The sequence below is a fragment of the Taudactylus pleione genome, unplaced genomic scaffold, assembly GCF_031769625.1.
Source record: "Taudactylus pleione unplaced genomic scaffold, aTauple2 ptg000019l, whole genome shotgun sequence".
In the NCBI taxonomy this organism is placed as follows: domain Eukaryota; kingdom Metazoa; phylum Chordata; class Amphibia; order Anura; family Myobatrachidae; genus Taudactylus; species Taudactylus pleione.
The window spans coordinates 4,191,270-4,335,448 of NW_028284421.1; the positions used below are offsets into that span (position 1 = coordinate 4,191,270).

General features: G+C 45.3%; 1 protein-coding gene across 2 annotated transcripts; it reads right to left on the reverse strand.

The window, feature by feature from the left end:
• Positions 1–9,375: 9,375 nt before the first annotated feature.
• Positions 9,376–105,654, reverse strand: ZNF280D (zinc finger protein 280D). 2 transcript variants are annotated; one of them, XM_088445074.1, is made up of 21 exons: positions 105,437–105,654; positions 97,528–97,678; positions 69,396–69,458; positions 68,957–69,315; positions 68,287–68,404; positions 66,563–66,778; positions 65,899–66,111; positions 65,699–65,808; positions 55,848–56,071; positions 44,529–44,686; positions 33,042–33,142; positions 31,145–31,291; positions 30,922–31,056; positions 29,760–30,049; positions 26,036–26,176; positions 24,896–24,958; positions 23,700–23,818; positions 23,520–23,559; positions 16,455–16,500; positions 14,871–14,914; positions 9,376–10,324 (listed from the first exon to the last, which is right to left on the reverse strand). In XM_088445074.1, exons 1-21 carry the CDS (start codon positions 105,629–105,631, stop codon positions 9,700–9,702), a joined length of 3,558 nt encoding a protein of 1,185 aa, XP_088301200.1. In that variant the 5' UTR covers positions 105,632–105,654; the 3' UTR covers positions 9,376–9,699. The 2 variants fall into 2 exon arrangements, with proteins under 2 accessions (XP_088301200.1, XP_088301193.1); XM_088445067.1 differs by having other exon boundaries at positions 14,871–14,917.
• Positions 105,655–144,179: the final 38,525 nt, after the last annotated feature.

The window sequence follows — 144,179 nt, forward strand, 5'->3', positions numbered from 1 at the left end:
GCAGCAAACATTAAACGAGCTTCAACATGCTTTTTCTTCAGCAATGGAATCTTGCGTGGTGAGCGTGCATACAAGCCATGACAGTTGAGTGCATAATAACAATTGTACTTGCTAATTCCAAGTCTTTCTGAAGCTCTTCAATAAGTAATTATTTTCACTCCTGTCAGAAATCTTGCGAGGAGCACCTGGTCGTGGCCACTTTATGGTGAAATTATGTTCTTTCCACTTACAGACTTTGGCCTCAACAGTGCTCACTGGAACATTCATAAGTTTAGAAATCCTTCTGTAACCAATGCCATCAGTATATTTTGCAACAATAAGGTTGCAAAGGTTTTGAGAGAGCTCTTTGCTTTTACCCATCATGAGATGTCTCTTGTGTGACACCCTGGTAATGAGACACCTTTTTATAGGCCATCAGTTGGGACTGAACCAACTTATATTAATTAGCACTGACAAGGGGCAGGATTGCTTTCTAATTACTGATAGATTTCAGCTGGTGTCATGGCTTTCCATGCCTTTTTGCACCTCCCTTTCTTCATGTGTTAATTTCTCCCTGTATCATTTCACATTATTACACATAACTTAATTTATGGACATCTATGGTTTAATTCCATTTCATGTGTGGGTTTCATGGGTTTTTGCTGACATTTGGTGCAAAATACATTATACATATTTCAATTACCCCTTTACAAATCTATTTACTGATAAAAATGTGGATGTGTTCAATACTTATTTTTAGAGAGAGAGAGAGAGAGAGAGAGAGAGAGAGAGAGAGAGAGAGTGTGTGTGTGTGTATATATATATATATATATATATATATATATATTAATTGTAGTGCTCTTGAAGAGAAAGCCATTATTTAGAATTCTAACTTGATACATTTGCTGCAGTTCGGTTAGTAGCAGTAATAATAAAATACATTAAGGAATGGAAGTGTTATATAAGGGATTAGATCTTTGAAAGCTGTAATAATCTGAAATGTTGATCTCCAACTTCCACTGTGCATTTTGAGTTTTATGTATTATAACCTTTTTATTTATTTATTTTTTTAATACACAGCATTAGTGGCCACATCCTGATTTCCAGCACTATTAGTAAAATCAAACACATTATACTAATGATGCTGTGTGATAGAGGAATTACCAGTTGTTTAAATCTGAGACATATGGCACATAGAGCAACTAATAACCATATTCCAGTATCAGTCAAAGGGATGTTTGTTTCCTTTTCCAGCAGTCCGTGGTTAATGCTTAATAGGAGAATTGTGGAATATACGGCTCAGTTAAGTCACAAATATATATAAAAAAATAAAAAAATAATAATTTATTTTCTAATGCAAAAGAAATAAAAGGAAATGATTTACACTGTTAAAAAAAAAAAGTAAAAACATAAATAAATAATAAATATAGTATTACCCTGACACCCCATTGGAGGTGGGTTCAAACATTATTTTCATTATTTCTCATTCCTATACTGCTGTGCTTGAAACTGACAGGAGGTAGGCAGAACCTCCCCGTCTATATAACAATTCCAGTATTTTCATTTTCTAACCATCAGTCATTATGTGAGGGTCTATTGGTTCCATGATTACTTGGAGCTCCTCACAGCTAAACATTGAAGGCATCCCACATCTAGAATACATCCTGGAATGGAGTCAGGGCTCTCCAGTTGCAAGCTGCAGATCACTTCCAGATATGGAATGCTTTCTGAGATTGAATGCTTCTGTGGTGCCGATGACATGAGTGTTTTCAGGAGATCTATGGCTATATTATATATGGTAATGTTGGGGCTCAATAGATTAAAAAAACACAAAAAAAAACCTGACTTGGAAATCACTGACTATGGAGAAACCCATTGAAGCTCAGTGGGGTGGGTACACAACCTTGGTGGTCGGTATCTCAGTGACAGAATCCTGACTGGAAATCCTGATGTATACAGGTAAGGTATCCAACCTTTCCTCTAAACCAAACCCCCTCCCCCCTACTGTTGTAGGTTTTGTTAAATGCAGTGCTGTAGAATGCAGGGTATCAGCTCAATAGATTGTGAGTCATGCAGCAGGGCAAATGTAATATACTTGCCAGAATCTGTACCATCAGCATCTCGTGTTTTTAAGATAGCCGATAGTCTACTGGCACATATTAACACATCTCTATGGTTGTGCATAGAAATTTAAATAAGAATAACCTCTTTCTTTTTACCATTGATCCTGCATAGGGGTAGCGCAGGAGTGCAGCGCAGAGGGACTAGAAGCAGTCTGAGGACTATTCTCAAACAAATCTTTTTTGCTCCCTTACTCAAAAAAAAAAAACTAACTCTCCACCAGGCACTGCTGCTCTCCCTATTGCCCCTACCAAGTGGCCTGATGACAATAGCAATTGCCCTCTTCTACAAATTTGGCTACTAGGGCTGGAGACAGCTTGAATTGGGATGAGATTCTAGCACATATTTAATAGGGAGGTATTGTTTAGTGATCAGATAATGGATATGTCTTTGACCTGAGGAAGTGTCTTCAGGAAACTGAGGCTGGAAATCACCACTCTGCAGGCTGAAAGTTCTCAAGTCACCGAAAGATTATCCATTCTGGAGGGGCATCATGAAGCGCTAGGAGAATTAGAGATTAAGTTTAAAGACACTGGGATATATTTACTTAAGATTGTTTTTCAAATCTGCCAATTCTCGGTGGCTTTGAGGGCTGGACTTTAAAGGACAATTATAATACACACAGAACATTGTTTGAAAAGGGGGACTCCCCTCTTTTAAACAATGTGTTTGCATAGTAGTGATTGTTTGATGATTACTCAGCAATAACACCCTTCACTACAGAAATTCCATAAAAAAAAAAAAGGGGGGCGGCGGGAGGGGTCTTCAAATGCCCACATCTCTTACCATCAATAATCCCATCAATTGATGCTGTATGTTGTCTATTTTCAAAATGGTATGCCTTTTGGGCTATCATACTTTTCCTGCTTATTTTATACATCTCATACATACATGTGAATAAAAAATGCAGTACCAATTTTAAGTGCACATGTCATTATGAAAGCCAACGTGTAGAAACTTTTTTTTTTAATTAGATTTTCTGGAAATGTGTAGTTATGAAAAATAAAGTATAATTTTATTGGCATGCTGGCTGATATCGTTGTTGTTTTTGAATTTCACTGTTATTTAATAATCTGTGACGTGATTTAGTACCATTCTTTACCACTGCAAGTTGCTTGTCAAGAACGGCTTTGATTAGCTGCTGAGAAGGTTTACTGTTCCTTATGTTGGTCTAAAACAAGGTTTATAACTATTATTAATGCTACAATGCCTTCCTATTGCACTTCTGTCTTGCATGGTTAATACTCAACTCTTGATAACAATTTAGAATGTTTTCTTTACATGTACTCTTTAATATTATATATTGCATGTGATTTTTGCACCTTCCAAGTTATGGACAGTGGTCACCACTGCCACCATACCCTGGTTGGGTATTATCTCCAGCCTCATTCTCAGACCATGGACTGTGTTTGATTCCCCCTTGGCCTGATACTGGATATTTAATGTAATTGCTGTATATGTACTTGTGCTTCTCTCTTTTGTTACAAAGCTCCAACTTCAAGACCCCACCCCCTCACCCCTTCCTAAACACCTTTTTCAACTCAGTTTCCCTTCTTTGGAGGTTTCCTACTACACTATAGCAAATGCATTCCGATAATTCAGAGGTATGCAGGCCACATATCTACTGCCCCTATTCCCCGTTCTACCAATTCCCCGTACTGTCAGTGTTAAAAATCCCATACTCACCAATCCCACAGTAGCTGGAGGGCCTTATATTGCCCTTACCTGCTGTTGAGGAATACTTGCTTTTAGTATTGAGATACACTGCAGTAAATGCACACTGATAGTGCATAGATACACTGTAGAGGAATACTTGCTGGTAATATAAAGATACACTAGAGAATCCATGCAAACAGTCCCACTTTAAAGGCATATGTGCAGGCAATATGAAGAGACACTGCAGCAAATGTATGCACACAGTGCAGAGGTCCACATTAGTGGAATGCATGGTAGAGCACAGAACCCTGGTATACAGGATACATAGAGGCGGAATAAATCCAGGGAAATGCGCACACAGTCAGGAACACTCGTGGAAGATGAAGATCTGGTACTGAGCTGCAGGCACAGCGAATTCAAATAGGGCGCCAACCAGAAAGGTGGTTTATGATTGCATATGGTCACATGACAGACTTGGGCCACAGACAGATGGCTGTGATCACTTTGTCCATTCATAAGCATACTCCTAGTTGCCCCAGCACCAATTAGACAACATCAAAATCCCAGAAGCTGGACATTGTGATCAACAGGCCAGTGTGTATGGACCCCCAGTATTTGAGTTACTGGACAGTATCTTTACTAAATATAGAGCTCAAAATGTTTGCCAAGTTGTTACCCAAGTAAGCGAATATCCTTCTCCCAAGGTTGATTCATCAGGACAAGATGGAATGTATCTTCAGTTGGGAAGCAAAAGACTAACTAGCAAACTAGAATGATTGACCTGATAACCTGATATATCATATTGGTTGGGGTCAGTCCCATGCAGTACTCCTTTCAACAGAAGGCAATAGATGTGCTTGCTGGTACATTTGGGATTGGATAATTAACGCTCCATAGAATGTGTGCTCTCTATAGTTCCCCTTCAGCCAAGATACAAGGAAATGGTGACCTTTAAGATTACTCTCTCATTCATGATGGACCCAGGCAAGGGTCCCACCTCTAATCTAAGTCCACTGCATGGAGGCGCTGGCCAACAAATCTGATGACTTAATAGAATTCAAGTCAGGGGGAAAACTCAAGCTCTCCTTATTTATGGATGACCCCCTTCACCAAGGCTATCCCTTATTTTTTTAAATTAAATTGACTAAAATGAACCTCTACACCCGAGACCATCTTGGAAGGCAGTTCTGAAAGTTTTGCTCTTTTTTATGAGGTCTACCTGGATAATTGGATGCACTAATAGAAAGCCTTTTATCTATAGTGTGTTCAAACTTGGCCAGTTTGTGGGGGCACACGGACCTGCAGAGTACCTAATTGTTTGTGGTTCTATTTCCAGTTGCAGCACTTTGTGCTCTTGTGCCCCTCAATCCCCACTCGCTCTACAGACCTCCTTCTTCTGTTTCAATTTAGCTGCATTGTGAAGACCCCCCCAGGGTACCTGTGCCTCGGGGTGTGACCGTGCCCTCAGTCCATCATTCCTGGTGCTGCAAAATCAGAAGTCTTTGATTATAATTCTGGGCATTGAAATCTTAAGAGCTGGTGCGCCACCAAATTTGCCCTAGGCTGCAAGACACTACATTTGTGCATTAGATATCGAATTGAGGAAGGCACCAGGGTAAGATTGTTTAGAGTGGTAGAATGTTGATATATTTGCGCGTAAAGGGCTCACGCTGTGCCTGCATACACCTTAAATTTCAGGAATGCCAGTTCTGGGCACTGACAGGTTACAGTCCTTCAAGTAAATTAACACAGTATGAAACAACATTACATTGCCTTGTGTACAAGTTGAACAATTTTGGATTTTAGAATTACAAAAACTAGTGAAAAAAAAGTGATAGTGCTGAAGCATCAATCAGGTACACACTTAGGCCCTCATTCAGAGCCGTACGCTCTGAGCAGAGCGCACGCTCTGAATGAGGGCCGGGCTCCATTTTCATGGAGCGTCCTCCTGGACGCTCGTATAGCTGTGGGTCACCACCCACAGGCTATACGAGCGTGCTTTTTGATGGCCGCGATGGTCGAGCTGGAGCCTGCGGTTGAGGTTTTCAACCGCAAGCTCCGGAGTGATTTGGGCTCTATCAGAGCCAAAATCACTCCCACTGACATCACTAGTGATGTCAGTGGGCCGGCTTCTGACGGGAGGCGTTCCCGTGGGAACGCCCCCGTCAGGGAGGCACGCCCCCGGCACGCCCACCAAAGGGGGCGTGCTGTCAATCAACATTGACAGCACGCCCCCTTTGATCGGACACAACGAGCGAAGGACTTTCCTTTCTCTCGTCGCGTCTGGCACATGCGCACGACGGAGCTCCCTCCGTCGTGCGCATGCTCAGTGCATAACATCTACCCACTTGCGAGCGGACAGCCGCTCGCGAGTGGGTCTGAATCAGGCCCTTAGTTTTCTTCCAGTTCAATGTTCAGATTGAACAACAATGTGATAGCTCAGCTATTATTTGCTCATTCCCACAATATCTGCATAACTACAAGCACTAGTTTTGTTTGAAGACTCACAGGCTTAAATTGAAAAGCAGAGACATTATGCTGCCATTATCCATGTGGATGTCATTTAAAATTCTTGGCCCTTTAGAAATAATCATTAGAATAGTAAATAATCCCACCCCCCAGTACTCAAAAAAAATATGTGCAAAAATACAGGAGAAACCCAAAACAGTAGTATTTTATGAGCGTAGATGCATTAGTTTTATTGTAGCTTGCAGGCAACAGCAATTAGAAGAAACTCCTAGAGGATGAAGCATTTAACATTTAACGGTTTTTCACCCCTGCTTTCAGCTGGTTTATGTACAAAACATTAGCAACATAATGGGACTGGTTAGTTTTGTCAAATAAAACGATTATCAATTTTGGTTAGTGCCGCAGTTTTAGCTGTAAAACAAAAGGCTCTATCTTAAAGATACCCGCTGTTTGTTTCCTGCTGTTTACTAGCGTGCAGAAGACTTGCTCAATGGCAGCTGTGAGCGCGTTTCCCCAATAACAGCATTTTCAACTGCTCTTACACCATAGAACGTTTGGTTTGATTTTTTGCTTCAGTTGCACATTCAAACCAAACCAATCATTTCCATATCTAGACGCCAGCCTTCAAACAAAAGCTACTCTACCTCCTTTTTCTTCTCTTTTCAACTTTAAACTTTTTGAGAGAGGTGTTAAGAGAACCAGGTGCTGGCTGGCAACTTTTAGCCTGGGGGGCAAATGCATGCAGGCGGCCCTGGCAGAGGAGTAGCGTGTAGCCAGGGTGCCCGAAAGAACGTGCGTGCTACGGCGCCCCCCCCCCCTCAGGAGAGGACACCCTTATGCAGGCCTTGAGTAGTGCCCCCAGTAGTGATCCCCCCTATGCAGTGCCCCTTGTGCCCCCAGTAGTAAGCCCCTTATAGAATAGTAGTGGTAACCCTTATGCAGTGCCCCTTAAATAGTGGCCCCAGTTGTAGTCTTCCCCCTATGCAGTACCCCCACTATTGCCCTCTATATAGAGCCCCCAGCAGTGGTCCCTCGATGCAGTGCCCCCAGTGGTAGTCCCCTCCCCCCTATGCAATGCTCCTAGTAGTAGTCCCCCCCTTGTAGTGCCCCCAGTAGTAGTCGTCCCCTTGTAGTGCCCCCAGTAGTAGTAGTCCCCCCGTAGTGCCCCCAGTAGTAGTAGTCCCCCCCTTGTAGTGCCCCCAGTAGTAGTCCCCCCCCTTGTAGTGCCCCCAGTAGTAGTAGTCCCCCCCTTGTAGTGCCCCCAGTAGTAGTAGTCCCCCCCTTGTAGTGCCCCCAGTAGTAGTAGTCCCCCCTTGTAGTGCCCCCAGTAGTAGTCCCCCCCCTTGTAGTGCCCCCAGTAGTAGTAGTCCCCCCCTTGTAGTGCCCCCAGTAGTAGTAGTCCCCCCCTTGTAGTGCCCCCAGTAGTAGTCCCCCCCTTGTAGTGCCCCCAGTAGTAGTAGTCCCCCCCCCCCTTTGTAGTGCCCCCAGTAGTGGTCTCCTCCTTATAGTGCCAGACCCCCCGCAGTAGACACACAATATATATATATAAAAAAAACAAAACACTTACCTAACACCCGCTCCTGCCGCCGAGATCAGCTCCTCCGTCCGCCGCTTTGCATTATGGGAGTGACGCGTCATGTGACGTCACTCCCATTACCCACTGCGGGAGCCAGAAGATGTCCGGCTCTGGCAGTGGGAGCAGCAGCCGATGAGAGTCTGTCTGACTCTCATCAGCTGTTAAAGCAAACACACAGCTGCCGGCTACGGCGGCTGTGTGTTTGTGCTGTGTAGCGCTGACCGAACTCCGTCCGGTCAGCGCTACACATGCGGTACAGTCTGTGTCAGTGACACAGGCGGCCCGCATGACGCTGCGGCCGGGGGGGCACATGGCGCCCTGCCCCCCCGGCCCAGCCCGCCACTGTACACAGCAGTAGTAACGTTTAGCGTGACAGTGCATGAGCATTTCCTCTTCACTTGATGTGTTCCTACGGGAGTTATTGAGCTCAATACTAGCACTTATGTAGCTGAAATGCACTAAAGGATCTAGGAGACACCAACCCTTACAAAAGTAGTACTTGTTGTTGGCATGTCAAAGGAAAACAAAGAAATCCTGTCAAAATTGTTGTTCAATTGTTTTGAAAGAAAAATCCACAAAAGGCAGGACATTGTTGCAAACATTTACTAAAAGAATATTTACAGCAAACAATTATCCTATTTTAAAACAAGAAAACATCCATTCAAAACATAACTAAATCAAATGTTCTCAAAAACTACATTCTAGTAGTTTACTATTCATGGAATTGATTAGTTAGAATCTATGAGCAAGCTATAGTGAGAATATGCATATGCTAAACACGTAGCCTGTTCATTAGGCAAAACTCAAGAAAATGGTGAGACTGTCCAATAAGAGTCCTTGGAGCAGCACTTCAATACTTCTCTATACTTGTGGTTTTACAGTATACCTGTCCTGCATGCAGTGGAGGCAGCTATGTTGTTTGCTGAACAAACAGGTTATCAATGCACTAGGAAATAATGACACCAATAAAAGGTGTGGCAATGCTAGTTCTTAGTATATAGATGGGATGCATTCTCAAGAGAGTGTCCAGCCACAAAATAGCCGTCTTCAATGAGACAGCCACTTGAAATACGTTCCCTCAAATGGTAATAGCACGGTTACAATACACTGCAATCCCTTCAATTAGTTATACATCACGTTTTCATTGAAAAAAAAAAGGCAGGTATGCTTCTTTAAATTTACCACTATTGAAAACTTAATCCTGTATCATTTTAACAACGGTAAAATAGCTTGCGTTTACATTTTCTGGATTATAGAATATTGTTCAATATGTTGCATACTCAAAAAGAATTCACAACTGCAGTATGAATATTTCCTATATATATTTAGAAGTATATACACAAACATGTCAATAATGTATTTTTTCCACTTTCACTGAAAGTTTAAAAGATGATAAAATTAGGCTGGCAGGATTACACCTGTGCAGAGGTGCATAGATTAGAGTTTTTTCCCCAACAACTAAAATATTTTTAAAAGTAGGTGTGAGGTCTTCAATAAAGACTTTCTTTTTTTCTTTCTTACTTATTCCATCTCAGAATGCTCAATACTTTCCATAGAAATGATTAATATAAAAAAAAATTAGATCATGTTTATTACTGTATATTTTTTGCTTTAGGATTTCGACACGCAAAAGAAAATGTATATGACCTAGCCACAATGAAATGTATTCTACTAGCATGTTCTCATTCTTCCTTAGCTGCCCTATACTGTGTAATCGTAAACACTGATGTTAACAGTAGCTATAAAAGCAAAACTCCTTGTCTTGCTTATGAAGCACAATGCTGCTGTTCAGCAATTATTCAGAAAAATAGTCCATTAATAGCACAAAATTATGTCCACTTTCTAATAAACATCCAATGTTATGCTTCAGCAGGAACATCCACAGCTGCTGCTGTCATTTACAAAGCTGCTTCAGGTTCTTCCTCAGATTTAATCAGTGCAGATGTACTTGTGCTACAGTCTTTAGCGTCTTCAGTTTTCTCTCCATTTGACCCTTTCTGAGAATCAATATTAGTCCCCTTCTGTAGTATTTCTGTAGCCTCATGCTCTAAAACCTCTGAAGGCGTTAATGGATCCAAGTGAACACTACTTGGTTCACTGATGTCCGAACTTATAGAGTCTGGTGCTTCTTTTCTTAAAAACTGTTCAAAACCAACGTCGTCACTAGCAAGATTTGAATCTGGATGGTCTTCTACTTTCGCAACAGAACACAATTCATCATTGTCTGTAGTGACAGTGTCATTATCTGCAGGTTTTCCTGGCTCTGGACTAGTGTCTTCACAAGATAGCTTCTCTTGTATGACATCACATGAATCTTTATTATTTGAGTCAAACAGATGAGTTTCCTTTTCTTCGGGTTTTGGAGAACAGCTGCCCAGAGTATCACTGGTCACATTTACCTGTTTCACAGATGTAGTGTTTCTCTTATATAACAATTTGCGTCTCTGGACATGAGAGGTCCTAATACTTCCACATGCATTCTTCGCTTTCTTTGCTGCGCCTGGTGTGTATTTCTTCTTTTTGCTAAAAGAAGAATAGATCAGTAAAAAAAAGAAAACACACTTATGTGTTAAAAAAAAATAATGTCATACACACACATATATAAAAATTAATCTGTTAACAAAAATATAAACAGACAGCTGAAAATAGCACTTTGTCAATAATTGTTTCTTAGCAACATGGTTAATAAGGTTTGTTGGAATAACAAGAAAAAAAAAACAGAAGTAAATACCTACTAGAAAATAGTTTCAACATTTATTTTTCACTGATTCAGCAAACTAATTGTGTGTTAAGTGGCTCCAAATAGCCAGTGTGAATTATGCAAACAAGCTATGAATAATATTTACAAAAAAATATATGTAGCAAGAGATTTGCTTGTATAGTCTTATTACTGAGGCATTGCATGGAACTGAGCTTTTCAAAAACTAAAAAGAAAATATGACAGAAGGCAATAGCTTGTGGTGAGATAGATATGAATGTTAGAGATGTGTCCTCATAAACCTATTAAACCTATATCACGGCCGCAGCACTGCAAGTCTAGCAGGCTGTGGAAAAACTTGAGAGTGGACTGCCTGTATGTGAGGCAGCCCTCCCAGGCCTTAACCGATGTGAGAGGATAAACCTCACGGGCATCGGTGCACGGACCCCCGGACCGCAGCCACACTAGCGGACATTGTGCAACAGCTCTGAGCTGCAATACTATAAAAGGCTGGGCGAGCTGACAACGGTCCGGAGGGAACGTTTATTTTGATTTGGAGCCACAGAGACAAACAGTAACCTGGCCTGCAATTAACCCCCGACAGACCAGGTGAGCTTACATAGCTAGCTATATGGCTCTTGTTCAATTTGGGATCAGCCACGGTGGGTCCCAGGGGTTGCTCCCTCATTGACAATGGTGTAGGAGATTCATTGCGGCAGGAACACTAGTGGAACTCATTTAGGTACATATGATCAAAGGAGCGGTCATTAATATTCCCACAAATTAAACCTTTTGCCAGAGACACTGGGAGAAGAGAAATTTAAGAAGGCTGCAAGTGTTGGTAGGATGACCCTGTGTAATCATATTTCCAGTAACTGATATATATATATCTCTCTATCTATCTAACAAAAACCACTACAACAGCCGACTGTGTGGAATTTTAATTTGAGCTGCCAATGACATTGAGTCACTTAGAGTGTTTAACTTGGACTCCATGGTCTAAGTAACATCGTAAATGGTTACTGTATTCACTTGTCTCACTTTTTTTTTTTTTAAATGGGAGGGTTCCCGGGGACGCGCTCCGCTGCAGCCAATCCCTGGCTCTCTGATGATCTGGCCCAGCTGCAGGCTATAAAAAGCAGGGGTGGAGTCAGGGCAAACTTAGCGCCTTAGCTGGACCATGTGGCGGCGCTGTAGTGACACGTGGCTCCGTGACGTCTGCCCCTGCTTCTGGATTGAAGACGGCCTCCGGTAAGTATAAATGGGTGGCGGTTTGATGTTGAGCAGGGTGACTGGTGCTCAGGGCTGGCTCAAGTTGGGGCATGTCCCAGCGGAGCGGCAGGGGTGCTGTGTGGCTGCTGTCGGGACCTGCTCCCAGCGCCCGGAGTACACGTGTTAGGGGAACGGAGTCTTCATCGCGGAGGAGTTGCCCGGCGGCTGTGTATACTTGCCAGCCCGGCAGCATAGAGTGAGGTGTGACAGGCAGCCTTGCAGCTAGTCAAATTGGCTGCCCGTCACAGTGTGGAGGCCGTGCGGAGCAGACAATACGGGCACCGGGTAGCGATGTAGTACATGGTGTTCCCCAGTCGAAGTATGTCCCATAGAGATCAGTGATGTGTCCGCTGCTGTGCCCAGACCTGGAAATAAGGGGTCACTGCTAGCAGTGTCCCAATCCAGCCTACCCCCAGGCATCATGCGGGGTCTTTATATGCACATTGTATTCTCACCCTGAGCTACACTTCCTACATGTCTTACTTCTATCTGTGCGGAGCAGACAATACGCAGTGCACACTCCAAACTGATCCCATATAAAAATGCTGGACATTTAAACTATAATAAAATAGTGTGGCATGAGCAGGGTTCTCATATAGCTTTTGCATAAAGCAGTCACTGCATTAGATAGTAAGCACTCACGAGCTGCAACCACCCAACTGTTGATTTCACATGTGCACGGATTTTGGACTCTGTATGTCCCTAATTTTGGATGCTCTGTTCTTCCCACATTCCATTGTAATTATAATCATTTTTAATCTATCCTTTTTCATTGAAAGTTATTGGCAAGAGTGATTTTGTTTCAACACAAGCTCTGGGTTCCTGATGGGGGAATACATGTCTTAGTATTCCAAGTGTGGTGTGTTCACATGGGAGGTGACTGCAGTATCACAAATAAGTGTCTGTGCCTCAGTATGCTGTGTACAAAGTACTACAGAGCCAACAGAGCTCCCCACAACCAGCACACTTTAATGACAGGCAGGCAATCTGATGACACTGCTGCTGGGCACTGGGGAGTATAGAGCTGTCCGACATACAACCCCCCGCCCTCTTCCCCGCTGATTGTTTATAAAGAAAAATGTATCTGCAGTTCTTTGACCCCCCCCCCCCATTTTCACCATTAGGTACAGTATTTCTTGTCACTGGCTAGTGTTTATACTTGTGTACATCTCTTCACATGTGTGCCTCTGTCCCACCCCGCATGTGTCTCTGCCTGCCGCCCATGTGTGCCTCTGCCTTGCATCATCTGTGCCTCTGCCCACCCCCATCTGTTCCTCTGCCCACCCTCCCCATATATTCCTCTGCCCACAGAGCCATTATGAGCATCTGTTCGCTTCCCCTCATCTGTGTGCTTCCGATTGGGGATGCACTACTAGTTTAATTTATACTGGGCCCCACAAATTCTAATGCAACCCTGCCTGCAATTACCTTGCCGCATCCTTGTAGGCTGGCAGCGCTGGACTTTTCCAGGTGGCTCAGACGCAGCCCGATCCTGGCATGACCCAGAGACAAAGATGCGTTGACATGTCACGTAGCTGCATGCTGCCTCCAGCTACAGTTATGCAGTGGCACAGCATGGCAGGCTGCAGTGCCATGAATTTGAATCATTGTGTTTCATTTATTTTTTTTCCTTTGGGGGCCAGTGTTTGCTTTTTTTTTTTTTTCTATCGGGGCCATTGTGTTTTAATTTTAACTATGGGGGCCAATGTGTTTGTTTTTTTTCCTCTGGGGGCCAATGTATTTGATTTTTTCCTGTAGGGGGCCAATGTGTTTGTATTTTTTCCTGTGGGGGGCCAATGTGTTTTTTTTTTTCCTACCGGGCCAATGTGTGTGTTTTTCTGGATGTGGGGGCCAATTTGTTAGCTTTTTTCCAAACAGGGCAATATCGTCATCTACATGCTTCATGGTCTGTAGCTGCTGAATTGTTAGATCTACAGAAAACCTTCATTTAGATGGGACCCAGAAAAGGTCAGGTAGGACCCCAGTTATTTAAAGAGCCGGGTCCCTGGGACCCACATTTTTTTTTGGCTCACCGCGATCACTGCATATGTTATTTTGGGATGTTAGCGGTTGGAGTGCATTATTAAGTTGATTCTTAGCCATTACTATTTTTATATTAGTAGGGACAGCTGTTGGTTTTCCCCTTTTATTTCATTTACAGATGTGATATTTTTCTCTGCATGCAGATTACGTCTTATATGGTACTTTTATGATTAATATATTGATTGTAATATTAGAATAATTTTTGTGATATTATAATAAATACATTGTTATTTATTAACATTTGTCTGTCTCACTGGTTCATTACAGGCATTTGGCGCTTTCATTGTTTACTGTGTCCTCATAAACCTAGCCTTAAAACGCCATGTGAATGAGCAATGAGCTGCAGCGAGTGGTGTAGTCTTTTTCATTTGAATGTGCGTCTACGGGGGTCAATCCTATTAGGTGCGATGATCTTGCGTGTGTGAGTAATCGCAGCAGTGGACGCACTTTACGGCAGCCCGGATTCACCTAATATTGCTCGCAGCCCCATAGGGCCCAGAGCAAAATTATGCGAATCCAGGCTCGGGTCAGGTAGCGAAGGGTGTGAGATGTGGTGCCGTTGCAGAAGTTTAAACGCTGTTGCAACGGCTCATCGCACCCAATTGGATTGACCCCTTAATCACAAACAGCACTGATTAATTCATATGCGACACTGTGTGTGACCGTCTTAATCTGCACAACGGAACTTAGCGCGAGAAAAAGCTGCAGCCAAATGTAAGTGTAGCACAAAGAAGGTTCCCGTATTCCATTCAAGGACTGTTGAAGCAAAAGCTAGGAACTCCCTCAGCTGTGTCTGTCTTCTTCTCTGAGCTGCTGTAGTCACAGAACTTCATATAGAGACTGAGACTCAGTCGCACACAGCTTTACAAGTGTAGCATATCAAATCAGTGTATTACACCTGATTATATGAAGTTATTTTTTTTTTTATTAATGTACCAAATACTCAAAATTAACTTTTTCCTACAGACGGTCCTCCTTTTCAATGCTACAAAGGACAGAACATTTCCATTCACATGTTTACAAATTTGTTTCAACTAAAGAATGACCTATAATTACCTGTCATCTGTTACTGCATCAATTTTTGAACCTGTTTTTTTGCCCTGCTGACATGGAAAACGCAGTTAGAAAAGGTTAAATGTTCAGTTACTATGCAGGTCTGCTATTCAAAATTTGAACATCAAAAGCAATGCTTAAAAAAAAAACAAAAAAAAAAACAACCCTTGCTTGCTCCACATTCTCACTTTTGCCAGACAGCTGACCACTGACCACTGACCACATATTAAACTCATAGGACACCATACAAAAGTAAGCGTTGAAAATGGGCACTCTTTGTCAAGTGTATATTTTCAAGATACAAATTTATTCAAAATTTATTTTTAGAAACAGAAGAAAAAAGATGCCCAAAGCCTAGAAATGTTCTGGCCACACCTGATTAAAAAACTTTGCCTTGCACCAATATATTTAAAAACATATGGGATTCTTGATATATTGCCATGATTTTGTGTTTTGTTCCAATTAGAAAACAAATATAAAACTGAAAGATTTCACACAAAAAAAAAAACTGCATACAGAATCAAAAATTTTTTTAGCCATCAAGAAGTAGAGATAATGTCATTAAAATTAAATATCTGTTAACTGAGCATATTTAACTGCATACACAACAGTTACAATATTCAGAGTTGCAGGGAAAACTCTACAGTTGTACTATGAATATCAGCCAACATTAAACATTGCTTCCCTATGAAGTACTGCCAACATTATCAACATTCAAAAGTTAATTACCGCAAACATGCGGTAAAAGTTTGCAAAACTTAGGAAATGTGATGCTAAAACAATATACAGCAAAACATACACTACTTTCAAACTTACATTTCATGTTCTATCATGAGCCCAGACAAAAAAATAATGGTGTAAAATCCAGTAAGGTGTGGTAACTTCAACTTTAAGAATTAGGCTAGCTAACCACTGAAATTTGAAACAAGCATTGGTTATATTTGCGTTTGGGCAGTCATTCAGAATGCTACAATGCCTTCGAGACATGAGCAACAACATGAGTGGTTAGTTGTAAACAATGATTTCAAGCTACAGATCCTTTTTTGTACGTTCTTTTAAATTCAGAAAACTGTAGTACAAAACACAAAACTCATGCCAGTGGGTATGAGTCCTCAAAGGTAAAGACACTAGGTAATTACCTATTAATTCTATTAACAGTTAGTGGAAAAAAAAAAAAGTATACATCGGCAGAGTAAATACTTTTGTGACATTATATGGCTTTAGGGAGCAAATACAAAGTTAATATGCCCACATGAAATAAATGCATCAACTCACAGTTAAATGTACTAATATGAACATTTTAATTAAAATAATTTGTAAGTTATTCTTTTTACAAATTGAATGAGTCACATGACAGATGATTTTGGGATGATCAATGATGGAATGCTGGAGAGATATAAAAACAAACAAAAACTGCAGAACCCTATTTACTGGTATCCTGTCCTGCTACTCTCTGCCCTCTGCCTTTCTCCCAACACTTTACCACCTCGCCAGTGACACGGCCACCTGTCAACCTCTGTATTCCTGCAGCCTGTCCTCTACTGTTCAAAACAAAATCAAATTAAATACCAACAAGTGTTTCCATACCTGGCGACTGATTTTCTTTTGTTCTACTGCAGATCGAAATCTTGATCTAGAGAGAAAAAACAAAAAGGAAGCTCATACTGAAATATAAATCTTAAAATTTACAGATTATACAAAATAATTTTATAAGCAACATACAATCAAAACCCACATGCATACAATATTGTATTACATTCATAAATATTTCAAGTAAAATTTACAAAAATTTTTTAATTTTACAACAAAAAAATCAAACACAAATAACTTATTCTGTTGAACAAGCGAATTTAAAAAGAACACAGAATTAATGATCAGACTACAAAACAAGTAAAACACATTTTTCAAAACAAATACAGCTTAAGAAAATAATACAAGACCAACAGGAAAGAAAATAGGTTAAAAAGCACACAAATGTTGCATAATTTAAAGAAAAAAAAAAAAAAATCAAGACTATAGCTATATTAAATGTAAGCCATCTATTGGCATTCCTTATTTTTGTTACAAATTTATTGTGAGCATTATAAAATGGAGTTACATGTAGGACAGTGAAAAAAAAAATATATACATTTAAAAACAGAATGTGAAACAAGTAATGTTTAAACCTTTAAATGAATTTTTGGATATTTAAACCTTCCAGAGAGCAACATCTAACTAAAGCAGTTTACACTGAAAGAGAGTATCTTTGTACAACATATAGTCCATTAATTATTCAAATTCAGCAATCTTCATTAATCACTTTACTTATCTCATCACCATGAATGATTAATTTAAAATCAAGAAACACTGTAAAATTATAGCAATATTGCCAAACTTAAGTGTCCTGTAATGTCATCAGTTTCTATAGTCACGTAACCATTAGAGAAAACCTTTGCTTAGCAATAGCTGGCAAAAAGGTTATTCTGTAGATTCAGCAATGAAGTCTGTTTTAATGTGCTGAAAAGTGTTGCGTCTAACCACCACACCTGACTTTCGTGGTTATTAATCATTACCTAAATGATTCATGACAATGTTCTCTTCTGCGACATTTAGCATACTGTGCTAATGCATTTTGCTATGTTTCTGCCTTAGTAATCATTTCACCTAGTAAAAGAGATTAAGTAATTCACTGATAATCTAGGTGCAATGCAAACAATGTCTTCAGATTGCATTATAATATATATATTATTTTAGAGGGATTTGACTAATGGCTACAATTGTACTGCAGGATAAATTTGTGAAATGAGTAAAAGTTTGGGTGTAGCGTGTTCTGTATTGAAAATATAGTGGCCACTAACATACACATTATAATAAGCCACTTTGTGAATTTAACATATACTGCAGAACACTACCCAATAATTATAAAGGATTGGGGACTGGTCCGAACTTTTAAACCAACCATTTTCTCTTGGTACATCTAAAACTTTAATGCAATTTAAAGCTCTACGTGACATCAGATGAATGATGCTTTTATGAGAGGATTACAGAAAATGCGTGCATTTGAAAAATCTAGCTCTCACTCTGTTAAATAAAATGAGGATCATTCCAGCAAATAATTTTATCACTGGTCCTTTGACAATTTTATAAAAATAGAGTGCCATTACTTTTACAGTCTATGTGTATTTATCAAAGCTGGGAGAGAGATAAAATTGTGAGAGATAAAGAACTAACCAATCACTTTCCAATTTTCATTTTGCAGGCTGTATTTAAAAAATTATAGTTAGGAGCTGATTGGTTGGTTATTTAGTTTTTACAATTTGATCTCTCTCCCAGCTTTAATAAAATACCCTCACTATATCCCCTTTTAAAACCACTGGAATGGACCTGACTGGTGTTCATCAACATCATAAAATATATATCCAATAGTGACAATACTTACCGAGATTTCAAAGGCCATAAAGAGAATAAAAAAGTCACTGGTGCTCCAGAACACACAAAAGGAGATCCACTTGTTCAGATTAGATGGCTCAATCGTTAAATGATCACCTGACATTTTAGTCTTAATTTTTACCTGCAGATACTTTTTACTGTTAATTAGAAGTCGATATTTGGCATTATAAAGAGAAGTGTTAAACTATTTATGTGCTTTATTTACATATAAACACATTTAGGTTATTTGTTTCTTAATTTTGTAATCTGATCTGCATTTCTGTACAGATAGTGGTACAACAACCCTCTACATGACCACTAAACGGTCATATGTCATTTATTGTGCTCTCCGTGGAAATACTTGACACTGACACAGGACAAGAGATAGAGTCAGGTGCATAAATATTGGGACATTGACAGAATTTTCATATTTTGGCCTCTATTCACCACCACAATGGCTTTGAAATGAAACAAACAAGATGTGCTTCAACTGCAGACTTTCAGATTTAATTTGAGGGTAATTACATCCAAATCAGGTGAACGGTGTAGGAATTACAACGGTTTCTATATGTGCCTCCCACTTTTTAAGGGGCCAAGAGTAATGGGACTATCAACTTAAAAGCTATTTCATGGACAGGTGTGGGCTATTCCCTCGTTATTTCATTATCAATTAAGCAGGTAAAAGGTCTGGAGTTGATTCTAGGTGTGACATTTGCATTTGGATTCAGTTGCTGTCGACTCTCAATATGAGATCCAAAGAGCTGTCACTATCAGTGAAGCAAGCCATCATTAGGCTGAAAAATCAAAACAAACCCATCAGAGAGATAGCAAAAACATTAGATGTGGCCAAATCAACTGTTTGGAACATTCTTAAATAGAAAGAACGCACTGGAGAGCTCAGCAACTCCAAAAGACCCGGAAGACCACGGAAAACAACTGTGGTGGATGACAGAAGAATTATTTCCCTGGTGAAGAAAAACCCCTTCACAACAGTTGGCCAAATCAAGAACACTCTCCAGGAGGTAGGAGTATATGTGTCAAAGTCAACAATCAAGAGAAGACTTCACAAGAGTGAATATAGAGGATTCACCATAAGATGTAAACCATTGGTGAGCCTCAAAAACAGGAAGACCAGATTAGAGTTTGCCATACAACATCTAAAAAAGCCATTACAGTTCTGGAACAACGTCCTATGGACAGATGAGACAAAGATAAACTTGTACCAGAGTGATGGGAAGAGAAGAGTATGGAGAAGGAAAGGAACTGCTCATGATCCAAAACATACCACCTCATCAGTGAAGCATGGTGGTGGTAGTGTCATGGCGTGGGCATGTATGGCTGCCAATGGAACTGGTTCCCTTGTATTTATTGATGTGACTGCTGACAAAAGCAGCAGAATGAATTCTGAAGTGTTTCGGGCAATATTATATGCTCATATTCAGTCAAATGCTTCAGAACTCATTGGACGGCACTTCACAGTGCAGATGGACAATGACCGAAGCATACTGCAAAAGCAACCACAGAGTTTTTTTAAGGCTAAAAAGTGGAATGTTATGCAATGGCCAAGTCAATCCCGTGACCTGAATCCGATTGAGCATGCATTTCACTTGATGAAGACAAAACTGAAGGGAAAATGCCCCAAGAACAAGCAGGAACTGAATACTTTGCAGTAGAGGCCTGGCAGAGCATCACCAGGGATGAAACCCAGCGTCTGGTGATGTCTATGCGTTCCAGACTTCAGGCTTTAATTGCCTGCAAAGTATTTGCAACAAAGTATTAAAAAGTGAAAGTTATATTTAGGATTGTTTAGTTTGTCCCATTATTTTTGGCCCCTTAAAAAGTGTGAGGCACATATAGAAACCGTTGTAATTCCTACACGGTTCACCTGATTTGGATGTAATTACCCTCAAATTAAATCTGAAAGTCTGCAGTTAAAGCACATCTTGTTTGTTTCATTTCAAAGCCATTGTGGTGGTGAATAGAGGCCAAAATATGAAAATTCTGTCAATGTCCCAATATTTATGCACCTGACTGTATTAGTCAATTTAAAAAAAAAAATAGTGAAAGTGGCAGAAATAAAAAGATTTACTGACAAATTACAAAAGAAATACTGTATGTGATTTAGGGGCCTGTGTATTAATAATCGTGGAACTGCAGAGATTATTCAGTATCCATATCACGGCAGATATTTAAATTTTTTATGAAAAATATCCCCACCTATGTACTAAGGTACAGCGGTTGCAGTGACTACTGTCCCTGCAAGTTATATCCCCAGCACTTTGTAGTAGTCTTTCCCGTTTGTTAAAGAATTCTCCGGGTGAAGCAGACACTGGACATGCGCACAGTGTCAGTTTTCGATACCAGCCAGAGGCTCCTGGAAAGAAACTGGAAGATCTAATGATGTAAACTAATGGGGCCAAATGCCAAAAAGTTTAACTTTTTAGAGTTTGGTACATAGGGGTCAGATCGAAGTCCCCATTAATAATGGGGTTTGGGGTCTGCGATCTGCAGTGCTAATTAGCACTCTGTCTGAGATTTCTGTGACATTAACTGCATTGTGCTATTAGTACATAGCAATAATTCATAAAATTATGCAAAAACTGCAGTTTCTACATAATTTTACGAAAAAAAAGCTTCACAAGTAGGTCCCTTAGAGATTTACAGAGGGTTAGATACAAACACAATTTACAGGCTATGTGTAGCACAGTATGTAGTTATGTAAAAGAATATTGCTGTAAATTAAAACAAAGCAAAAAAAAAACCTAAAAAAAATTGCAGAAATGGCCACATATAATAGACGCTGACCAACTGATTATTGTGTTGTAAAAGATACTGAGGCAAATTAGTTAACTGCATGTAAGACTGTAAAGTCGTACTTAATGGTATAACACAGGCAAATGCAACTTATATATCTATCTATCTATCTCATAAACTAAGTAGTTATCTTAACCTACTAATATTCTAAAGGGAAAAAAAACCTAAAATAAATCTAATAATCCCCAAAACAAACATTTTTCTGTGCGTCTGCAGCATCAAAGTTATCATCAGCACTTAAACTGCTACAAAGGCACTCTGCGACATAAAATGTAAATGTTATAGATTAAAGTGACCTCCTGAGGTGATCCTGACATTCATTCTCACAATTTGTTAATGATCAATGCACACACATAAGTGGGTATATACCGTACTGCATACAGTACTTATTACTTAAGCAGAAACCCATGTAAAAATATACATAATGGCATGCACGCAAGTATAGTCACTAGGTGATAGGGATTTCAAGTCAGTATTTGCAGCTGTAAATATCAGCAAAACCCATTTATGTATATAAATCAGTAAAATAGCTTTCAGAAAGCCATCTGTACACAAACCGTAATTTAAATTAGAAGTTACCCAAACACGTTTTTAACATTTTGTTCAACACACAAAATAGAAAGTTAAAATAAAAGAGAATAAGAGAATGAAACCGATGTGACAACTGGGTTTAAAACAGGATGTAGTCATAATTTCGGCTGTCAGCATGCTGGCGCCGGAATCCCGACACCAGTCAGAATCTCGGCACGGCATCCCAATGGTAAGTAGTGAGGTTAGGGGATGGGGTTATGATACTTACCAACAGGTGTCTGTATCCTAATCCTTCCGAGCGCCACCATCCCATACACAACTCTTTATAACAAGCGGTTTGATATTTGTAATGTTATGCTAAAGTATTGTTGCACTTCAGAGCAATAGACAGCACACTGAATGTTCCTTTTCTTTCACTCAAACAAAAGGGCATTCAATACATGTTAAAGGTTACCACATATGACGTATGTGCATTGGCAAGTCCATTTGGTACAGTTTACCAAGGAGAAACTATGTGTTAATTTAAAGACCTAAGATCCCACATTCACAGCGGCCATGCACTTAGTTGAAGTCAATTATTTAAATATAAAATTTTGGATGAGAAAATGTGGAAGAATGTATAGAAAATAAATGAAAAGACACTAAGGGCCTCATTTATTAACGAGTTTTATCACCAAAACGAGCGATACATTTCACTGTGTATGATAGTGCTCCAGCCAATCAGCTCCCAACTGTCAACTGTTAGAAAAATGACAGTTGAGAGCTGATTGGCTGGAGCCCCATTTATCATACAGTGACATTTATCACTCGTTTTGGTGATAAAACTTGTTAGTAAATGGGGGCCTAAGAGATTTAAACATTTACATGAAATGTTTTAATGATTGTTGTTGATTAGCAAATACTTTAGATAGATCTATTTAGATATATTTTTGGTAGATTTGATACACCTGTCATTTTACTACTTTTTGTGCTGGTGCCACTTTATTGAACTGTAATGCTAATTATGATACCTGTTTTGTACACATATTGTTAATTACCTGTTCATGTTATGGACTACTGACCAGGGCAGTATTGAAGAGATCTCTTCAACGTGGGATGAGCAAGAAATATGTGCAACCAGTTTGAAACGTACCAGTAAAGTATAATTAGAGAAATTATGTGACCAGTTGGATCTATGCTAGTAATTACGAATCAGCCACAGTGTAAGAATAAATTGTAATACATGATATGTAATTTATTTAATATCAATTAAATATTCTCTGTAAAGCGCTGGGTTTAGAGTGTGTGCCCTATATGTGGTCACTCACATTAGTCCCTGCCCTAGTGGAACTTACAATCTATATTTCCTATCACATGGACACATACACACTAGGAATCTTTTTTCTCAGAAGCTAATTAACCTACCTGTATGTTTTTGGAGAAAATTAGCACATCAATAATAACTGCGTGTATAATTACATTGTCTATGCGGATCATCATCCTGGGCAGAGCCACCTATGACCTGTTTTTTGTGCAATTTAGCAAAACGAAGGTTCTGAAAGTAATTACTGAACGACAAATGACTGAGATCAGCTTAAAACGCTCATGGTACATGCTGCCGGAGCTTTGATTTTCACAATTTACCCCTTAGCATTCCTGATACCAAGTGCTTCTTATAGAAATATTTATCCAAATACTACTATACAGCATACTTTAGCCTACTAATATAGTAATTTGTGAGCACTAGAGAAGATATAGAAAGATATTGATTTTATATAAATCTATGAACAACAAAAAACAGTTCTAAATACGTTGTATAAAGCAAAGTAAGCACTATGCTACAGGCGGCTCATTATCCAATGACTAGAAGCCAAACACTAAAGTTATAGTTTAAGGGCAGTAAGTAAAAGTCTAACTTACTTAGACATGTCTCCTTCATGAGTTGAGGAAAATATGGAAACTGAGATCAAAAGAAAAAAAAAAAAATGAATTCACTTTAAAAAAATGTCACTATTTACAATACCAACGATTAAATTAATAGTGATGGATGGAAAAAGGCTACAGAGTAAACACAGAATCGACACAGCAATCTGTTCTTACCATTCTCCGTAACCACTTGACATGAATGAGTGTGACTTTCACTCAAGTGTTTGGCCATATCATCTAAACCAGAAACATCGGTTAGGAAATCACAGTTCAGGCACACCACGGTAATCCGCCTGGTAAAGTAAAAACAGCATTGTTACAGTGCATATACTTCATGAAAGGCTTTAAATTTAATTGAAACCTTAGCACATAAAGTTGCCTTACCAAGTTCTTGTTTAAAAGTATCTCAAATAAAATAAAAATGCATTAACCCACTAGTATTAACTTTCTACACAAATAACTTCCTAAAGACTTCAAATAACTGTATAAAAGAATCATACAAACACTTACATGCTAAACAAACATACAGTACTGTATTCTATATAGGAGACTGTCCATGTTTGTATATGGGTGGATAGGCACTGAACTACAGACTCTAAAATGTGGCTCTATTACCTTTAATAAAATAGCTACTGTTAATTAAGAGATCTAAAGACCACTGTTAAATTTGTTTGTATCTTAAATACAAAAATTGCTCAAATTGGAATCACCTTGGTACAGTTTCCCAAACTCCATTACAATCCAGGTTTTTTGGCAATCCATACTTGATGGTTAAATCAAATTGACTGAGATACTAATTAAATCACCTGTGCTTGATCATGGATATCCTTAAAACCTAGAAAGATTACCCAGAGTGCATTGGCTGCAGTACACTTGCCTACAGCATTACAGGGAAATGTGACAAGGCTGGGATGTAAAGTGTTTACAAAGCAATACACCAGTAAGTTATTTCTGAACACCATGCAACAATTAGATTAATTTGCTACTTTTGTACATCCCTCCTTTATATCACCAACTAGCAAATAGGCCAGGTCGGTTCCTTTTTCCCGTAGTAGGACTACGCTGCTTATACAGAGCTTTATGATACTTTGATTCACTTCCTTACTGTTTTCTGGTTTTTGTAATTGACACAAATTAATTAAATCACTTTTTCCTTTAAACTACATATGCTGCTTGTTCATAAGTAGTGCTGTACAGTTCCTGGCTTCAGGCAATCCCATCCATTGACTAAAAATGAGGTACAGGATGTAAGAGGATGAGGGAGGACTGTTAAAATGTGGACATCCCCTTTTAAATAAGTTCAGCTCTACATAAACCCAAACATCTAAAAATAGTGCATAAAAACCCACAAGAAACAAACCACATCCAACCTCTTGTCTTTGGGACCCTTTTTAGAAGCCTTGGAACGTTTACTGGAATTTCTGCCATGAAAGCTACATGAAGAAAGGAAAAGATCATTGTTCAAAGAGCATATTAAACATTGACAAAACACATGTCTCTTGGCATAATTTCTCTTGTTTAAAATGCCTAATTTCTAAAACCATGAATAATGAATTAAGTTACACATAATAAAAGTTACTTTATAATTACTTTTTATTGTACTTTGCTTATCTTCTGAACAGACACATATCTTCATCATACTTGGAAATAATGGTAAGGTTTCAAATTAGTGTATGAATTTGTCATGCTGAACCTATGCCTTTATTTAAATATATTTCCAGGATCAGACCTTCTCTCACCCTGAATACTACTAAAACCCTCATCCACTCACTGGTCATCTCCAGATTGGACCTACTGTAACCTCCTACTATCTGTCCTCCCTGACTCCCACATCTCTCCCCTCCAGTTTGTCCTCAATGCTGTTGTTCAGCTCATCTTCCTCTCAAAACGCTCTACATCTGCCTTCCCTCTCCTACAAGCCCTATACTGGGCTCCCCTTCCCCTGCAGAACCCAATTCAAGGTTCTTGCACTCACCTACAATGCACTCACCCAATCCTCTCCCATTTACAAATCTGAACTCATCTCCCTTCACACTCCCATCCGTTCACTTCTGCCAACTAATTACTTCCTCCCACTTCCACCAGTTTTTGCCCGTACTGCTCTAGTACCTCTGGAGCTCCCTCCCCCTCCGACTCACCACCTCTCTACAAATGGGCTCTCAAGACCAATTACTTCATCAAGCCCCTCCCTTTTAAAATGTAAGCTCTCACGAGCAGGGCCCTCTTCCCTGATGTGCTACCCCTTACTTATACTTTCTTCTACTCCTTACTCCCCACAAGGGCAGCTAACACTTGATTGCTGACCCACTGCTGCTTACTTTTAGTGTTATAATCGCTAATGCAGCAATGTGTATAAACCTTGTTCCTGTCTTGCATTATATAGTACTGTAAGTCACTGGTTTCTTGTTCACTTATTTGTTTATGTACTTTGTAATGCGCTGCAGAACACTTGTGGCGCCATATAAATAAAGGATAATAATAATAATAAAATATAAGATGGCCCCACTCACCTCATCATGTGTTTTGTGTAGGATTTATTACAGCTGGTACTGAACTTGCATTTGCTGCAGTGTACATAAGTGTGGAAATGACCCTCAAAATCTACCACTTGACGACGACACTCGATACACTTATGTACTCCGGAAATAAACCTGATTGGGATAAAAAAAATAAAATAAATAAATCTAGCTGTGAAGACCCATAAAGAACCTTACATTTACAAAGGACATGTGGCTATACTGAAAGTCATTACATAGAAATGTGACATATACTTGTCTGGGCCAAGGTCACTAAGACACTTAACCGGCACATTCTTCCATATAATCCACTGTGTGTTCATTTTTTGCATTATATTTATGGTACATTATTGCATATTAAATTGTGTTAAAGGGGAAATATACGAATGTTTATCCATATATGATCATATACATAATAAATGTACAGTAACGCCGGACATCACTTAAATTAGTAGCCCTACTTCTAACCACTGCTGCTTGTAATTTCCTCAAGAATCATCCAGTTGAGACGCGCTCCACGATCTTGCCAATAGGTCCCGAATCTGCTGAGCGCATGAAGGATGCTTTAACTATCCCTGCATTACATATCCTTACTAATTAAAACAATGTCTGATTTGTGTCATTATGATACAACAAGATGAACATATTATAAATGGTTAAATACAATGCAAGCATACATTTAAAATTTTTTGTCATGTTTGCAACCCTGTAGCATGAACACAGTGTATCACGGAGGGCTAAAATTTTACATATGAAGGTTACTTTATGCAGTCCACCATCCTACCAAATTTTACGAAAATTTGAGACGGTCGGGTTGAAAAGTTACTTTTTTTGTCATGATTTGGCATGAAATGACCCGACATTGTATAATAGTTTTTAAATAAGTTTTATAGATAAATAGAATATTGAAGATCATTTAAACAAAGCATAGGTTTTGAAACACAAAATAAATGAGTTGCTATACGTGATAAATGCTGGAAGTGTTATATGAAGGTAGCACTGTCATTAATATATGTGACAAAAGTCTAAAGTAGATTGTAATTAGAGTGACTCCATTGTGTACTGTCTTTTACATGTCTCCATTAGATGAATGTGACTTTTGCCCCATATTCTACTCATCTGTGTATGAATCAGAAAAACAGGCCTATGTAGCTTCTGTTTAACATTCAGCTTATGCAATCTTTATGGAATGTTAACAAGCATGCTTATCTCTGCAACAAATGAAAAAGTTATATTTTTCTATGCAGATACTGTATTGTTATTGATAGTACACAGGTGTCCGCCAAAAACTTTTTCAATCATAAGATGATGATACCCAAGGTTGAGAACTGAAGTTGACACTAAGGAGAGACAATATGTGATGATGTGAAGGATGATGGCTTAACATTTCCAAGAAGAACCAATCACAGACAAGCTGCTTTACATAATGAGCTGTTACGGACAACCATAATTTAAGCATTTCTCTTTAACAGCGGCTATCTGTCGATTTCTCGAAATTGGAGTGAGATGCCATGAATAATTATGAATATGTATTAGCCTAGATAGTATGAAGTGAATAAACATCAAGTGTGTTGAGATGTGTTAGGATTTTGTGGATTGAAAACCTCTAGGAATGCATTGCCCGAGCTGCAACACACAAAGGGCTGGCTTGCATGCTGTTATATTTGTTATATATGAAGTAAAACTTAAATAATGCAATCCTCACTGTACGGATATTTCGTTATTTTAATAATTATTATAGCAATTATGAATGGTTATAATTAAATAATGTTTTAAATCAATTAGTTAATTGGATACATTAATCAGGAAAAACATTATCTATCTTATGTGTTTATATCAATACAAAAGTAGTATGTATGAACAGCGGGTTCAGAGGACAACAGTGTTCATTCATTCTGAAACCTTACATATTATTTGACATAATACTGTATACTATATTAACAGTCAACTTGGAATTCTCTGATGAGTACAAAAGTATTTTTTACAGCATCATGATTTCACAATTGTTTAAAAGCTCAGTGAAGGCTAATAATATATAGGGCATAATAAATTAAATTTGAATGCATTATCGAATATATATCATGTGCCATTGGTTACTATAATAATGTAATTTTAGTTTGAGGCTTTTGTTGCTGGGAACATGGCTGTTCAGGGAAACGGTATGTAATACCGACAGACGGGATCCAGGAGGTCAGAATGCCAACGTATGGATCCCGACAGGGTTAACATACTGACACTTGGTGGTCGGTATACTAACCCTCCCCCTCTCCCTACTGTAACCCTCCCTGGTACCTGAACCTAAAATCCCCCCCTAGTGCCTAACCCTAATCCTCCCCCTAGTGCCTAAATCTAACCCCTAAACTTAACTAGCCCTCCCTCCCACCCACCCTACTACTTACCTTCCCGGCGGTTGGGATGTAGGCGCCAGGGTTCTGACTGGCTTCGATATTCTGGCACCAGTAAGGTAAGCGTTGGCATCCAGACCGCCAGGATGCTGAATGCATACCATTGTTCAGAAGTGATAGAAAATACCAATTAACTTAAATTTTATGGTAAAGTAGCAACAGTATCTTAGTCTCTTCGCCATTGTGGATGTAACCTATCAGGCAAATTTTTTGGTAAAGTGGGTCAAGTACATTATAATGTCAGTACTCGCATCCTCAGTTTTATGTGCATTTGGCAGAAATTGTTCTACTCATTGTTAGCAACAAATTAAAATATTTGTTACTTAACACTAGATGATAACTTGCAAAGAAATGTAAACAAAAAAAGTATAATATTGTTCGTTTTCAGGTGAAATTATGCATAAAAGTATAGGCAAATTAATCAGAGTAAAAGATGTTTGCAAATTGCAGAAATGCTGGCTCACACCGCATCCCCCTCCCCCACACAAAAACTCTTTTGATGTGCCTATTCCTCAGCCAAGTAAAAAGAAATTCCTATTACTCGGCCATCTTTATTTTAAGGTGCAAATCTAATTTCTGGTCCGCCTAGAATGGGAAAGCACCTACAATTAAAGCTCCACCTGAAAATGCACATAGTGAATATTAAAGTGTCACTTTAATGTCCAATCTAATACTTTAGAACACTCCCCCCCAACCCCTTCACACGCACACACCTTTAATTTTGTAAGGTGACAAGATTTAGTTTGCAAGTGCATACAAAAGTTTAAGCCACTTTAAATACTGGGCATCCACAGCAAAAGATATACTTGGTGATTGAAGCAGATTTATGGGACATCTACTCAGTGATAGCACTCCTGCAATCGATGCCTTTCACAAAAGTGAATGGCAACAAACCCTATTTTAGGAAGTTCAGAAAGGTATGCTTGTCATGCATGAGGTACATCCCATGTGAGCTGCATATATAGCAAAATAATCAGCACTTCAAATATGGAACAATGAACCATATTAAGAACTCGTCCACACAAGCGTTCAAAGCAAAAGCCTGATGCACCACGGACAAAAACGCGCACGCTGGTACAAACTGCTCGCTGTTTAACGAAAGCATGTATCCCCTGAAAACTACAATAGCCACAATGAAAGTATTATATTGTACATATATTCCTACGCAGATACTGCCAATATAGACATGAAATACCTTCAGGATTCATATACTTTTTTTTTATTTTTTATTACTGTACCTTTAGCAAAAAAAAAAAAAAACAAAACCCACTATATAAACTTATTTCTTCATTTTACAAATAAACACTATTCACCTTAGATTGCGCAAAGCTGTATTAGTCGTCTTCATTCTCTTTGTAGTAGATGGAGTCACAGGCTTCTTTGGATGAGACTTAACCTTAGGCGACTGTACATTCACTTTAGCTGTCAGAGTGGGATTCATTTTAGGGCTTGTATTCTTGACTTTAGGAGGTGGCTGGGGCGGTGTGGCAGGTGGAGGTTGGGAAGGCTTCTGGGGAGGTGAGGCAATAGGTTTTTTGCAAATGGAGGATGTGGGAGAGGACACTGGGGATGTGGTGGTGCCAATAGATGCTCGGATTGTAACCTAAGACAGTTAAAAAGAGAAAAAGCAACAACATTTGTGATATCTACATAAATTTAAATTTTTAAACATAAAAAACTTTATTGGTCAATTCTAAACATTATACAGCATCAATAACTCTAGGTGCTACATTAGCCACCATGCCCAACAGTCACATATAGAATTTAAGGTATTAGGAGGCCTACTGCTAACTTCATTATCACCAGAACAGATTTCAAACAATCATCCACCCACGTCCAGAAAATGCAAAAGAATGCATGGATAACATTTGGATAGGGTAATTACAAGTTTGTTTTTCATCCACCACAGGCTCATGCAGCTCTGTCCCAGTCTGTTCCAGCAGCCACAATACTAAATAGCTGCTGAACATGCTCATATGCAGCAACAATTTCAAATAGTCTAAATTTACAACAAACAAATCTCTTATGTGGGGAGAATGTATCCAAATTGTTTTTTTTTTTTAATCTGTAATTTGCACTAGGAAGTTAACATTATCAGAAATATATATTTTACATTCTAACCTTTTTTTTATATTTATTACTGCAGTGTACACAATATATATTGTATAATCAATTTACAACTGTAACAGTGTTTACAGATAACTCCAAAGTGCCACTTCCATTGTTCCTCATGCAATTTTCAACAACTTATTTGGCAGAAAACAGTGAGGTGGTTTCAATGAGCTGTACAAACTGTTACTTAGTTATAGCTGCAAAGCATATACAGTGCATTCAGATATCCATTTGTGAATAAACTCACACAGTGTGAGTAAAAGCTACATAGCAGTAGCATGCATAGTAAAGCCAACATTTTCTGTAATATTCGCTGAGTGATACGTTTGGAGCTATAGAAAAAGAAATAACACCACCGCTAACCTTTGTTCCAGGAGGAAGGCCTTCCAGTTGTTTTGGCTTTCTGAAAGTCCTGTGATGCTGAGTTTTATGATCCATCTTTTCTTTACAAGACAAAAACTGCAGTCTGCACTTAGTGCATCTATAAACGCCTTTATTCTAAAAAGAAACAATGTATTAAGATTTTAGCACTTATGAATAGGTGTATTTGAGATTGCTATATTAACGGTGTATGAAACGGACTAACCTGATGCTTCATATAATGCTGCATGAATGGTGTTCCACATTTAATAACTTTGAGACAAAATGGACACAACAAACTTTTAGTGTTGTCATGGGTAGATCGAAAATGACTATCAACATCACCAAAAAGCGACGATCTGTAATTGCACACCTAAAACAAGAAGATAAATTCATATGTATTACATATACAGTTTAGGTTTATACAGCTTACACTGTAGTCATTATGCAAGTACAAAAAGTAACTGGTTTAGGATTTCAAAATATAATACGTTAAGATAAAGTAACCCCACATTAAAATATTTACAAAATATAGTTTAATATAGTTCTTCTACAAGGAAACTAAAATACAAAATTTTAGAGGTGCTTTCTTTAAAAGTTATGTTTGGGGACGTCAATCAATTATCTGTAAGCCCACACTAAGGGCCTGATTCATTACCAATCGCAACTGCGATTATGCATGTAATCAGCCGACTGTTGCGTACTGTGCATGCATCTCAGTACGCGAAAACTCCATTGCGATCGGAACTGCAATCACAGTGACTACGCAGACCTATCTCAGAGTGATTGACAGGAAGTACCGTTTGGGGGTGGTGAGAGAAACGTAGGCGTGCCGGTGCATGGCATGGGCGTGCATAAATTATCCATTGGGATACCATACGCAGCTTGGGCTTCCCAGCATGCGATGAGGTTAGCAATTTCTGATTAAGGTCAGACCTTGTGCAAGAGTGTGTGAGGCTACGATTGTACTCGATGTTACAGATGGTTTTGCAGTCTTGCTAATTATTACGGATGTGTGTAAGGTAAAGTGGGCGTCCTTATGTTAGGCTGCGAATGGCTTTGCGATTGCAATAAGCATATCTTCGCAGTGAGACTGCGTGCGTAATCGCTATTGCGATCCTTAATGAGTCAGGCCCTAAGTTTAGTAAATTAGATTTAAAAACCACTGGACACAACAACATACAGCTATAAGTCACAGAACACAAAATACAATTATAACAATAGCAATTGTTCGTTTCCACGGAAATGTATATACACAATATTTTATTTTCACTACACTTCATTTACCTCTCACTGTAGATGCATAAGTAGGCAAAAGACTAGTTAGGCTTAGTCATTTTCATATACTCAATTTTATAGAAATATGTATGATTTAAGTTTATTCACCACAAAATGTAGAGCAATATTTTCTCTCATGTAATCAGCATTTCTTTCCTGCGTAACGATATTGTTACATGTTGACAAAGTAAAAGGAAATGAATCTGAATTAATGAACTGCATTTCACCTATTATTATTCACGTCAGTTGTTTATATGTTTTAAAAGACTTATAATTCACATGTAGGCTTTCACCTGAATAATAAAACAATTTTATTACAGTGAGCCCTGAAATCTTTGGTGCAATTTAACTCTGCATGTCAGTCACCAACACACCGTACAGGCATCAATTCTGTGGGCTGAACCAGCATGTAGCCTATCAATTTGCTAAGAAGCACTGTCATCACCAATACATTGTCTAATGTATTTAGAAGACCTGGTTTACATTTATTATGTACTGTCATATAGTAAAAGAACAGGATAGCTCCACTTTAAATCGGTCTCCATTTAATAGATTGCTTGTTGGAAGTTAGCAGTTTTAAATAATTGGCATCTGCACAGTTATATATAGTAATTGGTGATTTGAATTAGTTGTCTCTGATGTATTATAAAAATCACTCCAAGTTACACCTGTACATTGGCCTGAGCTGATGAAGGCAAGCACATTGCCAAATTGTTATAATAATAATAATAATAATAATAATCTGTGCATTATCAAGAATATATAATCTCATTAAACAAAGAAAACTAAAGTCTATATGTATCCAGCCTATGCTAGTAAAGTAAACAGATATAAATCTATATTACCTGACAAACATATGGCATTTCTCCGGGTTTATGATTGTCCTTCATATGCTGTAAAAGAACTTGCTCAGAATCAAACGATAACTCACAGATCTTGCAAATGGCTGAAGAACAGAAACAATTTTGTTAATTGGCATATAAAAACCCCACCACAAAAAAACAGTCAAGTGTTTCTAAGCTTATACAACCGTTTAAATCTTAACCAGGAAGCCGTATTATGAATTTCCATTTTTCTCACAAAAACAGTAAACAATGTCATTCTGACTTCTTATTCCTAATTTCCTGTACAATGTTTCTCAAATAGAATCCACTGGGGCCACAGAAGTGCAGGATTTTCAAATATCCCTATTGGACCACAGTAGCAACAGCATGATCATCTCATCATGCAGTCCTCCCTTCTCTTTTATAAAGGCAAAAAATAAGAGTTATGGTAGACTTACCTTTGTTAACTCTTTTTCTTCGAGGTCCATAGGGTCCAAAGGGATACCATGGGGATAATGTGGTTGGAGTGATCCAAGCACCAAACAGTTAAGCTTTCAGCTTCAAGGATGCCCCAGGTCCTCCTCCACATATACCCCGCCCCTGGTCACAGGCATTCAGTTTTGTAAATAAGCCCAAGGCAGGGGCAATGAAAAAGGAGAAGGAAGAACAATCGTACACCAGAAACACAAAAGGGAATCAGTGATCTAAAAAAAAAAAATTACCCAATGCAGGCAGGTGCGCAAAGGTGGGTGCCCTATGGACCTCAAAGAAGAGTTAAAGGTAAGTCTACCATAACTCTTATTTTTTTCTTCAGGAACCTAAGAAAATGTGGACAGAAGACCACGTGGCTGCCTTGCACAATTGTGCAGCAGAGGCACCACTAAAGAACACCCACAAAGGTCCCACAGACCGGGTAGAATGTGCGGTCGCCGTGTTTGGAACAGGGAGATCAGCCTGCCTGTAAGCTTGAGAGATAGTCATGCGCAGCCATCGAGCCAGAATTTGTTTGTTAGCTGGCCGGCCTCATTTGTGAAAACCATATAACACAAAAAGAGCGGCTGATTTTTTAAGAGAGTTTGTACGATCCCCATAGATACGGAAAGCACAAACTACATCCAGGGAGGCAGGGGCGTATCTAAAATGGATGCAGGGTGTGCGGGGAACACGGGCCCCTGGGTCCACACACCGCACACCCATAATATTACTTACCTCTCCGGAGTCCCACGTCGGTGCGGGGGTCCGGCGCTGTAAAAAGGCAGCGGCGGCCATTTTCCCGTCGTTTGCGCATGCGCAGTACAGGGAAAATGGCCGCAGCGGCCATTTTCCAGGTGACCTGTGCAACACACTATAGACTCTGGGCACAATCTAGTGTCCAGAGTCTATAACTCCGGCATTGGCCGCGCACAACTCAGTGCTCTGCCGGGCGGAGATGAGGGGGCCCGTGTCGGAGACTGCACACGGGCCCCCTCCTCTCTAGAAACGCCCCTGCAGGGAGGCTTCACCTACTGAAAAGTCTGAAGACTGAAAAGCTGGAACCACAATCTCTTCATTCACATCAAAACAGGACACTACCTTAGGAAGGTAACCCGCCCGAGTACGTAGAACAACCCTATCCTGGTGAAAAAACAAATAAGGGTGAGTGACAAGAGAGCTACCCAATCAGAGACTCTGCGTGCAGAAGATATAGCGAGGAGAAAAAGTGTTTTCGCTGTCAACCATTTCAAATCCAGAGGTTCAATTGGGGGAACTTGCAGCCCCTTGAGAACAAAGGACAAATCCCACGGTGTCACTGGTGTGACAAAGGGAGGCTGAACTCGGAGAACACCCTGTAAAAAAAATTGTAACATCCAGCAAAGAAACAATTCTTCACTGAAACCAACTGACAATGCAAAAACCTGTACTCTCAGGGTTACCAGGCGGAGACTGAGGTCTAACCCATCCTGAAGAACAGCAAATATGCGGAAAACCCTAAAAACCTTAGGGTCATACTTTAAGTGGGAACACCATTGACCAAAAGAATGCCAAAAGGCTTTCGTGCCCTAAGCATCGTTTGAATCACAGAGCTGGAGAAACCTTTGGCTCTTAAGATGGAAGACTCAAGAGCCATGCCATCAAAGACAGACGGGGTAAGTCCGGATGCAGGCAGGGACCCTGCTCCACCAGATCCGGCCCTAGAGGAAGAGGAAACGGAGGGTCTATGGATAGATAACATATGTTGGTGAACCAATGGAGTCCTGGGCCAAGCAGGAGCTACTAAATTCAACCTTCCTGCTTGAATTTCCTGAGGACCCTTGGAAGGAGGGAAATCGGAGAGCTTGAAGTCCCATCTCATTGCCAGTGCGTTCACGAATGCGGCTGAGGCGTTTTTGGTTCTGGACTCGTACCTGAGGACCTTGTGATTGTGATGTGAGGCCATGAAGTCTACGTCTGATGGGCCCCATTTATTCACCAGGAGTTGAAATCCCCCAGGTGGAGAGCCCACTCTCCAGCGTGTATGTCCTGACTACTTAAGAAGTCCGCTTCCCAGTTGAGGACTTCCGTGATGAATATTGCAGAGATAGCCGGAAGATGACGTTCTGCCCAGATCAAAATGTTTGTCACTTCCCTCATGATTGTGTGACTTTGCGTGCCTCCTTGATGACTGAGCTAGGCTACTGTGGTCGCGTTGTCTGACTGGATGTGGACCAGGATGCCCTGGAGCAGGTCCTGTGCCCTGATAAGTGCTTTGCTGCTCTAAGCTCCAGAATGTTTATGGGCTGATATCTTGATTTGCCCATCTTCCCTGAAAGGTGTGATGACCTGTCACCCCCCCCCCCCCCCCCATCCGTAGCACTCCTAAGTAAATGTGTCACATGAGCATCCATGGCTCATGGCAGCAGAAGCATAAGGCCCCGGTGGTCTAGTGATTTCCCACTTAGTACATTCAGTAGCTGGCAAAGGATACAAAGATGCTATTCTTTTCGTAACATGGAACAATTTATCCAGGTCACTCCATGCCTCTTCCATAAGTTCAGCGAGCTCCTTTTACCACATTCTGCACTTTCTGGTGTCTAGGAGCCCACTCATCATCCTGTAGATTTAGGATTGATTTGACCGTCCTCACCAAAGAAGGGACATTCCCTGTAGAAGGATGGTCCTCCTCTCCAGAGACGGACCCTGGAGAAGAACCCGGCGCACCATCTGATTCCTCTGATGATGCGTCCGAATCTACATACTGAGCAGACTGATAAAAACATAACATCCACTTATGCGCCTTAGTGAATACTGGTCTGCTCGCAACAGCCGACTGAGCCATACTCTGACTTGAGTGGGCATAAACATCCATCCAGGAAGGGTGTATAGGAGGGGCAAGCACAGCATGCTGAAACTGCTGTGGGTATCCTATCAAAGGGGGCAGCTTTAGAGTAGCCAAACGATCCCCTAGCTGCGTCATCACCTGAGACAAGACCACCCATGATGGCTCCTGTACAGGGGGTTGTAGACTGGACTGGTGAGGTAGTTCTTTCTAACAGACATCACACAAACCATCCTGTATGAAGTCTTGAGGGGACTAGCCTGCCAACAGGATTTACATGAAACCAGCACAGGGGCCTTAACCTCCTGTTTCCCTTTACCTTTTGACATATCAATTATAAAAGGTAACAATGCAACAGCCTTCACAAATAACTAGTAAATGTGAAGTACAAAGGAAACAAACCCACCCATCTATAACAGAGGGATAAGGAGAAAATAATAATGATAGTTATAATTGACAGTCAGAAATAAAAGGCAGTATTAACACAGCAGCTAGCAAAAAGTCACATACAATGCATATGTAATTTAGTTGCAATGTGCCCTGAATCAACTACTCAAATCTTGGTAGGATATAGGAGCACTATATACCTGACCCAGGGGAGAGGCATACAGGGAGACTGACCCAAAACTTCCCGAGACCACACTGCTTCAGCAGAGCACAGATAGTGGACTGTGAACGTCTCATATGCACGAGGAGGGTAGGAAGAGTGACCCAGACTCGGGAAAACCTTTGACGGATCTGCGTCTGGGTCGGAGCTGCTGGGGGTTAGTCTACCTCCCCTAAGCTGCTTTAACCGACTGGGTATGCTGGCCTCATTCACGGCAGCAGAAGTCTCTGCTGCCGTTCCCCGGCGTCAGATGATAAGGCCCCGGTGGTCTAGTGAGATAGTGGACGGCCTCGGGCCCTCACTGCAGCGGCTTCCGGTGCGTCTCCAGCGCCACAAGGACTGCCGCACGTGATTCCTCATAAGCGAGGAATCATCTTAACCGACATCGCCATCCGTCCGGTTGCAGTCCGGGCCCCGGTGTCGCCGCTAGCAAGCTCTGCCGAGACCAGCCAAAATCACCAGAAACGTTACTGGTGTTGCGGCCCGGCGGAGGTAGACGGAGTCGCAGTGCAGGCGTTTTATTAAGCTCAGTAATGCTAACTCTATAACATAGAAATAAAATAAAACATAAAATTAAAGCTTGGGATTGCCTGAGCAGTCCCCTGTTAAAAAGGTGCGTTTGAATCCTGCCGCACCAAACTCAAACCTGAATGCCTGTGGCCGGGGGAGGGGTATTTGTGGAGGGGGACCTGGGGCAACCTGGGAGCTGAAAGCTTAACTGTTTGGTGCCCCGATCACTCCAACCACATTATCCCCATGGTATCACTGCGGATCCCTATGGCCCTGAAGAAGAACGTATACTAGGTGATGCAGACCAACACTGGTAGGCCGTCTTGTGAACTGCTGCTAGGCATGTGTCGCAAGGCAATATGCTCTCAGACAAACACGTGTGGTTATCCCTGGGTTTAGAAACCCCATTTCTGGGCAACAGCAAATTGTAGCTATAACACAAGGTCTGTTCCAGACTGCAAACACCTCATTCAACATTTTTATAGTGTTAAAAGTGGTCACTAGACATTAAAAAAAAATTCCAGACTGGAAAAAATATGAGATATGGTAAGAACTTACCCTTGTTATCTCTATTTCTACGAAGTCCATAGGGTTCCACAGGATACCTTGGGGTATAGGTGTGACGTCAGTCGCAGGGCACCAAAGAGTTAAGCTTTCAGCCTCCCAGGATGCACTAGGTCCCCCTCCTATACCCCGCCCCCGGGCCAAGGCACCTCAGTTAGTTACCAAGCCATAGGCCGGAGGAGGAGAAGGAAGAGAGAGAACAAAGATCTGGACACATACAAGAATCACATTCTCACCAGAGGGAGACGGAAAACCGGTGACCAGAGCAAAGCCCATCTGCAGCACAGGTGCGACAGGGCGGGAGTCCTGTGGAACCCTATGGACTTCGTAGAAATAGAGATAACAAGGGTAAGTTCTTACCATATCTCATATTTTCTACTTCAGGGTCCATAGGGTATCCACAGGATACCTTGGGGATGTCCCAAAGCAGTATCCTTTAAGGGTGGGGACGCTCCTGTGCAGAAAGGAGAATCCGCCGCCCGAAGGAAGCATCCTGAGAGGCGAAGGTGTCAAACCTGTAATACCTCACGAAGGTATGGACAGAAGACCACGTAGCAGCCTTGCAGATCTGAACTGCCGAGGCACCACGTCGAGCTGCCCACGAAGGACCCACAGACCTAGTGGAATGAGCCTTCAGAGAAGGAGGGACCGGTAGGCCTTCATGAAGATAAGCTTCAGAAATAGCCATACGGATCCAGGCTGCCAAAGTTTGCTTTGAAGCAGGCCAACCCTTTTTACGGAAGCCAAAGAGGACAAACAAAGCGTCCGACTTCCTAAACGAAGAAGTGCGGTCAACATAAGTCCTTAAGGCCCGCACAACATCCAAAGAGGCCTCACCCACGGAAAGACCCGGTGAGTTAAAGGCCGGAACAACTATTTCCTCGTTAATATGAAACTGGGAAACAACTTTGGGAAGAAACTCGGGCCGAGTGCGGAGCACTGCCCTGTTCCCATAAAAAACCAAGAAAGGGGGTCTACAAGAAAGAGCCCCTAACTCAGAAACACGTCTGGCCGAAGCAATGGCCAGAAGGAAAACAGTCTTAGCTGTTAGCCATTTAAGATCCACTGAGCCCAGTGGTTCAAACGGCGGTCCTTGGAGAGCCCTCAGGACCACAGCCAAATCCCAAGGCGCCACCGGTGGAACAAAGGGCGGCTGAATGCGGAGAACACCCTGCATAAAGGTGCGCACATCCGGGATTGTAGCAATCCTACGGTGAAACCAGACAGATAGGGCCGAAACCTGTACCTTCAAAGAAGCAAGGCGAAGCCCATGATCTAGTCCCGCTTGCAGGAAGGCGAGAATCCGAGACAGACGAAACTCCCGCGGTGCATAACCTCTCGGTCGACACCACTGGAAGAACGTATGCCACACGCGATGGTATATCCTCGCGGAAGACGGTTTCCGAGCTCGCAACATGGTACGCACCACAGAGCTGGAAAACCCCCGGGACCTCAGCATGGCCGTCTCAACAGCCACGCCGTCAAAGACAGCCAAGTCAGGTCCGGGTGAAGGCAAGGACCCTGAGACAGAAGGTCCGGTCGTAGCGGCAACCGCAGAGGAATGTCCACGGACAGACCCTGAAGGTCTGAGAACCAGTGCCGTCTGGGCCACGCGGGAGCTATCAACAGGAGCGTCCCTCCTTCCTGTTTGAATTTCCGGATTACCCGTGGAAGAAGGGAGACCGGAGGGAACAGGTATGCGAACCGGAACGTCCACCGGACGGACAGAGCATCCACCAGAGACGCCCCTTCGTCTCTTGTGCGAGACCCGTACACCGGCAACTTGTTGTTGTGCCGGGACGCCATGAGGTCGATTTCTGGAAGACCCCACCTGTCCACCAGTAGTTGAAAAACGTCCAGGTGCAGGGACCATTCCCCCGGATGAACGTCCTGGCGACTTAGAAAGTCCGCCTCCCAATTGAGCACTCCCGGGATGAAGACCGCTGATATGGCCGGAAGATTGCGCTCCGCCCAAACCAGGATCCGAGAGACCTCTACGAGAGCCGCCCGACTGCGAGTTCCTCCTTGCCTGTTCATGTAGGCCACGGTGGTAGCGTTGTCCGACTGGACCTGCACCGGGCGACCCTGGAGAAACCGCTGTGCCTGCTGGAGAGCATTGAAGACCGCACGGAGTTCCAAGATATTTATTGGAAGCTCCGCTTCTGTCGGCGTCCACCTGCCCTGGAACAAGTGTGGACCCGAAACTGCTCCCCAGCCCCGAAGACTGGCGTCCGTTGTCAACAGGACCCAATTTGGAACCCAGAACGGACGTCCCTTGTTGAGGTGGGTCGTCTGTAACCACCACGTAAGGGACAGGCGAACATCCTGGGTGAGCACAATCGTCTGGGACTTCAGAGACTGAGTCAGCCCGTTCCACTTGGACAGGATCAGGTGCTGCAGAGGTCTGGAGTGAAACTGGGCGTATTCCACCATGTCGAACACCGACACCATGGAGCCCAGTAACCTCATCGCCGAGTGTAAGGACACCCGGCGGCTGTGCAGACAACTGCGCACCCTTGACTGTAAAGCAGAGATCTTGTCCTCCGTCACGAAGATCCTTTGCTGTCCCGAGTCCAATAAGGCTCCAAGATGCAGAATCCTCCGAGACGGGATTAGAGTGGACTTCTGCCAGTTGATTAGCCAGCCGTGCCGTTGCAGCAGTGCAATGGTCAGGTCCAAGTGGCGTAACAGGAGCTCTGGAGATCCTGCCACCAATAACAGGTCGTCCAAATACGACAACATGCGGACTCCCTGCAGCCGCAGAGAAGCCGCCATGACCGCCATCACCTTGGTGAAAACACGTGGTGCTGTTGCCAGGCCAAAAGGTAACGCCCGAAACTGGAAGTGGTCGCTGCTGATTGCGAACCTGAGGAACTGTTGATGGCGCCAAAGAATAGGGACATGCAGGTAAGCGTCCTGTATGTCCAATGACACCAAGTAGTCCCCAGGTTCCAGCGCCAGAATGATGGACCGTAGGGTCTCCATCCGAAACTTCGGGACCCGCAAAGACTTGTTGAGTGCTTTGAGGTTGAGAATCGGACGATATGACCCATTGGGTTTCTGTACCAAAAATAGATTTGAATAGAAACCCTGGCCCCTCTGGGAGAATGGAACCGCCACTATAACTCCAGCCTGGAGCATAGTGTGCAATACCTTCCGCAGCTCCGTAGCCTTGTTCCGGTCTGATGGGAGACCCGTGGTGAAGAAGCGAGCCGGGGGTCTGTGCCGGAAGGAGAGGGCGTATCCGTGAGAAACCACCTCCAGAACCCAAGTGTCTGTCGTAGTGGTCGACCAACACTGGGCGAACTGTAGCAGGCGGCCTCCCACCCTGGGATCCCCCAAAGGGAGGCCCGGACCGTCAGGCCGCAGGCTTGTCATCTGGCTTGGGGGCCGGACGTCTGGTACTCCATGCCTGCTTCCGGGGCTTGACCGATTTCTTAGGGCCAGCCTGTCGAGGAAACGACTGTGGTTTGGGCCTGCCCTGGGCCCTAGATGACCGAAAGGACGATGGTCCCGAACCAGAAGGAGCAGCGGCCGACGGGAGACAGGCAGATTTGGCTGCCGCCAGCGTGGCCACAATCTTATCCAGATCCGGACCGAAGAGAACTTCTCCAGTAAACGGCAACGCTTCCAGACCTTTCTTGGAATCTGCGTCCGCCTTCCAGGATCGCAGCCACAAGGTGCGACGAGCAGCTACCGCTGCTGAAGAAATTCTAGACACCAGAGTACTAATGTCTAGAGCCGCCTCGTTGATGTAGGTGGCCGAATCACGGAGATTGCCAATCAACTCCGCCTGATCGGCCGGACAGTCGGATTCAAAAGAAGCCTCTAATGAATCCGCCCAGCGCTCCATCGCTCTGGCAACCCAGCAAATGGCCATAGCCGGCCGTGCTGCCCCCCCTGCAAGGGAATAAGCGGACTTCAGGCAGATTTCTACCTTGCGGTCCGTAGCATCCTTAAGGGAGGACATGGATGGCATCGGCAATGTGGCACTACGGACAAGACGGGTCACGTGAGAATCCACCTGTGGAGGGGATTCCCACTTCGCAAAATAATTATCCGCGAACGGATAAGCCACCGCCAGGCGTCTCTGCGGCTGGTATCTTTTGCCAGGTTGTTTCCACGCCTCCTCTAAATGGTCCACCAACTGACCCGAAAGAGGAAAGACTGTGGCATCGCCCTTCACATCTTTGAAAAAGGCATACTTAGATTTAGCCGCTGGGGGAACTTCGTCCTCAATCACCAAGGCTGTGCGGACCGCCCGAATAAGTCCAGGAATATATACTTTGGACTTAGCATCAGCGTCCTTAGTATGGAGAGGTTCCTGATCGTAAGGATCTAGAATCTCCCCATCATCAGACGTCCCTTCGTCATCCTCATAAGGAGCGGACAGAGACGCCACCGGCCTTTTATGAGACCGCATCACAGACTCCCCTTGCAACACATCCGACAAGTGCTGTACAGAACTCGTCAGGGAGTTAACCCACGCTGGCTCCTGAGAACCCGGGAGCGGGGAAATAGGGAGACTGTGGGGTACCACCAATTGTCGTGGGAACCCCTGCATGGGTGACGACACCACAGACTGCTGGGACAAACCCATCGGAGTAAACGCGGGCTGCGGAGCTAACTGGCCCACTAAAGCTGTTAACGCCTGAGCGAAACAAGCCCAGGGCGGCTCCTGTACCGGTGCTGTAACCGTAATAGGCCGCGCCATGGACAAACACTGCCGGCAAAGGCCCTCCGCGCTACCCTCCCCCTCCGCTAACGGTACTTTGCACGTGGTACACTGTAGCCGGAGGGGAAAATCACTTTCAGACATGATGGCACCACGTATGTGACCTCTCTCACCAATTAAGTATTAAATAGGCGAGAGACCACCCTGCAGCACCGCACCGCAAGGGCTTTAGCAGAAAGAACAGGGACAGTAATAAAGCTGACAGTTTAGAGAAGAAAAGTTACAGGCAGCAGCGCTAGCACAGTCACATACAATGCAGAGAAATAACAATTCCTGCACTAACAGCGCTGATCACTCAACTACACAGACACAGGGCCTGGTAGGACACAGCGCTGCATACACAGACCTGACCACAGCGGAGGAGAGGTATGCGGGGGGACCCAGACCACGATGCTTCCGTCCAGCGCTTCCAGCAGCGTTCACCATGCGTTCTGGAGAAGATGGCCGCCGAGGAGCAGAGAGGAGGCTGGCCTGGGGGAGGAGCGCTGCCACAGGACCAGTCGGCAGCATGCAGAGAGGGCTGTGTGCAGCGGGGGAGGCGCCGGCTGTGAGACAGGGAAGGCGCGCTCCCCTGGCATGCATTTAACCCCTGGGACGCCGCAGCGCTACCGCTCTGCTGCGGTCCGCTGTCCCAGGGGGTAGTGGAAGCGCAGGTTGGTCGCCTGGCTCCACGCTGCAGCCAGTCCCCAGGGAGCCCCCTGCCTGGGGACTTAGGACCATGTGATCAGCGGGGACCCACCGCGGGACCCCGCTGCTTACCTCTGTCCCCCTTGAATCCGGCCATGGTCCGGAGCATCTGGGGTCACCGCTAGCTGTGACCCCAGACGCCCACCAGCATCCCCGGATCAGTACCGGCGTTCTGGTACCGGCGGGGTGTAGGGAAGACAGCATGGACGTCAGGACTGACTGTCCATGCTGTACATCCAGTTGTGCAGCCACAGCTGCATGAAGAATAAGCTTCAGGGGCTCTTCTAGCCCCCACTCCAACAGGTGCACCCGACTCCGGCCGGGCACCAAACTAAACTGAGGTGCCTTGGCCCGGGGGCGGGGTATAGGAGGGGGACCTAGTGCATCCTGGGAGGCTGAAAGCTTAACTCTTTGGTGCCCTGCGACTGACGTCACACCTATACCCCAAGGTATCCTGTGGATACCCTATGGACCCTGAAGTAGAAAGGGATTCTTTACGATGGGTAACGCAGTTTGTTCTGCTGAAATTACTGGCATGGAAAAGGCTAATGTGACCGTGACCTTAGACTGACCAGACTATTAGTACAGCAGGCACACGTCAATTAAAATTCAGTGCAATTGTAACACAAAAGGCCCTGGTAGAAGCATTTACTATGAGAGCCAGCAGCAAGGAAATGTAACCATGAGTAGCAGCTATGGTCAAACAGTGGTTACGTCTTTACACACTAAAATACATACATTCAATGACTCATGATATAGTAAATGTAATCAGCTTCTGTTCATACCTAAACCACATAAGTGTGTACATACCCTGACTTACTGGCATAAAAAGTGAAACATCAATATAAACTAAATATCTGTACTGAAAGGAAGCCTAGTGTCAAGTACATGAATACTTTGTTAGATAAATAGATCCTTTTTTATTTTTACATAATTACAAAATATACCTAAATATGGCAGAGCAAATGTATGTTTGTTTACTTTGGATACTGTTACAGCACAAAGGTTAATAGATGGCTTCCTAAAAAGGAGGAAAGATAATAGTAGTATGAAGCATGGCATATAGATCACCCGGGGAGGAACATCCATAGGAGCTTATAACCCCCTTACTTGTGGATTCATAGAGTGTGTGAGAGCTCTCGATGTGGCACTGCAGCTGGAAAGGAGTAGGAAACTGGCGATAGCAGTGGTGGCAGGTGGTGTGATTTTCCCAACTTTCAGTACTCTGCTTCTCTAACTCCAAATGATGCTTCATGTGGTTCATAAATCTACCAAAGAAAGCAGAAAAGGTGCAATTTTTATTTTAAAATCAATAGTTATATGCTAGAGCAACTAAATACCAAAAGGAAATGTGATTTACATTTTGCATAATGAACAGAAGCCTACTGTAAACTCAACACAGATCCATACCAAAGACTCATTATTATAAAGTATATATTGTACTTACAGTGTTTATTCTAGCACCCTGCACCTGTCACAACCCGTGCAGTTCCTCTTTCCTACCTGGGGTGTTGCTCTCTGCTCTGGTGCTTCTGTTCAGCAGATGCCACAAACTGTGTGCTAGAAGCACCAGCAGAAGGCGACCCCCCCCCAGGGAGGAAAGAGGAACTGCATGGGTTGTGACCAGTGCAGTGTGCTAGAATGAACACTATACTTATATGAGCCACATTTCCTATGGTGCATTTCAACCACACCAATGTGTCAATAAGAAAGCACCATTACATTAGAATAAGAGATGCTTTATGACATGTACATAGGTGTCAATATCTTTTACTACATCAGGAGTGACGGCAGTAATTGTGAAATATATAAATGTGCGTATATATATATATATATATATATATATATATATATATATATATATATACACACACACACACATATATATACACACACACACATATATATATATATATTTACAAATACATACACACAGTGTTATTACAGTCCCTGTTTGTGTAATGGTCAGGCGTCCAAATACTTTTGTCCATCTTCCACTCTTCTTGGAAGGCTTTCCACAAGATTTCGGAGTGTTTCTGGGGGAATTTGTGCCCGTTTATTCTGTAGAGCATTTATGAGGTCAGGCATTGATATTGGACGAGAAGGCCTGGCTCTTAATCTCCATTCCAATTCATCGCATTGGTGCTCAATGGGGTTGAGGTCAGGGCTCTGTGCGGGCCAGTCAAGTTCTTCCACACCGAACTCATGAAACCATGTCTTTATACTCCTTGCTTTGTGCACTGGGGCACAGACATATTGGAATAGAAAAGGGTCTTCCCCAAACTGTTGTCACAAAGTTGGAAGCATAGCATTGTCCAAAATGGTATGCTGAAGCATTAAGATTGCCCTTTATTGGAGATAAGGAGCCTAGTCCAAACCCTGATAGACAGCCCCATACCATTGTACCTCCTCCACCAAACTTCACAGTTGGCATAATGCAGTCAGGCAACGTTCTCCCGGCATCCATTAAACCCAGGAATTTCACGAACCGTATTATTGCAAAGGTGGCATCTTATCACAGTACCACACTTGAAGTCATTGAGCTCTTCAGATCAACCCATTTTGTGTCACAAATGTTTGCAAATGGGGATTGCATGACTAGGTGCTTGGTTTTATACACCTGTGGCAACGGGTCTGATTGAAACACCTCAATTCAATAATATATATATCTCACACATACATACACACATACTGGAAGTCAGTATGAAGCATTAGTTAACTAGAAGACTGCAAGCCACAAACAAGTACAAGGTTTACATTTCAGTACTATGAAATAAGTAAACTTTTTACTAATGGATATAATATATAAAATGCTTAAATGCATCAGTTATTGCAATAATATTATTCGTAACACACAAGCTTCGTCAAGTACCAAATATTTTCTCAACCTTCAGGAGTTTGTAGAAAGCTGCAGTTTTGTGCATACATCATCACAAATAAATGAAATCCATTATAAAAGACCAAAGTCATTTTTGTCATAGTAGGCATACCAGACATGACCTGCTTTGATATTTCAGCATAATGTCCTATAATGTCAACCTTATACACCTTGTCTAATAGCTGTGGGATGTCTTGTTTTTTTAACGAATGTGGAGAAACGCAGGGAGGAATTAAGTGGATTTGGTGTAATTTCCTGTTTAATCTTATCAGTTTTCACCATACTTTACATAATTTAGTTGTGCTCTATTGTATGTGTCAATTTATTGTTCTTAAAAGTAATGAAATGAAAAAAGTATAGCTCTACTGATGGCGCTAACAATATGCTAAAAGCTTGCGGTAGTCTTTTGATGTCGAATTTGTAAATGTGACATAATTATTTTCAACCTATTCATTTGGGAAGTCCATCAACTATTGATACATTTTAGAACTAAATGCAATGATCACAAATCCAGGTCACAACTTTTGCATTTAAAAGTGAAAAAATCTAAATGAGCAATACATTTATCTTAAAGTGTAACTTTCAAATATGACTGACAAGTGTTGACTACATATAATTTTGCCATGGAGACAATAGGAAAATGTATGCGATTCAACTTGTATCTTTGGTTTTAATTGTATAAAATAGAAATTTTAATGCCCGCAATTACCAGAAGTTTTGTCTTCCTTAACCACTTAACTGACGAATTTTGTTTCCAAAAACCGCTCCAAAATTGTCGGGTTTTTTTTATGACTGAATTAGGTCAAGAACATGTTTTTAAAACTTATCCAACATGATTTTCTGAATTTTTTTTTCTTTTAAACACTGTATACCATAAATATAGCAAAATTTATGCTATTCTGTAGTGATGGTTATTGACAGCTGCACAATCGATGGCAGCCCCAACCGATGTTAAGGAAACATCGATGACTGCAGTTTCAAACAATCAGTGATTATCAATGTGGCAACCATCGATAAAAAAGCATCACTTGTTTTAGACTGCAGCCACTGTTGTTTCCTTAACATCAGTTCAGGCTGCCATCGATGGTACAGGTATCGATGACCATCAGCAATGGCACAACAACGTGTTATTGGTCATAGACCATCGATAGTTAGTAAACCATCGATGGTCAGTGGCTATCCCTAGTATACTGTATAGTATACAATCCCTAATCAGAGGCCCTGTATCGAATCTTGATCGATACAGGACCGCCATAATCAAAACAAAATTGCCTATAACACCAATATAAAAAAAAATTGTTAAAAAAAAAAAATTCTATTATATATATATATATATATATATATATACATACACACATTATATATATATCGTATATATACTGTGTGTGAGATATATATAGAGATAGAGATTATATATATATATATATATATATATATACATACATACATACACACACACATACATATATATACACATACACGAGAGGGAGGAGGAAAAGGAGGAGGACAGCCTTCTGTATTTACCCGGCGGCTGCGCCATTCCCTCTCCAGCCGCCGGGTGCGGGTTCCAAAGGAGGGAGGATTTGCCCGGCGGATGTGCAGTTTCTTCAGCCGCCGAGCTGCTGCTATCTATACGGCGGATGGAGAGGAGGATCTGCCCGGCGGCTGCTCCTTTCCCTCTGCAGCCGCCGGGTATGGGTGTGATGCTGGGGAGAGGCTCACAGTGTGGGTGGCATACGGGGGAGGATTTGCCTGGCGGCAGAGCAGTCTCTTCAGCCGCCGGGCTCCCGCGATCTCTACAGCAGGGGGGGGGGGGGGGGGGAGAATTTTACCTTTAGCCAGCTGTGTGGTTAGGCAGGGGGGGGGGGGGGGGGGGGAGGATTTGCCCAGCGGCTGCTCCGTCCTAAAGCACCACGGGCTGTCAGTGTGATGTGCACGACGGCTGCTCCATCTCCTCTACAGCCGCCGGGTAAAGGGGGCTGTCGGCACGGGGCTGCCCGAGCACTGCTTCCAGTGATCAGGCATAGGGTTAGGAGCTAAGGGAGCAGAGGGACCGGGAGGCTGCTGGAAGTTAACTTCCAGCAAGCCGCTCACTGGGCACTTCTGACTGGTCGTATCAGATACGAGCATGTCAGGGAAAGCCCAGTCTGGTATGGTCGTATCTGCCAGGCAAGTGGTTAAAGGGGGGAATTTTAGGTCCCGGGTTATGGGTGGGTACACACGGTACGATTTGGTTAGTGATCCAAACTCGTTAGCAATCTCCCTTGAACTCTCCCTTGCAGCTCCAGTGAGCGCTATGCAGCAAAAGCTGCACGATGTACACCAGATCTATCGTGCACAATCTAATAATTGTATATTCATTAGATTGTGTGCGATAGACAGATGCATGCATGGATCAGGGAGAAACCCGTGATACATGCATCGGAGTTTGATTTTTTATTAATGATACAGATGCTTCTGTGTTAAAAAAAAATGAATAACCTGTGTAAAAATAAAGCAACCAGGCTCTGAGCCGGTCCTGGTTATGGAAATACAGGGGAAAAAATGCGTAGGGTTCTCCTGTAATTTCCAGAACCAACACCAAAAATTTTTCTAGCAGGTTAATGACACAGCCAGTAGAACCCTTGCACCAAATCCCCTTTCAACGGTGTGTGCGCTCTGTTTGTTTTAAATATTTATTTTGCTGTGGAACTACAGGTACCAGCAGTCTCGTAATGCCCCGAATGCTGGTACTTGTGGTTCTCCAAGTACCAGCATGAGGGGGGGCTTGCTGGGACCTGTAGTTCCACAGCAAAAGACAATATTTTTTAACTCTATCAATCACACGACACTGCATATTCAATCGGCATATTCATTTTCTTTTAACAGAAGCACAGACGGATCTCACTGTCATTGACACAGGTGCATGTAGCACGGATCTCCCTGATCCGTCCATGTTTCTGTTGTGCATACACACCGAACGGTGTCATGCAAATCGTGAAAGACAGGACGCTGATCTTTCTGCATGTGTGGGGGCCTTAAGTGCCTGGAGCTATTCAATTATAGCTCACGGTAAGCCAAGTGGCTAAAGCATGGTAAGGCATAGATTCCAAGTTAAACACCAGGAGTTATGCAATTACCGCGAGTAAAAAGCCTTCAGGCTCTTAACCCATGAGCTAAAAGCCCAATGTAAGTCCTGCTGCTAACTGAATTCCCTCCCAATAAATGAATCAAGGTGTCTGTTAATTTCAACTTGCAGAATATGTCCTTTCTAGACTTAAGCAAGTTTACATTTTCACACCCTGCTGGTTATGAGGAATAAATATTACATTCACTGCTGGGCAGAGGCCTCCAAAAAAACTGGTCTAACAGTATCACAATCCCCTCTTTTTTTTGCAAATGTAGAAAGTAAAAGTCATTCAATTCAAAACAGCCCTTCCTACAGGCAAATAACATGTCAATTATTCATACAGATCCCCCAAAGAGACATATTGTACTAAAAAATATAATATGGCATAATGCAGAGAGCAGGTGACTTGGCTTTGCTGTCCTGAAGTACTTGAGAATAGTTAAATACACTGACGTTACATATGAAATTTGAGGCTATAGAAGCCAATAGCCTCTAGTTAATGTGCCATGATAGAACACAGAAAACATTGCTTATTTTTCCTTGAACAATAAGCAAAGTTTCATATATGTAACATCCCAGAGACACTTCTTGTGAGCCCCCTACAAAATTTTTTGCTTAATTGAATTTATCTTGTAGAATATTATCCTCCCCATCTCCCCCAAATATAAAAAGCTCAACTGTATTAGAATATACCAATACATGCTAGGCTTCGCACGGGAGCAATTTTGAATTTATGGCGATAGTCTTTTTAACCGAGGTCTTATAAGATTGCCTTGTAGACAACATTAGTTGTTTTTCCTCCTGATGTTAACACAAAAATATTTAGTTTTGACATGATATGGAAAAGGGCCACGTTAAGTTGTCCATGAGAAAAAGAAAAAAAAAAAAAAACAAACAGTCTCCACTTAGGTCAACTCCAGACACATTAAGGTTCTGTCCCTGTGCTTTATTTATGGTCATTCCAAAGCAGACTCTTACCAGGAATTGGACTCATCTTAAAAGGAAAGAATAATTTTTCGCATAAATGATGCCTCTCTTGTTCTCTCCCACACCCAGTCAGCAGTGGGTCAATCCTTATGATCACCCCCTGATGCTGGCTGGTCTTCTTGCAGGACTGTGAAGTCCTGCAAGTAGTGGAAGAAAAATTATGTTCTATACAGTTTTATTATTTATTACAGTTTTAAATCATAAATGCAAATAAATTTCCCTTATTAAATAGGTCTGAGATTCAGTCCACATAACCACTCATGTCTATCACATGCGATTTAAGCCAGGTACAACTAGTCCGTTCTTGTGAAATCCATAGAGCACAAATAAGGAGTCTGATCTCTGAAAGGAACTGGTACGGTCCACATATATCCCGAGGGCACGGACCACATCCAAGAAGACCTCACCTGTCGAGAGGTCTAGTGATTCAAAGGCCAGGACTGAAATTTCCTCATTAATGTGGAAACTAGTAACAACTTTTGGAAGGAAACCAGGGTGAGTCCGATGCACAGCCCTGTCCTGGTGGAATATTAGAAATGGGGAGCGACAGGAGAGCACCCCTAAATCTGACACTCTTCTGGAAGACTGTATAGCCAGAAGAAAAAAAAAAAAGTCTTCGCTGTGAGCCACTTGAGTTCCACAGAATTCAGGGGTTCAAATGGAGGACCCTGGAGGGCACGAAAAACTACTGACAAATCCCATGGAGCCATTGGAGGGACAAAGGGAGGTTGAATCCGGAAGACACCCTGAAGGAAGGTAGTGGAGCAAGTCTACGTTGGAACCAAATGGATAGAGCAGAGACATGCGCTTTCAGTGAGGCAAGGCGGAGTCCAAGGTCTAATCCAGCTTGAAGGAAGGCCCAGACTCTGGAATCCTAAACACTTGAGGATCGTAGCTTCTATAACGACACCTTTGGAAATATGTATGCCACACAGTGTGGTAGATCCGAGCAGAGGCTGGCTTATGCGCTGAGCATAGTGTTTACTACAGAGCAAGAGACTCCTTTGGCCCTCAGGAGGGATGTCTCAAGAGCCAGGCTGTCCAAGACAAACGACCCAGATCCAGTGTCGATGGAGAGACTCCGAAGATCTGAGTACCAGTAACGTTTGGGCCAAGATGGAGCCACCAGCAAGACAGTACCTCAGTCTTGTTTGAACTTCCGAAGAACTCTAGGAAGAAGGGAGACCGGAGGGAACAGGTAAGCAAACGGGAAGGTCCACTTCACTGACAATGCGTCTACTAAGGTTGCTTCGGCATCTCTTGTTCTGGACCCGGATACCGGCAGTTTGTGATTGTGTCAGGAGGCCATGAGGTCAACCTCTGGGAGGCCCCATCTGCTCACTAGGAGTTGAAACACCTTGTGTGAAGAGACCAATCCTTGGGATGCACGTTGTGATGGCTGAGGAAGTCTGCTTCCCAATTGAGAACTTCCGGAATGAACACTGCAGAGATGGCCGGGAGGTGACCCTCGGCCCATGTCAGAATGCGTGACACTTCTGTCAATGCTGCCCGACTTCGAGTGCCTCGTTGATGATTGATGTAAGCCACTGTTGTGGCATTGTCGGACTGAACCTGTACAGGTTTTTCCGTGAAGTATGTGCTGGGCCAGTTTGAGGGCCTTGTAGACAGCTCGACGTTCTAATATGTTGATTGGCAGGGTTGATTTGACCGATGTCTAATGTGTTCCAGGTCCACTTGGTCCTGGGTTTGGCGGCCCTAGTGGAGGCCGACTGCCTAGGAAAGGACTGACCTTTAGGCTTTGCCTGAGGACGAAAGGACTTAAAGGACGTAGTCCGAGGCCTTGTAGTAGTAGTTGCTGGAGGCAGAAATGCAGTTTTTGATGCTGCCAACGTGGTTACAATCTTGTCAAGGTCTGGGCCAAACAAGATCTCCCCATTGTAGGGTAACCCTTCTGGGCCTTTCTTGGAATCCGCATATGCCTTCCATGAGCATAGCCACAGGGAACGGTGGGCAGAAAAAGCCACGGCCGAGACTCTGGAGGTTAGGAGACTGGCATTCAATGTCGCTTCTCCAATATAGGAAGCTGCATCTCGAATGTGAGCAACAAAAGACAACTGATCCCTAGAAGTATCTGAGGGGAAAAAATAAAAAATAGTCTTCAAGTGCGTCAGCCCAGCTCTCTATAGCTTTAGCCACCCATGCACGAGCCATGGCCCGGACGGGCAACAGCCCCTGAAAGAGAGTATATCGACTTCAGGCAAGATTCCACCTTTCTATCCGTAGGATCCTTCAAAGAGGTTACTGTAGGGATAGGCAACGTAGCGCTTTTAATTAAACGTGTAACATGTGAATCCACCGCAGGGGTGGTTTCCCATTTTGAACAATGAGCAATAGGAAATGGGTAACAGAAGGTCAGACGTTTTTGTGGCTGAAACCTCTTACCAGGCGTCTGCCAGGCTGCAGCCATGTGTTCAGCTAGTTGATCAGAGAGGGAATTCTGCTGAAGTCACCTTCTGTCGTTTAAACAGAGGGTGCTTGGATTTAGGGGCTGGCTCGTCATCTCAGAGAGATCAGCATCTTCTGCCTCCTCAGATGATACTTCAGAATCTGAGCGTTGCGTGGACTGTGAGGATAACACAAGACGCTTAAAAGGCTTACTGGGTAGGGGCTTCTCACCTTGCAACATAGTTTGAAAGGCAGTAGATGTAGCCACAGACTCTGTACCGAGTTAGAGAGTACATCTACCTATGGAGGGGGTACCAGGCGCTGGGGTGTCTGATAGGCCTGGTGGAGTATAACATGGAATACATAACCCATCTTGAATCAAATCCTCCTCACTTAAGCCTGCAGCACATAATTTGCATGATAGCAGTATGGGTGCAGATGCTTGCTTGCTACTCTTGCCTTTGCTAGACATAGCTGAAGAGTAGTATAGCATACAATATGGCACTGGGTATAATGCAACCACTGGGTATGTAGGATACTAGTAGGAACGCAATATAGTGGTCCTGTTTTATGCTTGGGCAAGCTGCAGGAGCACACAGCACAAATATGGCACAGTGCAGTAGCCAACTGTATGCGAAAAGCCTCACAAATACTTTTATACGTTTTTTAGATGTGAGGCACAGGGAAAACCATGAATACACCTGTATGTTAGGGTCAAGTCCGAAAAAAAGGGAAAGATATATGCTGACAGTATAGAGAAATAAACAGACAGGCAGCGCTAGTATAAGTCACATACAATGCAGAAATAACATAACTGCAGAATGGCACTACAATCAACTACACAGACTCAGTGTCTGGTAGGCTATAGCGCTACATACACCGACTCCAGGGAGAGGTGTGTCTTAGGGGACCGGACCCTGCGTTTCCCTGAGAGAGCTGTGGCTGTGCCTGGAGAAAATTGCCGCCGGAGACCTCTGAGGGGGCGTGGTCGGAGGAAAGCAGCTCAGGAAAGAGGAATGGCGCCCTGAGCTGAGGGGAGGGGCTGCTTTAATGGTGAAATCTGACCTCCCCATGCTGATTATTTAACCACCAGTACGCCGGATTCACACTCCATATGTACCCTGGTGGTCTAGTGGATCACAATGGACGGAGCCTGTGTTCATACTCAGCGCCTCTGGTCTGTTCCGAGACCGGAGACATGACTGTCAATGTGTGGGTCATCGCTAGCGATGACCCACCTTACCTGTCCCCTTGCGTCCAGGTTGCAATCTGGGTCCGTCCGCGGGGTTGGCTAGCGAGGACTCTGGGATGCCCTCCAAAATCTCCAGGCGAAACTGGCGTTGCGGTGCCAGAAGGGATGATGGAGCGGCAAAGCGGACGTCCTGTGGACAGTCTGCTGCTGCGCGCTCAAGCTAATAAACTATAAATTAAATCATAAAAAGAAAGCTGTTTGGGCTGCCTAAGCAGCCCGCCTGCATAATGGTGACCAGACTCCGGTCGGGCACCGACGAAACTGAGGTACCTCGGGGTACGGCCATAGGAGGTTGGACCAGTGCATCCTGGGAGCTGAAAGCTTTAACTGCGTGGTGCCAGTTTCTCTACCACCACCTACACCCCAAGTTCTCCCTGTGGACCCTGAAGAAGAAAAGCGGCACTTTCGTGGATTATTTGTCGGGACACATCAGGTCCCGAAAAAAAGCCCAGATAAACGCCGGCATCAGGCAGACTTCAAGGCTAATTGGATAGCCCCGAAGGATCCATTAACACCCGAACAATGTTCGCGGCTAATTGGATACCCCCCCAAAGTGTAGTAGGCCAGGAACACCCCTCCCAATGAATAATAATAGTGTATTTAGAGGTTTTTAAATAGGAAAATATAGACAATAAAGACATGTAATTTTATGGGGGCAATTCAGGTGGCTGTGAGCAAAATTGTGTCTACCCATGGCTATGCACATATGAACAGAGCAACAATTTAATTGCTCTGTCGGCACTTTGAGCGCCCAAAGCAGTACTTTAGATGGGTTTAGCTGCTTTACGCGGCTCAACCAAGTGCTGTCAGGCGCGCACACACGGCATGAGCCCCGAACGGAGCAACAATTGAATTGCTCCGTTAGGGACCCATTAGCAATATCGATTCGCACCCTTCATGTCATTCTCTAAAAGCAGAAAAATGGGTTAAATGATGTGGGACATGTATACTGAGAGAAAGATTTTTGTACTTGCAGAGTTAAAATATTTTTATAACATTTTACAAATATTTAATATACACACACACACACACTTGTAGAAATACACTGACTACCATTTCTCCATAATTTAAAAAAATTGCAAAAATCAAACATTTGACACCATTTAACGGTATGCAGTCAACTGGTCAATACATAAACATGTCAACATTGACAAAACAAATAATATGCATGTCTATTATTATCAACATTAGGGTTAGGCTTAGATAGCCTGGTCAACATTGTCACCCCACAACATGTATTCATTCAGACCAAGTCATCATTCTTGTGTCAACATTATGATTGTTGAAACGGTATACCACACCCCCATTTAAATGCCTCCAATACTTTGCTTCTAGCCACTCTACACTGTCCTGCTATCTTATATTCCACTTTTTGGGGGTTCACAATGACTTCTCCACTATTTCATGCACTTCACATAGGTCGCACACTGCAGAATTAAAGCTTGATTTCCGTACCTAACTGAATTGTGCAGTTATCTGGAGAGCCAATTATTAAAGTATCCTACAAAAGACGCATAATGTTAAACCCCCTCCATGCTCATTCATTACCCAGCCATAGACACTAGCAAGAGGACTCTCTACCTAATCACAAATCATTAACATAACTGTATTTACCACTCAATCTCTAGGATATCAACCCTGGATGAAATGATAACAGCACCATTCAAATAACCAGGAATATGCACAAGTACATAAATTACTGTTACATTGCTTATTTGCTTTAGTGAAAATAAAGTCAGGCAGCACGAATCCTCATCCATTAGATTCTAGCAAGGCTTTATAAAAGGATTTACATACCGTACGTTGTTCTTCAGAAGTTTTTGACAGCTGAAACACCTAAACGTTGTATGGGTCTTCTGCTCTTGTTGTATCAGCTGAGCATCTCCAGAGTGCTTTCCATAATAGAAGTCACTGACCAACATTATCAGCTTTCCTTTGTCAGTCTCCTCTACTGTACTTTGAAGCTTAGAAGTATCTGGGCTTGTGACTCCAAAACTCTGCATTTTTTCTGGACAACAGAACTGTAATGTAAAACAAGGAGTGGGACAATTCTGAATAAATTATATAAATATGATTGAAAAGAAAATCCCACTTAACTGGCTTTTTTTTATATATGAAATGAGCCTCAAATTGTGGATTTTTTTTAATTTACACAAGTTAAAAAAAAATTTGTATTGAAAAATAAGTAAATAGGGCTACAGAGTGTACATAAATACTGTCCATTAGCATTACCCCCCCCCCACCCCCAAATGTGGTAATAGCTCCCCTTCTGAGTAATCCCCCACTCCCAGTATAAGCGCTCCCCCCATTTCTGCACAAAATCACAGTGCTGTGAGGCAGTAATGCTCACCACTACACCTTTGTTGCACAAACAGCAATAAATTAATCTGGTGGGAGAATCTAATGGTCCTTAATCCGAAATGAAATTTCTAATTATTGGAAACTTCTATGTGGTGAACAAAACAGGCTACCATGAATAGGTAAATTATGCAGAATGGTGAAGGATTTTCTTTCTTTCAATTTAACCAGCTTATTATATCAGTAGCAAACATCTTCCTCCAGGAAGGAAAAAACTTACAAGTTCAGGATTGACACAGTAAAATCAAGAAATTAAATAATATGTATACTGTTCCCCCACCCACATGGCGCTTCTCTAACACAACACTATTTAGGGGGCAGAAAATAAATAGTTTTACATAATATGTATTAACGTCACATTCATTTTTTGTTTGACCTTTAGTAACAGCCATGTATCCAGTGCCATGTACAAAGTAAAAGTAATGGAAGGGACATGAACATATAGAGCAGTGGTTCTCAAGCGCAGTCCTCAGGACCCCACATAGGTCACGTTTTCCAGGTCACTTAGCAGGTGCTTATTACTCACCGACACATTTTATAAAATCCACAGGTGGAGCTAATAATTTCATTTCCAAAATGCTTGGGAACAGGGGTAGTTTGGATAACGGAATTTTCAGTATTTTGGAATATTTGCATATCATAATGAAATATCTTGGGAATGGGACCCCAATATACACACAGAATGCATGTATGTGTTATATACACCTTATACACACAGCCTGCAGGTCATTTTATACAATATTTTCAAGAATTTTGTGGCTCAAGTAAAGTTTGTGTACAGAAATGAAATAAATTTATGTTTCATATACACCTTATACACACAGCCTGCAAGTAATTTTATACAATATTTTTAATAATTTGTGCCTCAAGGTGGGTACACACCTGACAGTTATATCTGCAGATCGAGTGATCTTCAGATAATGGCCTTCATACACACTGAACGGCCATCATCTGCGGGTCCCGGCACCCTGGGGGCGTGTCCCGGCAGGCGGGGGCGTATCCCGCCTTCCTCCTCGTTGCTGCCGCTGTGTGTGCACGGACGTCTGCAGACCGCTGGTACACACCTGCCGATGAACAGATACGTCTGCAGACATATCTGTCCATCAGCTGTGCAGCACAGCCAATGCGATATGTCGGTGAACGCAGACGTTCACCGACATATCGCGGGTACACACTGCCCGACGGGCAGCAGATACATTGGCCATTCAATTGATCGGCCAATGTATCTGTCAGTGTGTACCCAGCTTCAGACAAAGTTTGTGTACATTGAACCATCAAAAATCAAAGGTTTCGTTATCTCAATCATGCTAAAATTATTCCATATTTCGGAATATTTGGATATAGGAGACTACCTGTATAAACAAAAGGGGAGCCAGGAAATCCAATAATAAATAGAAAAGTAATAGTTTTATGGAGAAAGTAGCTGGTAGCTGCATCATATAAAGTGCATGTACATAGTGTGTGAACCACTATATATCAAAAAGCATGACGGAAAAACAGATACTTAGCATAGCACAGCCAGGGTGGTCAAAAACTGCCAGTCCGTCAGCATAGTGGACACATATAGTCGGATGCCCGACAGCTGTTTCGGCGTGACTCGCATGCCCTTCTCAAGGCAAAGTTACTAACACATAGAGCATCACTATATACCATAAACAATCAGACCCCAACTTCACTCACCTGCACAAGACCGCATCCCCATCCAGAATGGGACCAGAAATGACGCGGCACACACGAGACCCAGTGTGAAACAGCCTCACGTCATAAGCTGGGCGTCAGGACCATAGGCATCGCTCCGGTTGTCATAGTAACCAGGGCAAACCGGATATATTGTAACTATAGTAAGCTTAGGTAATCTGGTGGTAACGTCGGTTGCTAAGCAACCACAAAAACACCAATAGCCATTTAAATTACGAATTAAACCAGGCTATCCAAATATGGTCCTAAGTTAATATTGCAAACATACAGTGAAGTGAAGGGGTATAGATTGGTAAGCATACGTGATGATCATATGTATACACAATATACAAAACCTACAAATATTAAGAATAATGTAATATGGAAACACATACAATACACACAATAAAAAAAGAAAAAAGAGAAAAATAATAAACTGAAAATACTGGCACTGGCGTAAGATGGTTATTATATCTACACTAATATTTAGATTTTTTTTTTTTTTGAGACTACATTTTCTTTTTGATTTTTTGATATGGATTCAATGATTCTACATGCAGATGACCTCACCAATGTCAAAAGATTTGATAGTAGGGACATTACTAGGATTCTTTTTGCGGACACAAACTTGTGATGTGGATAGTCCCTCTGAAGTATATGCTGATCTTTTGAAATTGAAAAAACGTAAGGTGGAGCTAAATCTCCATGGTTTAACAATATCTCAATATTTCAAAGAAAAGGTGATACCAAGGTGTTTCCGTATAAGAAACCAGCCCACGATTGGCAGATCATATGCTAATTTTTGTAAGCAGTGGTGCCAAATCCTTAATCCTTTCCAATTAATGATCCTGGTCATTGAGCAGGTTAATACAGACCTTGAATTACTTGATAAAGAGATTACTGCATGTGAATATACAGGTCTGGATATATTAAAAACTGTTTCTGTTGATTGGTTATCCAAACTTGAGATCAGTGTGAATTTGTTTTATACTGATTTATTCCCTTTCAAGAAGGGTAAATATAAAAGAGTGAAGGAGGATTACAAAGAATCTTGTGTGTATGGTTGGCTTCATGGAGGAGAGTCGAGACCCAATTGGAGAGGTGGAACTAGATTCAGGAGGAATCGGGTTGATAAATATTTTTCTGATATTACCACCTCAGCCAGTGATTCCGATCAGTCGCTGTCTAATGGAGCGTACACACGGTCAGATTTGTCAGATGAACGATTGAACGATTAAACGATCTGAACGATTTGAACGATTTTACCAAAGTTTTGAACGATTTGAACGATTGAACGATTTTTGACTGCATTAAAATGAATGGAATCGTCCAAGTCTGACTGCAAACCCATCAGATGTCAGATATCGTTATCTGACAAACGGGAACGCGCATCGTTGATCGTCCATCGTTCAGGCATGTCAGATATGAACGATTTTCCTTCAGATATGAACGACTGAACGATTTTTAAATCGTTATCGTTCATATCTGAAGGAAAAATCTGATCGTGTGTATGCACCATAAACCTTTTTTTAGGGGGGTTCAGTGACCAGAAGCAAACGCAAAGATCAAAAGATCCATTAGAAGGGGTGGCAGGAGACGTTCCTGTAGGGATAAAATCAGGAACAAAGAACAAAAACAGACAGAGATATTTAACCTATCTACTTACCAACTTAATCCAGCGGAAATGGCCATTTTGTCTAAAGGCATCTTTTGTTAAGACACATAAGCAATCGCCCTCTGAGTTTGAGGTGGAACTGTATCGTTTCCATCATTCCCTTAGACTCAGACTTTTTTCTAAACATGGACATACAGCCTCTGAGCATAGGGATTTTAAACCAAAGAGTTCTTTTGATCCACCAGGCACTACTGCGTCCATTGAGATCTTTATTAATTTGGTAAAACGTGATACCATACCCTTCACTAGATCTCAAAAGGTGTCTTATACCAACTTAACTTGAGAAGAGAATCAGGCGCTCACCTCTTTAAAAAAACAACACTGGAATAGTTGTTTGAGCCTTCTGACAAGGGGGGTAGTGTGGTTGTGCTTAATAGATCAGACTGTCTGATGTTTTATTTTATCGAGCACTTAACTATGTTCCCACCTATGCATAGAAGAAGTTTGATGGTGTTATTGAACTAGGGCTCCACAACGGATGGATTGATGAACCTACCAAGCAATTTCTTACACAAACAGATCCGAGAACGCCACTCATATGTGTTACCTAAGGTGCACAAAACCTTAGTTAAGCCACCTGGTAGGCCCATCATATCATCTTGTGGTTCCCTGTGCCAACCTTTATCCCAGTATATTTGACTTCTGGTTACAACCAGTGGTACAAAACATAAACTTGAGAAATTGGGTCCTCTACCAGTGGGAAGTCTACTGGTAACACTGGCTATAACAAGCTTATACACCAAGGCCCTCATTCAGAGCCGTACGCTCTGAGCAGAGCGCACGCTCTGAATGAGGGCCGGGCTCCATTTTCACCACCCACAGGCTATACGTGCGTGCATTGTGATGGTCGCGATGGTCGAGACCATCGAATTTGCGAGCCGGAGCCTGCGGTTGAGGTTTTCAACCGCAAGCTCCAGAGTGATTTTGGCTCTATCAGAGCCAAAATCACTCCCACTGACATCACTAGTGATGTCAGTGGGCCGGCTTTTGACGGGAGGCGTTCCCGTGGGAACGCCCCCGTCAGGGAGGCACGCCCCTGGCACGCCCACCAAAGGGGGCGTGCTGTCAATCAACATTGACAGCACGCCCCCTTTGATCGGACACAACGAGCGAAGGACTTTCCTTCGCTCGTCGCGTCTGGCGCATGCGCACGACGGAGCTCCCTCCGTCGTGCGCATGCTCAGTCCATAACATCGACCCACTTGCGAGCGGACAGCCGCTCGCGAGTGGGTCTGAATCAGGCCCCAACATAGATCATGTTGATGGTGTTGAGTCTGTCAGGAGTTTGATCTCTGACAGTCCACATTACAAAGGTCCTTGTGTTGAGTTATTGTTACTTTTGTTGGATATTGTTTTGCATAAAAATTTTAAATAATTTTTATTTGCAATTAAGAGGGACTGCGATGGGGTCCAATATGGCCCCATCGTATGCCAATTTATTTATGCACATGTACGAAAATCAACACATATTGTCACATTTTTTCTGAATTTATTTTCTTTTATGTATGATATATTGATGACCTGTCTGTGGTGTGGACTGGAGGAGAAAATAAAAATAAAAAAAACTCTTGACAGAATTCATAGAAGCTTTCAATGTTTTGGATATCAACATAAGATTTACATTAGCATACAGTAGTGTTGCAGTTAACTATCTCGATGTTTGTGGTACAAATAGTGCCGGTAAATTGTCCACCAGGATATACCGCAAGTAAACAGACAAAAATACCGTGCATTTTATACCCCTGGCGGGCAGCTTTCACCCAACACCGTTGAAACGAGGACTTCCGTTTTAGTACGTGTTACCTCAAATATAGATGACTTACCATTGGCTCTACATGAGATGGGCCAAAAATATAATGACAGCTGTTACCAGATGAATGAAATTAATGAGGCTATCAGTAAATGTTTGAACATCAAACGAGAAGATACTCTTTGTGACAAAGAATGCACAGTAGATGACAGGAAATTGGTTTTTGCCTCTACATACTCTATTGCCTCTAAACATATCCGTGATGTTGTTTTGCGACACTGGCACATATTGCAGTCTGCCATTGCTATTGGACATTATTGTCATCAAAAACCTCTATTTTTCTACAAGAGGAGTGCCGATATTAAAGAGATGATTGCTAAATCAGACATAGGACCCATTAAGAACAAAACTTAGCTACAATCCAAAAATGGAGCCTTTAAATGCCATGGGTGTGTCAACTGCCAATTTTTGTTACTTGGAGATCAATTTGTGGATCCTAAGAAGGACATTAAATTTGATATTAGACATCACCTGGACTGCAATAGTCGCTTTGTCATTTATCTGATCAGATGCCCCTGCAACCTACTATATGTGGGTTAAACCATTCGTGCATTTAAAGAAAGGATTGCCTTGCACAGGTCATCTATTAAAAAAAGCCCTCATTTCAATTGATCTAAATACATCTACAGTTGCGAGGCACTTTGCTACACATAACCATTCGATGAAAAGTTTTAAATGTATGCTAATTAATTGCATCCCCCCGTTGAGACATGGAAGTGACAGAAACAAATTACTTTTACAGAAGGAATGTTTTTGGATTGACCGCTTAAACACTGTTGTACCCAACGGGCTTAACGAGGGACAGTATCTGAGTTGCTTTCTGTGATATAGATTTGTTTTTACACAACAAAAAGGGACATTTTTAATATAATAACCATCTTACGCCAGCATTTTCAGTTTATAATTTTTTTTCCTCTTTTTTGTTTTGTTGTGTGTATTGTATGTATTTCCATATTACATTATTCTTAATATTTGTAGGTTTTGTATATTGGGCCTGATTCAGAGTTGGGAATAGAGAGAGAGATAGCACTTAACTGTGTACCTGGACAAACCATATTGCAATTGCAAGGGGTGTAAGCACATACTTACTTTTTTTTTTTTTGCATGTAGGTAAATACTGGCTGCTTTTACATGTAGCCCACAAATACTGCACAGCTTTATTATTACTCTACAATTTAGATGTCAGTTTGGACACACCCCTCCCAAATCTAAATCTCTCTGCACATTTTAAATCTGCCCCACCTGCAGTGCAACATGGTTTCACCAAGATGATCAGTTGAGATATCTCACTCTATTACCAACTCTGAATCAGGCCCATTGTGTATACATATGATCATCACGTATGCTAACCAACCTATACCCCTTCACTTCACTGGATGTTTGCAATATTAACTTAGGATCTAATTATTTGGATAGCTGGATTAAGTCGTAATTTATATGGATATTGGTGTTTTTGTGGTTGCTTAGCAACCGACGTTACCACCAGATTACCTAAGGTTGCTATAGTTACAATATATCCGGTTTGTACTTCTGCTGGTTTGCCCTGGTTACTATGACAACCGGAGCGATGCCTATGGTCCTGACGCCCGGCTTATGACGTGAGGCTGTTTCACACTGGGTCTCGTGTGCGCTGCGTCATTTCCGGCCCCATTCTGGACGGGGATGCGGTCGCATGCAGGTAAGTGAAGTTGGGGTCTGATTGTTTATGGTATATAGTGATGCTCTATGTGTTAGTAACTTTGCCTTGAGAAGGGCGTGCGGGTCACACCGAAACAGCTGTCGGGCATCTGACTATGTGTGTCCACTATGCTGACGGAATGGCAGTTTTTGACCACCCTGGCTGTGCTATGCTAAGTATCTGTTTTTCCGTCATGCTTTTTGATATATAGTGGTTCACACACTATGTACATGCACTTTATATGATGCAGCTGCCAGCTACTTTCTCCATAACACTATTACTTTTGTATTTATTACTGGATGTGCTGGCTCCCCTATATATATATATATATGCACACACACATATACATACACAGATGTGTACACATACTCCTAGCCTCCTTGCGCGTTAAACTTTCCTTCTAGTCACGCAATGCAGCTGACACTGTAACATAGCATTTCACATGCAGATATAGCCACAGTCGAACACAGAATATAGGCATGCCACATATTTTAATCAGCAGAAGCTGCTTGTGCGTCCTATTCACATCACTTTGCGAATAAGACACATTTTAAGGGGGAAACAAAGTGTACAAAAAGATGCTTTGCACTACTGAGTCGCACGACACTCAAGCATTATGTGTAATGTGACTTGCAGCTGCACGGAGGATAGATGTATGTGAACAAAGTTGTATATATATCTCTATCTCTCTCTATCTACTAGCTGAGATACCCAGAGTTGCCCGGGTTAAAGACTGGACCCCGAAGGTACACCTGCAGCCTTTATTTTTTTACATTGTCCTCGCCTATAACCTGGATAACTAAGCAAATTAGGAGTAAATGACAGTGCAGGCAGGCGTATTCTCATACTATTTAGAATGGGGTATACCAGGAGCAGACTGACTTACAGAACAGAAATCAGTATAGCTTCCAAAATCACCTCAGTTTCACAAATCACTGCAGAACAGAGGGGGTGATTCAGCTGCAGACGGATATGCTATCGCAGTTGCAAACATGTTCGCAGCTGCGACAGCTGTAATAGGTAACGCATGCAGTATCAGAGCCAAGAATCGGATCCCCTCAGCTGGCTGTGTGACCTGGCCTCTCCACTCCCCCCACCCCCCCTCATCGATGACACGTCTCCATGTTGGGTAACGGAGGCCATTGCCATCCCCTCCCGGCCCAGAAATGGCAGCAGACTGGCAATCACTGACAGTCTGCTGCCAGATTGCATGCAGGATCGCTGACCGGTACTGCACAAGTGCAGATTCCCGATAATCAGTAATCTGCTTGATCCCTGTCACTGCGTCCACAGCTGAATCACCCCCTGAAATCACTCTGCAGACCAATATTGAAGACCATGTTTAGCAGAGCTGCCATCAGGGGGCCCGCCCACAGTGGCTGCGATCAATCTCCCTCTGTTTGTAATCTCCATATGCTAAACTTTGTCAGGATGAAATATTGTGGATTGATTATGCTGTCTACCATAGTCTGAACGTATTGAGTGCTGAGCTGCTCATGAGCCTGCCAGGCACTCTAATGCTGGGTACAGACTGGAAGTTATATTGGCCGATCAATTGATCGGCCAATAAATATTGTATGCTTCGGCCAGTGTGCACCAGCGATAAGTCTGAACAACCGCATCGGCTGTGCTGCACAGCCGATGCCCAATATATCTGCAGATATACAGTATTGGGGCATCGTGCAGTATGTACGGGCGGTCAGTTGACCAACCATACACTTGCAGCAGGGGCTGCGGGGCACGACCCCCTGGCTAGATGATGGTTGTTCAGTGTGTATGAACAACCATCATCTGCAGATATATATGTAGATCACTCGATCTGCAGATACTGTATATCCGTTAGGTGTGTATCCAGCTTTAGACTCCCGATGCGGCTGTTGTAAGATGAAATGGTAAGCAAAATACTAATAATGCACACTGTCAATGTCAAAGTTTATCATGCAAACACAAAGAGCTGACTAACTCCGTATTTCATGAATGCGGCTGTTTGAAAGTGATATCACATAGTGCTTTGGAAGAGATGAGAGAGTGACAGTGTGTGTATGAAGCCAGCTCCTCAGCCCCAGAACCTGTGTAATTTAAGAGTGTCCTGGTTTTATGGAATTGTTTGACTGTGGCCCGGACATAGTTGAAACCTAAGCAAAAACCTAATCCTGGTCAAATTACACCTCCGTGACAAATTTGGTGGAGCTAGCTCCAAAACTCTGGGCGTGCATAAAGATCAAACAGACAGACACACTTTCTTGCTTATTATACAGATATATACACATACATATATAAACGTTTTTATATAATCCTCCTCACTTATCACTAACAATACAGGACTTTACGTTTCATCTATAAGAAGGTGGGAAGGAAACAATAAAGTTATGTGCTCAGGCTCTCCAACTTGACGGTGTGCCAAATTCTATATTTTATTTAGTAGTAAATCAAAATACATAGACCATTACCGTCATGTGCTTCTTCATTGGTTCCAAGAGGTTGAAGTGAATGTTGCACTTTGGGCAAGCCTGAGGGAATGATGCTCCATTTTTAATTGGAGTTTTTCCTGAACCAGTGCCTACATATAGTGAAACATTATTACAATTAACCAATACACTTTTTTTTTTTTTTTTTAAACACAAATTCATACACATCTTTCTTAACATACCTTTTGCGGGCGTATTTTGTGATTGAGTTGTTGGGTGCCTCACAGGTGTAGACATTGGAGCAGATGTTGCAGTAGACGTTGTAGTAGATGCTGCAACTGGTCTGTTATTTACAACATTTTCATTAGTTTTTGGCTTTTTCGGTGAAGCACTGGTGACATCAGGAGGAGCAGATCGTTTTTCCATTAAAGCATTTTCATTTCGCCCAATGTTTGCTTAAAGAACAAAAGGAGATTTAGAGCTCTGTATCCAGGATTCTATACTTAAATAATAACCATCCATTTCATGAAAAAATGTGCCTTTTTTATTTTAGGAAAAAAAAAACTAAAAAGTTAAAGGTTACCCCATTTAGGTCATAAATCACTATGAAAGCCCTAAGCCATTTTAAAAAACAAACACCTGCAAAACCTATGAAAGATAGCAAAGCGAGCACTATCAGCAAAAGAATAAGGATATATATTGGTGCTACTTGTCTTAGCAGAACAATTAAGAGGACTCCTCATTCCTACGGTTAAAACATTAACCCGATTTTCTCCTCCACGTTCTTTTGTTATGTTTGTCGCCTTTTGCTGCAGTTTCTGCACTACCAACTGTGGTAATGTGGGCATTACAAACATTCTAGAAGTTATTGATTTTACGTTCAAGTTTTGAAAGACATTCTTATACCTGCTGAGCTTTGTGTAAGGATAGTTTGTTGGGTTTTCTGGGAATTCTGTAGTAAAGGCTGCTGGAGTACAGGTACTAGGTTCATGTTGTTTTGCGTCAGCGATGGGATTGGAGGATTAGGCCTATGAATGTAAGTGGGAGCTGTTCTTGCTGGAGTTGAAACAGGGCGGATTTGGGGTAATGGTTGGAGTGGTCGTGCTAATGGAGAAGAACTTCCTGCAACAAACATAACACTAATGTTTACCAAGGAAATATACTTTGGAAAGACGCACGCAAATATACATTTTCCCAAGCCACATATTATTAAATAGCTTACATTGTAACAAAAAGTAATTACACAAGAAAATGTAAGGCAAACATGTAAGAAAATTAGGGGGGGGGAGATGCACTAAACCTTTGAGAGATAAGTACCAACCCATCAGCTGCTAAAGGTGGGTACACAATGCAAAGATCTATCTGCAGATCAAGTGATCTGCAGATATATCTGTAGATGACAGTCGTTCATATACACTGAACATCCATCATATTCCAGGCGCCTGATCAGCCGTACACACTTGCCGATGGACAGATATATCTGTCCATCAAATGTGCAGCACAGCCGACGCTATATGTCTGAACGCTGGTACACACTGGCCGACGGGCATCATATATCTATATCAATTGATCAGCCAATATATCTGTCAGTGTGTACCCAGCTTTACTCTCAGTTTACAGGCTGTTTGATAAATGACAGTTAGGAGCTAATTGGTTGGTACTTTATCACTCTAGGAGAATTAGTGCATCTCCCCCCTAATTCTGCAAATGATTTGTTTTTCTCCAGCTATTGAACATCTATGCAGGACACCTTAGGTATTATTTATAGCTGTATTTCTTGGATGTACCATTAAATGTAACATCCTAAGCTAGTGCATTAAATTATTCTACACATCAATGATCGATATTTTATTGGGTGTTTCAGCCAGCCAGGTGTAGTTTGTCAGATAATCAGCACAAGAGTGGAGACCCCACAAGTATAATCTCATCTGTTAAATGTGGATATGGGACTAGGAGGAAATACGCTGTGACATCTACCTATTCTGGTCATATTGTCTAGTGTGCACCATCCACCATGACACATCATCTTGAAGTAAAAAGAACTGCACACTGTTAACTCTTTACACCACACTACTTTTGGCCAAATACCATGTAGAAATGGCAACAAACCATGCAGTTCTCAAACATAATGACAAAAAAAAAGGATAACACTTGAAACAATATAAAAGTACAAAAATATACATTCAATACAGTAAAATATTTTGAAAATAAAAAATTAAAAAAACCCACACCATTATCCACAGGTATCTTCCAACATTACCGGAATTAACTGTGCTACAGCTGCTGCCGTCCAATTCCTTAAGTAATGCTTTAGGATTGCCCTATGCAAATTCTGAGTGGTTGTGGGCTTCCAATATGTCAATGTGACATTTCTAAGAGTATTAATCAAAAAATCTTAAAAAATTAAGATGCAAGAACGGAAGCAGTGTTCAGATCCACTTTTAGGGTCCACATCAAAGAAAAATATTTAAGTGTTTAGAGAAGTCATGCAGTTTGCACTCAGAATGGTCTACATCCGATTTGAAGCATTTATGATACAGCTTGTGATTAGAAATGTAAGTTAGTTAATTGTATAATATTAACCTATAATGTAAAATGAAAAAAATTAAAAAATAAAATTGAACACAAACCTGTTGAAGTGATCGTTTGCACACTTTGGTATTGTGATATTGGAGTATTCTGTCGCAAAGCATACATTACATTAGGAGAATTATTAGATGAAACCTGGGGTGAGTTCACAATGTAGCCCTGTAAAATTAAATAAAAAAAAATAAAATAAAAAAAACACATCACACACTGTTCATGAGGAATATTGTCCAACAAAACATAAAACAGTCAGACAAACAAATAAACGAACGAGAGAGAGAGAAATCTCTCTCTACAACATATTGGAGTGGATCTAGGTCAGTGTTGGCTAACCTTGACACTCCAGCTGTTATGGAACTACATAACCCAGCATGCACTGCTACAGTTTTGCTATTAGGGCATGCTAAAACTGTAGCAGGGCATGCTGGGATATATAGTTCCACAACAGCTGGAGTGTCAAGGTTAGCCAACACTGATCTAGGTCTTGGATTCCATTGAGGATGCAGCCCCACAGGCCGAACTGTTAATTACGAGTGCTGGCTATCATATCTATATATCCCTTTATCAAGATATCTTTTTTAACAGACTATATTTTACTGACATTAGAATTGGTTCTATGCTAGCACTGACATACATCTTACTTCTTTTAAGTAAACAAAACAGTTTTTTATCCAAAAACAAATCAAAAACAAAATCAAACAAAAAGACAGTCACCTGATTTAATATAACCGGCTGCGCAGTGATGGTGGCAACAGGTCTAAGAGCTGGTTGTGACGCTGTAGGAAAGGTGACATTTCGGCATACTGGCAAAGTGTTTGAAGTAAACGTCATAGGCCTACAAACAGGCTGCATAATTAGATTTGGCCTAGGAGATTGCTGTGCTGGTAGACATCCAATGAGCGGTCTCCTTATTGGCTCTTGCATGCCAATGGGTCTTGGCAGTGGTTGAACAACTGCAGAGCTGGTTACTGGTCTAGTAACAGGCAGATACATAGGTGATACTGGCTGAGTAATGGCATGTGTTGCAGCAGGTGGCTTGTAGTGGTTACTTAATGTCTGAAATGTATTGACTCCTACATAAAGAGAAATATGAAATACATAAAAAGCAACAAAAACATTTATTCCAAAAATTATAATAGTTATTATTATTTACCTCTAGTAGGTGTCCCATTTTCAACCTGTGCAAATGAACCAGTCTTGGGTGCAGGTGCACTGCCTGTTAAAAAGATCAAATATATATATGTGTTTAAAATAAAAAAAAAAGAAGTAAGTTTGAAAGTTTATTAAAAGTTGTTTCTTTTCATTGCATTCAAAATACTGTAGCAGGAACAAAGTAATACAAGATGGTAAGTATTGTTAAAACTGGAAAGAGAAATCACTGTATTTTTCCCCATTCTGAATGGCAACTACTGATGTGTTCTTATAGCCCCTATCGATGCGGCAGTTCCTGTGAGACTCTGCTACTGCCGGGCGTCTTTTTTGCCGAAAATGCAATTAAGTCGCAATGCGATGTGACTAGGACGCACCAGCAGACTATGCTGATTAATGTGATATGCAACACTTTCAGCACTTCGTAAATAGATTCAGAGACTCAGGTACACACATATACAAATGTTGCATATTAAATTAATCAGCACAGTCTGCTGGTGCGTCCCAGTTGCATCACATTTCAACTTGAATGCATTTTCAGCAAAAAAAAAAAAAAAAGAAGACGACGCCCGACGCTAACAGAGTAGCACGGAACCTGGCGGGTCACTCACTCCAGGCAAGTCACGCTGCGTGCCGTATTGAGGCTAGATGTATGAGGACACAAGAAAACATTTTCATATAGCAAGCCAATGTTTGTTATGCATTTCACCAACTATTTTGTATTTACCGTATATACTCGAGTATAAGCCGAGTTTTTCAGCACAAAAAATGTGCTGAAAAAGTACCCCCTCGGCTTATACTCGAGTCAAGTGTAGCGCTGACCGGACGGAGTTCGGTCAGCGCTACACACTGCCAAACACACAGCCGCCGGAGCCGGCAGCTGCGTGTTTGGTGTAATCAGCAGCCGCTGAGAGTCTGTCAGACTCTCAGCGGCTGCTGCTGCTCCCACTGCGGGAGCCATCTTCGGCTCCCGCAGTGGGTGACGGGAGACACGTCGTCATGACGACGTCTCTCCCATGCAAAGCGGCCAGAGGAGCGGACAGCGGCGGGACCAGGAGCGGGAGTTTAAGGTGAGTGTTTATTTTTTTTTTTATTCTTTTCACGTCTCTCTCTACTAGGGGGGGGGGGGTTGGACTACAGTGGGCACTACCAGGGGGCGATGACTACAGGGGGCATTATCAGGGGGCACTACCAGGGGGCGATTACTACAGGGGGCACTACCAAGGGGCAATTACTACAGGGGGCACTAAAAGGGGGGATTACCACTGGGGGAACTACAAGGGGGGCATTACTACAGGGGGCACTACCAGGAGGGATTACTACTGGGGGCACAACCAGGGGGAATTACTACTGGGGGCACTACCAGCTGCTGCCATTTCCCACACTAGGCTTATACTCGAGTCAGTAGGTTTTCCCAGTTTTTTGGGGTAAAAGTAGGTACCTCGGCTAATATTCGGGTCGACTTATACTCGAGTATATACGGTAATCAGTTTTGATTAAAAAAAAAACAAAACAAAAAAAAAACAAACAAACAACCGGCAGCCAAGTCTGATGTCAACAAATAAATGGCTTTGGAGATGGATGAAAAACCATTAACTACACAAAAAGAGTATGCTCAATTACTGTTCTTTCAAACTTCCAAAGATATTGCATGCCCTTTTGTTATTCCAGACATTTAAAGAGTCAAATATACTTTAGCTCAGGGCTTGACACATTTTTGTAAAATCTAGGAGCCAGCTTAAAAGTTTAGGAGCCAGACCATCATCCACTACCAAACTTGTATAAACACACGTGCCGATCGATGCCCCTCAACCTCCCCACATACCTTCAAGACCACCACACATGGTCATCAGATTCTGCCACATGCCCATACCTGCCTCCAATCTATATTGTGCCACACCCTAGGGCCCAAATCCATATTATGCCAGACTGTAGGACACAAATTAATAGTATGCCACACAGTAGGACCAACATACATAGTATGCCAGACAGTATGACCAAATTCATACATAAGTGGGATGATGAGTTATAGAAGTACATATGATGAGACGTGTGTAACTTGGGGAGGGGTGGTGGTAGAGTTTTACCTGAGCACTGAAGGAGCAAGGTGCAGGAGTCTTATTAATAACAGTGAGGCAGTACGGGGGGCATGGAGGGGGTTAGAGGCAGGCAGTACGGGGGGCATGGAGGGGGTTAGAGGCAGGCAGTACTGGGGGCATGGAGGGGGTTAGAGGCAGGCAGTGCTGGGAGTAGAGAGGGAATAAGGGTAGATAGCAGTTGGGGCAAATAGCAGAATGGTGCGCTGGCGTGCAGGGAGGGAGGGACACACTGCAGGTGCATGGCAATAGGCTGGGGAGACACTGCAGGCGGTGATTGGCTGCAGCGTGTGCAGTGTGTCCTGTGGGACGGACCCGATCATTTACAAAAAGTGGGTCCTGCCTCCCTGGATATTCTGGCCGCCAGGCAGCAAAATCTGGTTGCAAGCTTAAAAGTTTAGGAGCGACCTGGCCCCCGGGATTTGTCAAGACCTGCTTTAGCTAACAAAATAAAACTATATTTATTTTTTTGGTCCTCTATAGTCCTATGTAGAAATCAGTGAAAATACAGTGAAATTATTTTAAAATCATGTTTAACTGTGGTCCAGGCTTTTTCACAGAGGTGCAAAGTTTGGCAATACAATCTTCCAGTAACACTTTGCCTGGCCATTACAGGATACACTTAAAAATATGAATGTACAAATATAGTTTTTTTATATTTAGGCTATAGTGCAGCTGGGACAATGCTTTTCAACTCATTCCACTGTATGTTGTAGTTGGGATAGGACTAGCAAAGCATTGCAATAGTAATAAATACAGCAGCAGAAATGAATATGGTTCAGATATATTTGGTGTATCAAAACTAATAATACTGGTTATTTATTTTATTTGCATGCTGGCAAGTGGCAAACACACATACTGATCACTGAGAATTGCTCTGTCCTGTTGCTGATGGTGAAAAGCTGTCTCAGACCATATACTGCGATTTAGTAATGTGCAAGTTCAGAACACCATAGGTACAGCTGCAGCACAGCTGTAAAAGCAAGCCAGTTGAAATCCAATTTGATCTGCATTCAGTGAAGCACAATATTACAACAATTAATTGTTTTTGACCCACTGGCAGCGGTTCCCAAACTCCGCCATTACAGTTCAGATTTTAATGATTTCCATGCTTTAGCAAAAGTGACTTAATTAGTACTTAAATTAGTATGGTTAAATCTGTCAATTTGATTTAACCATCTGAACTCAAGCATGAAAATCTTTGAAACCTGCACTGTAATAGCAGAGTTTGGGCAACTCTGGGTTACAAGCTAACATACTGAGAACCGCAATATTTTCATAAAGTGGGTGACCCCCATGGTTGCAGGGACAGTTATGGGCATTATAGTGCACCTAGCGCCCTCCCATAGCGCATGGTAACATTGTCCAGTGATGACCAGACAATAAGCACAAAAGGGGCCCCATATTTTGAAAGAGGGGAACCCTTCTTTCTAATAAGGGTGCCCCTTCATTATTGGAAGGCAAGTTGGGGGGGTCAGAGATATTCCCCCAACCCTGGACTACATCATTTTTCTGTAGTATAGGGGGTTTGATGTTCACCCTGATCGTCAGAAATGATCTTTAAATAGGCACATAAATTTAAAAAAAAAAAAAAAAGGGGGGGCTCAGTTCTTTCAAGAGTGCCTCAGATTTTTGTTTTCTTGTTGGAGAGGTAGTGGTATGTAAAGTCCATCCTCACATTAATCCAATTTATTTTGAATCTGTTTTTTATCTAATGTGACAGCATATGCCACTAGTGAATGCCTTAAAATTGGTCATCATATTTATGACAGTAAGTCAGTCTCATTCAAATCAGGTGCTTAGTATGTGGTCAGAGGGCTTAAGCTTGAAAACGCGTCTCAACCACAGAACAGCTGGAGAGAGAACAGAGAAACATTTTGCGCTAACAGATGTGTCATCATACACTATTACTGCAGCCGCGCCAAACAGCCCTTCTTGGTGCACCAGGTTCTGTGCAACTTGACTCGCACCAAGCAAGTTTTTCATGACTTTTTTGCCAAGAAATGTGTCTTATCTGCAACAAACCGCTTCACAAGACTGGACAGATTATTTTGATATGCAATACATGTATATCTGTGTGCAACAGAGTCTGAATCTATATATGAAGAGCTACGATGCAGCAGCCATAACTTTTTTACACGCCAAGTACCGTTCTGCTTCGTGTACAGACTCAGTCACACAGACACATTTTTGTGCTAAAAAGATGCTCAACGCAAGCCGAGTGACACAAGACCTTACAGCTCACTCGTGTGCCAGGTGTATTGCGCTGCAATGTGTATTGAACCTAGGTGTATGAGGATACATCTGTATCTTGCAGTCAGCGAATCTGATTTCCTGATGGAGCTGGTACGATCCACGTAGATACGAAGGGCTCGAACCACATCCAGGGAAGCTTCACCTGCAGACAGGTTTGAAGACTGAAAAGCCGGGACTACAATTTCCTCATTCATATGGAAACGAGATACTACTGTCGAAGCTGGATAATTGGCTGAGACAAGATCAGTTTAAAATTGGATCGCAGCGACGCCGTCTTGCAACTGGTCGCAAGACGCCATCTTGGAAATGAGATCGCAAGACGCCATTTTGTGAATGGCCGCCCAAGCGCCATTTTAGATAAACTCACACTTTAGTACATGTGGCGATATTACTATTAGCATCATGCAATTGCATCTTTCACCATTTCTCATACACACATTAAATACGCACAATTGCGCTGTTAACTAGTCGCATATTAGCAAATGCATAAGATCCTGTATGAAAACGCTGAATATTAGCTTCATGCACACGCATCTGCCCCAAGTTAACTAGCGTCTTTACATCAAACCCCACATACTCACACATTACATATTCACATACAAGGTTCCATAAGCTTTAAAGGTATAAGATTCAAGTATGCACATTTATTATAACTGCTAGGAAATAAAGATTATTTTGTAACTAAGGTTTTATACGTGATAAGAAAGCCATGTTTGGTATTGTACTGATGCGTACTCTCTCAACAGTATTCCGGTAATATCGATGGAGAGATCGCAACATGCATTCTCAACTTATGGACCGCAGAGACTTCAAGCAACAAAATGTACATTATATGACCATTTTCTCGATGTGGAAACTTGAAACAACTTTAGGAAGGAATCCAGGACGTGTGCGCAGCACCGCCCTGTTCCTATGAAAAATCAGAAAAGGGGGTCTACAGGAGAGAGCACCTAAGTCAGAAACACGTCTGGCCGAAGCAATGGCCAGAAGGAAAATTGTTTTAGCTGTCAGCCATTTAAGGTCCACTGAGCCCAGTGGTTCAAACGGCGGACCCTGGAGAGCCCTCAGGACCACAGCTAAATCCCAAGGTGCCACCGGTGGAACAAAAGGTGGCTGAATTCGAAGAACACCTTGCATAAAGGTGCGCACATAAGGGATTGCAGCAATCCTACGATGGAACCAGACTGACAGGGCAGACACCTGCACCTTCAGAGACGCAAGGCGAAGCCCATGGTCCAGACCCGCCTGTAGGAAAGCTGCTGAGGGGCTATAGATGGCAGCATACTCTGAGTGAGCAGAAGAATCAAACCAACAGGGATTCATAGGGGAAATGTATATAGAAGGATGCAACTGCTGTGGGTATCACTCAGTAGGAGGCAATATCGTGGTAGGAGCACGCGATGCTGCGACCGTATCCACCATATGTGACAAAACTTGCGACCAAGACACCACCCAAGATGGCTTTGTGCAGGTGTACCAGATAGAAAAGGTGGCTGTTTACAATAGGCACTACACAATCCATCTTGCACCAAATCCTGTTCAGACAGGCCTGCAAAACAGGATTTACATGACTTGAGCACCGGAGGCACATCCTTCTCACCTTTACCCTCAGACATGCCAAATGTGTGATCGGTATAAGGTGTACATTATAAATGCAATGTGACCCACTTCACATATGAAAAACCCCACACAACTTTTCAGAGGAATGAGAAACACAGTGATAGATATAACTGACAGTTTAGAAAACAAAAGACAGTATATATACAGCAGCTAGCATGAAAGTCACATACAATGCATAAAATATGAGATATGGTAAGAACTTACCCTTGTTATCTCTATTTCTACGAAGTCCATAGGGTTCCACAGGATACCTTGGGGTATAGGTGTGACGTCAGTCGCAGGGCACCAAAGAGTTAAGCTTTCAGCCTCCCAGGATGCACTAGGTCCCCCTCCTATACCCCGCCCCCGGGCCAAGGCACCTCAGTTAGTTACCAAGCCATAGGCCGGAGGAGGAGAAGGAAGAGAGAGAACAAAGATCTGGACACATACAAGAATCACATTCTCACCAGAGGGAGACGGAAAACCGGTGACCAGAGCAAAGCCCATCTGCAGCACAGGTGCGACAGGGCGGGAGTCCTGTGGAACCCTATGGACTTCGTAGAAATAGAGATAACAAGGGTAAGTTCTTACCATATCTCATATTTTCTACTTCAGGGTCCATAGGGTATCCACAGGATACCTTGGGGATGTCCCAAAGCAGTATCCTTTAAGGGTGGGGACGCTCCTGTGCAGAAAGGAGAATCCGCCGCCCGAAGGAAGCATCCTGAGAGGCGAAGGTGTCAAACCTGTAATACCTCACGAAGGTATGGACAGAAGACCACGTAGCAGCCTTGCAGATCTGAACTGCCGAGGCACCACGTCGAGCTGCCCACGAAGGACCCACAGACCTAGTGGAATGAGCCTTCAGAGAAGGAGGGACCGGTAGGCCTTCATGAAGATAAGCTTCAGAAATAGCCATACGGATCCAGGCTGCCAAAGTTTGCTTTGAAGCAGGCCAACCCTTTTTACGGAAGCCAAAGAGGACAAACAAAGCGTCCGACTTCCTAAACGAAGAAGTGCGGTCAACATAAGTCCTTAAGGCCCGCACAACATCCAATGAGGCCTCACCCACGGAAAGACCCGGTGAGTTAAAGGCCGGAACAACTATTTCCTCGTTAATATGAAACTGGGAAATAACTTTGGGAAGAAACTCGGGCCGAGTGCGGAGCACTGCCCTGTTCCCATAAAAAACCAAGAAAGGGGGTCTACAAGAAAGAGCCCCTAACTCAGAAACACGTCTGGCCGAAGCAATGGCCAGAAGGAAAACAGTCTTAGCTGTTAGCCATTTAAGATCCACTGAGCCCAGTGGTTCAAACGGCGGTCCTTGGAGAGCCCTCAGGACCACAGCCAAATCCCAAGGCGCCACAGGTGGAACAAAGGGCGGCTGAATGCGGAGAACACCCTGCATAAAGGTGCGCACATCCGGGATTGTAGCAATCCTACGGTGAAACCAGACAGATAGGGCCGAAACCTGTACCTTCAAAGAAGCAAGGCGAAGCCCATGATCTAGTCCCGCTTGCAGGAAGGCGAGAATCCGAGACAGACGAAACTCCCGCGGTGCATAACCTCTCGGTCGACACCACTGGAAGAACGTATGCCACATGCGATGGTATATCCTCGCGGAAGACGGTTTCCGAGCTCGTAACATGGTACGCACCACAGAGCTGGAAAACCCCCGGGACCTCAGCATGGCCGTCTCAACAGCCACGCCGTCAAAGACAGCCGAGTCAGGTCCGGGTGAAGGCAAGGACCCTGAGACAGAAGGTCCGGTCGTAGCGGCAACCGCAGAGGAATGTCCACGGACAGACCCTGAAGGTCTGAGAACCAGTGCCGTCTGGGCCACGCGGGAGCTATCAACAGGAGCGTCCCTCCTTCCTGTTTGAATTTCCGGATTACCCGTGGAAGAAGGGAGACCGGAGGGAACAGGTATGCGAACCGGAACGTCCACCGGACGGACAGAGCATCCACCAGAGACGCCCCTTTGTCTCTTGTGCGAGACCCGTACACCGGCAACTTGTTGTTGTGCCGGGACGCCATGAGGTTGATTTCTGGAAGACCCCACCTGTCCACCAGTAGTTGAAAAACGTCCGGGTGCAGGGACCATTCCCCCGGATGAACGTCCTGGCGACTTAGAAAGTCCGCCTCCCAATTGAGCACTCCCGGGATGAAGACCGCTGATATGGCCGGAAGATTGCGCTCCGCCCAAACCAGGATCCGAGAGACCTCTACGAGAGCCGCCCGACTGCGAGTTCCTCCTTGCCTGTTTATGTAGGCCACGGTGGTAGCGTTGTCCGACTGGACCTGCACCGGGCGACCCTGGAGAAACCGCTGTGCCTGCTGGAGAGCATTGAAGACCGCACGGAGTTCCAAGATATTTATTGGAAGCTCCGCTTCTGTCGGCGTCCACCTGCCCTGGAACAAGTGTGGACCCGAAACTGCTCCCCAGCCCCGAAGACTGGCGTCCGTTGTCAACAGGACCCAATTTGGAACCCAGAACGGACGTCCCTTGTTGAGGTGGGTCGTCTGTAACCACCACGTAAGGGACAGGCGAACCTCCTGGGTGAGCACAATCGTCTGGGACTTCAGAGACTGAGTCAGCCCGTTCCACTTGGACAGGATCAGGTGCTGCAGAGGTCTGGAGTGAAACTGGGCGTATTCCACCATGTCGAACACCGACACCATGGAGCCCAGTAACCTCATCGCCGAGTGTAAGGACACCCGGCGGCTGTGCAGACAACTGCGCACCCTTGACTGTAAAGCAGAGATCTTGTCCTCCGTCACGAAGATCCTTTGCTGTCCCGAGTCCAATAAGGCTCCAAGATGCAGAATCCTCCGAGACGGGATTAGAGTGGACTTCTGCCAGTTGATTAGCCAGCCGTGCCGTTGCAGCAGTGCAATGGTCAGGTCCAAGTGGCGTAACAGGAGCTCTGGAGATCCTGCCACCAATAACAGGTCGTCCAAATACGGCAACATGCGGACTCCCTGCAGCCGCAGAGAAGCCGCCATGACCGCCATCACCTTGGTGAAAACACGTGGTGCTGTTGCCAGGCCAAAAGGTAACGCCCGAAACTGGAAGTGGTCGCTGCTGATTGCAAACCTGAGGAACTGTTGATGGCGCCAAAGAATAGGGACATGCAGGTAAGCGTCCTGTATGTCCAATGACACCAAGTAGTCCCCAGGTTCCAGCGCCAGAATGATGGACCGTAGGGTCTCCATCCGAAACTTCGGGACCCGCAAAGACTTGTTGAGTGCTTTGAGGTTGAGTATCGGACGATATGACCCATTGGGTTTCTGTACCAAAAATAGATTTGAATAGAAACCCTGGCCCCTCTGGGAGAATGGAACCGCCACTATAACTCCAGCCTGGAGCATAGTGTGCAATACCTTCCGCAGCTCCGTAGCCTTGTTCCGGTCTGATGGGAGACCCGTGGTGAAGAAGCGAGCCGGGGGTCTGTGCCGGAAGGAGAGGGCGTATCCGTGGGAAACCACCTCCAGAACCCAAGTGTCTGTCGTAGTGGTCGACCAACACTGGGCGAACTGTAGCAGGCGGCCTCCCACCCTGGGATCCCCCAAAGGGAGGCCCGGACCGTCAGGCCGCAGGCTTGTCATCTGGCTTGGGGGCCGGACGTCTGGTACTCCATGCCTGCTTCCGGGGCTTGACCGATTTCTTAGGGCCAGCCTGTCGAGGAAACGACTGTGGTTTGGGCCTGCCCTGGGCCCTAGATGACCGAAAGGACGATGGTCCCGAACCAGAAGGAGCAGCGGCCGACGGGAGACAGGCAGATTTGGCTGCCGCCAGCGTGGCCACAATCTTATCCAGATCCGGACCGAAGAGAACTTCTCCGGTAAACGGCAACGCTTCCAGACCTTTCTTGGAATCTGCGTCCGCCTTCCAGGATCGCAGCCACAAGGTGCGACGAGCAGCTACCGCTGCTGAAGAAATTCTAGACACCAGAGTACTAATGTCTAGAGCCGCCTCGTTGATGTAGGTGGCCGAATCACGGAGACTGCCAATCAACTCCGCCTGATCGGCCGGACAGTCGGATTCAAAAGAAGCCTCTAATGAATCCGCCCAGCGCTCCATCGCTCTGGCAACCCAGCAAATGGCCATAGCCGGCCGTGCTGCCCCCCCTGCAAGGGAATAAGCGGACTTCAGGCAGATTTCTACCTTGCGGTCCGTAGCATCCTTAAGGGAGGACATGGATGGCATCGGCAATGTGGCACTACGGACAAGACGGGTCACGTGAGAATCCACCTGTGGAGGGGATTCCCACTTAGCAAAATAATTATCCGCGAACGGATAAGCCACCGCCAGGCGTCTCTGCGGCTGGTATCTTTTGCCAGGTTGTTTCCACGCCTCCTCTAAATGGTCCACCAACTGACCCGAAAGAGGAAAGACTGTGGCATCGCCCTTCACATCTTTGAAAAAGGCATACTTAGATTTAGCCGCTGGGGGAACTTCGTCCTCAATCACCAAGGCTGTGCGGACCGCCCGAATAAGTCCAGGAATATATACTTTGGACTTAGCATCAGCGTCCTTAGTATGGAGAGGTTCCTGATCGTAAGGATCTAGAATCTCCCCATCATCAGACGTCCCTTCGTCATCCTCATAAGGAGCGGACAGAGACGCCACCGGCCTTTTATGAGACCGCATCACAGACTCCCCTTGCAACACATCCGACAAGTGCTGTACAGAACTTGTCAGGGAGTTAACCCACGCTGGCTCCTGAGAACCCGGGAGCGGGGAAATAGGGAGACTGTGGGGTACCACCAATTGTCGTGGGAACCCCTGCATGGGTGACGACACCACAGACTGCTGGGACAAACCCATCGGAGTAAACGCGGGCTGCGGAGCTAACTGGCCCACTAAAGCTGTTAACGCCTGAGCGAAACAAGCCCAGGGCGGCTCCTGTACCGGTGCTGTAACCGTAATAGGCCGCGCCATGGACAAACACTGCCGGCAAAGGCCCTCCGCGCTACCCTCCCCCTCCGCTAACGGTACTTTGCACGTGGTACACTGTAGCCGGAGGGGAAAATCACTTTCAGACATGATGGCACCACGTATGTGACCTCTCTCACCAATTAAGTATTAAATAGGCGAGAGACCACCCTGCAGCACCGCACCGCAAGGGCTTTAGCAGAAAGAACAGGGACAGTAATAAAGCTGACAGTTTAGAGAAGAAAAGATTACAGGCAGCAGCGCTAGCACAGTCACATACAATGCAGAAAAATAACAATTCCTGCACTAACAGCGCTGATCACTCAACTACACAGACACAGGGCCTGGTAGGACACAGCGCTGCATACACAGACCTGACCACAGCGGAGGAGAGGTATGCGGGGGGACCCAGACCACGATGCTTCCGTCCAGCGCTTCCAGCAGCGTTCACCATGCGTTCTGGAGAAGATGGCCGCCGAGGAGCAGAGAGGAGGCTGGCCTGGGGGAGGAGCGCTGCCACAGGACCAGTCGGCAGCATGCAGAGAGGGCTGTGTGCAGCGGGGGAGGCGCCGGCTGTGAGACAGGGAAGGCGCGCTCCCCTGGCATGCATTTAACCCCTGGGACGCCGCAGCGCTACCGCTCTGCTGCGGTCCGCTGTCCCAGGGGGTAGTGGAAGCGCAGGTTGGTCGCCTGGCTCCACGCTGCAGCCAGTCCCCAGGGAGCCCCCTGCCTGGGGACTTAGGACCATGTGATCAGCGGGGACCCCGCTGCTTACCTCTGTCCCCCTTGAATCCGGCCATGGTCCGGAGCATCTGGGGTCACCGCTAGCTGTGACCCCAGACGCCCACCAGCATCCCCGGATCAGTACCGGCGTTCTGGTACCGGCGGGGTGTAGGGAAGACAGCATGGACGTCAGGACTGACTGTCCATGCTGTTCATCCAGATGTGCAGCCACAGCTGCATGAAGAATAAGCTTCAGGGGCTCTTCTAGCCCCCACTCCAACAGGTGCACCCGACTCCGGCCGGGCACCAAACTAAACTGAGGTGCCTTGGCCCGGGGGCGGGGTATAGGAGGGGGACCTAGTGCATCCTGGGAGGCTGAAAGCTTAACTCTTTGGTGCCCTGCGACTGACGTCACACCTATACCCCAAGGTATCCTGTGGATACCCTATGGACCCTGAAGTAGAAATACAAACATTGCTATTGCAAATCGACTCGAAATCAACTGACCAGCACCGCCAGGGTATTGGCAGGATATAGAGCGCTTATATACCAGACCAAGAGTAGAGGTATACAGGGAGACAGACCAGACCTCAGACAACCAGCCTGCAGCAGTACGCACAACTGTGAACTGCGAGCGTCTCACAAGAGGTGGTCTGGTCAGAAGTAGCAACCCAGAGGGGGGAATCTGTAACCGGAAGCTGCATCAGGGTGTGTGGAGGAGCGCCTATCTCCCCTAAGCTACGATTTTGAAGGCATGGGTACGCTGCACTCACACTAGTAGATGCTAACTAGTGCGTCTGTCCATCCCCGGCGACAGACGATATGGCCCTGGCCACCTTAGTGAGTACACGTTACACGAGGCCTTCACCCGCAGCCGCCTCTGGTGCATCTCCTACAGTGGAGGCCTGGACTGCGTTGCCCACGATTCCCCTCATGAGGAATCATCTTTCCTGCCATCTCCATGAATCCAATCGCAGTCCGGACCCCAGCGACGGCGCTAGCTAAGCCTCGCTGAGGTCCACCGAAATCCCCAGGGCATATAGCGGTACTGATGTTTCGACATCGCCGAAGGTAGATTGAGTCGCAGTACCTGTGTCCTATTCGGCGCCTAGTACTGCTCGACTCAGAAGTTCAAAAAACTAAGGTAAATCATTAAAGAAAAAGCCTGGGACTGCATAGGCAGTCCCGCTGTTAACAGGTGCGTCTGAATACTTGCTGCGCGCCAAACAAAAAAACTGAATGTCTGTGGCTGGAGGCGGGGTATATAGGGAGGACCAGTGCATGCTGGGAGCTTTAAAGCTGTAGCTGTTTGGTGCAATGGATCTCTCCAACTACATACCCCAAGGTAGATTCTGTGGACCCTATGGACCCTGAAGAAAGAAAGAACATTTATTTCTAGTGGAAGGTACAAGCTGTATCACAGCATACAGATGTTAAGAAGTGAGATGTAAAATAATACTCAAGCTGGTCAAGTGGATAAACACAACATAATGTTCAAGACCGAATACACATTAAAGCTCACAACACATCTTCCTTTTATACAATTGTGTCAAAGAATACAGCAAGTATAACCCAACCCCTTAACCAATCAAGGGGATGCATGCACTGTGAATTCTCTGGAAGAGGTTTAACATAGTCACAAGTGGACAAAGGGTAGCGGTATTCCCTCTGTGTAAGAAGCGACCTTGGGAGAAAGTCCATCCCTTGGCCACTTCCGGGCGCCGGGTAAACTAGGAGGCAGGAGTTTTAAACTCCCCATTTCCTTCCAAAATGTACTCCAGTGTGGGGGACCAGATTACCACGTCTGACCAAATTCCAGAGTCACCAGATCCCCGACAACAGTCCCCTAGTTTGGAAATCGGTAGGCTGGAACTCCCAGTGTGTCTTGCACCTCATGATGCTACATGTTAAGTCCCTCATTCCGCTCATTGAATGTAGTTGGCAGTGTGTGGAGACAGGACTATTTGAAACCGCTGCACATCGGGTTAGAAAAAAAAATTGTCAAGTTATACAATTTTATGAGCAACAAAAAGTAATTAACCACTATATCAGGACATTGGGTATCTCAACTGCACATCATGTGGCATTTATGGCAATTGTTCAAATCATTTGAGGAGTTGCTGATCTCAGTCTTGTGAGCAATGAATGTGTGATGTATGACCAAAAATATAAAAATCATGGATCTCCAGGCTCCAGCCACCTCTTCTAAAAGGTAGAATTAAACCACAAATCTTGAATATGTATCTGGACGGTCACAAAATCCATGAATTTAATAAAAATATAAGAAATTGGTTCTATTAAAATGCGTTTGCATTGCCAAATAAAAATTGCTGCATTCTAAATTTGATTACGGGGATTAACTGACAATTTTTAAAATCCTTCCAGTTTTAAAGAAGATAATGGCTTAATGCTACTTTTCACATATTTATAGGTGTCAATTTTGAGGATTCAGAATGGAGTGAATAAGGGAAGAGTCTTTGTGGAACAAAACTAGGAAGAACTCCTGCTAAGCACACTTAAGGCCAATTTTCGCTAGTAAAACATGTGGTACTCCATAGCCAAATGTAATAAGAGGCAGATCACTGCAGGGTTTTCACATTTTTGCTTCCCTTGTTAGAAATTATGACGCTCATTCAGACCCGTTCGCTAGGCTGAGTTTGTTCGCTGCCTTAAGGAAAGAAAATAAGCAAATGATGCGATTGCACACTAAAGGTGCATACACACGCAACGATTCTTTGAACGAATTGTCGATAACGACGTCGTTATTGATAAATCGTTCAAAAAAATTGTTCAGTTTATGAGCTGTAACGATGAACGATAATCACAAATGAGCACTCCCGTTTGCAATTATCATTCATCGTCCATGTCAGACTGTCCAACATGACGATTTTCATTAAGGGAAGGAACATTGGCCCTGATTCAGAGCCGGACGCTCTGACCAGAGCGCTCGCTCTGAATCAGGGCCCACCTCCATTAAAATGGAGCATCCTCCTGGACGCTCGTATAGCTGTGGGTCACCACCCACAGCATATACGAGCGTGCAAAAAGATGGTCGCAATGGTCTTGACCATCGCAACTGCGAGTGAAAGCCTGCGGTTGGGTTTCCCAACCGCAAGGCCAGGAGTGATGTTGGCTCTATCAGAGCCAAAATCACTCCCACTGACATCACTAGTGATGTCAGTGGGGCCGGCTTCAGACGGTAGGCGTTCCCATGGGAACGCCTACCGTCTGGCAGGCACGCCCCCGGCACGCCCACCAAAGGGGGCGTGCTGTCAGTCACCATCGACAGCACGCCCCCTTTGATGAGACACTCCGAGCGAGTGCATGCACCTTAAGGTATGAGGATGCCTCTTATGTCTAAACGTGCGATTACCGGGTGAAGTTAGACGCCCAGCAGCCTGGAGTAAAGACGCCCACTTTCAGATGTCATCTCAAGGAAGTGTATGAAAACATTGGTACCATCGGGTAACATCGAACCACCACGCAGTGCTTAAGGTAGACTCTAGGCTACCGCAAGCACTGCGATCACCGCTGCCTTTATTTCTCTGGTATGTCGCGTATGGTGACGCTACGTCTTAATTAATCACACCCTTAAGTTGGTGTAAAAACGCCCAGCCGCGCCTGTGCTAGTGCAAGCACACCCAGTTTACACTGATGCCCCGTTCTGTTACTCAAACTAGCACTCTGGCAATATGCAGAGATGGTTCGTCTCCCAATTGCAGTGACTGATTCGCGCACGCGCACTGTGGCTTATACGTATGCGCAGTTTGCAACAATCGCCCGGCTGCGAGCGAAAGCAGTCTAGAGAACAGGTCTGAATCGAGCCCTATGTCCCATATGTGTGCATTATTTATTTGTTTTGCGATGTGTGTGGTCAATGTAAATCCATCTGTTATTGTAACTTCTGCCCTGTCAGGTCACTTGTATTTGGGAGTGAGTAGGTCAACATTCTTAATGTCAACACCACAATGTTGACAATGTTATCAACATGTTGTCGACATGTGAACTTTCAACATTAGGGATAGGCAAGCTGCTGGACTGGAGGGATAGGCACTAGGGAGAGGTTTGGATAGGCTGCTGGGGGGAGGTTGGGTTAGGCATTAGGGGAAAAATATATACCAAACCGCTGGAGGATCAGAGATCTGCGCTGGAAGTGGTGGGAACATGACCACTTGGACCTGGAAGCTACTGCAGCAATTAGGAGCAGGTAAGTGACCACAGAGTCACCAAGGACCAGATGTCGACTTTTGAACATGTCGTACATTTAATCCATGTTTACATATTATGCTATACCCCTTGTCATTACTGAAGATCCACTGCCTTGATCAGTAGGATCTTGAGTTGTTAAAAAGTTCTTTGGTTACTTTTATTTTTTAAATAAAAAAGTTAATTCTATTTCAGAGGGTTTGCACATATCAAGGGGGGCAATTCAATTGTTAGCACCTGCGGCTGCAGGTACCAGGCACCCGAAAGAGCAATTCAATTGTTGCTCTGTACGGGCGCGTACAGCTGCGGGAGCTTACATTCCAACTCGCAGTCCGGGGCTGCGAGCAGTAATGTGCGATAGGTCGGGGGTTTGGGCACCCAAAGCAGGACTTTAGGCAGGTTTAGCCACTTTGCGTGGCTAAACCCTGTCTGTTTGGGCGCGATATGCATGGGCACCCAAACACAATTGATTATCGCACCCTGATCTCCCATCACTTTACGTAGGGGTGATTCAATTATTGCACCCCAAGAAGACTTGCATACACCTGGTCTGTATAAGAGCACTCAAACTATTTTCAGCAGAAATGATGAATAAGGGTGGGAGAGAAAAAGGCAGTTAAGTAAATGGAATAGGACAGTGGTTCTCAACCTCAACACTCAAGTATCACCAACAGGTCATATTTTGAGGATTTAGGTCTGTAGAAGCAGGTGGGATAATTACTGACCCAGCAAAATATGAGATATGGTAAGAACTTACCTTTGTTATCTCTATTTCTACGAAGTCCATAGGGTTCCACAGGATACCTTGGGGTATAGGTGATGACGTCAGGCATCGGGCACCATAGAGTTTAAGTTTTCAGCCTCCCAGGAAGCACTAGGGTCCCCCTCCTATACCCCGCCCCCGAGCCATATCTCATAATTTCTACAACAGGGTCCATAGGGTATCTACAGGATACCTTGGGGATGTCCCAAAGCAGTATCCTTTAAGGGTGGGGACGCTCCTGTGCTGAAAGGAGAATCCGCCGCCCGAAGGAAGCATCCTGAGAGGCAAAGGTGTCAAACGCGTAATACCTCACAAAGGTATGGACCGAGGACCACGTGGCAGCCTTGCAGATCTGGACTGCAGAGGCACCATGTCGAGCTGCCCACGAAGGACCCACAGACCTAGTGGAATGAGCCCTCACAGAGGATGGAACCGGAAGGCCTTCATGAAGATAAGCTTCAGAAATTGCCATACGAATCCAAACTGCCAAAGTCTGCTTTGAAGCAGGCCAACCCTTTTTACGGAAGCCATAGAGAACAAACAAGGCGTCCGACTTCCTAAACGAAGAAGTGCGGTCAACATAAGTCCTTAAGGCCCGCACAACGTCCAAAGTGGCCTCACCCACTGACAGGTCAGGTGAGTTGAAAGCCGGCACAACGATTTCCTCGTTGATGTGGAAACTTGAAACAACTTTAGGAAGGAATCCAGGACGAGTGCGCAGCACCGCCCTGTTCCTATGAAAAATCAGAAAAGGGGGTCTACAGGAGAGAGCACCTAAGTCAGAAACACGTCTGGCCGAAGCAATGGCCAGAAGGAAAATTGTTTTAGCTGTCAGCCATTTAAGGTCCACTGAGCCCAGTGGTTCAAACGGCGGACCCCGGAGAGCCCTCAGGACCACAGCTAAATCCCAAGGTGCCACCGGTGGAACAAAAGGTGGCTGAATTCGAAGAACACCTTGCATAAAGGTGCGCACATCAGGGATTGCAGCAATCCTACGATGGAACCAGACTGACAGGGCAGACACCTGCACCTTCAGAGACGCAAGGCGAAGCCCATGGTCCAGACCCGCCTGTAGGAAAGCTAACACTCTAGACAGACGGAACTCCCGAGGGGCACAACCTCTCAGTCGACACCACTGGAAGAACGTATGCCACACACTATGGTATATCCTTGCAGAAGATGGTTTCCGAGCCCTTAGCATAGTTTGCACTACAGAGCTGGAAAACCCCCTGGACCTTAACATGGCCATCTCAACAGCCACGCCGTCAAAGACAGCCGAGTCAGGTCCGGGTGAAGACAAGGACCCTGTGACAGTAGGTCCGGTCGTAACGGCAACCACAGAGGAATGTCCACGGACAGCCCCTGGAGGTCTGAGAACCAGTCCCGCCTGGGCCACGCGGGAGCTATCAACAGGAGCGTCCCTCCTTCCTGTTTGAATTTCCGGATTACCCGTGGAAGAAGGGAAAACGGAGGAAATAGATAAGCAAACCGGAACGTCCACTGGACGGACAGAGCATCCACCAGAGACGCGTTTTCGTCTCTTGTGCGAGACCCGTACACCGGCAACTTGTTGTTGTGCCGTGATGCCATGAGGTCGATCTCTGGAAGACCACACCTGTCCACCAGAAGTTGAAAGACGTCCTGGTGCAGAGACCATTCCCCCGGATGAACGTCCTGGCGACTGAGAAAGTCCGCCTCCCAGTTCAGGACTCCCGGGATGAATACTGCTGATATGGCTGGGAGATTGCGCTCCGCCCAAACCAGGATTCGGGAAACCTCTACGAGTGCCGCCCGACTTAGTGTTCCTTCTTGCCGATTTTGGTAGGCCACGGTGGTGGCGTTGTCCGACGGGACCTGCACGGGGTGACCTTGGAGAACCCGATGTGCCTGCTGGAGAGCATTGAAAACCGCGCGGAGCTCCAAGATGTTTATTGGAAGCTCTGTTTCCACCATTTGCCCTTGAACAAGTGTGGACCCGTGACTGCTCCCCAGCCCCGAAGGCTGGCGTCCGTTGTCAACAGGACCCTATTCGCCACCCAGAATGGACGACCCTTGTTGAGATGGGTCATCTGCAACCACCAGGCTAGGGACAGGCGAACCTCCGGAGTGAGTACCATCGTCTGGGACTTTAGACTCTGAGGCAGTCCATTCCATTTGGACAGGATCAATTGCTGCAGAGGTATGGAGTGAAACTGGGCAAATTCCACCATGTCGAATACTGACACCATGGAGCCCAGTAACCTCATCGCTGAGTGCAGACACACACGGCGACTCTGCAGACAACTGCGCACCTTCAACTGTAAGGCAGAGATCTTTTCCCCAGTCACAAAGATCCTTTGCTGTCTGGAGTCCAATAAGGCTCCGAGGTGTAGAATCCTCTGAGACAGGATCAGGGTGGACTTCTGCCAGTTTATTAACCAGCCGTGCCGTTGCAGTACCGCAATCGTCAGGTCCAAGTGGCGTAGAAGGAGCTCTGGAGATCCTGCTACTAACAGAAGGTCGTCTAGGTACGGCAACATGCGGACTCCCTGCAGCCGCAGGGAAGCCGCCATGACCGCCATAACCTTGGTGAACACACGTGGTGCTGTCGCCAGGCCAAAAGGTAAAGCCCGGAACTGGAAGTGGTCGTTGCGGATTGCAAACCTGAGGAACTGTTGATGGCGTAAAAGAATAGGGACATGCAGGTAGGCGGCCTGTATGTCCAACGACACCATGTAATCCCCAGGTTCCAGCGCCAGAACGATGGACCATAGGTTCTCCATCCGAAACCTCGGCACCCGCAAGGACTTGTTGAGTGCTTTGAGGCTGAGGATCGGACGGTACGACCCATTGGGTTTCTGCACCAAAAAGAGATTGGAATAGAAACCCTGGCCCCTCTGGGAGAATGGAACAGGCACTATAACTCCAGCCTGGAGCATAGTGTGCAAAACCTTCTGCAGTTCCGTGGCTTTGTTCCGGTCTGATGGAAGACCCGTGGTGAAGATTCGGGATGGGGGCCTGTGCCGAAAGGAGAGGGCATACCCGTGAGAAACCACCTCGTGAACCCAATTGTCTGTCGTTGTTACCGACCAATACTGGGCGAACTGCAGCAGGCGGCCTCCCACTTTGGGATCCCCCAAAGGGAGGCCCGGATCGTCAGGCCGCAGGCTTGTCATCTGACTTAGGGGCCGGACGTCTGGTACTCCAGGCCTGTTTCCGTGGCTTGGACGATTTTTTGGGGCCAGCCTGTTGGGGAAAAGACTGTGCTTTAGGCCTACCCTGGGCCCTGTAAGGCCGAAAGGACGACGTACCTGAACTGGAAGGAACTGCAGCAGACGGGAGGACATGCCGATTTGGCTGCCGCCAGCGTGGCTACAATTTTGTCCAGATCCGGACCAAATAGGACTTCTCCATTAAAAGGCAAAGCTTCCAAGCCCTTTTTGGAATCAGCGTCCGCCTTCCAAGATCGCAACCATAAGGTGCGACGAGCAGCTACAGCTGCCGAAGAAATCCGAGAAGTTAGTGTACTGATATCCAAAGCCGCTCCATTGATTTAAGTGGCCGAATCCCGGAGATTGCCCACCAACTCGGTCTGTTCAGCCGAATAGTCGGAATCCAAAGACGCCCCCAAACTATCCGCCCAGCGCGAGGGAATAAACGGACTTTAGGCTGATCTCCACCTTATGGTCCGTAGCATCCTTCAAGGAGGACATGGAGGGCACGGGCAACGTGGCACTTCGGACCAGGCGTGTCACATGAGAATCCACCTGTGGAGGGGATTCCCACTTAGAAAAATAATTGTCCGCAAACGGGTAAGCCACCGCCAAGAGTCTCTGAGGCTGATACCGTTTACCAGGGTGTTCCCACGCCTCCTCTAAATGGTCTACTAACTGACCCGAAATAGGAAACACTGGAGTCACCCTTAATATCCTTAAAAAAGGCATATTTTGACTTGGACACCGGAGGATCTTCATCCTCAATCACTAAAGCCGTGCAGACTGCCCGAATAAGTCCAGGAATATAAACCTTGGACTTAGCGTCCGACTCTTTACTACGGAGAGGTTCTTGGTCAGAAAGATCCAGAATCTCCCCATCATCAGACATCCCGTCGTCATCCTCATAAGGAGTGGACAAAGACGCCACCGGCCGCAACACAGACTCCCCTTGTAACATGTCCGACAAATGCTGTACAGAACTTGTCAGTGAATTAACCCACGCAGGCTCCTGAGAGACCTGGGGAGGGGAAATAGGGAGACTGTGGGGTACCATCAATTGTCTCGGGAAACTCTGCATGGGTGACGACACCACTGACTGCTGGGACAATCCCATCTGTGAAAACGCAGGCTGCGAAGCTAACTGGCCCACTAGGGTTGTAAGCGCTTTGGCGAAACAAGCCCAGGGCGGTTCCTGTACCGGAGCCGTGACAGTAATTGGCCTCACCAATAAATAACACTGCCGACATAGCCCCTCCGCGTTACCCTCCCCCTCCGCTATTGGTACCTTGCACGTAGTATACATAAGCTGGAGAGGAAAGTCACTCTCAGACATGATGGTAAGTATGTGACCCCTCTCACTGATACTTGTTAGTATAGTGGGAGAACCACCCTGCAATCACCGCACCGCAAGGGCTTTAGCAGAAGAAGAGCAGGGACAGTGAAATGGCTGACAGTAGAAAGTGAAAGTACAGGCAGTAGACGCTAGCAGAAGTCACATACAATGCAAAGAAATCAATTCCTGCACTATCAGCGCTGATCCTCAACTACGCAGACACAGAGCCTGGTAGGACACAGCGCTGCATACACAGACCTGTTACCAACGGAGGAGAGGTATGCCGGGGGACCCAGACCACGATGCCACCGATCAGCAGCGCTCACCATGCTTCAGTAAAGATGGCCACCGAGGAGCAGAGAGGAGGCCGGCCTGGGGGAGGAGCGCTGCCACAGGGCCAGTCAGCAGATGCAGAGAGGGCTGTGTGCAGCGGGGGAGGCCCTGGCTGTGTACAGGGAAGGCGCGCTCCCCTGGCATGCAATTAACCCCTGGGACGCCGCAGAGCTACCGCCCAGTCGCTGTCCGCTGTCCCAGGGGGGTAGTGGAAGCGCAGGTTAGTTACCTGGCTCCACGATGCAGCCAGTCCCCAGGGAGCCCCCTGCCTGGGGACTCTGGACCATGTGCTCAGCAGGGACCCACCGCGGGACCCCGCTGCTTACCTGCTGCCCCCTTGAATCCGGCCATGGTCCCAAATATCTGGGGTCACCGCTAGCTGTGACCCCAGATGCTTACCAGCATCCCCGGATCAGTACCAGCGGGGGTGTAGGGAAGACAGCATGGACGTCAGCATTGACTGTCCATGCTGTACTTCCAGATGAGCAGCCACAGCTGCTTACGAAGACACTTCAGGGGCTAACCTTAGCCCCCCTCTAAACAGGTGCATCCGACTCTGAGCCGGGCACCAACAAAAACTGAGATGCCTTGGCTCGGGGTATAGGAGGGGAACCCTAGAGCATCCTGGGAGGCTGAAAACTTTAACTCTATGGTGCCCGATGCCCGACGTCATCACCTATACCCCAAGGTATCCTGTGGATACCCTATGGACCCTGATGTAGAAAATAGATTAACTCACCTGTGAATTATTAAAGAAATCCACAAAACATACCCTGTTGGTGGTACTTGAGGATGGATTTGAGAACCATTGCAAACATATAAAGGGTGTCACTTATAGTGTATGAAAAAGCATACAAGTCAACCACATTTTTATGCCAAAAGTGAAAATTGAAATTCAATTAATAGTACCGCTTTTATGGGTATTCTGTAAAACAATCAAAAGTTCCCTAATTTGGACAAATTTCTGAGTTGATTTTTTAAATAAGCAGTGATCATATCAACATTTGGCACATGGCAGCTGTGGAGATAAAGTTAAGACATCTGTGGTGCTTCAGTAGGTTTCCAAAGACAAGCCACCAAATATTTAGATGCATTTAAAGTCTGGGAATCCGGTTTGTCTGCATTCTTGTAGGCCCAATAAAAAGAACAAAGGATGCTTTCGTGTAGGTTTCATGTGGGTCATATGATGCATCTACTTTATAAGAGAATCTTGGGGCAGGTCTACTGTATGTGGGGAAAAAGAAAAATTAAAAACTGGTCTGCAATTTATTTAATAACTATATATTTTTTTTGAAGTGTAGAAGTACATTTTATATATTTTATTAAAGTCAAAATAGAGATTTTCACTTATTATGGACCACAAGTCTTGTGACCCTGCCCAAATAATCTTCCATCTAGGATCAGGAGTCAGGTGTGGTATATTGAATTTAAATTGATAGGTGTAAAGGACCTTTGTTTAAGGGAGAGCAGTTTTATTACAGTTGACTGCGTGGATCTGACTCCTTGTTTGAGGTTTTCTTATATCCCTCTATCACATCAAAAACCTATTTGACTTGCAACTTGTTTGAATGGGTCTTCCACCCTTGGTACATGACAACTAACATCTGTGTTAAACAAGGAAAATAAAACTTGTGCAAATGGCTAAAAGCCCCTATGGAATGTGCACCACCAAATGATCAATTTCTTGTTTCTGTTGTAGTTTGCAGTATATGCTGTTCTTTTATTTTATGTATGTTATTTTTATCTATGTTCTCAAAGTCAGAATGAAGCAGGTTTTTTTCAGGATATTTGCAGGGGCTTATTAAGACTGGAGGGAGCCCTTATTAGATGTCCGTGGGACCCCATCCCCCTAAAAAAAAAATGCATCGGGACAATATTTCCAAAGACATCAATGGTATACCAACGTGTATGGCAGAAGGAGGTAACTGAAATGGGTGCAGGGTGTGTGGGACGGAACGGTGGTATGCACTGTACATCTTGCACCCATTATAGATATGCCACTAGCTAGCTGGTTTCCGAACGGCTACAATTTTTTTGTATGGTATTTCATGCAATGGCACATGTTTTTTTAATAACATGTTGCAGCCTTTTTTATTTTCTGTGTACCTCCTACAGTAGTTCTGGATTGTAAGTAGTACTTTCATTCTGTTTACATAAAAAGATTAGTACACTCATGTATAACGTCACACTTACTGCCACGTGTTTTCGCTTCAGAAAGTACATTAAAATGTACAAGCCATTGTAGGTTACCCTCTTTATAACGTCACCCTTGATGTAGTCCCAGTTTTGGCTAGTGTTATTATCATCCCTAGCATGTTGCATTTTTGCCATAAGGACAAAAATAAAGCAAAACACATAGCTGTCCTCTAACCCAGGCAAAGTGCATCAATACTAAACTATAGTTATTAATAGGGGAAAATAAAAACAATTAAATATAAAACAATTGGTGGAAATAAAATGTTAGAAAGAATAAATGCAATTTCTATAATCCACAGATGATCAGAAAGGGATGCATCACTATACTGATGGGGCAACTGGAAAGCCCAACTCTTCCTCGAATAGACAAAAACTGGAAAACGGGAAAAAAGAGCCAATTACAGCATGTCAAACAAATGCCTTGTCTAAAAGGCATGGTAAAAAGAGAATAAGAGAATGCTTCTGCAAGCAAATACACCTCCACATGGACCTGGCACAAGACAAAGGGCAAAACGGTGACACATAGCGAGAAGGAATCAAAAGAGGAGGCTTGAGACAAGACATAAATATACACTAGATTTCATAGAGAACCAAAAGAGGATAACTGAGGTCAATGCAGGATTTTGCACTTCAGTTTTTCAGCAGTATTAGATTTGCCTTAAGCAGAGTATACACTTAACGACGTGTGTATCCAGCGTTCCAACCGGCGACCCCCCCTGTCGACGAGCATACATATCAGAGCGGTCCGTACACACTGGGGGAGCCGACCCCGTCGCATAGTGCTGCATCGCCTGATTTTACTGCATGTACAAAAAAAATAAAAAATCAGGCGATGCAGCAGACAACCCCACAGGAGCACGCACTACACGATGTTGTGCATACATACTGCGCGATAATAACGATTTATCTTTCAGATATCGCACCATTTTTACTTAGGCACTCAAGGCAAGCTAGAACAATTTCCATGATAGTGAGGATGCTCTGGAACTTGTTCTTGGCCGAGAAAAGTCATACAATGGTTGTCAACATGCAATTGTGCAGCATGGGGTCTAGCATTGCTGCCAGACTGGCTGAGGAGACTTGATACCTGTCTGATCTGTTGAGTAAGTTCCTGAGATAGCTAATGCATTCCCACAGACAACCAGGGGAAAAAAAACCCCAAAAAAAACAAACAAAAAAAAAACAACAAAACAACACTGGTTAACAAAGATAAACGCCCTCAATAATGTGGTTTATTATTTTAAAGCTACTCCTTATCCAGATCACCTGGTTGTTTTTTTTAGTCCATGTACATACCAGGGAAAGGAACAGTTAAAGAGTCAGGATGTGTATATATAACCAGGGCATTAACTTCTAGCATATATTAAAGAACAAGAGACAGGTATAAGTGTTTGGCATATGGGGTCCAAATGGGTAGGTAGTACCTGGCTCAGTTTAGAAGACAAATAGTTCCCAATGTACAAATAATAAACAGTGCCGTTGTTGGTATATTATGTTGCAACAAATAAATTAAGCCTTTTGTGAAATCAAAAAGAAACTAAACCAAAATAAAAACTGTGCAAAAAAGTACTGGCTAAGGGGCCATTTACACAAAGATAAAATGAATTGCATGTAAATGACCCAGCTACTAGATGCATATAGCTGTTTGATAAAAAAAATTATTGTACAGGTTGAGTCTCCCATATCCAAAATGCTTGGGACTGGGGGTAGTTTGGATATCGGAATAATCCTTATTTGGGAATATATGCATACCATAAAGAAATATCTTGGGAATGGGACCCAAATATAAACACAGAATGCATTTATGTTTTATATACACCTTATACACAGCCTACAGGTCATTTTCTACAATATTTGTAATAATTTTGTGCATCAAAAAAAGTTTGTGTACATAGATGAAATTCATTTATGTTTCACATAGACCTTATAAACACAGCCTGAAGGTTATTTTATACAATATTTTCAATAATTTTGTGACTTAAACAATGTTTGTGTACATTGAACCATCAGAAAGCAAGGGTTTCACTATCTCAGTCATGCTAAAAATATTCCTTATTTCTGAATATATGGATATGGGAGACTCAACCTGTATATACACTTTACACACACTTCTGTCAGCTGAATAAGTAAAGTATTGCCCCCACGCCCTAACAGTGGTTTAAACCTTTAGACCAATTGCCAATATCTGTGGTTCGACATTCTTGGACAAATTAAGTGCCATAGATGAAGATCCCAAAAAAGCCCCATGTTATCTGTTGTCCAATCATCCCACACACAGCCAGTTGTATTCACCAAAAAGTTTTTCCACCTAAACCAATCAATTCTGGAGTAGACTTTTGGCTGGTCACATTTTGTGCTGGGGCCCATAAGTAAGAATTTCATGGCAAAAAATATTAATAATATTACAAGACTGACAGCAACCTGCTTCATTTTCCTGCCCCCTTTTTCAATTGATCCCACAAATTAAGTTGAGGAATTTACACACTCTTCTTATATTTTACATTATCCCCTCATAAATTTTCTTGCAGCCAGAGAGCAGGTCAAAAAATTTAAATATCCCTATTTTAAGCTAAAAATATAGGGGACCCCTTCAGATCTTCTTGGACAACCCTCTAACGACTAATTGGGCAATTGGAAGTTTTAAATTTTCAGCCTAATTAGTCCAATAATGATATGGTATTATTAGTTGTTAAAAACAATAATAGCCTCAAATGACTCGAAATATTTTCTTTTACTTTTGCACCCCAAATTTAATTAAAGCATTCATTAAAAATAATTGCTTTATCTTTTTTTTTTTTTAATTGGCCTAAAAGTATCCCAAAACTCACTTTATATGTACTTTTTTTTTTGTATTTTTCTTTTTGTTTGTAACAAAATTAAATTTTTTTTTAGCTTTTTATAATTTTTTATAATTCTTATAAATATTCACAAAATCAGCCATTTCATGCATTTTGAAAAAATGTATATATATTTTTCTTTGGGACAGTAATAACCATTATTACTGTTAACCAATATTTGTTTAGGGTACAGGCAGGGTTGGTTTAAAACCATTTTTTTTTTTAATAACACTTTTCTTTTTATTATGCTGAGACTACAGGCACGGCACCGTGACTTCTTTAAAAAAGCCTATTAAAAGGGAATTCCCCTGGTATTACTCCATATTCTTGTTGTTTGCAGTCTTCATTTGTGGGAGTTGAACCAATATAGTAAATTCACACACAACAGAGATATAAAGGAGGGTGAACCATATCAGAGAGAGTTACTAAATCTGCCAAGCATCAGCTAAGACTCCACAAACTCCTATATACAGGAGAAAATCACACCTAACATTCTCAATCTTGCAAGCAGCTTTGCAATTCCGTCCATCTTAATGCAAATTGAGTTGTCAAACGCCTCCTTGCTGCATTTGCAAGCACCATCACAACCAATGGTTGCTCCTTTGGTCAGGCTGTGGGAGCTGAAGCTTCCCGCAGCCTGATGGGTTGCAGTCACTTCAGAGGCCAGAAATCTGCAACCTAAAATGAACACTGTGGGCAGAATTCAATTGATTACGCGGTCCGGATCTCCCGTCTAAAGTGACAGGAGATTGCGGGCCGCTATTCAATTGCTGCCGTTTTTTCGCGCTGATCGCGTCCATAGAGGTCAGGTTTAGCCACGTAAAGCAGCTAAACCTGACCAAAGTGCTGGGCGCGGCCGCGAAAAGTGATGTTTGAGCGCCCAAACAGGTCACTTTTTGCACATTTCAGCTCTCATTCCCCTGGGGCTGCGAGCTGAAATGTAGCGCTGGCAGCTGATCGCGCCCGACAGGAGCAAGAATTGAATAGCTCCATCGGGCGCGATATGGGCTGGAATCAATTGAATTCCTCCCTGTGAATGAAAAAAAGCTCTGAATCAGGCCCTTAGTCTCTCTTTTGATGAGATAAAAAAATCTAATAACTTGGATTGTTAAATGCTAAAAAACATTAAAACATGGTTGATCAATGCTTCTAATACATAACAATGTTTCACATTATTAATACAATAAGCAGGATTAAAAAAATTAAATTACAACATTAATGCAGATAAAACTGGTTGAAATAAAAAAACTTTGCGACCAATTTATTTTTATTGGAAACCGCAGGTATCGGGAGCATGCATACCCGCAGTAATAGAAAATTGGTAGTGATGCCAGTGTACTTTTTTGCGGGGAAAACATAACGCTCAATTGAAAATGTCCCTAAATGTAACATCTCTGAACTCAATGCCCCTCCAAGGCTTTTTGAGAGGCTTGCGCGTCATGCTTCCTTTCCTTACCCTTCCATAAGGGTTTCATTATAAACACTCCAAATCTATTACACTAAAGTATTCAATGAGAATAAACAGATAATTGTTACAAAACCTCCGTTTTATCATTTTACATCATTCTAAGTAAATAAAAGTAGTGTTCTTCTGCTGAATAGTTTAACAAATGATCTACATACTTAATGGAATTGGCTAAATAAAAACAAAACGTAGTTACTTGTGTTGGGTGTTTTCGAACCACTTATTTCTCGAACAAAGATTGGTTCATCGTCATCATCATCATCGTCAACTTCAATTTCTTTAGCTCTTTGCTGCCATGGTTCAAGCTCTTCCTCCTCACATTCCATCAACAGTTCAGCCATGTTATCCTGAAAACACAAAAAAAATTAAATAAAAAATACTTTGGCAAATTCTAAGCTCTTTAATGAATGGCTTCATGGTAAGGCTGGAAGGTTCAATCCCTCTGGAGATTGCAGCTTGTGGTTGACTAAGGCCCCCATACACTGTGTGATTCAAAGTTGGTAAGATGAGTTGTACAATTGCCCTTGAAATTCGTCCCTTGAAATTTTTCATAAGATGTGGTCAAATGGTGTACGATTGATCGTTACGATCATAGGATAAGATACAAAGAAATATTTCACATTGTACTCAAAAGATTGTAGATCTCTCTGCAAAACTATCTAATCTGCGATCCAACTAGAGGACAGCGGGGATGTGCATCGGGGTCGCAGAACACACAAAATACACCTATTTTCACACGAATGGTCTGTCCAACCTTTCGTAACTGACCATATCATGTAAAAAATCATCCGTGTATGGGCGCCTTAGCACTAATGTTGCATACACACGTAAAGATTTTCTGTCCAACCATCCAACTAGTTGATTGATTGGAATGAAAATCTGGTAACTTATGGGAGTAACTGATGATCAGCAATTTGCTCCTAAGTGCCAGAAAACAGATGAAAATGGTCATTCAGACAAGTTTGTTAAATGTTTGATCTAACCAATTTGTTCAAACAACAGTTTTTGTCTATTTTCCGGCGTTTGGGAGCAAATTGCTGATTGTCATTTGCTTTCATACCTTACCAGATTTTCATTCCAACCAATCAACTAGCTGGATGGTTGGACAGAAAATCTTTACATGTGTATGCAGCTTAAAGCTGGCCATACAAAAGACCAACTGTCCTCCAACTGACCAACAGTCCAACCTGTCTGTCCAACTAAAATAGTACTCCACAAACCTAACCAACTTTTTATCAGACCAGCCAACCAACTTCTGTCCAACTTATGTCATAAAAGTAGGTGGACAGTGTCTGCCTACTGCATGTTATGAATAAATAAGGGTTTCTGCAGGTCCCTGGTAACTAATGCTAGAGGCTGTGGTAACTATACAGTTAGAATGAAGTAACTGAGTAGGTGAAAGGTTACTGCAACCCCCCTCAGCACCTACTGCAGACAATATAATGAAGGTGATCAGGCAATAGGTAAGATATTAGGTGGCTGGCAGCAAATGTATCCGAGAGATTGTAAAGTTCAAAAGCACAGAATGTCAGTAACTTTTATACAAAACATACTGTCATATTAAAACTGAAAGCATGATTCAACATCCGCCACCCCAAGCACACCACATTGCTATAGCAGCTTCATGAGAGGACCACTAGATATAAAAGAGTTCATGGGGGAGGCTGGTACAGCAAGAATTGTACATACTGAGGTACCAGGAGACCCAAAGAACCCAAACTGCACAGGATGGCATGTTGATCATAACCCACAGACTTCAGCACCCCCCTCCACCTCCTCAAAACCTGCGGAAGCTCTCCCTCCAGTGACATTATGCACACACAGCATGCTGACACAATATATCCATGTGCTGCACACAATAATCACCCATCCAAACCCTGCCACCCTTACACCTCTCACTTGGGTCCTGGGCAAAATGCCCCTGTGCAGAGCCCTTGGTCCACAGCCGCCAGGTGAGTTCAGGTGTCGGTCGTGCTGCTGGAGGAAGAGGAGAGAGTGCGCCGCACTCCCAGCCATGGATTATCTTCAGTTAATTCCACCCCATCCCCAGTGCCAGCTGTGGGGCATGGAAAACCCCAGATGAAGAGAGAAGAGCCCCAGGACACACGTAGTGTTCATCCTAGTACCCTGCACCTGTCACAACCTGTGCAGTTCCTCTTTCCTGCCTGGGGTGTGGCTCTCTGCTCTGGTGCTTCTAGCACACTCTGGTCTGTATCTCAGCAGTTTGATGCATCAGCTAAGTGTGCTAGAAGCACCAGAGCAGAGTGTGACACCCCAGGAAAGAGGAACTGTATGGGTTGTGACAGGTGCAGGATGCTAGAATGAACACTACACACAGCTCCCAAAACCTGCTGCTGCTCCCAGGAGCAGAGGTGCATTCCCGGAGAGTGTGGGGAACAAAGAGATGATGGTAGGACAGGGGATGCGGGATCACCACCGGGATGGCAGCTGGGACACCACAGGGAAATCAGGAGAGCGCGAACCGCCAATGTTCATCTGCTGTCCGGACAGTAGCCAAGAGCTGCGTGTCAAAAGTAGGTGCACACTGCCGGCCAGAGTACGCTTACTTATCGTTCAATTAAGGGAAAGTTAGAAACTTTTCCCCTACACTAGGATGATTAGTTGTGAAAAATCAAACATGTTTGATTTTCCCAACTATTTGAAACAACGCATGCGCCCGGCTCCCTGTCTGCAGCGCTTGGGTGCTGCCCGGCGTGTCCGCAAGTGCCGGGCACACCCCCAAGTATGACGAAAAGGGGACGCGTCTTATGGACACGCCCCCTTTTCATGACCACGCCCCTTTTTGGGCGCGCGCACAAGGTAGCCCTCTCTAGCTCCGGCGCCCTGCCTGCCGCCGGAGCTAGAGTGAACACTAAATTAGAGAGATAGAGAATATAATATATATATATATATATATATATATATATACACACACATATATATATATAAATATATACACACACACACATAGAGATAGAGATATATATATATCTGTTGTTATTAAAATATTTGTTTTTATCATGCCACTTTGAATGATTAACAGGAATAGCTTGGTATTTATACTACACTATTTTGGAATTGTCATATTAGTGGTACTGACTATTGACTCCTAACCACAGCAGTACTTTATAGGATAAATTCCTCTATTTGGAGGTTCACAACTTACACAGTGTTCTATTATAACTAATTAGCAGGCAATGTTTCCAACAACCGTCTCTACGCCTTGACACTCAACACCAATCAAGCAAGAGTTATCAAAAGTTAAAAGCAACATTACTATACAAGGTTAATTAGGAAAGATATTAACTTAATACTTAAAAAAAAAATTAACATTACAAAATGACGCTTCAATAATGGGCTGTGGCCCTGATTCAGAGCCAGACGCTCTGACCAGAGCGCTCGCTCTGAATCAGGGCCGACCTAGTTCAATTTGGAGCAGCCTTTTGGACGCTCGCATATCTGTGGGTTACTACCCACAGCTTATGCGAGCGTCCATGATGATGGTCGCGATGGTCAAGACCATCACGACCATCGGGCTTGCGACGAGACTCTGTGGTAGGGTCTCGCTGCCGCAAGCCCTGGAGTGATTTTGGCTCTGTCAGAGCCCAAATCACTCCCACTGACATCACTAGTGATGTCAGTGGGGCCGGACCCACTAGTGATCACTAGTGATGTCAGTGGGGCCGGACCCAGACGGTAGGCGTTCCCATGGGAACGCCTCCGTCTGGCAGCCACGCCCCCGGCATGTCCACCAAAGGGGGCGTGCTGTCACTCACCATCGACAGCACGCCCCCTTTGGTGCGAGACCCGGAGCGACAGCTTGGCTGTCGCTATCCGGGTCTCGCGCATGCGCACGACGGAGCTCCTTCCGTCGTGCGCATGCGCATTTGGGTACCATCGTCCCGCTTGCGAGCGTCCTGCGCTCGTGAGCGGGTCTGAATGAGACCCAGTATCCAGTAATCAAACATAAAACAAACATTTTCATGATTGTTCCCCTTTAAAAAAAAATAAAAATCCTTAACATGTCTAGAAAAAGTAATCTAAATACTCCCAATAGCTCCTATACATCTGTCAAATCTACATGTGAAACTATTTACCAAGTTTTTTTTATTGCAGCACTTTATTCATTGACATTAAGTGCAAAAAAAGGCTCAGTCATGTATTCTGCTTGTAAAACCAAAGCACTTTAAAATGCCATTTGCCTATCTTCGTTTTCAGGCATGACTAGACAATATGCAACCTGTTCTGTAGTACTATAACAACTTACACAAATGAGAAATCCTATCAAAAAAAGCTTACAGCATGGCCAGTTAATTAAAAACAAAAAAAAGTGTTCATACATTGCAGCAATGTTTATGTATCATGTACTTGTCCTGCATTATCTTGTACTGTAATACCACTTTTATACCTAAATTCCGTGTCTGACCCGGAGGTTGGAAGAGGGTTCCAAACTGGAATCTAGCCGGCGCCGACCCAGGATATTCTCGAGTCGGCGCCGTTCACTCCGGTGCCGGGTCTGCAGTGACCCGGCTCTTCCGGTGTGGAAGTGGACACTTGGAGATGACGTCATCTCCAAGCGCCACTGAAGCCAGACAATTGGCTGGCATGCGGCGCGCTCCAGGTCATCGTGACCCGGATCGCGCTGTTTACACTGCAGGGTTTCACGGGTCATTCCCGTGTTAAATCCTGCAAGTTACCTGGGTTGGATTGTCTGGTCACTCGCTCTGGGAAACCAACCCTGTCCCCTTTTACACCAAGGAGCTGTCCAGCTTAACCCTGCAATAACCCAGGTTTTAGCTCTGGTGTAAAAGGGGTATAAGTCACTTATCTTATCTGCTCAGCTGTTTATGTACTTTGTTAGGCGAATTGGCACTTGTCGGTCAGTATTCTAACCCTCCCACTCTCGCTACCCCAGCGACAAGGGGGTACAAAGGGTACACCCTTCCTGGGCTGTATGACATGCAGCGGCAGCCTGCTACAGAGAGAAGTGCGGCTGAGACTGACCGGATCGTCACAAAGTCCCACCTCCTGCTGTTCGCCCTCCTTCCTCCCCTCTCCTCTGCACCAGTGACCACTCCTTCGCTGAAAGCAGGGGAAGCCTGGAAGGGCCTGGCCCTTGACATCAGGCACCTATAGGTGGGACTCGGAGTGCAGGTGACTGCAGAGTGTCCGTGCTGTGTGGATGGCAGCCAGACAGTAGGACTCCAAGATGCGGCCAGCACCTGGTGGCTCTACAGTGCACCTGGTAAGAAAAGCAAGCCTGCCTGGTAAGGGGTTCTAAGCATATCCAGGAAAGGGGGGTGGGGTGCTAAATGTGTCCAGTAATGGTAGGGGGTGCTATGTGTTCCCAGATTGGGGAGGGGGCTAAGTGTACCGAGGGGTTGTTTGATTAGTAAAGGAAGGGAGGGGTGTTAAGTGTGGCCACTAAGGGAGGGGTTGCTCTGTGTGCCCAGCGAAAGGGGCAGGATAGTTAACTGTTCCCAGTAAGGGAAGGTGGTGCCAAGTGAGCCCAAGATGGGGGCGTTCTGTCCTGGCACTGTCCCCTCTATCTCCTGTCACCTCTTTCCCAGTTTTGTCTCCTCTGCCCTGGCCCTCTCACTTCTGTCCAATCCTGCCCTTTGTCCTGTCCACTCTTTCTTGCCCTGTCACTTCTGTCCTGGACCTGTCAATGCTGTCCTGTCCCCACTGTCTTGTCTATGACACCTCTGCCCTGGCCCTGTCACTCCTCTCCCCACTGTTCTGTCTGAGCCCTCACCTCTATCCTTGCCCCTCTGTCCTGTCACCTATGTCCTGAAATTTATGTGAGTCTTTCTAATTACACCTTGCGGTGTGGGGGTTCAGGGTTTTTAGGCCGAGGAGGATGGTGTTGTGGGTAGGGGGGTGGGGGATTTCATTGGGGGGCCCCCAGAGCCATCAGTGTACCGGGCCCCAAGATTTCTGTTGCCGGCCCTGCCCTAACGTAACCCTCCCTCCCTGGTACCTGACCGTAAGCTCCCCCCTAGTGCCTAAACCTAACCTCCCCCACCCCACACTTAACCTCCCCCCCACAGCGCCTAGCCCTCCCCCCAACCCCACTACTTACCTACAGGATTCCGGCGGTCTGGATGCCAGCACCGGGATTCTGTGTGTGGGGACTACAAACGATTTTTGTAACTTCCCTTAATGAAAATCGTTCAGTTGGTCAGTCAGAATGAACTTAAAACAGGAACGCGCATGAACGATAATCGTTCATCGTTGTAACTCAGAAACTGAACTATTTTTTCAACGATTGAACGATAACGACGTTGTTATAGTTAAATCGTTCAAAAAATCGTTACGTGCGTATGCACCTTAAAGGTGCGTACACACTGGGCGATTAAAGTGGACGACTGAATGATAACGATATCGGTATCGTTCAGTTGTCCACTTTATCGCCCATTTTTAACACCAAAACGATGAACGATAACAACGATCGTGTTCCCGTGGGTCGTTCGTCATTATCGATCATCGGGTAAACATGCAGGCCAACTTGACGATATTGTCAAGTTGCTGCATGTTGGGGAATGGGGGAGAGAGCCCGGCGCTGAACAATATCGTTAATATTGTTCAGCGGGTGTGCTTAATGTCATGAACGACATTGAGCACACCCTGCCGGGGACACACTAGACTATATCGCTCGGGGAGCATATCGTCTAGTGTGTACGCTCCTTAAAGCTGCATACACACACGATTTAGTAAATGAACGATTCTAGTAAACGATTTTCGTTCATTTTTTCAAGGGCAAAATGAACAAAAATCATTAAAATCGTTCATTTACTAAATGTAATGAACGATTTTTTGAACTGCAAACGATTTTTGCATATTCCTTTACTGAAAATCGTTGAATTGGTCAGTTTAACTGAACTACAAACATGAACGCGCATGAACGATAACCGCTCATCGTTTTAACTCAGAAAGTGAACGATTTTTCCAGCGATTGAACGATATCAATAATCATTCAAAAAATCGTTTGTGTGTATGCACCTTAACTGATACTACATACAGCTGCAATCTAGAGTGTTTTTTAGAACATACATTTTTCAGAAGAAAGACAGAATAACTGTGCTAGTTGTGCAGCTTTAGCAATGTAACTGCAATATTTAGAAAAGGGAGGAAAAAAAAATAATATCAAGTTGAGACACGTTCTGTTGGGCAGGTTCCAAATATTGAGATTACCATAATCACGTTTAGATATTACTCAGACACTCCACGACATAGAAAGGTCTTTAAACTGAAGGTTTCAACAACCTTTAAAAAGCTACATATCCTCATTGATAACTGCAAGCAACCAGACTAAAGTAAAGTTGATCTAGCAATTTATACACCGCTAGCTCATAGATCAGAGATGGTGTCACAAATCTCATGTTGCCACTTTTATGAATGATAATGTGGCATGATGTGGCCACTCCTTCCTTCCCAAACCTTTTATGTTCTCACTGCTGCTGCTCCCGGCCACAGCCAGAACCTGATCTACCATCAGCGCCTCCTGCAAAATCTGGGACTATGAGGAGGCTGCTGATGATCAGGACTGGAGAGGGTGGGACTGTGATTCCTCCATTGCCTCTCCAGCTGCGATTGCTGCTCTGCAAAGTCACACATTACTATCACTGTTTTTATTTACAGCACATGAGCTGCGAGTTATGTGGCAGACAACAAGAGAGAGGCAGGTAGCGCCACACACACTGGTACTGCTGCCGGGAGGGGGGATAGTCATCACCTTCCGCCCGAACCATCCTCCTATTGTATGGCAGAGCCAGCAGCGCCACACGGAGCCCTCACGGGGCGAGCGGCGGCCACCACACACAGCGCACGTCACCCTAATTACAGGAAACTCGTCCGTGTGACGCCTAAATCATCTCTCCACCGGCTCTCCGCCGCCGCCGCCTGCCTGTTCAGGCAGCAGGGGAAAGGGAAGCGGGCCGCGGCAACAACACGCACGGCTCACCAAAGATGGCGTCCGACACAGGCAATGGTCGGCAAACCATCTCTGGTCTGTAGTACCCCACCTCCCCCTGCGATGCGCCTCAGCCTGGGGACTCCGGAGGGGGCCTAGACTGGGATGTCCCGGGGAAGGGGAGAGATCTTACCGTGTGAGCTATGGCGGCGGCTGTGAGTGTGCGGAGCGGCTCCGGCAGGTTGGCAGATATCGCGCTTGCAGCAGAAGCCGCGCCGGGGCTGCTAACGGGGAGTTCGCGTGAACTCGCTGCGGTGGATGCTGGGTAATGGGGTAGGTCGGACAAGGCTGCCTGTGTGCTGCTGGAGGCGCGCAGGCCGGGGAGCATGTGCTGTCCTGCCCCGGCACCGCAGCGCCATTTCTAGCTGGGAGGCGCAGTGCGAGGAAACATAACATGTACATATAAGCAGCCTGTAGCCCTAAAAACGGACAGAAAAACTAATATAAATACAAAGGCATGGTAAATAAAAAAGTTACATTCTACAAACTTTTATAATAGGTAAAAAAAACTAATATTAATACAAAGGCATGATAAATAAAAAAGAGTTACATTCTACAAACTTTTATAATAGGTAAAAAAACTAATATTAATACAAAGGCATGATAAATAAAAAAGAGTTACATTCTACAAACTTTTATAATAGGTAAAAAAAACTAATATTAATACAAAGGCATGATAAATAAAAAAGAGTTACATTCTACAAACTTTTATAATAGGTAAAAAAACTAATATTAATACAAAGGCATGATAAATAAAAAAGAGTTACATTCTACAAACTTTTATAATAGGTAAAAAAACTAATTAATACAAAGGCATGATAAATAAAAAAGTTACATTCTACGAACTTTTATAATAGGTAAAAAAAACTAAGGACACTTTAAACATTACTAGTACATATTATATTATATATAAAATGGTATGATATAAACATGATATTCATTTTGATATATAAAGGAGGATCATTTTAGATTTTATTTGTGTGGTTGTAAACATTAATATTTAGGGTTTCTTTTTATCCAATCCTCAAGTGGTTCATATCACATCTATTGGTGTTGACTATTTGGCATATTTTTTAAGAACTCATAATTATAACTAAAATTGTGTAGTTTTAAGGTTTTTAAAATAACTTAAAAGTCTGCTTCACGTTGTTTCAGGATTTTTTCCTCTCGCTTATGAGGATGAATGAACGTTAACCTTGGTTTGCACTTTGCAAACTAGATGGAGCAGCCCCAGATAACAGCAGTATTTTCCCCAGTACAAAAACGTTCTCACCCATTGGTGTGTATATACTACAGTGCAGGTTTTTAGAAGTGGAGGTGTTGCCCATTGCAACCAATTAGATTCTACTTCTCATTTATTTAACACTACTTATCATTTATTTAACTGTAGGTGGAATCTGGTTGCTATGGGCAACATCTCCACTTCTAAAAACCTGCACCGGACTTGGCAACTATGCCGGGCACCACACAGTAAAGCTTTCAGCTCCCAGGGTACACTGGTCCAACCCCCTATACCCTGCCTCCAAGCCAGAGGTACCTCAGTTTCATCGGTGCCCGTCCGGAGTCAGGTCACCATTATGCAGTGGACTGCTTAGGCAGCCCAAATAGTTTTATTTTTATGATTTTATTTATTTTTAGTCCTTGAACAGTTGAGCGAGCAGCAGCAGACTGTCCAGCAGGATGCCTGCGTTGAGCTCCGCCACCCCTCCGGGCGCCACAATGCCAGCTTCCGCTGGGAATTTTGGCAGACATCCCGGGGCCCTCGCTCGCCGGCCCCGCGGATAGACCCAAACTGCAGCCCGGACACAAGGGGACAGGTAAGGTGGGTCATCGCTCACGGTGACCTGTGGACTGGCAGTCATCCCTCCGGTCTCAGGGTACAGACTGATGGAGCTGATAGTGAACACAGGCTTTGTCCACAGTGATCCACTAGACCACCAGGGTACATATGGAGCGAGAATCCAGCTTCCCGGTGGTTAAAAAATCAGCATGGGGAGGTCAGCTTTCCCCATTAAAGCTGTCCCTCAGCTCAGGGTGCCATTCCTCTGAGGTCTCGTTTCCCTGAGCTGTTATCCTCCTCCGACCACGCCCTCTCAGAGGTCTCCGGCGGCCATTTTCTCCAGGCTCAGCCGCAGCTCTCTCAGAGAAACGCAGGGTCCGGTCCTCCTACATACCTCTCCCTGGAGTCAGGTTATGTAGCGCTATAGCCTACCAGATGTTGAGTCACTGACCACAGAATCTGTGTAGTTGATTGTAGTGCCATGCTGCAGTTATATTCTATTTCTGCATTGTATGTGACTTATACTAGCGCTGCCTGTCTATTTCTGTATAATGTTAGAATATATCTTTCCCTTTTTTTCTGACTTTGCCCTAACATACAGGTGTATTCAGGGCTTTTCCCAGTACCTCACATCTCTACAAGTACAGAACTGTGCCATATTTGTGCTGTGTGCTCCTGTAGCTTGTCCAAGCCTAGACAGAATCAGTATATTGCATTCCTACTTGTATTCTACATACTCAGTGGTTGCATTATACCCAGTGCCATATTGTGTGCTTTACTACTCTACAGCTATGTCTAGCAAAGGCAAGAGTAGCAAGCAAGCATCTGTACCCATACTGCTATCATGCAAATTATGTGCTGCAGGCTTAAGTGAGGAAGATTTTGATACAAGATGGTTTATGTGTTAAATGTTCTACACCAGGCATATCAGACCCCCCAGCTCCTGCACAAGAGACACCCACTCCTCTGCAGCCGCGTCGCACTGTAGTCCTCCACTCTGCTCCTCACCCCCCCTGTGACGAGTACTCACCTCCGTCCATGAGCGCGGCATTTGGCTACGCCCCCACCAGATAGTCTCACATTCTCCAGGCTCCAGCTGGCTTGGGTGTTGTTCCGCCCCCTGCTTTCCACAGTCTGTCACTCACTCTGCAGGCTCCGACTGGCCAATGTTAGCCCCGCCTCCTGCAGTCTGCCGGTATTTGGCTCCACCCCCCGCCTCCAACAGTCTGTCTGCACTCTGCAGCACTGATCGATCCACGCATAGGAGGGGAGGTGAGTATGGAATTCTTTTTTTACAGGTACTCGTGGATTATCTACTTGGAGAAGGGGACGTGATTGGCTTCAGAGATACATAGGTGAGTATGTTAGATAGTGAGTGTGCATGTGTGTGTGCATGTATGTTTTAATAAACTTTTACTTTCACAGTGTGTCTTGTCATTTTTTAAATATTTTTTTTGCAGGTGAACTACAGGTACCAGCAGGCCCGTAATGCCCTGCATGCTGGTACTTGTGGTACTCCAAGTACCAGCTTGCTGGGACCTGTAGTTCTACTGCAAAAGACAATATTTTTATTCTTTCAAATGCACCACATTTTTACATAATCAACTTGGCACCCACTGCTCCAGGGGTGCTGGGGATAGCCCCGGGCTATCAGCCTAGGCCCGGGGTGCCCTAGAGAGGGGGACTCCTTTATTGGGGGGGGTCTCCAACTCCCCAGGGATTCCCGGCCTGGGCTGACTAGCGGTCAGGGGTAATGCTTTGGCCGGGGGACCCAGTGAAAGGGTTCCCCTGGCTGTGGCATTACTCCCCCGCTAGAAAGTGTCCGGTGCTGGTTATGGATAATACAGGGGACCCCTATGCTTTTTGTCCCCTGTATTTCCAGGACCGGCTCAGCTGAGCCCAGTGCTGGTTGTGCTAAATACAGGGGACCGCTATGTCTTTTGTATTTTGACAACCAGGACTGGCTTGGAAAAGCCTGGTGCTGGTTGTGCAAAATACAGGGGACCTCTACGTCGTTTGTCCCTTGTATTTAACACAACCAGGGCCAGCTGTAAAAAGCCTAGGGCCGGTTGTGCTTTGGGGAAGGGGGGCAAGCCATTTTTTTTTCGTTTGTTTTTTCACTTTGTTTACATTTTTTTAACACAAATGCATGGACGGATCTCACTAATCTGTCCCTCATCTGTGTCTTTTATCACAGGTGCTTGCCGCACGGATCTCACTGGTCCGTACGGACATCTGTGTCTTGATGCATCTATCACAGATATCCCTGATCCGTGCGTGCAGCATCATGCAGATCCGAACTACATATAATTCAGGCATACACATTGAACGATATGCCGCCAGTTTGTGGACAATACCGACAGATCTTTCCAGCAGCAGGAAAGATCTGACGAGACAATGAATGACCCGCGGCCACCCAGCCTCTGCCGCGTAGACTCCTGGACCCGGAGGACCCATCCCGGTCTCTGTCTCCTCAGAGAAGACTGCTCCGCCACTGCCTCTGTCCCGACTTGGATTCCCGACCTGGCCATAGGCGCAAACACCCACCTGCACCGCAAAGGTAAGGGCTGTGTTGCGGCTGAGCAATAAGCACTGGGGCAGTGTGAGAGACAAAACTGCTTATACACAGCAGCCTATCTCCAGTGCTGCTGTGGGATATTTATTTACTTGTGGGGACAAAAAAGTTGCAGGTACTTCATTTGAATTCAAGGGACAGCTTCTCAGTTCCAACTCCACTCCTCTGGTTACCAGGAGCAAACACCAGCGCTCCAGGACCTATGTTTTATATATAATTCATTTTGGTAAGATTGCACAAATTTTCTTTTTTGGGAAGCTGCAGCCTATCAATTATCTGGACACAGTATACATAGTGAGTGCCAGGGTCAGCAAAACCTTTCTATTTTTTAATCATAAGTTTAATTTAATTGAGTATTTAAATTTTTTGTCCCGTGAATGGGTGGGTAGGGGCCCCAGTGCATTGCTTTGCCCAGGGCCCACACTGCTGTTAAGACAGTTCTGTCTGGGCTTCCTTTTCTCAGGTGCTGGCTGCTATTGCGGACTGCCTGGCGGTACCGACTGTAATTTCCCCTATGGGGTTACCACAGCAGGCCATAATTCCCCCTCTGGGGCTGCCACAATAGGTTCAGGCTATATAGGTACCTCTTGTACCCCCTCCATGGGTGGATGTATTCTCTAGCTCGGTACAGAATCTGGTGGCTACCTCTACAGCCTTTCAAACTATGTTGCAAGGCGAGAAGCTCCTACCCAGTAAGCCTTCTAAGCGTTCTGTATCATCTTCACAGTCCACGCAGCTCCCAGATTCTGAATTGTGATCTAAGGAGGCAGAATATGTTGATCTCTCTAAAGCTGGGTACAGACAAAGATTTTCTGTCTAACCATTCAACTAGTTGATTGGTTGGAATGAAAATCTGGTAAGTTATGAAAGTAAATGACAATCAGCAATTTGCTACCAAACGTTGGAAAATGGACAAAACTGTTGTTTGAACAAATTGTTTAGATCAAACATTTAACAAATTTGTTTGAACGACCATTTTCATCTGTTTTCTGGCATTTAGGAGCAAATTGCTGATCATCAGTTACTCCCATACGAGGACAAGAGTCAGTCTAAAATTAATATTCCTGCCTTGGTGCGAGCTGTTAGATCGATTTTACTAATAGAAGATGACGAGCCAGCCCCTAAATCAAAGCACCCACTGTTTAAACGACAGAAAGTGGCTTCAGCAGAATTCCCTCTATCAGAACAATTATCTGAAAACATGGTGGCAGCCTGGCAGTCGCCTGGTAAGAGGTTTCAGCCCCAAAAACGACTGACCTGTTATCCATTTCCTGCGGCTCACTGTTCAAAATGGGAGACTTCCCCTGCGGTGGATTTGCATGTCACGCATTTAATCAAAAGCGCTACGTTGCCTATTCCTATTAACGATATTAAAATGAACCTCTATATACCCCTGCCTGTACCTTCTAAAATCCTTCCTATAAACCTCTTAAGGATGACCCTAATTTGCGTATGCAGTCATACAGTAAATAAAGACTTAGACCTGGACTCTGGTTCCAAAGCACAAGTGTTATTCAAGTAAAAGTTCAGACAGTTACACGCAATTTATCCAGACACAATTTAGGCACAAAAGAAATTATACAGACCCAAGTACAGTATACATACACAGCGCTTCCGGACCGGAAGATAGGCATCAGCAAGAGACCCCTCGTCATTCAGCATGAAGACTAAGAACCCAGCGTTTGAGCACACATATTTATACCCCCCCAGAATAGACAGGACAATAGAGAAGTTTGTTGCTGATGTCATTGGTTCCCAGGGGAGAAGCATCTGTTACAGAGCATTTAACAGGCTGGTTCAAATAGACTCTCCCTGCCTCTAACAGCTGGGGATCTTTCCCTTCCCGCCCCTGCAACATCCTAACAGTTGTTCATGAAATATACATTTTGTTGTTTGTAGTCTCTGCGATCCATAACTCGAGAATGCATGATGCGATCTCCCCACCGATAACACCGGAATACTATAAAAAGAGTACGCATCAGTACGAAACCAAACACGACTTGTTTAGCATGTATAAAACCTTAGTTATCAAATATCTTTATTTCTCAGCATTTAAACTAACTGAACCAACTTAAATCATATACTTTAAAGCTTATTAAACCTTATGTGTGAATATGTAATGTGTGAGTATTCGGGGTTTGATATAAGGACGCTAGTTAACTTGGGGCAGATGCGTGCGCATAAAGCTAATAAAACAGCGGTTTCATACAAAGTCCTATGCATTCGCTAATATGCGACTAGTTAACAGCGCAATTGTGCGTATTAATGTGTGTATGAGAAATGGTGAAAGATGCAATCGCATGGTGCTAATAGTATTATCGCCACATGTATTAAAATGTGAGTTTAGCTAAAATGGCGCTTAGGCGGCCATTCGCAAAATGGCGTCTTGCAATCTCATTTTCAAGATGGCGTCTTGCGGCCAATCGCAAGATGACATCATCGCGATTAAATCTTAAACTGAACTTGTCTCAGCCAATTATTCAGCTTCGACAGTCCACCCTTTGATAGCAAACAACATGCTATCACAATCTGCTATTAGAATTTAATTTAGGCTTACATTTACATATTATTTAGTGTTGTTATGGGATGGCACAAGGTGGTTCTTAATCCATCAATAATGTGTCTCTGGGTGGGGACATAAAACTACTATTATACACACACCACGGATCTTGGAAGATCATGTGAAAGGTGTGGGAATGCACCAGTCTTATAACAGCAGTCTTGAAGGGGAATTGAGACTTTACATTTTCTGAGGTGTTCTATAGATAACATTTCAATAATACATTCTATGCATGTCTAAATATAATACATCAAACGATAGTATTTCCTAGTTCAGGGTTGTAATGCAGTTCTATATTTACCTTGGTATACATATTGTCATTACTGACCACCATCATAGATTCATTCGTACGTTTTACTCTGTTTTTACATTTTCCACACTTCAACACAATAGGAACACACCGGACGCATATGCCAATTCTGATGACAATCAGTATAAGGATTAAGAATTTGCCTATGCTGGCGATCACTTCCTGGACCCATTCCCCTAGGCCTGAGAACCATTTCACTGGGATCAGCCATGAAACCCATCCTTCTATCTTCTCCCCTACTTCAGCCACTGAAGCGTTATGGTTCGTACGAAATTCCCACTTTAGCTGCAGAATTTCATCCATCTTCCGGTCTGTCACCTCCTTGGGGTCGCTGGTATCATTGGTGACATAGGTGCAACATTTTACTCCAAATTGGGTGGCTAACATTACGCAATACCCTCCAGTAACAGCAGTTAAATAATTCAGCACTACCCTGTGTTGCACTAATTCTTTCTTGTATGCTTGCAATTCTCTCCCTGTATTCCTGAATGTATCATCATACATCTCGGTGATATTATCTATCAATTTAGCAAGTTCCTGGATATATCTAAAATTTAATGTACCCCGAGCGATCCTGGTGGGATCCAATGCAACTAGAACTTGAAAGCCAGTTGTCTCACTGATTAACTGAGTGGCTTTATGTACGTCACCGGGTATCATATTTCTTTTGCCTCTGTGTTCATATTGTGTGTGAAGACATGGTGATGGTGTGTTTTTATGTATACCCAGCATTTCAACATGTGTGAGGGTCATAACTTCTGGGACTACTCTTCCTAGGTAACACAAACCTTCGGAACTCGGGGAGAGCCATTTATACGCTTTTCTTCCACAGATGAAATATACATTATCAGGGAGAACATAAGGAATGGTATGCATCATTATCATTAAGCACATTTCCCTTGCAAACAATCCTATTTCTGGTTCTTCCATCTGGTACATGCAAGTTTCTGGCTGTATTATTTTAGCACAATAACCATTTGGCACCTTACCAATAATTTCTTTGGTGGAACTCAATGTATACCGATACCTAAAATGTTTCCCACCAGACTTAATGGAGCGTAACAGATCATGGTTTATGGACTCATTATCAGCTCTTTGTGAGAAGGTCATCGTCTGATTATTCCCCGTCACTTCCCAACTACCGGGTCTATTGGGGTTGGTTATGTTTAAGCACAAAAGTGATCTATCTACTTGGAATTGATGGCGTTTGAAATGAGGTGGTTTGGATGAGAGAAATTTTCCATCCAAGGTTCTCCCTTTTTGCAATTCTAAAATTTCCGTGGTATTTAGCGGAAATGGCACCAACCCTATGTTATGCTGTCCCTGTGGCACATGTGAACACACCCAGCAATCAGTTTGATTGAACACTTTGCCTACCATGCTATGATAATCCTCTAGAGGATACCCACCCCAGTACGGATTATATTTAGGTTGGCACCGTTGGATACAGTTCTCATCAACTAGGGACCCACAAAGCTCACAAATACAGAAATCTTCAGACGATAAATCTCCACACCTTCCCCGAGTATCCGGAATGACAGCTCTCTTAACAATAACAGTACTAAGATTGGTCAGACACTCCCCTGATTGGCATTGCACTCCTCCTGACTCCACTCCATCAGCACTGCCATCAGCTCCCGTTTCCTCAATCGGTCCCCCATCACAGACACTGGATATCCCCGAACTGACCAGGATGGTGAACACTCTAAAAGAGAATATGAAAATGAACACAGCAGGCCTGTCCATTGTGACAACAAGATCTGCAAATTTCTCTCAGTTCAGGTATCTCACTACAACCTGTTCAATCCTCCCGGCACAAGCTCGCGATCGACAGGTCCAGCTTTGTCTCCAACTTGTTTCTCCACCGGTTGATTGACCTTTTTGCAGTGAGTGGAATGGACCCAGGTATCTCTCTCGGCCACCTTCAAAGATGTAGTACTCGACAGCAGCACCTGGTATCGACCCTCCCACTTATCAGTCAAACAACCTGAACGCAAGAAATTTCTGATCATTACATATTCTCCTGGTTCAAAATCATGACAGTTAGTTTCAGGCATATCATTAGACATCAATTTCAGTTTCTGCTGCTGTTGCTTTAGCTGCTTACTCATTGATATAAGATACTTTACAGTTACCTCGTTGTTACCCTTCAGGTCTTCCTGTGGACTTATAATCAAATGAGGTTGTCTACCGAACAATATTTCAAATGGGGACAGATTCAGAGGAGGTCTAGGAGTGGTCCTTATGCTATGTAGGACCAAAGGTAACGCTTCTGGCCATCCTAGTCCAGTCTCTGCCATGATTTTACTTAGCTTATATTTAATAGTCCCGTTCATCCTCTCTACCTTGACACTGGCTTGCGGTCGGTAGGGGGTATGAAGTCAGCTATTAATACCCATCAGCTTACACATATTTTGAAAATCATCACCTGTGAAATGGGTACCCCTATCACTCTCGATGATTTTAGGGATACCGTACCTGCATACAAATTCCTGAACTATTTTTTTGGCAGTAAACGCAGCAGTATTAGTGGCCGCTGGGTAGGCCTCAACCCAGTTAGAAAATACGTCTGTGCACACTAATACATACTTAAGGTTCCTGCAGGGTGGTAATTGGAAGAAATCAATTTGTATCACCTGGAAAGGTCCATCAGTCGGTGGAATGTGGGATGGTTCGGTAGGGATCGCTTTCCCTTTGTTCTTTCTCAAGCAGGTCAGACAGGACATTGCTATCTTTTCTGCTTGTGAAGAAAAACCTGGTGCGCACCATTATGCCCTCACCAACTTGCACATACCCTGTTTACCCAGATGAGTCAGGCCGTGTGCTGCCTCAGCCAGGCTGGGGTAATATGCCTTGGGGGCTACTGGTTTACCATGTCCGTCCCTCCAGAGCCCAGAGGACTCTTGCCCACATCCCTTGGACTTCCAAATGGATTTTTCCTGAATTGAACACAAATTTTGCATCTCAATTAATTTCAGCATATCAATTGTTTGAAATGACATTGTTTCAGTTGGAGAAAACATTTTTAACCCTGCTGCCCATTTTGCAGCTTCATCGGCTCTGTTGTTGCCCAGTGACACCGGGTCATCCTCACATGTATGGGCTTTGCATTTAATTACTGCCACCACTGTGGGCAGTTGGATTGCTTCTAAAAGATGTTTTATGTGTCGGGAATGTGCAACTGGTGTGCCTGCTGCTGTCATAAAATTTCTCAGACGCCATAGAGCCCCAAAATCGTGCACCACCCCGAACGCGTACCTCGAGTCAGTGTAAATGTTAGCAGATTTGCCTGCTGCCAGTTCACATGCTCTAGTCAGTGCTACTAACTCTGCCACCTGGGCTGAATGAGGAGGACCGAGAGGTTTAGCTTCTATGATGTCTGTGTCATTTACAACAGCATAACCTGTACATAATTCACCTGTGTCTGTTTGTCTATGGCAACTCCCATCCGTATAAAAAGTTACATCTACATTCTCTAAAGGTGTGTCATGTATGTCAGGTCTAGCAGTAAAGGTCTGATTCAGATGTCATACAATCGTGCATATCATTTTGTCTGCCGAACTCACCTCCCGCCAGCAACTCCTCTCCTTCCACCCTTTGTACATCATGTTGTACATATGGTAGGTATGTTGCTGGATTCAGTGTACTGCAACGTTTAACAGTAATATTTGCAGGAGCGATTAGAGCTAGTTCCCATTAGGTGAACCTAGCCGAGGAGACGTGTCTGGTTTGAGCTGAGTTCAACAGAGCAGATACAGCATGGGGAGTGTAGACAATCATATCATGGCCCAATACTACGTCCTCACTTTGACTCACCAATAGAGCGGTAGCTGCTACACTTCTCAAACAGGTGGGGAGTGATCTTGCCACAGTGTCCAATTGGGCACTGTAGTATGCTACGGGCCTACTGACATCACCATGTTTTTGTGTAAGGACACCTGCAGCACAACCATCGGCTTCCGTACAATACAAATCAAAAGGTTTTTCATAATCGGGTATTCCCAATGCAGGAGCTTTCGTCAGACTATCCTTAAGATTAAGGAAAGCCTGTTCTGATTCCTCTGTGTGTATGACACGATCGGGCTTTGAGGAAGAGACTAATTCCTGTAAAGGTAAGGCCAAAATAGAAAAACCTGGTATCCACATTCTACAGTATCCACACATTCCCAAGAAGGTACGAATTTGCTGTTGATTCTGCAGCAGTGTCATGTTTTGTATGGCCTGGATTCTATCTGTTGCAAGGTGTCGTAACCCCTGGTTTAAGCAGTGTCCCAAATATTTTACTCTGGATTGGCACGGCTGTAGTTTGTCCTTAGCCACCTTGTGTCCTGTTTGTGAGAGATGTAGTAACAAAAGTTTAGTATCATTCAAAAATGAGTCAGAACATAGCAATAAATCGTCCACATATTGAATTAGAACAGATCCATTGGCAGGTTGAAAAGATTGTAAACAGTAATGCAATGCCTGGGAGAAGATACTGGGGCTGTCTATGAAACCTTGGGGTAACCGTGTCCATGTGTATTGTAAACCTCTGTATGTAAATGCGAATAGATACTGACAGTCAGGATGGAGAGGCACAGAGAAGAAAGCAGAACAGAGGTCAATGACAGTGAAATGGGTTGCATTTGGTGGGATCTGCATCAAAATGACAGCTGGGTCTGGCACTACAGGGAATTGGCTCTCTACTACCTTATTAACACCTCTAAGGTCTTGCACCAGCCTATAACCCCTCCCACCACTCTTCTTCACCGGGAAAATGGGACTGTTACACTAGCTACACTAGCTTTACGAACTAAAATTCCCTGTTGCAATAATCGCTCAATTATTGGAAAAACCCCTAATTCTACCTCCTGTTTTAGTGGGTACTGGGGAATTTTTATAGCTTGCCTACCGCTTTTTAAATTTACCATTACAGGGCTTTTGTTTGCCATTAATCCAGTGTCCTGTCCATCTTTAGTCCAAAGGGAATCTGGAATTAGGGACAACATTTCATCTACCTGTGATGGAGTTTCATTTAAAACTGTAGAGTGATACATTATCCTTTGAGGAGTGTCTAACATATCCCGCACCTCGTATACCATTCTCTCTGGGATATATAAAAATACACCATCAGGGGTGCAATATATAACACATCCCATCTTACATAACAAGTCTCTGCCCAGTAGGTTAGTAGGAGCTGCAGCAGCCAGGAGAAAAGAATGCCTGGTATGCAATGGCCCAATAGTAACCTCTGTGGACTTTGTTAAAGGATAATGTTCCACTTTACCTGTTACACCCATTGTTGGTACTGTCTCGTTGGTCACCTGCAAATTAACGGGAGATTTTATCACTGAACTGGTCGCCCCTGTGTCTACAAGAAAAGGATATTCAGTACCAGCTACATCAACCATCATGACCGGTTCTTCCCTAGTACTTCCCGTTAACCTGACTATCTGTAGACTACAGGTATGACCTGACCCCTAGCATTGGCTACCATTCACCAATAAAGCATTTACGGCTACAATTGGAGCTGGTGCCTGCTGAACATTTGCTGGCCTCTGTGCATATCCCTTATGGGAATATCCAGGTCTTCCCTGATGTGGGGTCCCTACTCTTTTTACTGTACAGTTTCTACTTAAGTGTCCTATTTGTTTACAGTTAAAACATGTTCGTGTATCAGGTGAAGACGTGGTGTTGTGAGGTTTGCGCAGAGGGTAAAGGTGGTGGATATGGGTAAGGATAGGGAGGGTAAGGGTATTGTGGGGGATTAAGAAGTTGGTGGGTAGCCTAGGACCTGTGGTTGCATCGGGTTAGTGGGATAGAGTTATGTTTGTTGTTGCATGGGGTTAGTGAGAGCACATACTTGTTCAGAAGTGAGTGTGTGTGCAAGTGCAAGTGTGTCTGTTGGCTGTGATGTTACCGTCATTCCCTCCAGAGCTTGTATACTGACAGCCATTAGTTTTTCGCTCTGGGCTTCTCTCTTCTTGGAGATGTTTTTATCATGTTCGATGGCGGTTTCTATGAGGGTATCTATTGTGAGTCCCCGCCAGCCAGGCTGTGAGGTCTGAACCCGAGTTTTTAAACTCTCTTTCAGACCGTCCACAAGTACCGTGACTATCATTCCCCGGTGGTGAGTGCTATCTTTAATATCCTCTATCCCAGTGTACTGGGTGATAGCCTGCAGAGCCCGATCGCAATAATCTTCTGCAGTTTCACTCTCCTTCTGCTTAATGGTGAAAATTTTGTTCCAGTTAACTACTACTGGAAAATATATACCCAATTGAGTTACAATGTGGGAAATGTTACCTTGGTTTACTTGGTCTGTTAAGGGAACCATCCAATACACAATCCGTGATAAATTTTGTCACGTCGGTATTGCATGGCAGACAGGCCCTTAACACCACACGCCAATCTTTATTAGTGGGTTCATGTGAACTACCCAAATTTCTCAAAAATCTTTGACATTTGGCTAATTCCTTTTATTTGATCGGGGAAATAATTTATGATGGAATTTAGTTCTGCTCTTGTCCAAGGACAATGCTTTACTACTTCCCTCGTGGGCACTATACCGTTTGCATCTGCATTTCCATTAGGAACAGTTATTGTCCGAATGGGATGCAGACCAGTAGCGCTGCTACCTTTGACCTGATTACCTGGCTGGCGGTTTAGTCTGCTGCTGCTACGTACGGTATGAACAACTTCCTCTACGGGTGCAGAGGGCATTAACACTTCCCTTGCTGTTACCGATGGAGATGGCGGCACCACTCGTGATTGTGGTGATGCCGCATCTATCATTTGTACAGCATGGGAAATGGCAGACATTACAATAGGCTCATCATCCACATCATGAACATGTTCTTTATAGTTGCTTAAGAGAGGGTACAAGTTGCTTGTGACATTTTTATGGGTATTTTTGGTAACTGTACTTGCACATCCATCCACATAAGGTGGGGGTGGTGAGCGTGAACTGCAATACTCGCCACGACGCTACCTTGTCGCACGGATGCGCCATTTTGCGGCTCGCCCGTATTGCAATTTAGTGCCGCAGATGTATTTTCTGGCAATGTGCTCACGATGCTAGTTTCCGTCGTTTGCACATTTTTAAGCCACGCATCCCCTTCATGCTGCCACAGTTTTAAACATTCAAAATATTTAACCTTTTTCTCTCGGAAGCGCATCAAACTGATGTGATCCCGGACATTATTTAACACATATTTATCAAAACTACCAATTCTGGGAAACGGTCTAACGCTCTTCCTCGTCATATTAAACCATAAATCACAATACCTTATTGCGAGAGTACCGTACTTAGTATGCATGATACGACTTGCCGATCCAATCGGCGCCTCCATTAGCAGCACATCATTGTCTAACATCTCTACTGTTGTGCAGCTCGCATTCTGAGACAACTCCTACGCTCTTCAATAAAGATTTAAACTGGTGAAAGACAATCAAGATACTTTCACTTACCTGTGGACGATTTAAGTTGGCGGCGCCCACACACCTGGATAAGATTTGAAAAAGGCAACTTCCATACCCGGATAAGATTTAGTAAGGCAACTTCCACACCTATGAGAGTTTATATGTCAGCTACTCCCACGCACCTCTCTACAACAAAGACAACATGCACACCTGCTACTGTGTATAGAACGGTAAAGCTACTTACTGAGCGGCTAGACTAACCCTTGCATCTAGCCCTTAAGGATCATACGATACCCTTAACTTTGTTGAACAATATTCACTGTTACACACTTTTTTCCTGCGCAGAAAAATAAACGTTAACCCAGATATTGGTAACAATTAAAAAAGGTAAACCTCAACGGCTTTATTAAAACACTTGGAAGCAGAACCGGAAGTGCGTATACGCTATTGTGCGATCAGCCGCATACACAATAATGCAACTACCACACAACCGTATAATGACTTTTTAGCTGCGTACACAAAAGTGCGTCTTTGCTATGCGCAAACCTGCGACTTAGCCACGTACTCAGTACTATGGCACCCTTTTAAATGTAAGGTTCTATCAACAAAGGAAAACAAACTTTTTCCTCTCTTGTCCCTGGATTCTAGTCAGCTTCCTTGATTCACATGGAGACGGATAGCGATCTTTCAGCACAAAGCGGTTGCAGGTAAACCCTGCATGTGGCCACTCCACCCTTTGCTGAAATATCGATAGACGTATGTACCGTGTGAGCAGGTAAGTGACTTCACTACGAGCCCCCAACTAACGATATTAAAATGAACCTTTTTATATTCCCCTGCCTGTACCTTCTAAAATCCTTCCTATAAACCTCTAAGGATGACGCTAAGTTGCGTATGCAGTCATACAGTAAATAAAGAATTAGACCTGGAATCTGTGGTTCCAAAGCACAAGTGTTATTCAAGTAAAAGTTCAGACAGTTACACGCAATTGATCCAGACACAATTTGGGTGCAAAAGGAATTATACAGACCCAAGTACAGTATACATACGCAGCGCTTCCGGACCCGAAGATAGGCATCAGCAAGAGACCCCTCGTCATTCAACATTCAGCACGAAGACTAAGAACCCAGCATTTGAGCACACATATTTATACCCCCCCAGAATAGACAGGACAATAGAGAAGTTTGTTGCTGATGTCATTGGTTCCCAGGGGAGAAGCATCTGTTACAGAGCATTTAACAGGCTGGTTCAAATAGACTCTCCCTGCCTCTAACAGCTGGGGATCTTTCCCTTCCCGCCCCTGCAACATCCTAACAGTTCATGAAATATACATTTTGTTGTATGTAGTCTGTGCGATCCATAACTCGAGAATGCATGATGCGATCTCCCCACAGATAACACCAGAATACTGTAAAAAGAGTATGCATCAGTACGAAACCAAACACGACTTGTTTAGCATGTATAAAACCTTAGTTATCAAATATCTTTATTTCTCAGCATTTAAACTAACTGAACCAACTTAAATCATATACTTTAAAGCTTATTAAACCTTATGTGTGAATATGTAATGTGTGAGTATTCGGGGTTTGATATAAGGACGCTAGTTAACTTGGGGCAGATGCGTGCGCATAAAGCTAATAAAACAGCGGTTTCATACAAAGTCCTATGCATTCGCTAATATGCGACTAGTTAACAGCGCAATTGTGCGTATTAATGTGTGTATGAGAAATGGTGAAAGATGCAATCGCATGGTGCTAATAGTATTATCGCCACATGTACTAAAATGTGAGTTTATCAAAAATGGCGCTTAGGCGGCCATTCGCAAAATGGCATCTTGCGATCTCATTTTCAAGATGGCGTCTTGCGGCCAATCGCAAGATGGCGGCGTCGCGATTAAATCTTAAACTGAACTTGTCTCAGCCAATTATTCAGCTTCGACAGTATGGTATCCTCTTTGAAGGCCTGTATGGATAGAAAAGTTGAATCGTGCCTTAAATCAATATACTCTCTTTCAGGGGTTGTTGCCCATCCGACCATGGCTATTGCATGGGTGGCTAAAGCTATAGAGAGCTGGACTGACACACTTGAATACTCTTTTCCCTCATGCTTCTAGGGATCAAATGTCTTTCGTTGCTCACATACGAGATGCAGCTTCTTTTATTATTTTCTTCTGGCTATGGCATCCGCCAGAATGGTGTCAGATTTAGGGGCGCTCTCCTGTCGCTCCCCATTTCTGATATTCCATCAGGACAGGGCTGTGCTTCGGACCTGCCCTGACTTCCTTCCTAAAGTAGTTACTAGTTTCCACATTAAGGAGGAAATTGTAGTCCCGGCCTTTCAATCACCAGACCTCTCGGCAGGTGAGGCCTCTTTGGATGTGGTCCGTGCCCCTAGGATATACGTAGACCCATACCAGTTCCCTTCGGAGATCAGTCTCCTTATTTATGCTCTATGGATTTCACAAGAAGGGATGGCCAGCCAACAAACAGACATTGCATAGATGGCTTCACATGGCTATCTCACAGGCTTACATACAGGCAGGCCTTCCTGTTCCGACTACTGTTACTGCTCATTCTACTTGCTCTGTGGGTCCTTCGTGGACAGCTCACCATGGCGCCTCAGCAGAACAGCTTTGTAAGGTGGCCACATTGTCCAATGTCCATACATTTCTGAGGTATTATGCCTTTGATACATTTGCGTCTCAGGATGCTTCATTTGGGTGCCGAATTCTCCTCTTAGCTCAGGAGCATCCCCACCCTTAAATGACTGCTTTGGGACATCCCCAAGGTCTCCCTGTGGAGCCCTATGGACCCTGAAGAAGAAAATGAAAGTTAGGGTAAAACTTACCTTTGTTAACTCTCTTTCTTCGAAGTCCACAGGGCACCCGCCCTAATACACCTGGCTTCATATGTTTCTGGTCACCGGTTTCCCGTCTCCTTCTACGTGAGAGTGTGATTCCTGTGTGTACCAGTCTTCCTTCTCTCGTCTCCTCCTCCGGCCTTTGGCTTGTCATGAACTGAGGTGCCTCTGGCTCGTGGGCGGGGTAAAGGGGATTGGACCAGTGCATCCTGGGAGCTGAAAGCTTTAACTGTGTGGTACCCGGTCCTCAACTACCACCTACACCCAAAGGTCTCCCTGTGGACACTATGGACTTCGAAGAAAGAGAGTTTACAAAGGTAAGTTTTACCATAGCTCTCATTTTTTATTTAATTAAGTTTAAAATTTATTTTTGAAATATATTTAAATATATTAGCTAAAAAATATATACCTAGGGGATGTTTTGCATCCCCCCAACCTCCCTGTCCAAAGCTCCCAATGTAATTTAACGTCCCACCCCCATCAAAAATAGCCACCCCAGTGTCAAAAGATCCCCAGCAACAACAACCCCCACCCTCCTAGTGGTAACAGATACCTGTGGAAGAGTCCCCATTCTCACCCCCAGGGACAATGGGTGTCCAATTTAGTCCCCCTCTCCTCCTCATGTGTCACTGTATTCTATATATCACCACCATCCCAAGTCAAAAAAATATTTTGATGCCCTGCATAACCCTCCTCCCCCCCTCTACATACTCAGTGATCAGCATACCGGTGCTCTGCGGGGAACTGTTACCCTCCTTGCACTTTTACTTCTGCACATGCACTCAGAGCACCGTTCGCATGGCATTCTGGGGCGCAATTCCGGCAGTGTTTTCGGCGGTCATAGACCGCAGCATCATTTCTGGGGAGACAGAGGAGATCCGTTCTGCAGAACCACTTCTGGCTCTGGTCGTATTACTGTACATATGACCACGCAAGTTACGTGGTTAAACTAACATAGATAGAGTGCCATTTCACTGTTTCTGCACAAGATTGGTCCTATGGGGCATATTTTTTTAAGAACTCATAATTTGAATTAAAATTGTGTAGTTTTAAGATTTTTAAAATAACTTATACGGATTCAATATTATCCACGGTAAAATTTTAGTTTACAGCGGCTTGAGATAACACCATACTTGCCGACTTTCTGCCTGCCCCCTCCGAGTCGGCATAGCAGGGGATCTGGCGCAGCACACGTGGTCAGGGGGTGCGTGAAGGTCAGCATTGTAAAGCGGGGGCGGGGCTACGATGATGCAATTCAGCATGAATCTCCTTATCGAATGCCCAGACCGGCCACTTGGGAAATGGGCGGTGCTGGATGGGTGAGGCCAGGCCCCAGGAGACTTGCCTACTCTTACAGGTGGCCCGAAACGCCACCCAATATTCAAGAGCCTCCCAGCCATTTCGGGGGAGTAGGCATTGTGTGGTTAATGTATCTATCGTGCAATAATTTACAGTAACTTAGTGCGACTCTGTGCTTACTGCCCAATCCAACTGTAAAAAGTGGTTGCACTGTAATTTTCTACGATATTAGCCTCAAGTGTGGGGAACAATGGGGGAATCAGCCTGTACCCCAAAAAAGAGCAAACTAACATTGGATAACAGTATAGAAGTATATTAGTGGACAAAAGCAAAGTCATTGAGGCTCTTAAAAACGTGTCAAATGGGGAACTTTGAAAAAAATAGAAACAAAGTGTTCTTCAGCAAATAAATGCTCTAGATTCATTTGGGGTGAATAAAAATCTATGTAAGTTGTGACATTTTAAGCCAGTTTTAAAAATTTGTAAAAAAAAACCCACCTGTAACTTCCACCTGCAAACCTAAAAACACTTGTCCCAATAATGTAACATCCCAATATACCTGTCCTACATCATTTAACCCATTATTCTTCATAGTGCACTATATCATCCCAAAAATGACATGTCATTGTTCACCAAATGAATCTAATTAAAAACTTCCAAGTGCCTAATTAATCATTAGGGAGTTGTCGCAGGGGATCTTAACCAAGTCCCAACATTTTTACCTTAAAATAGGGATTTTCCCAATCTTTTCAGCTGCAAGAAAAAAAGCTGTGTTAAATCCTATGGAAAGTTTACGTTGGTAAATTTGCGCTTCTCATTGGATTATAAAAAAACTTGTGGCCAGCAGGTTAAGTTGTGTTTTGCCACTTTAACCTCTGAAAACAAGATAACGCAGCAATTGAATATGCCCCTATATGTCATATTGTGTCATTACATATATACAGTAACATATCTCAGCTCAAGATCAGATCAGAGCAGAGCAACATGATGTATGGTTTACATACATTTGCAAATATATGAATAAGCGCTGGGCCGTCGTCAAGGCTCCTCTATACCAGCGTCCCTAAAATTAAGGGGTTCACGTCCGAGAAGCAAGGCACCCCAAAAAATTCCAGCCAAGGACCACCCCCAGGGCATCACACGAAAAGGTCCAGCGCTTATTCATATATTTGCAAAAGTATGTAAACCAATACCTCGGAATTTCTATTATCATGTAGGATTCAAGTATTTTTGATTTGTCTGCAGTGTGCTGGGGGGCAATTTTCTTTTTTCTGTGTTCAGTGTAAACCCCGCCCTTTACAAGCACCTGTAGTATATTAAGCTGATTGAGCAACTACCATATTTTTTGCTTGCAGTTTGGAGGCATGAAAGGAGTCAGCATTAGGAGGAGGTGCTGATCCTTATAGTGCCATGTGGAGGTTTTTTGGGGTACCTCCAAGGTAAGTTAGCTCTCAGCTCATACATGTACTGTTATCATGCAGTACATCAATTTGTTATTATATGACCCAGAGTGGGTGCTACTATAATGTAGCAATAATTATTTTGGGGTGAGCGTTTGGGAGTGGGGCCCCCCGGGTTTGTTCTGGCTGGACCTTGCTCATGGCATCACCACTTAATTCACATAGAATATTTTTTCACTTTTCTATGCGTTTGTGTATTATTTATGTAATTTTAATTCTTTTACATCTCATTAACACTTATTGATTTATCTTTACACACCTATCCCTTAACACTTCACTATCACCTTTTTTCCCCTTTTCGTGTGATGCCCTGGGGGTGGTCCTTGTCTGGAATTTTTTGGGTGCCTTGCTTCCCGGACGTGAAACCCTTAATTTTAGGGACGCCGGTATAGGGGAGCCTTGACGACGGCCCAGCGCTTATTCATATATTTGCAAATGTATGTAAACCAATACCTCTGAAATTCTATTATCATGTAGGATTCAAGTATTTTTGATTTATCTGCAGTGTGCTGGGGGGCAATTTTCTTTTTTCTTTTCTTTTTTCTGTGTTTAGGTATTGACCCACCTAATGTTGCACAGCCTCCTGATTGTCCATGTGAGAGGCAAGGTCTTGCAGTGCCCCCGCACCCTGGAACCCAGTAGCTTTCCATTGGGCCTGTGCAAACTGTCACGCCCGGCTCCAAGAAATCCCCTACTGAGGGGCTGAAAGCTGAGATCCCTGGTTGAGGGAGGAATTGGAGGCGAGGGGCCTGAATGTAAGTTCTCCTCATCCACAAGTATCAGATGTTGACGAGACCTGACCAAAGGCGCAGAGTCTAACCTTCCGTGAGGTGTTCACCACTTACCCCACTTTACCCTGGTTTTAGCTGCTCCCGGAAAGCACGTCACGGCCCTTTTGGTCAGGTATCCATTATGAGTGGGAAATGGACAGAGGTACACCGCTATGGCCCAGAGGAAGTACTTTGGAGAAGTACTAATACGTATTCTATACCTATCGGTACAGAGTTGGCACAATGGGGATTGCTTCCAGAAATGGTACCAGGACAAGAGGGAAGGTCCATTGAGGGGTAGGATACTCTGCTGGCACTGGAGGAAGGTGGTTGTACACGATGTACGAATTCAGATGCATCGGAGAGTGGTTTCATAGTTGTAACCAGTTGTGTGTACTGAGGGCCTGATTCAGAGCCGCTCGTAAGCGGCCGCTCGTTCGCTCCGAGCGATGTTCGCACACATGCGCATGCGTATGGGTTGTAATACGCATGCGCGAACCAGTCATTGCGGTCGGAAATTGAGTGCTCGCAAAATAGCGAATGCCTGCTAATTTGAGTGACAGAATGAGGTGTTTGTGGGTGTTAACAGGGGAAGGTGCTTGAAAACGGGGAGTGGAGATCCGAACGCAGGCGTGCCAAACGGTCAAAACGGGCGTTTTAAGGGTGTGCATAATTAACAAAGCAGCGTCATCGACCACTTGGTTGTCTTTTAGCCTGAACTGCTCGCATGATTGCGGTAGGAAAATCCAAGCACTGCGAGCAGTTCATACGCCTTTCGATGTACTCGATTAATCTAATAAATAGCAGAGATGACGTCGGATGCGAGCGGCCAGGGGGCGTTTTATAAAAAATAGCGAGGGCATGTTTCGTTCGCTCGTTCAGACATAGAGGCGTCAACAGACCGCAAAGAGCGAGCGCTCTATTTAAATATCCGGCCCCTTTTTCTGAACGAGCGAGCGCAAATAGCGTCCGGCTCTGAATCAGGCCCTGAGTACACAACGTGCGAATCCAGACACACCGGAGGGTGGTTCAGTAGTTGTACTCAGCTGTGTTTACTGAGTACACAATGTGCAAATCCAGACACACCGGAGGGTGGTATTGAGATGATATTTGGAAATAACTCAAAAGTGAGGAACAGTGAGGAAGTGAAGATAGATGTAGAGATAGAAGTAGCAATTGGACAGGAAAGAGAGGAACCAGTAGAGTTCAGTCCCATTTAGGCTGATGGAGTCATCAACCATGTTGAAGGCAACCACGAAGTCTAGGAGAAATAAAGTAGAGTAGTTGACGTTTAATTTAGCAGTGAGGAGGTGGGTGATCTTGGTCATGGCAGTTGTCATGAAGTGGAAAGATCAGAAACTGGATCAGAGTCGGTCAAGGAGGGAAGGGAAAGAAAGGAAGGAGATGAGGCAGCTATAGACAATTTGCTCACAGAGTTTGGAGGTGTAGGAGAGAGATGGGTTGGTAATTAGAGCATAAGAGTCAAGGGAAGGTTTCTTGGGTAAGGGGGAGGCTAGAATATGTTTGAAAGATGTGGGGGGCATTAGATGGGGGAGGAGGGATACGGCAGACAGATAAGGTTCAAAACATTGCAGAAACATTGGGGATTTCTGATTATGGGACAATAGGAGTGTGAGGTGTATGTAGATATTTTTTTATGGTCACAATGTCGACAATGTGGACTGCAGAATGTCGAACACAGCATACCGACATGGTATTAATGTGATTTAAAGCATTCTATCTTTATCAGCATTAGAACTCTAAACATGATGCTTAGCATCATGTTTAAAGTACCAACGCCAACATGGTTAGAATGTTTTAAATCACATTACTACCTTGTCAGCACACCATGTTCAACATTCCACATGGTCAGTGTTGACATTGTGATTATCAGCATTGCATAATGGAGGGGGCAAGAATGGGAATGTGGCAAGGTATTGGGCTGGAGGGTGAGGGGAGGAAATAAAGGCCCTCATTCAGACCCACTCACGAGCGGCTGTCCGCTCGCAAGTGGGTCGATGGTCCCCACTGCGCATGCGCACGACGGAGGGAGCTCCGTCGTGCGCATGCGCGAGACCCGACGAGCGAAGGACTTTCCTTCGCTCGGAGTGTCTCATCAAAGGGGGCATGCTGTCGATGGTGACTGACAGCACGCCCCCTTTGGTGGGCGTGCCGGGGGCGTGCCTGCCATACGTAGGCATTCCCAAGGGAACGCCTACCGTCTGAAGCCGGACCCACTGACATCACTAGTGATGTCAGTGGGAGTGCTTTTGGCTCTGATAGAGCCAAAATCACTCCTGGCCTTGCGGTTGAAAAACCCAACCGCAGGCTTTTGCTCGCAGTTTCGATGGTCGCGATGGTCAAGACCATCGCGACCATCATCCTGCACGCTCGTATATGCTGTGGGTGGTGACTCACAGCTATACGAGCGTCCAGGAGGACGCTCCATATTAATGGAGGTGGGCCCTGATTCAGAGCGAGCGCTCTGGTCAGAGCGTCCGGCTCTGAATCAGGGCCAAAGGGTGGTCATGTCATGGTGAGGCAAATATGTGGAAGGGTGCTAATGGACTGTGCAAGTGCAGATAGAGAGTTAAAGAAGAAATAGAAAGACAAGGGGGTTTATTTACTAAAGGGCAGGATTTTAGAAGTGGAGATGTTGCCCATAGCAACCAATCAGATTCTAGCTATTATCTTCTAGAAGGTGCTAGATAAATGTTAAGTAGAATCTGATTAGTTGCTATGGGCAACATCGCAACGTCTAAAACCCCGCACTTTAGTAAATATACCCCAAGATGTCAAGAGAGGAAAGGAGTAACAGGAAAATGTGACTAGTTACAAGATAAAAGGACACAGTGGTAGCCAGGGCCGGACTGACCACGATGGTCAAGTGGGCTGGTCTGGTCTTCCGCATTGACAGGTATAATTCCCCCGTCTGCATGGATGCTGTTGAAAATGTCTATCCCAAATTGGCTGCCGCCTGAGAGAAGACATTTATTGCACATAAACTGTAATGTTACTAGAGGTCCTACTGGTCCTCTAGTATCCCCTGGCCATGTCCTGCCAGCAGACACTAGAGGACCAGCGGGACCTCTAGTAACAGGGATGTTCTCACATGCCCCCCTGCCTGCTTTGTGATTGTGAGTTTGTGTGAAGAACTGGAAGTGCAGAAGAGGAGTAGCAGTGCAGGAAGAGATCCAATGCGACAGCTACATGTCCTGGACCCTGAAGAGGAGAGGGGACACTACCAAACACATAAGTGAGTGTGTGCATTTTATTTTCCTTTTAAATCTGTTCCTATTTACCCTACTAACAGACAGCTTTATATAATCACTGTATCTCCCCCTCAGTGTCCCAGTCCCCACCCTCCCTGTCACCTCCAATCAAGTGTCCCAGCCCCCGCCCTCCCTGTCACCCCCAATCAATGTCCCAGCCTCCACCTTCTATGTCACCCCAATTAGTGTCCCAGCCACCATCCCTGTCACCCCCAATGTGTCCCAGTCCCCACCCTCCCTGTCACCCCCAATCAGTGTCCCAGCCTCCACCCTCCTCATCACCCCCAATCAGTGCCCCAGCCTCCATCCTCCCTGTAACCCACCTCAGTGTCCCAGCCCTCACCCTCCCTGTCACCCCTAATCAGTGTCCCTGCCCCCACCCTCCCTGTCACCCCTAATCAGTGTCCCAGCCTCCACCCTCCCTGTCAACCCCAATAAGTGTCCCAGCCTCCACCCTCCCTGTCAACCCCAAACCCTCCCTGTCACCCCCAATTAGTGCCCCAGCCTCCACCCTCCCTGTAATCCCCTCAGTGTCCCAGCCCCACCCTCCCTGTAATCCATTCAGTGTCCCAGCCTCCACCCTCCATCACCACCAATTAGTGTCCCAGCTGCCTCCATCCCTGTCACCTCCAATCAGTGTCCCAGTCCCAACCCTCCCTGTCACCCCAATCAGTGTCCCAGCCTCCACCCTCCCCATCACTCCCAATCAGTGTCCCAGCCTCCACCCTCCCTGTAAGCCCCCTCAGTGTCCCAGCCCTCACCCTCCCTGTCAGCCCCAATCAGTGTCCCAGCCCCCACCCTCCCTGTCACCCCCAATCAGTGTCCCAGCCCCCACCCACCCTGTAACCCCAAATCAGTGTCCCAGCCTCCACCCCTGTTAACTCCCTCAGTGTCCCGGCTCGCACCCTCCATTTAACCCCCCTCAGTGTCCCCGGCGTCACTCCCCTGTAACCCCCAATCAGTGTTCCAACCTCACCTTCCTATAACCCCCCCTCAGTGTCCCAGCCTCACCCTCCATTTAACCCCCTCAGTAACCCACAATCAGTGTCCCAGCCCCCACCCTCCCTGTAATCCACAATCAGTATCCCTGCCTTTCCCTCCCTGTAACTCGCTTCAGTGTCCCAGCCTCCACACTCCCTGTAACCCCAAATCAGTGTCCCAGCCTCCACCCCTGTTAACTCCCTCAGTGTCCCGGCCCCCACCCTCCAATTAACCCCCCTCAGTGTCCCCGGCGTCACTCCCCTGTAACCCCCAATCAGTGTTCCAACCTCACCTTCCTATAACCCCCCCTCAGTGTCCCAGCCTCACCCTCCATTTAACCCCCTCAGTAATCCACAATCAGTGTCCCAGCCCCCACCCTCCCTGTAAACCACAATCAGTATCCCTGCCTTTCCCTCCCTGTAACTCCCTTCAGTGTCCCAGCCTCCACACTCCCTGTAACCCCCAGTGTCCCAGTCCCACACTCCCTGTCACCCCAATCAGTGTCCCAGCCCCCACCCTCCCTGTCACCCCCAATCAGTGTCCCAGCCCCCACCCTCCGTCACCCCCAATCAGTGTCCCAGCCCCACCCTCCCTGTCATCCCCAATCAGTGTCCCAGCCCCCACCCTCCCTGTCACCCCCAATCAGTGTCCCAGCCCCCACCCTCCCTGTCACCCCCAACCAGTGTCCCAGCCTCCACCCTCCCTGTCACCCCCAATCAGTGTCCCAGTCCCCAGCCTCCCTGTCACCCCAATCAGTGTCCTAGCCCCATCCTCCCTGTCTCCAGCCTCCACCCTCCCTGTAACCACCAGTGTCCCAGCCCCGCCCTCCCTGTAATCCCCTCAGTGTCCCAGTCCCCATCCTCCCTGTCGCTCCCAATCAGTGTCCCAGCCTCCACCCTCCCTGTCACCCCCCTCAGTGTCCCAGCCCCCACCCTCCCTGTCACCCCAATCAGTGTCCCAGCCCCCACCCTCCCCGTCAACCCAATTAGTGTCCCAGCCCCCACCCTCCCTGTCACCCCCAATCAGTGTCCCAGCCCCCACCCTCCCTGTCACCCCCAATCAGTGTCCCAGCCTCCACCCCTGTTAACCCCATCAGTGTCCTAGCCCCATCCTCCCTGTCTCCAGCCTCCACCCTCCCTGTCACCCCCTATCAGTGCCCCAGCCTCCACCTTCCCTGTAATCCCCTCAGTGTCCCAGCCCCACCCTCCCTGTAATCCCCTCAGTGTCCCAGTCCCCACCCTTCCTGTAATCCCCTCTGTGTCCCAGCCCCCACCCACCCTGTAACCCCAAATCAGTGTCCCAGCCTCCAACCCAGTTAACCCCCTCAGGGTCCCGGCCCCCACCCTCCATTTAACCCCCCTCAGTGTCCCCGGCGTCACTCCCCTGTAACCCCCAATCAGTGTTCCAACCTCACCTTCCTATAACCCCCCCTCAGTGTCCCAGCCTCACCCTCCATTTAACCCCCTCAGTAACCCACAATCAGTGTCCCAGCCCCCACCCTCCCTGTAATCCACAATCAGTATCCCTGCCCTTTCCCTCCCTGTAACTCCCTTCAGTGTCCCAGCCCCCACCCTCCGTCACCCCCAATCAGTGTCCCAGCCCCACCCTCCCTGTCATCCCCAATCAGTGTCCCAGCCCCCACCCTCCCTGTCATCCCCAATCATTGTCCCAGCCCCCACCCTCACTGTGACCCCCAATCAGTGTCCCAGCCTCCACCCTCCCTGTCACCTCCAATCATTGTCCCAGCCCCCACCCTCCCTGTCACCCCCAATCAGTGTCCCAGCCTCCACCATCCCTGTCACCTCCAATCAGTGTCCCAGTCCCCAGCCTCCCTGTCACCCCAATCAGTGTCCTAGCCCCATCCTCCCTGTCTCCAGCCTCCACCCTCCCTGTAACCATCAGTGTCCCAGCCCCACCCTCCCTGTAATCCCCTCAGTGTCCCAGTCCCCACCCTGTCACCCCCAATCAGTGCCCCAGCCTCCACCCTCACTGTAGTCCCCTCAGTGTCCCAGCCCCACCCTCCCTGTAATCCCCTCAGTGTCCCCGCCTCCACCCTCCATGTCACCCCTAATTAGTGTCCCAGCCGACACCATCCCTGTCACCCCCAATCAGTGCCCCAGTCCCCACCCTCCCTGTCTCCAGCCTCCACCCTCCCTGTAACCACCAGTGTCCCAGCCTCCACCCTCCCTGTCACCCCCAATTAGTGCCCCAGCCTCCGCCTTCCCTGTAATCCCCTCAGTGTCCCAGCCCCACCCTCCCTGTAATCCCCTCAGTGTCCCAGTCCCCACCCTTCCTGTAATCCCCTCTGTGTCCCAGCCCCCACCCACCCTGTAACCCCAAATTAGTGTCCCAGCCTCCACCCCTGTTAACCCCCTCAGTGTCCTGGCCCCCACCCTCCATTTAACCCCCCTCAGTGTCCCCGGCGTCACTCCCCTGTAACCCCCAATCAGTGTTCCAACCTCACCTTCCTATAACCCCCCCTCAGTGTCCCAGCCTCACCCTCCATTTAACCCCCTCAGAAACCCACAATCAGTGTCCCAGCCCCCACCCTCCCTGTAATCCACAATCAGTATCCCTGACCTTTCCCTCCCTGTAACTCCCTTCAGTGTCCCAGCCTCCACACTCCCTGTAACCCCCAGTGTCCCAGTCCCACACTTCCTGTCACCCCAATCAGTGTCCCAGCCCCCACCCTCCCTGTCACCCCCAATCAGTGTCCCAGCCCCCACCCTCCGTCACCCCCAATCAGTGTCCCAGCCCCACCCTCCCTGTCATCCCCAATCAGTGTCCCAGCCCCCACCCTCCCTGTCATCCCCAATCATTGTCCCAGCCCCCACCCTCCCTGTCACCCCCAATCAGTGTCCCAGCCTCCACCCTCCCTGTCACCCCCAATCAGTGTCCCAGTCCCCAGCCTCCCTGTCACCCCAATCAGTGTCCTAACCCCATCCTCCCTGTCTCCAGCCTCCACCCTCCCTGTAACCACCAGTGTACCAGCCACACCCTCCCTGTAATCCCCTCAGTGTCCCAGTCCCCATCCTCCCTGTCACTCCCAATCAGTGTCCCAGCCTCCACACTCCCTGTCACCCCCTCAGTGTCCCAGCCCCCACCCTCCCTGTCACCCCAATCAGTGTCCCAGCCCCCACCCTCCCCGTCAACCCAATCAGTGTCCCAGCCCCCACCCACCCTGTCACCCCCAATCAGTGTCCTAGCCACCACCCTCCATCACCCTGAATTAGTGTTCCAGCCCCACCCTCCCTGTCATCCCCAATCATTGTCCCAGCCCCCACCCTCCCTGTCACCCCCAATCAGTGTCCCAGCCTCCACCCTCCCTGTCACCCCCAATTAGTGTCCCAGTCCCCAGCCTCCCTGTCACCCCAATTAGTGTCCTAGCCCCATCCTCCCTGTCTCCAGCCTCCACCCTCCCTGTGACCATCAGTGTCCCAGCCCCACCCTCCCTGTAATCCCCTCAGTGTCCCAGTCCCCACCCTGTCACCCCCAATCAGTGCCCCAGCCTCCACCCTCACTGTAATCCCCTCAGTGTCCCAGCCCCACCCTCCCTGTAATCCCCTCAGTGTCCCCGCCTCCACCCTCCATGTCACCCCTAATTAGTGTCCCAGCTGACACCATCCCTGTCACCCCCAATCAGTGTCCCAGTCCCCACCCTCCCTGTCTCCAGCCTCCACCCTCCCTGTAACCACCAGTGTCCCAGCCTCCACCCTCCCTGTCACCCCCAATTAGTGCCCCAGCCTCCACCTTCCCTGTAATCCCCTCAGTGTCCCAGCCCCACCCTCCCTGTAATCCCCTCAGTGTCCCAGTCCCCACCCTTTCTGTAATCCCCTCTGTGTCCCAGCCCCCACCCACCCTGTAACCCCAAATCAGTGTCCCAGCCTCCATCCCTGTTAACCCCCTCAGTGTCCCGGCCCCCACCCTCCATTTAACCCCCCTCAGTGTCCCCGGTGTCACTCCCCTGTAACCCCCAATCAGTGTTCCAACCTCACCTTCCTATAACCCCCCCTCAGTGTCCCAGCCTCACCCTCCATTTAACCCCCTCAGTAACCCACAATCAGTGTCCCAGCCCCCACCCTCCCTGTAATCCACAATCAGTATCCCTGCCTTTCCCTCCCTGTAACTCCCTTCAGTGTCCCAGCCTCCACACTCCCTGTAACCCCCAGTGTCCCAGTCCCACACTCCCTGTCACCCCAATCAGTGTCCCAGCCCCCACCCTCCCTGTCACCCTCAATCAGTGTCCCAGCCCACACCCTCCGTCACCCCCAATCAGTGTCCCAGCCCCACCCTCCCTGTCATCCCCAATCAGTGTCCCAGCCCCCACCCTCCCTGTCACCCCCAATCAGTGTCCTAGCCCCAACCCTCCCTGTCACCCCCATCAGTGTCCCAGCCTCCACCCTCCCTGTCACCCCCAATCAGTGTCCCAGACTCCACCCTCCCTGTCACCCCCAATCAGTGTCCCAGTCCCCAGCCTCCCTGTCACCCCAATCAGTGTCCTAGCCCCATCCTCCCTGTCTCCAGCCTCCACCCTCCCTGTAACCACCAGTGTCCCAGCCCCACCCTCCCTGTAATCCCCTCAGTGTCCCAGTCCCCATCCTCCCTGTCACTCCCAATCAGTGTCCCAGCCTCCACCCTCCCTGTCACCCCCCTCAGTGTCCCAGCCCCCACCCTCCCTGTCACCCCAATCAGTGTCCCAGCCCCCACCCTCCCCATCAACCCAATTAGTGTCCCAGCCCCCACCCTCCCTGTCACCCCCAATCAGTGTCCCAGCCCCCACCCTCCCTGTCACCCCCAATCAGTGTCCCAGCCTCCACCCCTGTTAACCCCATCAGTGTCCCGGCCCCCACCCTCCATTTAACCCCCCTCAGTGTCCCCAGCGTCACTCCCCTGTAACCCCCAATCAGTGTTCCAACCTCACCTTCCTATAACCCCCCCTCAGTGTCCCAGCCTCACCCTCCATTTAACCCCCTCAGTAACCCACAATCAGTGTCCCAGCCCCCACCCTCCCTGTAATCCACAATCAGTATCCCTGCCCTTTCCCTCCCTGTAACTCCCTTCAGTGTCCCAGCCTCCACACTCCCTGTAACCCCCAGTGTCCCAGTCCCACACTCCCTGTCACCCCAATCAGTGTCCCAGCCCCCACCCTCCCTGTCACCCCCAATCAGTGACCCAGCCCCCACCCTCCGTCACCCCCAATCAGTGTCCCAGCCCCACCCTCCCTGTCATCCCCAATCAGTGTCCCAGCCCCCACCCTCCCTGTCATCCCCAATCAGTGTCCCAGCCCACACCCTCCGTCACCCCCAATCAGTGTCCCAGCCCCACCCTCCCTGTCATCCCCAATCAGTGTCCCAGCCCCCACCCTCCCTGTCACCCCCAATCAGTGTCCTAGCCCCAACCCTCCCTGTCACCCCCAATCAGTGTCCCAGCCTCCACCCTCCCTGTCACCCCCAATCAGTGTCCCAGCCTCCACCCTCCCTGTCACCCCCAATCAGTGTCCCAGTCCCCAGCCTCCCTGTCACCCCAATCAGTGTCCTAGCCCCATCCTCCCTGTCTCCAGCCTCCACCCTCCCTGTAACCACCAGTGTCCCAGCCCCACCCTCCCTGTAATCCCCTCAGTGTCCCAGTCCCCATCCTCCCTGTCACTCCCAATCAGTGTCCCAGCCTCCACCCTCCCTGTCACCCCCCTCAGTGTCCCAGCCCCCACCCTCCCTGTCACCCCAATCAGTGTCCCAGCCCCCACCCTCACCATCAACCCAATTAGTGTCCCAGCCCCCACCCTCCCTGTCACCCCCAATCAGTGTCCCAGCCCCCACCCTCCCTGTCACCCCCAATCAGTGTCCCAGCCTCCACCCCTGTTAACCCCATCAGTGTCCCGGCCCCCACCCTCCATTTAACCCCCCTCAGTGTCCCCGGCGTCACTCCCCTGTAACCCCCAATCAGTGTTCCAACCTCACCTTCCTATAACCCCCCCTCAGTGTCCCAGCCTCACCCTCCATTTAACCCCCTCAGTAACCCACAATCAGTGTCCCAGCCCCCACCCTCCCTGTAATCCACAATCAGTATCCCTGCCCTTTCCTTCCCTGTAACTCCCTTCAGTGTACCAGCCTCCACACTCCCTGTAACCCCCAGTGTCCCAGTCCCACACTCCCTGTCACCCCAATCAGTGTCCCAGCCCCCACCCTCCCTGTCACCCCCAATCAGTGTCCCTGCCCCCACCCTCCGTCACCCCCAATCAGTGTCCCAGCCCCACCCTCCCTGTCATCCCCAATCAGTGTCCCAGCCCCCACCCTCCCTGTCATCCCCAATCAGTGTCCCAGCCCCCACCCTCCGTCACCCCCAATCAGTGTCCCAGCCCCCACCCTCCGTCACCCCCAATCAGTGTCCCAGCCCCACCCTCCCTGTCATCCCCAATCAGTGTCCCAGCCCCCACCCTCCCTGTCATCCCCAATCAGTGTCCCAGCCCACACCCTCCGTCACCCCCAATCAGTGTCCCAGCCCCACCCTCCCTGTCATCCCCAATCAGTGTCCCAGCCCCCACCCTCCCTGTCACCCCCAATCAGTGTCCTAGCCCCAACCCTCCCTGTCACCCCCAATCAGTGTCCCAGCCTCCACCCTCCCTGTCACCCCCAATCAGTGTCCCAGCCTCCACCCTCCCTGTCACCCCCAATCAGTGTCCCAGTCCCCAGCCTCCCTGTCACCCCAATCAGTGTCCTAGCCCCATCCTCCCTGTCTCCAGCCTCCACCCTCCCTGTAACCACCAGTGTCCCAGCCCCACCCTCCCTGTAATCCCCTCAGTGTCCCAGTCCCCATCCTCCCTGTCACTCCCAATCAGTGTCCCAGCCTCCACCCTCCCTGTCACCCCCCTCAGTGTCCCAGCCCCCACCCTCCCTGTCACCCCAATCAGTGTCCCAGCCCCCACCCTCCCCATCAACCCAATTAGTGTCCCAGCCCCCACCCTCCCTGTCACCCCCAATCAGTGTCCCAGCCCCCACCCTCCCTGTCACCCCCAATCAGTGTCCCAGCCTCCACCCCTGTTAACCCCATCAGTGTCCCGGCCCCCACCCTCCATTTAACCCCCCTCAGTGTCCCCGGCGTCACTCCCCTGTAACCCCCAATCAGTGTTCCAACCTCACCTTCCTATAACCCCCCCTCAGTGTCCCAGCCTCACCCTCCATTTAACCCCCTCAGTAACCCACAATCAGTGTCCCAGCCCCCACCCTCCCTGTAATCCACAATCAGTATCCCTGCCCTTTCCCTCCCTGTAACTCCCTTCAGTGTACCAGCCTCCACACTCCCTGTAACCCCCAGTGTCCCAGTCCCACACTCCCTGTCACCCCAATCAGTGTCCCAGCCCCCACCCTCCCTGTCACCCCCAATCAGTGTCCCAGCCCCCACCCTCCATCACCCCCAATCAGTGTCCCAGCCCCACCCTCCCTGTCATCCCCAATCAGTGTCCCAGCCCCCACCCTCCCTGTCATCCCCAATCAGTGTCCCAGCCCCACCCTCCCTGTAATCTCCTCAGTGTCCCAGTCCCCATCCTCCCTGTCACTCCCAATCAGTGTCCCAGCCTCCACCCTCCCTGTCACTCCCCTCAGTGTCCCAGCCCCCACCCTCCCTGTCACCCCAATCAGTGTCCCAGCCCCCACCCTCCCCGTCAACCCAATTAGTGTCCCAGCCCCCACCCTCCCTGTCACCCCCAATCAGTGTCCCAGCCCCCACCCTCCCTGTCACCCCCAATCTGTGTCCCAGCCTCCACCCCTGTTAACCCCATCCGTGTCCCGGCCCCCACCCTCCACTTAACCCCCCTCAGTGTCCCCGGCGTCACTCCCCTGTAACCCCCAATCAGTGTTCCAACCTCACCTTCCTATAACCCCCCCTCTGTGTCCCAGCCTCACCCTCCATTTAACCCCCTCAGTAACCCACAATCAGTGTCCCAGCCCCCACCCTCCCTGTAATCCACAATCAGTATCCCTGCCCTTTCCCTCCCTGTAACTCCCTTCAGTGTCCCAGCCTCCACACTCCCTGTAACCCCCAGTGTCCCCGTCCCACAATCCCTGTCACCCCAATCAGTGTCCCAGCCCCCACCCTCCCTGTCACCCTCAATCAGTGTCCCAGCCCGCACCCTCCGTCACCCCCAATCAGTGTCCCAGCCCCACCCTCCCTGTCATCCCCAATCAGTGTCCCAGCCCCCACCCTCCCTGTCACCCCCAATCAGTGTCCCAGCCCCAACCCTCCCTGTCACCCCCAATCAGTGTTCCAGCCTCCACCCTCCCTGTCACCCCCAATCAGTGTCCCAGTCCCTAGCCTCCCTGTCACCCCAATCAGTGTCCTAGCCCCATCCTCCCTGTCTCCAGCCTCCACCCTCCCTGTAACCACCAGTGTCCCAGCCCCACCCTCCCTGTAATCCCCTCAGTGTCCCAGTCCCCATCCTCCCTGTCACTCCCAATCAGTGTCCCAGCCTCCACCCTCCCTGTCACCCCCCTCAGTGTCCCAGCCCCCACCCTCCCTGTCACCCCAATCAGTGTCCCAGCCCCCACCCTCCCCGTCAACCCAATCAGTGTCCCAGCCCCCACCCTCCCTGTCACCCCGAATCAGTGTCCCAGACTCCACGCTCCCTATCACCCCCTATCAGTCCCAGCCTCCACCCTTCCTATCACCCCCAATCAGTGTCCCAGCCTCCACCCTCCCTGTCACCCCCCTCAGTGTCCCAGCCCCCACCCTCCCTGTCACCCCCAATCAGTGTCCCAGCCTCCACCCTCCCTGTAACCACCAGTGTCCCAGCCCCACCCTCCCTGTAATCCCCTCAGTGTCCCAGTCCCCATCCTCCCTGTCACTCCCAATCAGTGTCCCAGCCTCCACCCTCCCTGTCACCCCCCTCAGTGTCCCAGCCCCCACCCTCCCTGTCACCCCAATCAGTGTCCCAGCCCCCACCCTCCCCGTCAACCCAATCAGTGTCCCAGCCCCCACCCTCCCTGTCACCCCGAATCAGTGTCCCAGACTCCACGCTCCCTATCACCCCCTATCAGTCCCAGCCTCCACCCTTCCTATCACCCCCAATCAGTGTCCCAGCCTCCACCCTCCCTGTCACCCCCCTCAGTGTCCCTGCCCCCACCCTCCCTGTCACCCCCAATCAGTGTCCCAGCCTCCACCCTCCCTGTAAGTCCCCCCCAATGTCCCAGCCCTTACTCTGCCTTTAACCCCCCTCAGATTCCCCATCCTTACCCTCCCTATAATCCCCCCTCACCCTCTCCGTAACTCCCCCTCTGGCATGTCTGACCAAGCAATATTTCCTGATCGGTCACGTGCAAACACTGTACAATTATCTGGACGATCAGTTGATAACTGGTGGATCGGCCAGATAATTGTATAGTAAATGCCCAGCGTAAGTAGCACAATCACCCTCAGTTTTCTCCATCACACAAAATGAATAAGAAAGAGGGGCAGAATGGAAACAAAGACAAGGGGCCAAATTTAATTGGGTGAGAGTTTAGAAAATGTGAGAGTTTAGCAGTAATCTCCCACACTTTCTAACCTCGGCCAATGTAATACAGTCAGAACAGGCAAACTTGCATGTTTTTCAGACTCAAAAAACTCTCATCCAGATGTTTTCCCATTTTGAACATAAAACTCGACCAATATCAGAATTTACTGTTAAACTCTCACATTTTCTAAACTCTCACTCTATTACATTTGGCCCATAGACATAGAAGGGGGGGACAGTGACAGGGGGAAAGAGCAAAGCAAAGGATGGAAGAGGCAAAGAAGCGGAATCAGAGAAAGAGGGTGAAGAATATCAGAGAGGGAAATAGTGATGGGAGGAGGAGAGATATGGGGATGAGAGAATGGGAAGTGAGAGATGGAATAAGAGGAAAGAGAGGAGGAGAAACAGATGGATCCATGTTAAATTCATAGAAATTCCTCTTTTTCAATATATTTAGGGCCTGATTCTGAAACCGACGCAGATGCTGCTAAAAATCTCTTCCTTGGTGTACAAGCATGTGCCCAAATTTTTAAGTACTGAGATGCCCACTCGCAGCATATGAAGTTGCTATATACCTATGGCAGGTGCAGTTTCTCCATCTGAGTAAGGATTCCTATGTAAGCTGCTGTGTCTCTGTATGTAGCCGCTTCCAGTGACACTCCTATAAGACGCAACATCTGCATGTGTTGGTTTTGGCACTTCCCCTGTTATTTAGCAGTTTCTGCACAGGAATGCTTAATATATGCTTAATATAATTCCAGCACACTGTGTACAAACCTGTACTGCGTCTCTGTGGGCAGACAATCCGGTCACATGCGCGGTGATGAAATAAATTGGCTGTTTGCACTCTTATCGGCATAGCATGCGACTCAGAATCAGGTCCTCAGTATGGAACCATCTTTTCCTATATATTTAGTATGGATCCAGCTTTTCTGGGTGTGCACGTGTGGGAATTTGTGTGGATCCAGCTTTTTCAATGCTTCCTATGGATCAGTTTTTTTCTATATTCTTTGCATGGATCTGGCTTTTACCCACACCCTATTCCGGTGTTATCGTATATTAAGTGTACATTTTATAAATATTTTTAATTGATATAAATGTGTGATGTGTATTGTTTAGAGTGTTTTTTATTTCTGTGCTCTTGTAATGGGTACTTATGAGTGGCAAGGATGTAATATATTTGGCATAGAGGACTTTTAGGACTAAACACATGCGTAATAGAGAACTATCTTACTATTTTATATTTACTATTATACATTGCCATTAGTGACTTATATAAGACGTTGTTTGTACATGGAGTGTTTGACCACATATTTAGTTTAAAGTAATTATTGGGATGCTTGACATATTGTAATGTTGCTAGGGTAATAGTTTGTTAGTCCCACTAACGTTTTTGTTGGGCCCCAACTACAGTTGATTTTGTCTTGTCTACATGGGGCACTTTCAGGAAATATTTCCAGGCCACTTTAATTTCCCAAACCACCTCTGTCTGGGGTATTATTTGGTGTCCCATTTATTAATTATCTCAATTGCAATGCGAGCTGGGCATGACAATAACGCCCATGATCGCATTGCAAGATGTAAACCTATCGCTGGAATGCGTAATTCGGCACCTGCAGGGACAAGAGCCCGTCCCTTTGATGTGCTGGACAGTTGCCGGGACATAGTATGGCATAATTGGTATTACTGTGGGGTGTAACGTGAATGAGGGGCGCTATTGTGTGGTGTAATGTGACGGAGGGGCACTACTGTGTGGCATCATTTGAATTGGGGGTACTATTGTGTGGTCATGCCCCTTCCCAGTGAGCCCACACCTGTTTTTTTTTGGTACTCGACCTGTGTAGTAACAGCTCTGCTTTGGTGTACACAGATGTGTCCTTCTCTGTGTTCTGCACTCCCTGCCCTAAATAAACCTACAGTGAACCCTATCTAATCCTCTACAACTGCTAAGCTAGTACTTGGTCAATTGGGAAAATGCCTTACCTTTTCTTTGGGTGTGATCTACACCAATGTAGCACCAGCTTTACCTAACTGAACCAACCAAATGTCTGACTATAGCACATGTTTAAATCCCCTGCAGGATGTGCTCTGTTGTGTGTGTGTTTTAATACAGAGAATAATGTACAGTTTTATGTTGTTCTAATATTAATTATATGTGTAAGAGCATATACTAGGCAGTGGGAGGAGTCAGTAATAGTAAAGGGAGGAGTCTGTGCCAGGAACCAGATGCTGACACCAAGGTGTGCTTTAAAATTCCAGGGCCTATTTTTAGTCCCAGTCCGGCCCTGGTGGTATCCGAGACAGAACTAGGGGTTACTAGGTTGGAGCTGGGCTGGACAAGCTGAAGCAGATAAAGAATGCTAGTGGGAAGAGGGAGAGTAGAATGAGGATGTAAACTGCGGAGTTTGTATGTTCTTCCTGTGTTTGCGCGGGTTTCTCCTAAGTACTCCGATGTGCTCCCACACTCAAAAAACATTTTGGTCGGTTAATTGGCGTCAATCAAAAGATTAACCCTTGTGTGTATGTATGTCGATGTGATAGGGAACAGAGGGCTCGATTCAGACCCGCTCGCTAGATGCGTTTGCACGCAGCCAGCGTATGCAAATCCGGCACGCCCACAGCAAGACTTGCGATCACACGGCAAGGCATTAGCACGCCCACTATGTCTTGGCGGGCGATTGTCCTGTGTATGCAGACGCCTACCAGCCTATCTTAAGACGCCCACTAGCGCACGTCATCTTCAGGAAGTGTATGCAACCATCGGTACCATCGGATGCATACGTAGCACTTGTGGTTGACCATACCCTACCGCAAGCACTGCGAGCACTTCAGTGTAAAAATCAGCTGCGTCTTAATTATGCACGCCTCTGAAACGGCGTTAAAACGCACAGGGACACGTCTGCGTTCGCACCACTATTCCCCCGTTTCATCGGCCTACCCCTGTCACCTCCCACAAATGGCTTGCTTGTCCTGTCACTCATTCGGCTGGGCTGTCTATGTGCAGCGAGCGAACGCTTCCCGATCGCTCGGAATGGTTCGCGGACTGCAATGCATATGCATGCGCACAATGCAAACATCGGCAGTCTGCGTGCGAACGGTTTCTAGCGAGCAGGTCTGAATCGGGCCCAGAGATTGTAAGCTCCACTGGGGCAGGGACTGATGTGAGTGACTGAAATATTCTTTGTAAAATGCTGCTGAATATGTGTGTGCTATATAAATGACTGATAATAGATAAACAACACTGTTTGAACACTTACTTATAGTATTACATTGTGTACAAATTGGGTAATGTGACTTTATTATTTACTTCTAATACTGTAAAGCCACATCTCTACACTTTTGTTTCTCCTGGTGTAAACCAAGCGCCTATGCCAATGTTGCAGTATTGTGCACATCTTAAGATGCGTCCGACACAACTTACAAATATAATTGCCCCTCCTTTTCTTTGCATTTTATTTTAATGTAAAATACATTCATCTGTACAGGAATTTGTTAGTGCTACCACCTAGACTGCTGTGCACAGTCATCGTTATATGCAGCTGGATACTGGAAAAGTGTAATTTATATTTGCTATAATATAAGCAGTGATTTCGAAATTAAATCTTTATTTTTACAGAGCTTTGCAGGTTCAGAAAGTACTCTTATTGCATTCTAAATGGAATGCTATACCAGCTAGAGATGTAATGATTCTAGTGCTGTGCCACGGCAGACACCAATTACTTGCATTCATTTCGGTACTTCTTATTACTAGAGATGGTTTGGACTCAGAGAAATCTGACAGATTCAGATTATGGGGCATCAAGTCAAAAAGTCAAACTAGTTCAGCATCCAGCTTCATGAGCCAAATTTGTACCTAAAACAAGGCAAAAATTTTATTTTCCTGGAAAACTCTGATTTCTTGTTTTTTGATTGTTCCTTCCCACTCTCAGCTGCCTTTTTACACTAGACTGTGCAGTGAGTTACAGGGAGGATGAGACAAGGGCAGACTAGGTGGCCCGGGAGGTCCCAATCTGCCAGCAAATTCTGTGTTTCTATGTAATCAATGTGTACTGAACAAGCTCTTATTTGTTCAAAAGAAGGCTTGTAAAAATCCAAGTAGTAACAGTTGGGTTACATCTTCTGTGGA

Bases quoted from the DNA above. Each gene is read 5' to 3' on its own strand.
- ZNF280D (XM_088445067.1), bottom strand. From the start codon at position 105,631: ATGCTCCCCGGCCTGCGCGCCTCCAGCAGCACACAGGCAGCCTTGTCC. The intron at 97,679-105,436 runs GTAAGATCTCTC...TTGTGTTTTCAG, and splicing joins CCGCCGCCATAGCTCACACG to GATAACATGGCTGAACTGTT. The intron at 23,819-24,895 runs GTTGGATGTGGT...TTACTTTACCAG, and splicing joins AAGGGTCCCAAAGACAAGAG to GCGGATTACCGTGGTGTGCC.